This window comes from Temnothorax nylanderi, unplaced genomic scaffold (assembly GCF_030848795.1).
Source record: "Temnothorax nylanderi isolate EJ_2023f unplaced genomic scaffold, tnyl_v1.0 TNYL_tig0121_pilon, whole genome shotgun sequence".
NCBI lineage: Eukaryota > Metazoa > Arthropoda > Insecta > Hymenoptera > Formicidae > Temnothorax > Temnothorax nylanderi.
In genome coordinates, this window is record NW_027249183.1 from 149,157 (window position 1) to 271,052 (window position 121,896).

The window sequence follows — 121,896 nt, forward strand, 5'->3', positions numbered from 1 at the left end:
ACGAAAAAGAAGAAAGAATAACATTTAATGTAAGAATATTATTTTATTTAACATAAACTTTACTTCCAAATAGCTTTCATGTATTACAATTTTGTGTCATTTTTTTCATACTTGTGTTCTTTATTTATATATTTGCCTTGTGTTAAATTAACATAAAAATTAGAATGGATAAATTGCGATATGTGAAATGTGTTAAATTTAACACAAAATTTTTTACTGTGTATTATAATTTTGAATAAAAGTGTAAATGTTAAGATTCAACAGATACTCCATTTAAAATATTTCCACATTCGCGAGCATTTAGAAATAATTATTCTTTTAAGAATACATCTCTGCCTTTAACTGGGAGTCTTTAAGCGAAACTGTAGATTTTGTAAATTCAGTTGATACTTTGTATGAGATTGCACTAGTTAGAATTGAGCGGCGCGAGTTAGCACAATCATCGAGAGATCGACACGGCGACGCGACGGACGACACGGCGGGACGCGTGCAAAAAGAGTCGGCTTCCGGAATTACCGCAAATAACCACCGTTATTTTTCTTGCTGACGCTCGCGAGTCGCGTGGATGTACGTGTTAATTTGCTCGGTTTCTTATATTTTTCTTGTTCCTTTTCGCGCGAGACACCGCGCCTCCGATTGCGCGTTCCATCGAGTACGTTTAATCGCCTCGCGCGCGGCCATTTGCATAACGACGATAATTATTTCGAATAGTCGCATTTATATCAGCTTACATAACTGCGGTTCTAACACGAATGCCACGTACATTATCTTGTTTCTATTTCTCATCAAATTTTGATTATTTGCTTCTTACCTTTTTGCGACAAAGAACGGCTGAAAAGGTGTAAAGAATTTTATTTGACTTTCTACAAATTCGCTGTACCTATGTTTATTTGCTTAAACATTATTTAACTTAAATACATTGCAATTTAAAATCAATTTTGATAATATCTGAAGAATATATATGTTTATACAGAATAAAAAACAAATAAATTATTTTCTACAATATTATACAAAAATATTATATCGCATTTAACACAATACATATTAGTATTCGATTAAAAGTGACGCGCTTTCACGAAGTTGCAGTTTTCGAAATTCACATGCGAGAACTTGATATTATCGATTAAGCGAATTTCCCATTGCGCGAACCCCCAGCATGAAAGCATCGAGTCGATTATCGCTGCAGAGTTCGCGAACTCATATTTCGTAATTTAGTGTTGTTTCGTTTTGAGAGATCGATCATGCTAATCGAAGACTGCTCTAGAGGAGATGCGAAGATGAAAATGATGACGAGGAAGTAGGGATCGACGTTCTCGCTCGGTCGATCTTCTTTAAGTAGGTCTCCAGAGCGAGAGCGGGGGGAGGGGGGATACATCTCGTCTCGAAGAGGGAAGAGGTAACGCGAAAGAGTATGCATGAGGGAGAAGAAGGAAAGAGGCAGAAAAATAAGCGAAACAGGGGGTAAAAAAATCTTGGAAACGAACGTACGAAGGTGGGTCCCTCTTCCTCATCGGCCGACCGTGACCGATAACTAATGCAATCGTCTCGGAATTAACAGGAGACCGTTCTCCAACGCTCCATCATCGTGTTACCATTGCGATTTTGATCCTAGGAAAGCGGATTCCGCCCGACGATCGCGCAATCATTAGACTTGCAAATTGAAACAATCCTCTTTTTGTTTCGACGATTTATCGACGCAATAAAATCTTTCAGAACATTTTCATTTCGATTCACTTTTCGTTAAATTTAGTGGATTTTATTAACAATTTACGAATAAAAGAAGCTTAGTTATTTTATTATTATCCACACATTATATTATATTTTAAACGAACTAATTTTCCTGCGCGCGATTAATTTTTCCTTTCAATATTGTACGCTGTTTAAATTTCTATGAAAATATTTATATCTTTTGAAGAGGTTTCTCTCTTTCCTATATGTAATTTCTATCGAAAAAAATTTGCGTTAAGATACTTTTCAATTTTTACCGGAAGTCCATTTCTTCGCGCGCGGTCGCACGCGCCCGCGACGTGCCCTGAGTGTAATCGAGTGCGTTTTACAAGCGGCAAGCACACAACCGAGTTATGACAGGTGCGCGCGCGCGCGCGATGATGCCTCTTGTAGGAAAAGTCGGCCGTCTTATGGAACAACTAAACGGTTTAATTCTGATGGACCGAATAATTAACGGCGCGCGGTCATGATCGTCTTCGAGTCTGTAATAACGTCGCGACGTGCACTGTGCTTTCGACACGGCGATGAAAATGCAGTCGCCGCCCAACTGCACCTCGCAATTTACATCAATCTTTGCGCAGCTTAGATAATCTTTGAAAATAATTATAAATGACCACAAGTGTTGAAGAAGAGAGCGATATAGAAAACTAAAAGAACTATTCGAAACTGTTAATTGATTTAAACTTTACTTATAGAGACGACCTTCGCTTAGTAGACTTTTAGTGGAGTTCCATTTCTTCGTCTTTCATTAATTTTCTATGCTAAACACATAGCAAAGAAGCCTAACTTGACCTAACCTTAACATAACATAATGATTATACTTCATGATTATTATAATTATACTTTATAATGTTATACTACAGTAGATGTTGAAAATTATAAATACCGTTAAAAATAAAAAATAAAAAAACAAATAAATTATTAAATTACTTGAATCTAAATTATAAGTATTATTTTTATGCCTAAAGTTTAATTTGTAAATAATCTTTTTATTGAGCGGAAACTATTAATATTTTTGCTAAGAAAAATGTGACATATCGTATCCCCCGGTTCAAAGAATATTCTTTTAAATTTTTTAACTCTTCTTTTACCGTCCTTCATTGTTCGCTTTATATAAATTGTACGCTTTACGTTCAGCGTAGCGGGACAAACTAGCTAGTATTTTATCTAAATGTCATTATTATACGGTCCGCAAGGATCTCTTCTATAGCCAAAAATAATTTGTGAAATCGGCCGAGGAGACTTCATGCACCATTGATCGTTGGCCGGATCTGTTTTCTGCATCTCGAGAAGAGGCGCTTTTGTGTTTGTTCAGCCACGCCTGAGGATCGAGTGGAGCACTCAAGATCGGGCCGTTTCTACTTATAAGTATGCCCCATGATATATCAAATATACTTCACCATCTTCCCCATTGGCGCCGTTCCGCTTTCGAATAGAAACATTGCTTATCTGTTCTCGCATGTAACAATAAATTGCATATCGTAATTCAATTTCTAGAGCTTGCAGCCTTCCTTCCTTAAAATAAATTGAATGCTTTTGTCAGAAAAATAGCACGTAACATTTCCTAAATAGCTCGAAATATTTTTAATAGAAGAGTCGTATTAATACGCAATAAAAATTATATATCGTTATGGTACATAAAACATCGTGTGTGTGTGTGTGTGTGTGTGTGTGTGTGTGTGTGTGTGTGTGTGTGTGTACAAATGTTTTTATAAATTTATCCACAGATATCTTTCTCGAGGATTGTCTTTATTAAAGCTTGGACTAATTGTAGGAATAATTGATTTCTCACTAAATGAAGACCAAGTCGATTGAATTTCGCCGCCAATGCGAAGGCAATGACTCGGTGACTATCTATCCGGGGCCGATTTCAATCATTAATAGCGGCTAGCTAGCGATAATAACAATAACAATGATAACAATGAGAACGGTAATGGCGGAGGCAAGCACGGTAACGACGACGACACAACGGGGCCCCATTGTGCATCGTTCGCGCGGGCTCCGATATCAAGCACGAGCTAGCCCGAACAATCGAAAACCAAGGAGCACGGAGGCATCGACAACGACAACGACGACGGTCACACTTTACTGACTCGATACACACAGGGTGCTCCAAAATCGTACAGAATGTTCCCTTTTCGACACAGATTGCGGCCGATTTGTAATCGGTCTTCTCGCAAATGTCAAGATATTTTGTCGCTTTCGGGTATTTTCTTCCTTTTAATTTTATCGTTTATTTTTCCTTGTAGCATTCATTGTAGCAACAATCATTGTGACAACTTGATTAATTACAATCATGTATTAATTATCGAAACATTAAAATTCGCAGCTATGTAAAAGTTTAAAGATATTAATAAATTGATTTCTATTCGTGGTTCACAAAATAAAGGTAAATTTTATTTTTTAAATATAGATTTGACTGATTACGAAAATGACTGCTCATTCAGAAATCATTTTATTAATTTTTTTTTTAATTATAAACTACCTCGACATTTTTATTAAAGAAAAATTATTTTCCAATTAGCCATTAACTCCGTACGACATTAAAAGGACAGGTTCCAGTAATTTTGGGACACCCTGTACACACAAAGACATCGCACCGTTCACCGTTTGAACATTCTTCTCCCTATTCTTTCCTACGCGTCCTGATTCCTCCGAAGCTAACCAGACACCCTAGGCCCCAGCCGAGACGACTCTCTTCGCGATTAAAAAGGCGGAGATCAATTACGCATTCAAACGACGGGGTCCTGCGTGTCGTCCTGCGTTGAGTCGCTAGTCGCCGAATAGCCGAATCGGAGAAAGCGGAGTCCTTTATTCGACGCGCTCTCGCACAATACACCCGGAACGGTGCATCGCGTGATTAATCGAGCCACCGCGCCGCGCCACGCCGGTCCTCTGAATAGTTTCTCGACGAGGAATTTCAGATATTGTCGAGTCGGCCATGTCAGGTCCGTCGCTTATATTAACTCTTAATTAGTCGCATAATGATCCGCAGCGGAGTTCAATTCTTCCATGTTTTTTTGCTCAGTTTAGCAAGCGCTGTATAGCTTCTTTATAATCCTTTTATAACCACTCTGTATAATTATAGCGCGCGCGCGCGCGCGAAATGACAACATAATAAAAAGATTCAATCAAGAACCGTAGACTAAAGAACGAAAGATTATCACAGTTTTATCATTTCCTTATTTGACAAATGTTCTGCAAAAGGCGAAACGCGGTCGTAACGCAAATGCGCACAACTAATTACGGTCAACACGTGCCTAATATTCTTTTTTATCGAAGATCCGGAAGGATCCGAAGAATTAAGTTCGTTCGATGGTTCGCTTCGGAATTATCGGGGATCGTCCGTTCGATCGAGGGGATCGATCGATTGGACGGCGGCGGCGAAGAATCGGCTTTTAGAAACTCGTCCGGGAGAGAGAAGATTGCTCGGTCGATCATCGTCGGCTATTGGTTTTGACGAAATTGTTGTTATTAGGTCGGCGCGATAGCGATCGCGTAGAAGTTCTCTTCTCTCTGAGCTGTTCTCGCGCTCACGTTTCCTCGGACTTTCTAGGCTACGCGTCTCGTCTTCGCGCGGCGCGGCGCGGCAGCATTGCCAGGCCAAGTGGCGGAGCAAGCGCGCGAGGGGCGATGATGATCGGCGAAGAGATTTTCCTGCCGATCTCGCGCAAAAATCGCGCTCGCGCGCTCATGCGCTCGAGCGCGTGATTAGCCGTTTAAAGCCCCGCTAATAATGTGACGACGTTAACGCGCCGATCCGCGGCGATCGATCTGATTGCGATCACCGATTGCCTATTGCCGATCGGCTCTCCGATACACGAAGAAATAAAGAAAGAGAGAAAGAGAGAGAAAAAAAGAACGATGTCACGTAACGAAATCAGGCAAAAAAAGAAGCGCGATGATGTGCCGTTAGCTGTCGCGTGATTCATTTCTCCTTTTTTTTTACGACAATTACACAAAGGCATATGATGAAGCGAAGATTAGTACCGCTGGATGTCGAGAATACTATGTATTGACAGTGTGGACAGCGCGGTGTCGATACTCCGATACTATCGAGATATGTCTAGTCATATGCAGGACGTAATGGAAAATAAAGTTAACTAGTAAGAAGGTAGAGGATAGCATGTAGACTAATAAACCAGCATTCATGTTGTTATCAGATATCTTACGTAAAATACTGAGGTATCGGTAAGAAAATAAAAAAAAACTAACAAAAAAAGAAACAGAATAAGATAAAGATTGAGAAACGAAGTAGGTAAGTAACGAGATTTGTAACTAATTTTAATATACAAATAGTTTTGTATAAATTTCCAAGTATTAAATTAATTAAACGATAATAAATTCTAAATTCAGAAAATAAAAAAAATTGACGAAAAAGAAACAAAATAAAGATAAAGATTGAGAAACGAGATTTGTAGCTGATTTTTATATACAAATAATTTCTTATAAATTTCCAAGTATTAAGTTAATAACGATAATAAACGTTAATACATTCTAAGAAATATATAGAGGAAAGTCCCCTATTATGAGATAGGCTCCTAATATGCGACAGCAAGGTTTCTACTAAACTAATAGGCCCTATCTGTTGGTTCCACCATGAACTTATTACCCTTGGGATAAAACCTATTTAGTGGAAAATTCATTGTTTGATCGTGCGTGTAGTCGTTGCAGAGAAAGAAATTGTGAAATTGGATGTTGTCAAGTGCCATGGATATGAGTCTTTAAACCTTGTTTATTATATAATTAATAAATATTTGGCAATAAGTTCTGCATGCAGCGATAGAGTAAGGTCGTATTAATAGGAAAATACGGGATATGTTGAGTTGTTCAATTGTAGAGATTAGATTTGGTGATCGCGAAACCGCAAGGAGTGGTGCTCGTAACATGAGATACTCAGGGTACTCCTGGGTTGCTGGAGTATGAAAGTTATTGTATAGTAATAAAAGAAGAGAAAATATTATATTAACGTTAAGGGAAGGTTTATACGAATTTATAAGACTGTGCTGACCTTGATTTGAGGGGGAAGGGTGGAGGGGGAAGATTAGGTACAATATTGAGTATAAGTGGGTTTACGATTGTTGCAAATATGCTTCTCCATTACATTTGTTTTTCAAAAACTTTAAATAAAGTTTTTTAATTGCAATATGATGTATTTTGCACTTTATTAGCGATTTCCCGGGGTCTCTCATATTAGGAGCACACTTTTTCGATTTTTTTGAAAGCTTATTTTTTACATTTTTCTAATTTTCAGAAAAATCAATATTTAAATTAAATTTTACATTTCAGCATCTTAAAGCTTATTAAATTCCCTTCATAATGACCTACTATATTTTTCAATTCTGCCCATAGACTTCCGGCAATCACACAAAATAGATGTGGTATCTCATAATCGGGGTCTTTCCTCTACACGAGATTGGTATCTAAAAAAAGTCCGCCTTAAACTAATCTGAGATCTCGGAAAACCGTCAGCTTTCTTTTGCAATCTCACTCTTTTGTAAATTAATTTATTTTCTAAATCAACGTCTTATTGAGTAAGAGAACTGATAGTAATTGATATGTGAACGCTATCATTATTACGCTCATTATTCGGGATTGATACAATTATAGCGCATCGCAAATACAATAATTGCGGCGCTGGATCTCAGAATCGACTTTAACGAACACTATTAACGACGCGATCCTATTTTTGTGCCGATCCTCCGATACTATCACAGTATCCCTAGTCGAAAGTGGAGCCGTTCTTTTTTGCTCCTCGTATAATCGGATCGCCGCCGCCGATTTCTCGGGGACATTTACACGGCGGACGCAATTACAAGATGCACTAATGATAATGACCGTACGACGAGCGACGCATTCCCTTCGTGGGCCTCCGTAAATACGTCGACGCACATTCGAGATATCGGCAGGAGATTACGCCCTTGTCGGATCGCTTTACGGGGGGCTGAAAAAGCAGAATGGACGGTCCCCCCAGCGCGAATTCTGCGATCGCGAGACAGTTTTATGCTTTCGACGACGAGCCGGCCGCGCGACATGGCGTTTTATTAAATGTATGTAACCGACTTTCTCCGCCTGGGTCGTAAAGCGTATTTACACCCGATGCGTGTACGTATATCGACCCACCGGTTACGTATTGGCGGCTAATTAAGGCCTAAACGCGCTCGAGATGAGACGTCGTGCTTATGTAAAAGCCCAAAAACATCTGGACGAAACCAATACCACATGATATTATCATGGAAAAGAAAAAGGGTGTCACTTTCCTGTCATAATTATTTTATGTAACCAAAATTATATTTATTTATTGATACAACTTTTATTGATACAATAAAACAACTTTATTAGATTTCTTACAATTCTATAAATTTTTTAATGGCATTGTTTGTTCTAACACGCATCTTGAAGCTTTATATTTCCAAAGAAAAATAAAATAAAAGTAAGTAAATTTTTTCGTCAATAAAGATTTTGATGAAATGCGTTTTGTAGGATAATTTATAAAAGTTTCAAAAATTGAACGGTCTTATACTCTTCGTTTACAATAAATCTATTAAAAGAAACTCAAATTGAAATTGAGTTAAGAATAAAACTCTGCTAGCTGTGTTCGTAGTCTTCTGAAACTTAGATCTTGAAAGGCCTATTATTTTCAGTCACTTAGAAATCAAAATTGATCCTTTGATTGGTTCTATTCAACGAAATAAAATCTCTAACGAGAAAATAGCGCTAAAGATGACTTACGCTATGCAATTATACACACGCTATAATTCACGATAGGACAAGAGTCAAGGATGAGAGTAACGATTTGCCGAGTTTTCATTAATTTCAATGTGAGATTATCTATTATTGCCGTCGGTATATCGAGTGCGCTACGCGATCGTCATTTTACCACTGAAGATCGAGAAGATGATAAGAGCGACGACGAGCCTAACGAGTTATCGATAGAAATCGCGCTGCCATGCCGTGGCAAATGACGCAGCGAAAAGCGGCGATCACGTAACCAAAAAAAAGAAGAAGAAGACAGAAAATGGCCGATCAGCAAAAGTCAGCGAATTTCGTGCGAATGTCTCGTTTTCCGCGTTTTGTATTACGAGTCGGGATAAATTCCGCGGTCCTGTCGCAGATAATTATCCGCAAGCTAATTAAACGCCGTGCTAATAGTCGTTTATGTATCCCGCTGCACCGTATATCATTCTTCGCTGGCAGGAAAGGCGCGAGAGAGGATCCGGTAAACGAGTAGAATCGAGACGTCGCCGCATTTGTACGTTGCACTTGCGTATAACGGTTATAAATTTAAAATAAATAAGTGTCCCGGATTAATGGAAGTGTCTTGGGTAAATTCGAGTTGTAACTCAATGTTGTGCTAAAGCACCCAAAATGGCCCATTAACAAACCGGAAATCGACATCGAGACTAATAACCAAGCGGCTATACGACGATTGCTAATATTCGTGCGATAAATATATATGTAGCATCTCGCAAAAAAATAATTTTGTTGAAAAGTACGATAAAATTCTTTTTATCTTTTAAAATTTATTAGAAGAAAAAAAATGACGTCGAAATTTATGACATGCGGAATTATGTGCGACAATGTGTCAGATAAATTGTAGCTCCACAGCGGCATCCGCGGATCTAATTTGGAAGGATAATTGATAGGTAGGCGTTAAGGCGTGTTTCGATAAAATAGCGTCTCGACGGCAGTCCTGTCGCCGGAGAACAAAGCGATAGTATATCAGGCCGCCCCGTTATACGTGCATCGCGTTCCCGTTATCAAGGACAATTACGTGGGACCGATAGATATATATCTGAAATGAAACGATCGTTTTCGAGGAGTCCGGTCCCGGGGGGTGACCTTCCGCCGTGTAAGAAGCGTGTAATTTCCTCGCGCGCGCGGACGTTTTGTTGCTAATTCAACGGGAACATCGTCGATCGCTGTCGATGTTGCTGCTGCTGCTGCTGCTGCTGCTGCAGCTTCTTCGTCCAGGCAGGCAAGAAATCAGGATCAGATTTCCCGAGTCATCGGGATTTTTCTCGTTGGCTTAGCGCTAACGGAATTCGCGATAGCGAATGCAGAAGCTACAGGTGCGCGCAAAACATCTTGGAAATTTTGCAGCTTGCAAAATTCCAGAGCGAGCGTCGATCGGACGCCAAGAGCCTGGATTCTTTTTCGATGCATATTTATCTGCGTTTACCGTAACGCGCTTGAATAAATTTAATATGTACGATAAATTGTTTCAACTATGTTTGTTCGCGAAGAAACAAACTTATATATGAATAAATCAAAGTAAAATTTAATAATATCTAAAGTTTCTCACAAAAAACCTGTCTTGCGGGATGCTTAAAGGGAATCATCATCTTTCCGACTTTATTAGGCCGGATAGCGACTGCAGACATTCTGTATTGGTCGTATCGTACACAAGAAAAAAAATTTGTTAATCCCAAAAAATATTTAGTCCAATACAAGCAACTAAACATTTTAGTTAGTTTAACTAAACATTAGTTAAATTAATTAATTTTTAATTAAAAAATTTTAAAGGTTGACATGAATGCATTATACACCTTTTTTTAGTGCAACTTAATAATTGTTGAAACAACTCATGTTTAGTTAACTAACTATATTTAAACAACATGTTTAGTTGCTCGTATCAGACTAAAAATTTTTGGAATTAAATTTTTTTTCTCAGTGTAGCATAAATCGTAAGAAATTGACCAATTACAGTCAAATTTGAGGAGAATACTCGACTGTGATTGGTCAGTTTCTTACGAATTATGCTACGATACGATCAATGTAGAACCAACCTTACACCTTTCCGAAATTCACGGTTTATTGAATTATTTCAATTAAATCATTATCAAGCATGGGCATAAATAACAGTCAGTGTTTGCCGGTATCTAGGTAAAATTATGTAGATGATTATTGAGATAAAAAAATGGAATCATCTCTATCTTATCTTGTAAGATAAAGAAAATATAAAGTATATTCATCTTCATCTGACAAGGAAATGTTTGGAACTATCCCCTACCGATTTTGATGGGCTTTGGATATACCTATTGTAGAATAGCGAAAAATAACAGACACGTATTTTTTTTATCGGCTTCGAAGCATGTTTAGGGATTGAAACATCTCGAAAGAAATTCTATGTATTTGATTACGAGTGAATATCTCTGAAACCATGAGGTATATGAAAAAATGTTTTAGACAAAAAGGTTACGGTATTAAGTGATCTCTGTAATCGTGTATTTAGATTTTTTTAATGCATTTTTTCGCAAAAATAGTATTGAAAGGTGGGGGTGTTATTTTTTGCTATATACTCTTTACAATATCCAAACTCCATCAAAATCGCTGAGGGACAGTTCCAAACGTTCCCTTGTTAGATGAAAAATCATATCATCTTATCTAATTTTATTTAACCCTTAACGTGTATACGTGGGTCTACGGCGTCGTAGCTAAAGTGATATCTGCTCGTAACTGTAAAACTTGCAAGCCTGTTAGAAGATATTAAATAAACGATGTTTATCAAAATGACTATATAATCGTCAACTACAATGTAGACAGATGTTTTATGAATTTTTTTAGATTTTTTAAAATACTTTAAGGTAGAGAAAAATAGCGTTGAATGTGACAGACTCACGTATACACTTAGAACGTACCGCAAAAACGTATACACTTTAAGGGTTAAGACAGTAGAATTTCATTCTTTCTGGGCTGCGTTCCAAAATTCACTCTAGCTAAAATGCTATAGTGTACGTGCGTAAACTATATATTTTAGTTACCCAGAGTGAATTTTGGAACGCAGCCCTGCTCTTTCTTTACCGCCATTTAAATTAAATTGGATCCAGAACGTTATATGTATAAAGTTGTGTAGAGACCTATTTTTGAAAGAAGCAGATTATTTATACTGCAAGAATGTCATTACACTCGAAAACAGATTGACATCTAGCAATAGCGGAGATTTCTTCCACAATATTGAAAAAAAGAGAATAATAAGCAAACAATTATTAGTAATAACGTCGAAGCACTTTCGTATTTGGAATCTAAATTGAAGAAACTCCAATCTCTTATAAATTTTCCAAATGTTAAAAATATTTTTCTGCCATCGTCGGTGGCGTCGGTGCTAGTAGAGCGCCTTTTTAGTTTAGCATATCAAATAAGTAGGGGAAGGTGCTGTACCTCGGAACACTTTTAAGTTTTTGATTTTTCTGAGCTACAGTTTTAATTTAAAAAATTTGAAAAAAATATATTATTAAAGTACAATATATATTTTAGTGTACAAAAAACCCAAATTTTTATTACCATCTGGTAAGAAAATACAGCAATTTTTTTACAATTAGAAATTTTGTTTCAAAGTACAGCAGCCTAACGTACCTTGGAACACTCTCATTGTACCTTGGAATACTGTGAAAAATTTCAATTTTAAAAAAAAGTAAATTTTTTCAAAGAAATATATTTTATTAAATTTAGTTACATTTTGGTAAATTATTAAACTGAAAAAGATAATCAAATCTGACGAGATAAATCATTATCATCATAAATGAAAACAGCCATTTTCTTATTTCATGAATTTGTTAAGTAACCTTGCGAGTTTTTTTTAATTGCTTTTACTTTTCTCTTTGATAAAATATTTGTTAATAAAATAAAACAAAAAGGTAAAAATAGAAATAAAAAAAATAAAAAAAATAATATCACGCTTAATTCTAATAAATTATTTCAGCATCTTTTAACGGACAATAAAATTTTACGTTATATATTTTTATTATTTCTCTCAGTGAGATACTTTCGTTGTTTCAGTTCCTAAAACTGCATTTACAGCAGATATCAAAGCTTCAGTATCCGATTTTGGCCTTTTCATTTCACGTTTACTACGTGGCATGATATAGCTATAATACAAACAAATAGCTTCCAATTACTCTAGCTGTCAGTAAAAATAGAAAAAATTGTAGTTAAACAAATAACTAAAAGTTATATAAAGATAACAATCAGCTAATATACTTTTGAAAGAGCGTTCCAAGGTACATCAACTTTCATGTTCCAAGGTACATAGAAACCAATTTCTAATAAAAAATTAGTTGACAGCTTATAGGTCAGAAATAAGGTTATAAATAATTTACTACATTATTCTACATATTTGACACATTTTTACTATCCTTGGCTGATAACAATACCTTTATTATAAAAAATTACAAAAATCACAGTAGAAATTTCAATAAATTTACTTTAAACGTCATGAAATACAAAAGTCGATATAACTTACGTGTAAATAATCGCAACAATACAAAACTACAGATTTAAAAAGATTATCAAATAACTCAACACTCAACAATTAGCACCATAAGCTGTCGCCAGATGCAAACACCATTCGATTATGATAGAGTGTTCCAACGTACAGCTGTACCCAAGGTACAGCACTTTCCCCTATATCCCGTCGAAACCGCTTATCAGATAAAACACTCAAAAATTTTTATTTTTGGGAAATAAAAACTTAAAACAAAAACTGTTTTAATATCCCTTTTATAATCTGCATAATTCCTTTTATAAATTTTTATAAATAGTCTCATAAACACAAAATTATCTAAAACATTATCTATAAGATAAATCACGATAATTATCTCATCTTTTATCTAGAAATCTAGATTAATTAAAAACAAAATCATCTTCATCTCTAAAATAAATTTACGGATTTTTATCTTATGCTTATATCAGATTATTTTGAAATCATCTACAAGCACTGATAACAATACAGATAAATAAATACACATCGATGGCATTTAAAATCCAGGATCGACGAATAGACGCAGATCGAAAAAGAAGAAGACGAAGAAGAAGAAGAAGAAGAAGAAGAAGAAGGGACGGTTTGTTTCCTTCGGAATGACGACAGTGTGCTTGTTGCATGATGAGGCCGCGGTGAGGTTTCTTCTCCGGCTACAACCGGAGCTATGCGGCGTTATTCAGCGGAATAATATCGTCTTCCCCGTCTTCGTCTCTCTCTACGCCGTTAAATTCGATGTACTATATCCGGCCGTTTTACGGCGCGCGCGTGCAAGAAACGGCGCGCGCGCGAGCGCCCCGACCTTTTGACGCAACTCCGGCTCTAGCTCCCAGGCACAAAAATATTAATGCAGGCATTAGAAAGTTCCCGTGCGAGCGCGCGAGATCCTCGGCCGTCCGTATCTGCGCCGTATATTCCCGGGCTCGTGCATGCGGCGCATGCAAGTTGCACATACGCGCCACGAGATCGTCACATTTTTCCAGGGAGGCCCTCCTCCAAGCGACTAATGGACCTGTAATATCAGAATTTCCGATAGCGGTATCTCCCGTGACCACGGTTTATTGAATTTTCAGCAGGGCTATCTTGTAAGCCTCACGGTGGATTTTTAATAATAATTGTAATTTTCACTCCCGACAAATTTTTAACAGCGATATTTTTGTAGCGTGAGTTCAGCAGTCTTTTTTAGTAGCTGGATTTTGTAATTTAATTTTTTTTTGTAGTAGCAGGATCTAAAAATAAGCCGAAGACATGGAATTTTCTTATACAATATTTCGCGTTTAAAAAACCTGATTTTGTAATATTTTCCATTTTCTAACGTCTTATGTTTGATCGAAGTAAAATCATGGAAACAACCTCTCATTACGAGAAACATGAGAAACATTTCTGCATGTTTTCTATTACATAGATATATATATATCTATGTAATAGATATATATATATATATATATATATATATATATATATATATTCCCTTCCCCTCAGAAATTATTTGAAAATATCATGCTTTTGAAATTTTTAAATCACAATTACATAACGACACGTATGTGAAGTTGGCCCCGCACTTTTTGAATTCTGTATTTTTAATAATTGTGCTACATTGTGCTACGTTTGTGCTGTATTGTGCCGCAAACCGCAACTCTGTAACTCAAAGCGTACTCGAGAAAATTAAAAAAAACAAAATTTTTGATAGCCCCGCACTTTTTGAATTTTCAGTTTTTTTTATTGTGCCGTATTGTGCTGCATTTGTGCTGACTTGTGCCGCAAACGCGAGATTGATAACTTTGATAACAATTAAGAAAAAAAAATAAAAACAAAATTATACTAGCCCCGCACTTTTCCCGAAATAAACCCATTTTTTTTGGTTGAAAGGTAGTAATTTGTGCCACGTTGTGCCGTTGGAATAAACTCGATATCTCTTTTCATTTGGCAGATAAAAAATATTAAATCTCAAAAACAAAATAACAAATAATTATTTTTACAACGCATTTACCGAACTTCTGTAAGCTGTGCTGAGTTTCGCTAGATGAGTACAACAAAGAAATGGCCGGAGATGCATAGAAAGTTGTAGGGGTCGAAAATAATGGGCTAAGGGAGAGATGGAAATGGGGGTGAGAAAAAAACTTTACATTTTTAAATTTTGTAAAATTGTGCCGGGTTGTGCTCGGTGAGTACAATAACTTTTCCTAATGACAAAATGTCCGCAAATCGTTAGTTTATGCAGCACAAGTATCTAAAGTTCTAAAGAAAGCAGTTTTTAGGAATTACAATTTTCAAACCGCTATAACTTTTGAACCGTGACAGGGAATGAAATTTCGCGACTTGTGCTGAATTGTGCTAGTCGAGCACAAGAAAAGGCTAGAAAACAAGAAAACGGCTAGAAAAGAATCGAAAGTTGCAGGGGTTAAAAATAATGAGCCAAAGGGGATGGGGGTGAGAAGAAAATTTCACATTTTCAAGTTTTTTAAAATTGTGCTGGATTGTGCCAGACGAGTACAATAACTTATCATAATAACAAAATGTCCGCAAATCGTTAGTTTTCGCAGCACAACCATCTAAAAATCTAAAGAAAGCAGTTTTTAGGAATTACAATCTTCAAACCGCTACAACTTTTGAACCGTGACAGGGAATGAAATTTTGCGACTTGTGCTGAGTTGTGCTAGACGGGCACAACAAGAAAACGGCTAAAAAAGAATCGGAAGTTGCAGGGGTTAAAAATAATGAGCCAAAGGGGATGGGGGTGAGAAGAAAATTTCACATTTTCAAGTTTTTTAAAATTGTGCTGGATTGTGCTAGACGAGTACAATAACTTATCATAATGACAAAATGTCCGCAAATCGTTAGTTATGCAGCACAAGTATCTAAAGTTCTAAAGAAAGCAGTTTTTAGGAATTACAATTTTCAAACCGCTATAACTTTTGAACCGTGACAGGGAATGAAATTTCGCGACTTGTGCTGAATTGTGCTAGTCGAGCACAACAAGAAAACGGCTAGAAAAGAATCGAAAGTTGCAGGGGTTAAAAATAATGAGCCAAAGGGGATGGGGGTGAGATATACGGCACAATAAAAAAACGGCACAATACGGCACAATAAAATACGGCACAATAAAAAAAAACTGAAAATTCGAAAAGTGCGGGGCTATCAAAAATTTTATTTTTTTTAATTTTCTTGAGTACGCTTTGAGTTACAGAGTTGCGGTTTGCGGCACAATACAGCACAAACGTAGCACAATGTAGCACAATTATTAAAAATACAGAATTCAAAAAGTGCGGGGCCAACTTCACACACGTCATAACGACGTGTTTCATACACAAAGAATTACCAATAAAATAGTCGTCGACCGTCTGACGCGCCGATACTGTTAGTATCTGAGAACTATATCGAGTCTTATGTACCCACGCTCGTCGGGGTGGTCGCCGATGTCTATCGCAGCCGACTAACGTCGAGGACATGTGGATTATTAATTTGCTATTTAATTCCAATAAGGCGGCGTCGAACACGTCGTAGCCTGGCTGTTTATACGCGAAACGGACGAGAGAGAGAGAGAGAGAGAGAGAGAGAGGGAGAGAAAGAGAGAGAGAGAGAGAGAGAGAGAGAGAGAGAGAGAGAGAGAGAGAGAGAGAGAGAGAGAGAGAGAGAGAGAGAGAGAGAGAGAGAGAGAGAGAGAGAGAGAGAGAGAGAGAGAGAGAGAGAGAGAGAGAGAGAGAGAGAGAGAGAGAGAGAGAGAGAGAGAGAGAGAGAGAGAGAGAGATAACCCGATGGAAAAAGCGCAAAAAAAGTGTCTATCTTCCGTGTCCAAGTACGTAAATTAGTCGAAACTCGACGTTTCGTTTCGCGTCGAGCAAACTCCGCTGACTCGCAGCTGGAATGGCTCGGAGATTCTCTCTCGACGGTTCTTGCGCGCCGACTTCGCCTTCGCGACCTTGGCAATATAATAGTACTTTATTACAATGCATCAGGATGCCTCTCGACGTTTCGCGAGGATGCGGCTTACGCAGGACCGAATATACATACGCCGTGCCGCAAGGTCCTATTGTTGCAAGTTCGCTAGGCATTAATGCATTAATAATGCATGAATCGTCCCCCGGTTGTATCATCAATAACGGACCAATCCCATATAATTCAAGGATTAACTGCTTGTCATTATCGATTTAACACAATTTATCGTAATAATAATAATTCACGCTACCTCCAGGAAAACTGCACGCCAACGTTTGCGGATCTCTCTCTCGCGGTATTTAATTCAAATGAAACTCAATCCTCGAGCCGAGAGTTCGCTCGATACGCATCTCGCTGTGATCCTTTCTACCGTCAGCATCGTTGGCTCACTGATCCTTTTTTTTTTCTTTGCGCTACACGTCGCTGTAGTTTACATTCACAGTTGCATATATTTCCGTAGCTCTCGAAGCTTCCATCCTGTCGCGGTTGGATCTCCGAGTGCGCGGAGAAATTCGATATATTCGCGATTGCCTTTCTGGCAACCGATGCCAACGTCGTATGTGTATTTTTCGCGATTTCGAGCCGCTCTCGCGAAGGCGAGGCATGAGATATAATGCAATTAGGATATGGCGGAATTAATATCTCTCGCTTGCTCTCCACGTGAAGATCGCGCACCCACCTCGGCGAGGCGCGACGGGCGGCAGACGGACGCGGACGCCGTTTCTCGATCGTGCAATATCGGACGATAAACAATTCCGCATTTGGGTCACGAGACTATCGTATCACCTTTGTTATCGATCGTTAAGGAAACACCGCCAAAGGAATCGGGACATGATAACACGCTCCGCCTGATATCCTTGATGGAATCCGCAAAATTCTCCGGTATTCCGTGCGCCGATCCTCCTTTTTGGATCGTTCACAAATCGACCGAATAAATGAACACTCCAGGTGAGCGACTCGACTGAACCTAGGAATCCCGGATCGAATCGTTAGAATTGCCAGGATATATTTTTTCGGGAAGCGAAAAGTCTTTCCAGTGCTATGGAGATAGCTATATAAAATTGTTCTAACACATACAGCAAATAAAAAAATCTGGATTTCATATCTAAGATTCTTCATTTTTTTTAAATCGAGCTAAAAACTGTGAATTCTTAAGAACGCTATCATTACGAATTTAAACCCTCTTGCTGATAATTATATACAGATTATTACGCATTGATAAATTTAACGATCTCAAGAAAAAAAGAAGCTTTATCACTAAGAATGGCTATAAATGCAAGTGTTTATAAAAAATTTATAAATTTTTCAAACTTTAGAGTTAACAGCAATATAAGTTTTAAACTTGCAATTTTATTTTTAAGTGTTAAATAACTTATACAAGGTATCTCTGCACTCAGTGCCAAAACTGGCATAATGGCTTTAGCACACGAAAACAAGTCGAAAATGTCTAATAAACATATGTCCGAATCTGAGCGGTTTCGGAGTCACAAGGTATTAAAGTTGCTTTCATAAGAAAACATAAATTGAAGTAAATGTTTAATGTTCTTGATTCTGCTTAAAGCTTTGCAAAAGGTGCTCATAAATTCCTCCATCGACTTCAACACACTTTCTAGCACGAATTAATAAATTGTTTCAAGCTTTTTAAAAAATATATGTTTAGAGTTTCGCGGATGACATCGGTAGCATTAAGTGTTACCATAGTTGTTCTAAATTCGTGGAAGAATTTTTGAGCACCTTTTGTAAAGCTTTAAATAGAATAAAGAACATTAAACAACATTTACTTCAATTTATGTTATCTTACGAAAGCAACTTCAATACCCTATAACTCCGAAACCGTTTGGATTCGAATATATGTTTATTAGACATTTTCGACGTGTTTTCATGTACTAAAGTTGCAGTACCAGTTTGGGCACTGAGTGCAGAGACACCCTGTATAGTTTGTAAAATATATCACTCTCTGTATTATTATCTTTGATTGAAGTTAAACTTCTCGAAATCGTCTCTTTATAACCCGTAATCTCTCGAATCACGAAGATCATTAACCGTATATTTGAATAAATTTCAGAGCGAACGAGATCTCGATGTTCGATAGCTCATCGCGGAAGAAGCGATCTCGTGATATTATTTTTATACTCCTACATCGAGGATGGAGTGAGCGAGCAATTTTGTAGAGCGCAACCGACAGGGAAGCAACTTTGTGGAGCGCGCATCATGGCGGCCAAGATCGCTCGTTGCCGGGGCTCGCGGGGCCCCCGCGGCTACACGTAGCCCATATTATTTATTAAAGTCCCGGCTACCGAGCCACCATCTTTCAACGCCTCGAATGTTATCCGTCTTCGCGCGTTTGCATTTGCAAATAGAGTACTCGCGGCCGGCGAGATGCATTCGTGCATCGCGAGTGCCGCGTTTAGAGAGTGTCCTACTACGTACCGCAATTGCGTAGTTCGTTACGTCTTCATCGGCTTATACGGAATATTCCTGAGATAGATATAGCGCTAAACTTCGGGAACGTGTTTCGCTACTTTTGAGATTGAAAGAGAATTATATAAGAGCGTTACAAAGCTACGTTGTAAGCTCATGACTCTTACGTTTAAAATTTGGACTCTAGACGATTTGCAAATAAACTTACAATTTCTCGCTGTTATGTCGCCTTCCCCTCGCCACCCCGAGGAAAGTAGGATATTTGGCTATGGCTATTTGCATCGAGAATTAATCGAAGTACGATTTATCTGTTATCTATATTGCATTCGCGAGGTTTAACACGCCAAAGCAGATTCCGCCGATCTATCTATCTCAAGCATCTCGGGACGTTGAATCCCGCCGAGGGAAAATCGACTACAAATTCGCCGATACGTCGCCGATAATTGATGCGATGTTGCTCTATACATCTCGGTTCCATAACAGAAAGACGGCGGCGTAATCCGAAAGTAGGTTCGCCTAATCTGCCTTAATCTATCGACAATGAGGCGCGGAGATTGACGCGCCGGGGAGCGATAACGATGCTGATGCTGCGCTTTTCCTATATGCGAACGCTGTTTATCTTGCAGTTGTACACGGCGATTTACTGTACTCAACGAGAAATGACAACTTGGGCAGTCGTGACTGCTAATTAATCAAAGCTGACTGGAATTTCAGACAGTCATTTTTCATGAGATTATCCGCGAACGTTAGTTATTGTTTCTTTTTTCCATTCGTCAATTTATTTAACAAATCGCGTTGTAATCGCGATTCCAGAACTGACTTTAACAAGCTGTGTTAACGACGCGATAACACGAAAGAAAATAGAAGAAAAAACCGCCAGATAGGTCTGGAATTTTAAGAAGCCATTCTTCGTGAGATCGGCTACATACATTCGATTTCGCTTCTCGATTCTATTTCTCCTTGTTAATTTACTCATTCGTCAGACCAATATTTTAATGTTTTACGCGTGACAGTTGATGCATGTATACACGTAGATATGTGCCAAATACATTATTTATATCAGATCAAATTAAATCAGATTAATTCAAACATAACCTAACATAACATAACCTAACCTAACCTAACCTTACCTTAATATTTTACTGTCTAGCTTCGTTACTATTTTATTATTTATTTAGTTTCTTATTTTTAGACATTGAAACCATCGATCGGATTTTTTTAGCGTTCAAACAGCATCGGCGAAACATATACAATCACAACTCCACATTGATCTTATTCGATCTTTTTTCTGTGATTCGCATTAGCGACGCGATATCACAGGAAAAAAACCGACAAAACAGAACCGACGGTTGGATCGGTAGGTCGGACAAGATCGACGACCTCCCGAGGGCAAAATATTCTGCCGCGCCGTCGCTCCCGATACGCCCCTACGCCTCGGGCTGTGATTAGCACCCAAGCGTCAGTGCATTTCGAGAACGAGCGTGCATAACGCGTGCACGATGCACAACATAGTTGCATCCTCTCGCGAGGAGAGTCTCTCTCAACGCAGAGCCGCGCTTACGACAGGATTGCAACGAGACTAAGGCGTCGGATTAAAAAAAAACTTCGCGCCGCAACTTCCGTTTCGAATCCGTAACACCAAAGTTGCGGACACTTGAGAACTCGAGTTGTCATTCGAGATTCTCAGATGCACGAGTAATAATACATTGTAGCCGTGATGCAGAATTGGATACGTTTTGTAAAGTTGTCTCGTACTTCAAGTAAAGCGCTACTGCTGTATCGTTCGCATTCGTTTTTTGTGATAAAACTTGTAAGAGAATTTAGGATACGCTGCATGCCGAACAGACTGTTAGTCAACTCGAAAAATCCGAAATCCGGACCAATCCAGCGGATTACCGAGGATTAATCGAGGAGGATCGACGACGGCCGCTCACCGATGTCTTTTAATTGAATTCGCTGCGCCGAGAGAGCAGTTGCTCTCTTCCTATCAATTATATAGTAGGTCGACGGGCGCATCTAGCATTCATTACGGGATCGATTTGTGCAACGCTCGATTTATGGAGCAGGTACGCGGATCGAGTCCTGCCTCGATCGGGACGGAATTATCGCGACGGACCATCTCGCTGATTGCGCGTGTGTATGTCACCGGATGGGAACGCAACGATGTAAAACTCACCGCAAAGTCCGGACTTCGATGCATCGATGTGCACCACAGCGAAGATTCCTGCAAAGAAATGAGGAGATCGTTAGAAGAATAAAGAAATTATTTCTGCAAGATTTCTAAAATGATAAATTTCTAAAATCTGTGAATTGTATGACCCGACACGTAGAAATTTTAGGAAATTATTAATCCTCAAGAAATAATATATCAGTATAAAAAAGTCTTTTTAATTTATGTTGCTACTGAAGTTTAATCAATGCAGCTTTTAGAATACTTTTAACACTCGAGACAAAAAATTCCTAAGTTATGTTCTTCAAATTTATCTGTATAATTAAAGAAAATTTCCCATTTTAAAGATAATAAATTTCTAAAAATTCCAAATTTACTGATAAAACTGCAAACATTTTGTAAAAATTGTAATGTACTCTTGTAAGAAAAATAAATCATATCATTTTAATCTTATATCGGAAATTTACTTTATATGAAAAACTTTGATTCATAACAATTTCATTTATGTCAGCAGGTATTTTCTGACAATCGGAGTGTAAGAACTATTAAGTTGATTTATTTAGATTGAAGTCAGACAAAGAGAGAGGGAAAGAAGTATGTAGATTGCTCGAAATGGAGAACAGAGACACTTATGGAGAGGGAAAAGGGGAGGGAGGAAAATAAAGTAAGAAGCGAGGATCTTTAAGGCACCGCGGCCGAGCGGAGTCTGCAAATCCGCGCTATCTAAACTCTGAAAGAGTTCCTCTCCGACGCGCGGCGCGCCGCGTGTTAACGGGATCGGGAGTTACGTCGAACCGGTTGTGCGCACCGATGTCCTTAGGCGACCGCGGGTGGTGGTAGCCTCGTATGTAGGTCTTCTCCTGCGATTGGCCGAACCGCGGCGCGCCGCACCGTGTCTGCCCGGGCCCGACGACTCACCGAGCCGGACTCACCTGTTGCACCTGGCTCGCCGTGATCGCGTACCGGAACCGACTCGACGAATTCGGCTACGGTGGCTACCCCGTTCGGCCGGTTCTCAGAAACCGCGGCCCCCGTCGAATTTCGGGCCTTGGAAAACTTTCCGAACTCTTGATTTCGGAAAAATCCCTTCGACTCTCGCGTCTCCCTTCTGATCGAGTTAACGGAAATTTCGAACCTTTAAGCTTTGTATCACTGTCGATATCAAATCTGCGAAAAATGTGCAGGTCTGAATTTTAAAAAATTTTAAAGCCTCGAAAATCTCTAAAGCTTTTTGAGCTCTGAATCGCCGTTGAATTTTGAGAGGATCTTAGAGGACTTATAATTGTATATTTCGAAAAAGATTTTATTTTTATTATATTCGTGTTTTTGCGTGAAACTTAGAAATTAAGAATCCTTGAAGTTAAAATGGCTCTTTAAAAATCTTTCTTTGCATCTCTAAATTTCCGCGTTTTTGTGCAAAAAGAAAAGTGGCTAGTGGCTTTAGTGGAAAATTCTAAGTTTCTTACTGCTATTTGGAACCTAGACAGCACGCATGCCTCGATTTTAAATATGGTACTGTTTGGAAATCACAAAAATCTCACTTTAAGGATTAAATTTAAACTCATGGATCCTTTCTCGAATTTTGAAGCCTAGGATGATTTGAAGAATAATTTCCGAATCACAAGAGAGTGATTTTTCGATGGCACTGCGCCTCTGTTTTATACGCGCAATTAGCAGAGAGGATGCAACCAAATACTCGTAGTTTCCTTAACGAGCTTCATCAGGGCATAATAATAATACCATCGGATATAATAATAATACCGCAGCGATATTAGCGCGACCAAGTGAATTAATGACCATAAAGGGATCCCGAATGAGCCGTTACTGTTATTAAGAATATTCACATCCTGTTCCTCCCTATCTTCTCTGTCACGTCGTAAACGAAATCATCATGGAGATATTATGTTATTCCATATAAATCAGATTGTAATGATATATTATTTGAAAAAAAGGTTGGTAAGAACAATATTTCATTAATATTACATTTATCATTTATCATTTATAACAAAATGTATTAATTAATTAATTAATGTAAAATTTACAACAATTACAATTATATTAATTGTAATATTCAACTACTTTAATTTTTGCTATACATAATTAAGCTTGCAATAAAATTCGCCTTCTAAAGCGTAAAATTAAAATTTTACTACAAATCGTCGAATTTTAAATTTCAACTTTGTTTTAATTCAAACTTTAAATTTTGTTACAAGTAACTGTTACAATAGAATCTGTAGGTATATATATAAATGAATTCGAATTTTCTAAATAAAATTTAATCCCAATAAGATTCTGCGAGTCTCGGCTGCTTAGAATAACGCGAGGGATTGCGTTGGTCAGTTATGTCGATGAAATGTTATCATTTATCGGAACGGTTTCCATCCTATCGCCGTCGCGTCGTGTCGTTCGTATTTTCGCATGACTTCGCGCTGATTGCGGTTATACTGGGTATGCACGTGCTACGCGGGACGAGGGTGGGTTAGGTTGCTGAAGAGAGAGAAGGCGCGAGTGAGAAAGAAGCTTAATTGCAAGCATCTCGGCGCACGTGCAGACGTCGATAAGCGGCGCATCCTTCTGACATCATCGATCAGAACTCGTCGACTTTTTCCTTTTCGCCGCGCGGTTCTTCCGCACGTTCCTGCGCTCCATCATCCGCGCGGCCTGCATCGCAGCCGCAGCGGCGGTGGCGGCGGCGGCATTTTTCCAAGGCCGCCGCCGCGTTATTAGTCAGGCTTTCTTTCTCCTGCCATTTTTCCGCGATCAGCCGGCCGGCGCGAATCAATCTCCTGGCGATTAAACTTGTAGTCTCGCTACAATGAGATCCACATTTCTAACGTGGATCTGGATCTGTTGAAATGTAGGTTTCGACGATAAAAAGGATACTTATCCGATTAACTTTGGAATCGGGCCCGCGGCCTGCGATGTAGGTGAACCCCGTAGATCTCGAGAGATTTTTAAGCGAAACTCATCCTTTTTTTCGCCAAAAACAAAAATTGTGCTGCAATAAATTAATAATATAATTTTCTTGCAATATACAGGGTGTTTCCTAAGTAAGTACAAAAAATTGAGGGGGATATTCCGTGGCTTATCTTAGGAAGAATAGGTTCTATAAACATATGCCTTAAACTGCTTCGTTTTCAAAATACAAAATTACCCATACACACGCCCGTGATAGATCTAAAAATATTTCATTAGTCCTGGAAAATGGTTTTTAATACCACATGTACGCATATCAAATTTGAATAAAATATCTTTAAACGTTTTCCAAGTTTTCAAAATTTTCACATTATTTTCACAACTTTAACATCTTGTATTTTGAAAACAAAGCAATTTTCTTCCTAAAATAAGCCACGGAATATTCCCTTCAATTTTTTGTACTTACTTAGGGAAAATACCTTGTATAATAAAAATTCCTAAATAATCAATTGCATCATCTTTGAGTGTGTTATCGGCAATGGTTTTACTAATATTCAATTCTGCTGCCGATTCTACAGTTTCGCATCGAAATTTTAAATTAGATATTCTCGCATTGCTAGAATCTCCGTGGGAAGAAAACACCGCGAATCATGCGAGTTCGAATAAATTCCGCTAAGAAACCGGGCATAAATTGTTGCCGGTCGATCGATTACTTATGCGCATTGCGCTTATGTTATTCTTTTTGCGCGTCTCCACGATCGCGATGTACAAACAAACCTTTCTCGCGTGTACCGAATTCGCGAGATATATCAATACAAATCGGTGGTTGTCAGTTTTATAGATAATACCTCGTCTTGGATTACTAAATATATTAATAAATCATAACAGATTCCGATAAATCGTATCAAAAAGAAAAGATTGAAACGTCTACGAAAAGAATTAAGATAAAAATTTGAATAAAATTGCAAATTGGAATTTTATGCCAATATTGTATTATACGTATAAAAATCGTTTCGGAAAACTAAAGTTTTTTCATAATTGTATATTAATTTGAACATAATTCCCGATAATCCCGAACTTTGGGAAAGATATTTTATAAATAAACCTTTTGAAAAAATTACAATTGTGCAGTTGTAATATTTTTTATTTTAATTATCAAATTTTTATTTTTATTTAGCCTAGACATTTCTTTTAATGTTTATATTTAAAATTATATATTATCGTCTGTAAGAATAAAAATAAAAAGATTAGAGAGAAAGTATTAAAAAAAATTAAAAAATTAATACAAACAACTTGTACAAAATACCGGGTAGTATGTTATTAGTGATACCATTACTACTACTAGCACTATTTTTGCTGCGCTCTCTATTAATCAATTATCTTTCCCGGGCAAGCATTCGCGATGATTGATAATCCTAGTTCTTCCTTCTTCTCGATGAACTCGATGAACATGTCTTAACCCCTCGTCTAAGTCTCCGGCGGCAGTAGGTCGAAGCGCCTAGACTTAGGCCGAAAAGCCACGTCCTTGAAGTTGCATCGGCGGCGAGTCGGTTTCCCCGCATTGCGCGCGCGCAACTCGACGGGCCCCGTGTCCGTGGGGCCCGATGGAGTCCCGGGCCTCGTGTTAGTGACACGTGCAGCGCGCGGAGAACCGCCGGTTGGAGAACCTTTGTGCACGTTGACGGAGAGGAGGGCGTCGCGCGGTGGCGCACGAAGAAGGGAGGGTGGCGAACGCGGGCCCCGGGAGGAAAGGGGTTCCCAAGTACCGCTATACCTGGAGTCGCCCGAGGCGGAATACATACCTACCTACCTACCTAGTACGTGTCCCCTCTCACTCTCTCACTTCTGCTGTCTCTCCCTCTTTCTCTTGCCCTCGCGTCCGATCGCTTCCCTCCTCCCACTTCCCACCCTCGGGCCCCATCGAGCCCCTCTCGTCGCTGGGGCCTGCGTGAGCTACACCACTGGAAGTCCACGCCATGATGCACGCCATAGAGCAACAACGGGGACCGATCAGTAGTTTGTTTCACCTCGCCGACGACGCGCGTCGCGACGTCGCCGTCGTCCTCTTTCTCTCTTTTTTCTTTCTCTCTCCCTCTTTCTCTCCTTTGTTATCCTGTCGCGCGCGCACGCAGTCTCGCCGAAAGAGTTTATTCGTCCTGTTGGCTCTTGGTCCTCAAAGCTAGGTCTTCAAAGAGGTTTCAAGATCTTCCAAACCTTGTGTGATTCAGATTTGCAGTTCAGACTTTTCAAGATAAATTCTTAGAACATTAGATTTTCGGTGGATCTTCTTTTTTTTCGCATTTTCGAGTGATGTTTTCATAACAATAACAGTTGAAAAATGTTCTACAAGTAGCGTGTTTCTCGGTGCTTCAGTGAGGGTCTACTTGGACTTCCATTGTCGACATACTCGACATGACGCTGCGACGATCCCAAACTGACGAGTCGAAGGAATAAAATATTACTTTCTGTTTCCCAAGACATTTTATTTTATTTATTTGCTGTTGAAGTCATTACAATATAATCATCATTTTCCAAAAACCCATAGCGTCGTCGCGACTTCGAACTGACGTACCAAGGAAGCAAAATGGCGCTCCTTCGTGAATCCTCCGAGCATTTTTTCGTACTAATTTAGACGAATTATTTCGCTATCAAAATCGGTCGTCATCGTTGTTGTCGAAGGCAGCGTCGCGACGACTTGAAGTTGGTGGACTAAGGATCACCATACGATCACGGCGGCGAGGTGGAAGAGGACGCCGCGAAAAGAGATCTCCTTCTCCTAGAGTGCTCACTTACCCTACCACTTCCTCCTCCTCCTCCTCATCCTCCTTCTCCTTCACCCCCTCTTCCTCCTCGTCCTGCTCCACCACCTCCATCGCGCTTACAGTCGTTCGGTCGCCGGCGAGCAATACGGTTTACGGCCGCATACGACGGCGTCCACGAAACAGCTGGTACCACTGGTCGCTGGTCGCGTCCGGCGATCGCAGATCCTCAAGAACTTCCTCGGGAGGATCGGTTCTATCTGCACCAGCTCGCGAGAGAATCGAGATAGGAGGGACACGTGGACCTGCACAACGGTGCTAAGGCTCGCCCTCGCGAAATTTCGTGGAACATATTCGCGAACGCGTACGCGTGAGTGAGAGTGATATCCTTTCGGGGTTTCCGGCCTTTCAGAGACACGACGTGGCTCATAAGTCGGTTATCGATATATCGCGTCTCGCGCGAGTGCCGAAGAGAATAGTACGAATAGTGTTGAAGAAAGTCGGAAAGAAATCCGGTTTCATCCCGCGGAAAAAGCCAAGACCTGTTACAGTTAAAGATCCAAGAATCGGGACTCGTTATAATTTAAATATTCAAAAATCGTGATTTTTTTACACACTTCAAAATACAGGATCTACATTCTAAAAACCCAAAAATCAGAATCCGTTATAGCTTAAATATTCAAGACATCAAAGTCTTTATACTTTTAAAGGAATCAAGAAGAGATCAGTTACATCCTCAAAAATTCCAGGAAGGTCTTAGTCTACAGAATCAAGATTGGATGGATCACAGTCGAAGAATATAAAGAAGGCTTATACATCTCATAGTTTTAGATAATACTCTTGCATTCTGTATCAACCGCGGGACATACTGCGTCTTGAGGACTCGAGTATCAGTCGTCTACTAGTTCCCAAGGAAGACAGAATCGATAAAGTCGCATGGCCACCACATCGATACACCTGCGTGGATACCTGTGCGAAGAGCGTCGAGCCGGGACGACGCCTCGCGTCGTCCAGGATGCGTTCGTGCATCACACGACCCTCGATCAGTAAATGACCTTTTCTGGAGCACCTGCACGTATGACAAACCGCGCCGTAAGCCGTTCGGAGGAATTTTCGGAGCGCCCAGCGTGAATCTTCGATCCTGGAGGACTCAACCGATTTGGTCTTCGAAGGGCTAACCTGGCAGAGATCCCCTCGTCTCTTCTATTCCCAGAGGTTAGTCACTCGCTTCGTTCCGGTATCGTAGACACGCGTGTGGGCAGTAGAGTGTGGGTACGCGCTCTCGGTGCAACGATTGCCCGTGTATACGCGCATACATGTGTGTATGTATGCGTGTGTGCGTGTGTGAGTACGAATACGAGTGTGCGCGAGCCTCGTGCAGGTATATATATTTATCCGCGTTGCGAAAGTGCAACAAGCTGCATTATATGCGGCCAGCGAGGTGTGAACTTTTTCGGTGATCGAGCGTCGTTTTACGCTGCAGTCGATCCGAAAAAAGACCGAATGAGACCCCATTTTCCAAATTAAAGTATCGGTAGGATCGTTGCTCTAAACAAAAACATATACGAAATAACGCGTTTCTCGGGAGTCTCAATCTTATATGCCCATGTAAAACGAGCGTCTTTCGATGATAATAATAAAAATGAATTCACTTCGGAGGAATGAATTCTCGCCGGTGAACATATTGTGCATTTTTTTCGCACAGACACACACACGTTCCCTGTGTTTTCTGAAAGATCGCAGGATTGCGGAATAGCATTCCATCCAAGATGATTGATTCGATCATTAGGGATAACTGTTATTACTATGGTAAATCGTAACTATGAAAGTCGAAGTAAAACGGAATCCCGGGACGGGGATAGAGACGGGCACTACGCGTAATCACGGATAAAGCCGTATAACATCGCTTTGTCGATCGCGGCCGCGGCGCGCGTTCCGGATGCGTGTAATCTTCGTGAAGTTACACGCGGCTTGACGACGACGACGACGAAGGTGTCGTCGGCTCTTTCGCGCGCTGGAAATCTTCGCGATGACGCAGCCAACGTGCGCTCCATCCGCGTCGAGGAAGATTCATCAATCGCGCCGGAGATTATCGCCCACGATGTCCGTTTCGAAAGGAAATTACGCGGCTCAAACTAGGTTCAAAAATACGAAACCCTCGGCATTTTTATTCATCACGGAGAGGAGAGTCAGAGAAGTGACGACACCGCTGTAACGCCGTCGAGAGTTTCGTGACACCCTGTAAGCGCTTATCGTATGCCGGTGATCGCGATTAATGGAAATATTTTCAAGGAAATCGTTACTTAATAACAAGTTCCTTGAAAAGCTAGTGTGATACGTATTCTCGCGCGCTTATTTTCGATGGAAAATTACGATACGATGCAAATGAGCGCGCGGCGTTGCGAAGGAGAAAGTGAGCGATCGCGATTATCGTCAAAATTGCATTTTTTCGTGCGCACATCTCGCTGAGCAAACACGGAAATCATTCTCAACGCGATAATACCAAGCAGAACTCAAGCAGAAATTTATAAACGGCTACGTGGAAATGCACATTGCAAAAGTAAGCTTAAGTATTTAATGTAAAAAATAATTAATTATTAATTAATTTATTTATGCTAGAACATGTTTTGCATAATATTAGTCAATTCGCAATATATATGAATTAAATATTAACACTACATTAATTATTCAGCATTTAAGAAGAAACGTCGATATTACTGCTTCAGTGCAATAAAAAGATAATTATAAATTTAATTAAATTAACCAATAAGGACTAAGGAGGTCCACGTCTGAGCAAATTTCTCTTAACTTTTCGTACGTATCTTTTTACTTTCGTTGGCGTTTCGAGAAATCGGGGTTCTCTCGCTTAAAATTGACCACAATGTATCCGTTCTACGCGATGAATCGCCACTGCGGTGGCGTTGCGGCCTGCGAAACAAATAATTGGTGAAAAATTCCAGCTGTTCATGATACCGCGACCACGCCACGGTATTAATTAACTATAAAATTGCGATAATGGCGAACGTGTCGCGCGTGTTAGACCGTTCCGCGTGTCACCAACAACTAAAAACTGGTCACGCTCATGTATAGAGATTCCGCGTGGATCCAGATATTTGAAAAATCGAGGGCGCAAGAGTGGAAAGGTGTGACACTCCAAAGCGATAATTGGAGGATGGCTTTTGCATGTAAAGGTAGTTTAGAGGGTAGGAAAATTGTGAAAACAATTTTTTTCACAATTTCACATATTTGATACCTGCCAACTTCAATCCACCATGAGTCGTGTGTTAAACTCTTGCAAAAAAGTCAGCCGTTAAAGGGTTAAATTTTCTCTAAAATTTTGTCTCTTTATTATATATTTATTTTATAAGATATTATATTAAATATTTCTCTAAGATTTTGTTAAATTTGTGAAATAAAACTCTTTTAGTTTCCAATGACTCAAACATAATTTAAATTTAAATAGACATATATATATATATATATAAAAGCAAAAAAAATATATATATGTATATATATATATTTGCTTTGCTTTTATATCCCCTCGAACAGAGAATAACTCATTTTGCAAGAGCTCGAATCGAGTTTCTGAAAAAAAAGAATGCCTAATGAGCCGGTCGGAGTCGCCGGATTCGATTCTAAGAGCGATTTTTATGTTGCTTTAGAGGCAATTCTTACGGCAGGACTACAGAAAAAAAAGAGAGAAGATGAGGGGATTCGCCTCTCGTCGTTTGTCGCTCATGGAATTTGGATGAATCTGTTATTTTCGTCCGGGGAAACCGTGCGTGGAATTTTGATCGTTTCGACTCCGGTCTGGCACACCGGGTGAGGAGTGTCCAGAAACAGCGCTTGTTTTTTCGAGAAAACGCGCCGCGGGACAAAAACGCGACTCGCCCCCCTTCTTTATCTACGATACATAAACACGCTGGACATGTAGTCGCCAAATAAAAGTGCGTCTAAAAGCGTCGTTTAACCGCTATTTCTGGCGCCGGCGAAATCCGCGGGCTTACATTCCTCGCTATTTTGATCTTAATTTAGAACCCCATAAACGTGGACTTTGTCACAAACATAAAATCAATCGAGCTAAAGCTAAATTATACAAAGAATTTAATTAATTTATTAAAAGTTAAATAACATTTAAATTAAATTTATATATAAAAAATAAATTTAAATTGTATCAGTCAAATAAACCACTAGCTGCCAAATTCTATAAATATTTTTGAATTTCTGTATTTTAAAACATTCTCTATCCTAGATTTAATTTTTCATATGTTTAAAACAATTTTAATATGCAAATCTTGTAATTTAAGAAATTAATGACATAACGTTTAAAACTTAAATGCAGCTGTGATCTAACGGATTTTTAAAAAATCAAGAAATTGAATGTTAAAATTAAAAAAGTAATAGTTTATAATTTCCTTGATTTTCCAAACAAGTAGATCACAGCGTTTTTGCATTCAATGCAATTAGGGCAATTTCCTCATATTCTGTCTCGAAAATGGTTTATACCAAAATGGTTTTGTGCTCCAACGGTGATTGATTATAATAATAAAAAAAGATAATAACAATAATAATAATTGAGCTTACGGAATATGGCAGGGGCCGCGAAATAGAAAACGGCAGGAAACGCAACGCGAACGGGCCAAAACAAAGGCAAGATCGAGAAGGCAGGCGCGGAGATACGCATCTGCGAGCGTGGGATCGCGTGTACGCCGGCGTTGAAGTCTCCTCCTTCGGCTTCGTCGAAATCGCCGCTTTACGCGAGCGGGGGATATCTGGGACGCGCTGGGTCGCGTCGCGACGCATAATGACACCGACGCTTTTGTAATCCACGTGACTATCGTGCACGACGTGGGCTATACAAAGTATTCTCTCGATTGAGAGAGAGTCACCTTTAGATTATAACGTCATTTTAAAACGCGCGCGTTTTAGATGCATTGTTACATTGTTTCTAAGTCTTCCATCAGAGAAGTAATGGAATTTAGAAAAATTATGTAAAATAAAATTAAATTTCCCTTCCAATCATCACCAGTAGTAGGAATAATTTTTCACTTCTAAGTGAATCAATTTCAGTAAATAGTGAAACTACACTAAAAAACATTTGGTATTTGTGTTGAAATCCACCCGTGTAGAACTTTTTTGCTAAATTTTTTACATACACTTATGTTAATGTAACATATTGTCATTGTGTTATTTTGAATTTCTGCTTTAAGTTAATATTCATCGTTTCTATGTAGAATTAAAATAAGAGTTAAAATAACACAATTTATATGTAAATGCACGAATTCTTGGTGACATATTTTATACGTTAAAATAAACAGATATTTAAGTTATGTTACTTTCCTCTCTACAAAAAGTTTCCATCGACATGTTTTGCTTTTTTATATGTCATACGACATATATTATAAAATAAGATATCGTTTTCTGTTTCCTGTAAGAAAAAGAGAAGAAAGACTAACATTATTCTAATTAAATTTAACATTATAAATATGTTAATTTAACATCAACTTTGCTTCCATATTACAATTTTGTGTTAATTTTTTACATATTACTTGCGTTATTTATTTACATATTTGCCTTCTGTTAAATATAACATAAAAATTAGAATGGATAAATTGATTCATGTAAAATGTGTTAAATTCTACACAAAATTTTTTACTATGTAGAATTAGCAACGTCTGTCAGACGTCGTGACATAAAAGTCATTACTGCAATTAATAATATAGTGATAATAAAATCTTATATCTGAATGATACGTTTAATATTATTTCCTAGTCAATATTTTAATTTTGATAATTTTTTAAGAATAAAACCATATAGATAAAGACTATCAAATATAAGTTCGTGAACACAAAATTAAACGAAATTTATGATACCTGCTAAGACTGAAGATAATAAAATATAAATTATAAAATTAATGGTAATTTATAAATATTATACAAAACATTGTCAATTATCGAATACTATGCACGTTTCATTGAGCAGAATGAGAAAGCAAAGCGAATTATTAATAGTCCTTTTTGCCGGCGATGCCCGGAGGAAGAACACAGTGGAAGGACACAGTGAGGTCATCGCCGTAAAATACGTCGTACAACGAGGAGAGCCCGTTGAATTTCTCTCCTTGACGATCCTAGTCCTCGATGATTGGCCGCACAGAGCAAAAAAATTAATGTTCATAGGATTGCGGCGGATTAAATCAATCGATCAAGCCCCCGTACGTGACATAAAATACTTCTGAACGTTAACTGATTTCGAGCTTGATTTGAATGTTATCGATCACATCGCCGACCTCTCGATAGCGACGTAACGTCACGATCAGCGAGAGATCGAGCCATCGATTTTCGGAGATAGATAGTTCAGTCGTCTCTCATGCTCCGTTATTGGAGATATCAATTTCTTTTGCGTATCAGAAGGAGATGCGATTCTACACGAAAAAAAATAAAAACAAAATTATATAGAGCATTCTCTATATTGTCATATTTTTGTACGGGAAGTATTTTTGGCTGTTCGAAAGAATCGAGTTTGAAATTGAGAAATTAGTGATGCTGTTTTTTTCGGTTGCAGCTTGTATAGTTTTTAATAACAGCGAGTAACTGAAAGATACTTTCGATTATCGATCTCTTAAGAGAACTTGGGATTTTCGGTAAGCGGTCTCGTAAATATGCTCTCGGAATCACGCTCGGCCTCTAAATTATAGAACGAAGTTGTCACTGAATGACTTTCATCAGTTTCTAGACGCTCTTAAAATACACCATGGGCAGCAATGAGTCACCGCTTTCTATCGGAATGTTAATGGCGAATGCACATGTGTGTTCTGGATGGATGGGAGGAAAAAAAATCGATTTCTCACTCTCGTTTCTTCCCGTTACTGCTTGCTTGCTTATTGATATTGCGATACGAGCGCGAGAGGAACGTCCCCGCGAGACAGATTAAGCACGAGATTAATGAAAGAAGCGGAGAGAGAGAGAGAGAGAGAGAGAGAGAGAGAGAGAGAGAGAGAGAGAGAGAGAGGGAAGGAAAAAGAAAAAAAAGAGAAGTCGACTTCGCAAAAACCTTAAACCTCGTAATTACACTTATTTACCTCGTTGCGAAACGCACGGTCGAATTTTAAATCGCAAGCACGTACACGCGCGTAAACAAATTCCTCTCGCGATGACGAAGTCGTTCGCTTAATCGAGGCAAAATCTGCTCCATCCATTTGCTGATGAATTATCGATTTATCATGATAAATAATACTTGATAAATACTTAGCTTCCTCTTCAGAATTAATTTCAATTCCATTCTATAAATTGTATGTTCTATTTGTTCAAGTTGTGTGTACATCGTATTAGATAATTTAACTTGTTACATTATAAATCTTATCAAATTAAATAATGTATTTTAAACTTGTTTTAAACTAAACTTCAGATTCTGCGTTCTAATTCAGGAATTTCCGAGTTTTTCTCAATTTTATTAAATCGTGTAAAATACTAATTTAACCCCTTTTAAAATTTCCTAAGTCCGGATTTTTCTTCAATTTCAATTTCCATTAAATTGTAGGTTAAGCGGCAATCAAGCGCATACTATTTCCAGATATATTAAACATAGATTCTACACGACTCTCTGAATTATGCACCGGGTTGCTGTAATCTACACGTTGCACTTAGCCGCGGGTTTCGCGAAGTCTAATATTTCCCCGCGCGCGCGCGCGCACTCAGCCTGCACGAGTGCAGGACAGGTTCCGATGACGACGGCAGGATACTCTGACATTTGCCAGGTTGATAGTCGAGTGGTTCACCTATAGCGAGGTGCACCTATCCGTTGCGTTATACATGGTGTCCCAGAATCACCGGATGTTCTTTCAATCATAGTTTCTAGGGTAAATTCGACCATCGTTTAACGTACTTGCCTAATTTTTGACTCTGTAACTTTATCTTTGTAACTGTTAATTGAGACTCTATTAAAACGGAGCACATTTGAAATTGACCGCGCGAGAGGAGAATAATCTCGAAATAAATTTCAAATTAATTGTACAAATATAACGTAGAAAGGTGGAATTTTAATGCTGATTATATTATTTATCGGAGAAAAAGAAATAATTAAAAAAAAATCGTGTCATTTTATGAACATGGTTATTCATGAGTTTCTATAAAGAACGATTAAGCAATTCATAAATCCGCGATTGGCACGATGTTTACGTCGAAGAAAGATCGATCCTAAATCGATCAAAAAGTCTGTAATGTGAAAGATCTTCGGTGACTCCTGATACCTACATCTTACTTATTACTCGGTTGAGAGATCAACGAGAGTCTATGTATTTCGCCAGAATTTCGAGTCGGAGGAAGCGGGCTGAAGAAGCAGGCTAAGGCCTCGGGATGGCAGTGGTACGATAATTACCAGCTGGAAAACGCGAGATGATGCATAACACGGAGAATCGCAGGCAGTTAGCCGAGGCGATTGCAGAAGCGAGCTTAGAGCCCGGCGTCGTAGCCGAGGGCAGGTTTGCAACCGCTGCCAGAGAGAAATTTCTACAGAGTTGCTGCGCCGTAGCGGTCGTTTCGACATAGGTGCAGGATCGAGGGGATCTTGCACGCCAACAGGTGCGAATAACGTCGGCACATCTTGATACACGTATTACGAATTTTTTTTCTTAGATTTTCGAATAATTTATAAAAATAAATATACGTATGTAACAAAAAAAATAATGACCTTTGTTCGCTACGAATAAGAACGTAAGAGAGAAAATACGATGCAGACTCACCGCGAAATTCCGATGTCGACGAATGCACTACGGCAAAGGTTCCCTGGAAGAGAGAAAGATGATGAGTGAAAAGTATTCTATCTGATTATGCATAAAACATCGCTATATCAGTGAGAAAATAAAGTATGAAATGTATGAAAAATATATGAAGAAAATTCAATAATGTTTTTCAGATTTTTCAGAATGAGAAGCCATTTTTATGATCTTGTTTCGATCAAATTCGATCGTTTTAAATTTATCTTAAATCACATATCTATATAAATATTATTTTCCGATTTTATTGTAAATGTGTTATGAGATTTCTGGAACTTTGAGTTCTCCTTTTCTTGTCTTTAATAAATTTCACAGCTTTGTGAGGAAATGACTTCATGCCGGTGAACAGACTCCACCATGCCATGAAAAGACTCCTCGGCGTGCACGTGTAATTAAGGGTGTAATTAGAACACCGGATAAGAGCGGTTTAGACCATTACAAAGGCGGACCATTGCGGAGGTTGAAAGGAAAATGCAGCCTCGTCGAGTATACTGACCCAGTATTCTCGAAAAGCTAGTCACCCAGTGTTTCGAAAAATATCAAAGTTTTAAAAATTTGAAACTAAGCAATTCGGAAAGTTGCAACAATTGGAAATTCAAAAATACAAGAAACATTTTTAAATATATAGCAAAATATATTCTGGAATCTTTAAGAAGACTATTGTTAAAAAGTTTTGCATATTCTATGTGTTGTCTCCCGTGAATAGTTTCACGCACAATCAGTAAATATCCAAGAGAACACATTCCTAGGCAAAATAACGCAACGTTCAAGAAGCACGACACGCACAAGAAGTACCGTAGAATTAATTTTTATTTTTTTTTAAACTCCCATTACTCTCGTTACTCCTATTACTCCTATTACTAAACTCTTATATGTATTTTTAAAATTCTTTTACTTGAAATTAAATTTCTTCCGATCCGAGCTAATGTTCTTTCGTATGGCTATACGCGTTGTATAAAATTACACGCCACGTCTGTATGCAACAAATATGTATAGAATCTTTTTGTTCCGCTGCATCTTGAGCTAATAATATCGCACCGCGCGGAATCGAAGACGTGATTATCTACGCAAAAAGACGCGGAACCGCCGCGGAAAGCCCTCGTACTTCGTCTCGGTTGTCAGAGTTAATGCAAAATCGCGAACGTGCCGCGAATACTGCACGTACACGAATACACACGCTGCTGGGTGCAACTTAATGACGATGTCGCCGCGCGTTACTACACGGTGTACTTATTAGCGCGAGGCGCGCTTAGAATTGTGCACATCTTAATTAGCATCGGCGATTAACGAGGTCGTCCGGACGATACCGTTTTGATGATGAGCGACAAAAACCGCGCGGTTTCGACGCTTTCAAGTATCCCCGATCTCGGCCGCAAAGTTTTTCAATTTATTTCACGATAGATTAGCACACGTAACGGTCTAATTTTTTGAAGATATCCCAAGAATCTATATATTTATATTATCATTAAAATAATAATTAAATAATTCTATATGAATCAAATTTGGAGATTTAAAAAATTTCTAAAGTTTAACACTGTCAAATTTGACGGTGTCTATCTAATTTTCATTAGATTATAATTTTTTTACGTTGATAGATTTTTAAGATTTTAAATAAAGACATGAATGTGCTTGGCTTATTTATAGCCGCATTGTAACGCAAATTATGCCACTTAATCGCACGAGCAGTGACGGCAGGAACCGCAAGATCACGAGCCTTATACCGCGTGGCCTTTGAACTCGCATTTCGACAGCGCCGGCAGACAAAAAGCTAAGCTAATGCATAACCAATGGAGCGGAATCGAGACACAACGGAGCCGTGCGATTAACGCGACTGTCGTGACACCGCTGGTTGCAGATGTCGATAGCTTGACTGACGATGTGGTTTCCCCTGTGCCGAATCAGACATGGTTATCATCGCTGATAAACTTGTCCGTCAGGAGCAGATTAAAAAAGAAACTCGTTTTATCGAGCGCGACTTTTTCGTGCGATTAAATGTTTTTTTTTGTCGAGGAAAGAAAACTCAACTTTTCATATAAAAGTATAAAAACAAATGTACAAATAATATACTTTGTATAATATATTTTGTAAAATTGTATTTAGGGAAGATATATGCTTTTTTAATTACTTGATAAACCCAACTATATACAGGGTGTTTCCTAAGTAAGTAAGAAAAATTGAAGGGAATATTCCGTGGCTTATTTTAGGAAGAAAAGGTCCTATAAACATATGCTCTAAACTGCTTCGTTTTCAAAATACAGGAGTCAAAATTGTGAAAAAAATGTGAAAATTTTGAAAATCTAGAAAACGTTTAAAGATATTTTATTCAAATTTGGTATGCGTAGGGGAGACCGGGGCAAACTCGACACCGGGGCAAACTTGACACTAGGCTTTTTGCCAATTTAAATCTATCGTAGAAACTTGCCTTTCTTACTGTAAATGCGTCTTTATGTGCCAGTATTATCAACGGAATTTGGTAACATTCTGAGTTATAGTGTAATTTTTAACGCGACATAAGCGTTTTTGATAGTGAAAAGTAATTTTTCTGATCTCTCGAAAATGTCTACTCTTTCATCGAGCTTTACTCTTGCGAATCTACCGGTAAGTGATTTTGATGGGAAATTCGATGCTTTATACGAATCCGATAATAGTTTTTGCATATTTTCAAAATTTATATATTTTTGGAGTAACAAAAGTAAAAAACGACGTTCGGGGCAAAGTCGACAGGGCAAAGTCGACACGCTGTTTTATTGGCTCCCAATAATAAACGATGCTTGTGATGCAGCTATATGGCCCATGACAAATGTGTGCGCACGTGTAATCGCGAATTTACTTGCATAAATTGTTTTTCAAACATGAGTTTAGATGAAAATAATTGAATGTTCAACAATTTTTGTCCTCATTATTTCCAATGATTGTTTTACTTAATTCCAAATTTTTGTACTTTCTAAATACACGATAAACAAATGTATATTTAGTTTCAGACAATAAAAAATAAGTTCCAGATCAAATTGTGTCGATCAGGCAAAGTGCCGAGTTTACCCCGGCATTTTTCAATTTGAAAATTTGTCTTCGCGTCACTTTTCCTTTCCTGTAGCCCTATTCTGTAACTCTAACGACAGTATCGATATCGTTATATCGTCGTTGCGCAGCTTTTTTTCCATATAGTATACCTGCGCAACGACAACATAACGATACCGACACTGTCGTTAAGAGTTACAGAATAGGGGTACTGGAGGCAAAACTAAGCGACGTACAGCAAAATTTCCTTAAGCAATTTTGTACCTGAAGGAACGCTCTTTAAGGTAGTCGTCTCGTCAGGGCATGTATTAGATAAAGTTTTCGATTTCGGATTTTATATCAAATTATATGATCAGCTTTGCAGTCGATTTTTTCTGTGGCTCCTTACCGACTATTTACTCTAGAAAATCGATCTCGAAAATCACAAATTTTGCATTACTTCATACAGACGGCCAGAAAAAGAAGGCTCTATCACGGTTTCAATCACATATTTTCGCATTTTTCGATTAGATGAAGTGAGAAAAAACATTGCTTTTTGTACATTAGATTTCGAAGAATCCGATGCAACCATAAAATATATAGTTTACCGGAGATTTCGCTGCTAATTTTTTAGTTTATTTGAGTGAAAATGCGGTAATCGAGCAGACATTTTTTGGTCGAGGTTAGGTTGGGAAGACTTGGCAACGCCGCTGGCTAATCACTGTAGTTGCAGGTTATGGGGCTCGTCTTTCTTAGCCGAATTGGATAGTGATTGACACCCCTGTCATACGTTTTGAAACCCTTTCTCAGTAATTGACGTAAAATGCGACGTTGCCAAGTATTTTTCTCACTTGTAACCTTTCTCGACGACTCGCATGATCAGCTGATCAAAACGGAGTTAAATGAGAAAAATCACAGAATTTGGAAAAAGTAACATACTTTGTCACGTATGAAATTTTACACCATAATTCATAAAATTATTTTTCCCTTAGCAAAAATTGCCTGAAATATATTTCTGAACGTGAAAACCTACAAACAGTCACATGACTAGCACGTAGCGAGACGACTACCTTAAATGTGTACCATTAAATTTGCTTGAAAATTTTAATTAATTGTTGAAAATTGCCTTTAAAAAAATTGTGTCGAGTTTGCCCCGGTCTCCTCTACACGTATTAAGAACCATTCTCTAATACCGATAAACATTTTTAGATTGACCAGGGGCGTATGTCTTTGACAACTTGTATTATGAAAACGAAGCAGTTTAGAGTATGTTTAGGACCTTTTCTTCCTAAAATAAATCACGGAAAACACTCTGTATTTTTTGTTGATTTTTTATATTTCAAAAGAAATAAAGACTTTATTCACAGGAAGATTGTCTTGTCACAAACTTTATTTGCCGGAATACTCCCATCTCTCCGTTAGTTTGGTTAATGAAGATTCTCCTGTAATTTGAACGTGAACGATAGAATCCCTGGTGTTTTGACTTTCTCTGAGCGTCTGTCAAGTTTCGTTTCAGTCCCGCGGCGTGCGTCGCCCGAGGGGGGCGATTGATCGGTTGCGCAAATCGGTGTGCTTTCTGGACGTACTTCCGCTCGTCAAAGAAAACGGACTCGGGCTGGCGCGGCCTGACCCAGTTTGCGTGCGGGGCCGAACGGGCCTCACGGCGCGGCAAGGACGCCGCGAAAACGGCGATGTGTTGTTCCTCCGCAACAAACACGAAGCACGGGAGGGTGGAGCGCTTTCGAAACGAACGACGGTAATTATCGGTTATAAAGGTAATACCGGCCGGTCGGCTTGCATCGTTAAGAACAACGCCTGACGCGACGCTGCGTCTCTCGCTCGTACGAACGGGCGCGTGAAAAACAAGAGAAGAAAAGAGAGAACAAGAATTAAATTTAAGATCTCATAATTAATTCGAGTTAATTCGAGATCTTATACAGTGTTCCAGGTCAGGTCAATAAAACTTCAGGGTCTTATAGGAAATTGAGTTTGGAACAAAAAAGTTCCTATAATAAACATAGGTCCGGAAACGCTTCGTTAAAAAGTTATAGCTAATAAAAATAAAAAAATCACGTTTTTTTATGATCTTTAAAAATAACTAGCTCTAATTGTTACACTAAAGCGAACGCTACGAATGTGTAGTGTTTATACAAAGACCATCAAAAGATGGTTTTTTTAAGTTTCTGCTTTTTTTCATTGTTTTGAGCTTATTTTCTTTTGAACGCCTTATCAGAATTAAATAAAATTGATGTATTTAATTTATTTAATTACCTATCAAATTTATTTTGTTACTTTTTTCAAATAAATAAAGGGTTATTTTTAAAAATCATCAAAAAACATTATTTTTCATTATTTATTAGCTATAATTTTTCAAGAATGCGTTTCTTATATATTTACCTTTTTGGTTCCAAATTTAATTTCCTATAAGACCTGAAGTTTTATTGACCTAACCTGAAACACCCTGTATATGTATAAAAAGTAAAATGTTAAATGCATTTTGAGATCTAAGACTCTAATTTAAAACCAGTGCATTAATTAAAAAATTAATGAATTATTTTTACTAAGGTGACAAATTATGATCAAAAAGAATAGTAATCGAGAATTCAAAATTTAAGAGTTACCTAAATGCCTAGATTTAAAGAAGAGAAAGCGTTAAACGCATCTCGAGATCTAATAATCCATTAAGTACAAAACTGCTAAATTTTGCACACCAGATGTGACAAATAACACGATTGAAGATTAAGGAAGCAATAAACAAACGTCAGCCTTAGAAATGCTAGACGTAAGGAAGAGGAAACGCCGCCGTACGCGTCTCGAGATCTAAGAATCTTAAATCGATCTCCAGTCCATTAACTCGCGAATTAATGAGTCTTGCATACACGCGGAACGACAAATTGCATAATTAGGGAGTAAAAAAAACGCGACGAATAATAATCGAATATTCCAGGAAAGTCGGAACCACGTTCGGGCCGAGCGTTCAGAAAACGGATAGTAGTCGATCAAAAAGCGAGCGCGTTATATGCACAGCGTGACAAGCCGAGGTCCGACGACGATTAATGACGCCGGCGTTTCTCGCGGTAGCGCATTTGGATCGCCTCTAACGATCGGTCACTGTAAATAGGTTGAAGGCGTACCCGGGGGCTACTCGACGGCGTCGACATCGAGGTCGCGTTCCAGCGCGTTAAAGTCTCCGCACGAGACGCTCTCTCTCTCTCTCTCTCTCTCTCTCTCTCTCTCTCTCTCTCTCTCTCTCTCTCTCTCTCTCTCTCTCTCTCTCTCTCTCTCTCTCTCTCTCTAGGATTGCTTTTCACAGATACGCGGACGGACAGGACACGCATTTCGTGTTCCTCGCGACGCGAAGAAATTCTCAAGGCGCGCGCGCGCAATTTCTGTCGCTCGATCTAAGCGATCCAAGATCCGGATCGGTGGATCGCTTTAATTTCATTGTGTTGTAAGGCGTACGAAAAAGTAAAAAGAGATTACCGAGAGATACCAAACGTACCGTGGCGAAATAACTGTCCAGTTTCGTCAGCTGCGTCGAGAGCGATTGATCGGTAGATGGAATTTACGGTGGAAACAGTCGCGTAAAGAAAAGAGAGAGCAGAGAAGAGAGAAACACAGGGCAAAAATTGCATTATCTTTCAAGCTTGGGACAATTTAGTTTAATTTACTTAAAAAATAATATCTGTCGCGTATGAAATACTGTTTAATTTGACTAAGGGAGCAAAAAATTGAAGAATTCAACTAAAGGAAACCATATTTCTTTTTCAAAAATTCGCATAGCCGCTATATATGTATAAACAAAACTCATTTGCTAGTCCTGAATACAAAATGTCAAAGCAGCTCTTTTACACAATTGACGACTTCAGGCACTCTGCTTTAAGAAACGAAAGTTTTCCTCAGCTTATTCCTCGCGGGTCAAGTCTTTCATGAAGCGGTCCCGAATATTAAATGGTAATAAAATTTAATTTCGTGATAGCTCTCCCCGAGGAAAGTGGTAGGCGGTAGCTCTTCTAGCCAGGCGGATGACTGCCGAGCCCTCTATGACGCTAAGAGAGCACGCGGTTGTCTCGTTGTTGGGGCAACAACGCGCGCGATCCGAGCACGGCATGACTCTCTAGCTGCTAAGAGCGCGGGCCCCCTCGCGCATACAGGGGACGGCAAGCAAGCAGGCAGGCAAGCAGGCAGCTCGGGGCGATGTAGGCGTGCGGATACTTCCATCCAACCTCTCTCGCGTCAGCCGAGTCGGTCGGCTTGATGGTGGTAACGCCAGCGAGAACCGACCAACACAGGCAACCTGGTTGCGCAACACCAGGCAGCCCCAAGACAACGACGACGACGATGACGATGACGACGACGAGAAGCGACGCTTCGTGTCGGTGTGCTTCGTTTCTGCACCGTTCGTTCGTTCGTTCGCCACGGTAAATAGGCTAAAAGCTTAACTGCCTGGTATGTACCTGACACCGCGAGGCCGCATTCAATCGCAATGTAAGAGAGTCGATATGTTCTCTTTCTCTCTCCTCGACTCCCACTCGCCGTCGCTCCCTTGCCCCGCCGTCCGCTCCGCACGTCGTCCGCTTCGAGAGCACGATCGCGCTTTAATTGAAATCTATATGCTTCGCAGATTTCTCTCCTTCTATCACTCTTTCAGACTCGATGCACAAGACGTTTCGCAACAAACGTAAAAAAGATTTCGTTTGGAAGTTTTGCCGGAACGGGTATTTTGAATAAAATTATATGAACCTGGACCTCATTCTAATTGTAAGTTGAATTGGTGACTAAAAGTAACAATCGATTTGATTAAAGTGTGATATAATAAAATCCTCTTTTGACAAATCTTTCAATTTTAACGACTTAAAAAAGAAATAGGATTGTGATACCAAAAGATTAATAGATGACGTTTATTTCTTATATATACACAAGAAATTCGGAATAAACAAATATGCGAAAATTATGGGATATATATAGAATATATATAACGGGATATATATAACGGCGCGTGGTCTGCCAGGGCAAAAGAATTGTACGTAAAAAGTCACTCAAGAATTAATATATTATTCGGACAAACAAGATCCAGTCCTGACCGATTACGGAGTTTTTCCCTTTGTTTGATTGTAAATGTTAATTCAATTTGATTGTGTTACAATGAAGAAGAAGAAATCGGAAAAAAAAGAAATTATTATCATCACACACAAAATAATCATATTGTATTTTTTATGTAACAATTATAATACTCAATTAAATTATAATATTCTTGAAACACAAAAATATAAAGTTCTATTAAGAAAATTACATATCCTCGCTTATATATGAAGCAATGATTGCAGTGTTGATTTGAATATATTCGTCCTGATTAAAAACTATTTTTTTCTATGTAGTAGTAATACGGATATATATAGTATATGCTGATATAGATTAAGTATAAATAGGCCAATACAATTAACTTAAATCAGTCTCGTTTTTACGTCATAAGTTAATAATAGTTGTAGTGAAAGATTGGAGCGTCCCTCTCCTTTAATTTCGGCAAAATATCAGAATCTAAAAAAAAAGAACAAAAAATGTTGAATTAGCGTTCTCCAACGGCAGATAAAAACGGTCTCAAAATCCGCTAGTTGTAATTATATAGAATTTCTAAAATAGAGTTTGGCTCCATAACATATCAGAATCTCGCGGAGGAATGAACTTAATTATACCGCGTAAGGAAAGATCAAAGGCGGCGTTGCGTTTGCATTGCATTGCGTCGCGTCGCGACGACGGAGGAGGAAGAGGAGGAAATGCAAGACGCGCTCGCGAAAGAGAAAGAGGAAGAGAGTGAGGGATGCCATGCCATTATAACGGCCGTGGAATTCCGTGTTCCTGTCTCCCGTGGATGTCTCGTGATGCTCGTCGTGTACCGAAGAAATCGAGATGGAGGGCCGGGTAGGATTGGAAATGAAATTCGGCACTTCGGATGCCGGATGCTATCTATACACGGATGCGGAAACTGGGTCGGCTAACGGTGAAATTCGTGCCCCGGCACGAATTTCCACTTTATATCGCGGCCCTAGGTGTCGGAACTTCCGATTAATCGCGAGAAGATCGCTAGACGCAAGGTCGATAAGAACATGTCGGGCGCCTTATCAAGTATCTTTGGCTTTCAGAATGCGCCTGAGAAACGAGAATCTGATTTCAAGCGGGTACAGGTGTATATCTCGAAATGCGAAGCATATCTAATTATTTCATTACTTTGTTGAATTTCTTATATTCATAACGTTAAAATTAGCAATATATATATATTGAAACAAGAGTTCTTCCTATATATAAAAAGAAATAATGATCGCTAATTGAACGAACACTGATTTCATTATTATTAATTGTAAGATAAAATCATTGCTGAGTAATTATTATTGACTAACGCGCGTAATTGCTAATTATTCACGAATAAAAGAATAAGTTTCTTATACACACGACGTGAAATAAACGTCGAGTATCGCGCGCCGCGCTCGTCGCTCGCGGTTTTCTGCGAACTTTAAAATCGCGCACGCACCTGAATCCAGTTACGGTCTCGCACGACTGAGCAAACTGGAAATTTCCACGGAACCTGGCGTTGCTTTGCACGCTGATATTTTCCCTCGCACCGGCACGTTTTTATATGGACGACCGGCGTTAAGCAAGAAACCGCGAAGCGACGATAAAAATCTCAAACGGAGTTAACGCGTGATCTGCGCGCGATGTTGATGGCGAATGGATTCGCTTCTGTTCGCCACTTGTAAAGGTGGGTATACACCTAGCGAACAAACACCGAACGAACAGCGAATTCGGTAAATGTATACGCCAAAGCGAACGCGAATAGGGCGTATACATTTACCGAATTCGCTGTTCGTTCGGTGTTCGTTCGCTAGGTGTATACCCACCTTAAAGAGACGAGCGAACGAGCGAGAAATTCGCAGCGAGAATAATTCATGTCGCTTTAAAAAAAAAGCTGAGAAAATGAAATATTAATTTACTTTAAAAACATATATATTAATTAAAAGACGAATTAATGTAGAATGATATATTAGAATTAATTCTAAAAATTTTAGATTGGCAGTTAATCTAATAATCTATTGAAATTACGAGTAGAATTAATATATGTCCATTTGATATATGTAGATTAATTAACAATTCAGAGGAATAATTAATTAAAATTTAATATTCTCCATATTAAATTAAATGAAAGTTGAAAAAAGTGTTCCGGATTCGAAGGATTAAAGTTGCCTGCATTAAGATTAATATTTTCAAATAACTTCCGCTGCACGCCGAACCGTGGAAGCTAGGACGTCACTTTTTGTTTCAGTTGGTTATCTCGTCAGAATTTATTCTTTTTTTTTAAATCATTATACGTCAGTTCCTGAGAGTGAGACCCAATTAGAAGCAGCGGTGAAAAAGAAAAAAAAACGACAGCCCGGATATGTTTTACTTTGTATATCGCGAGCAATTTTGCCCGCATAAATTATATTATCGTAAACGCCACTTAGCGCGAGGCATTTAAGCGCTTCCTGCCGCGCAAGATGCCTCCCCGTATAAAAATATAAAAATAATTCTTGATGGGTAACGTCTCTGGGTGTCTTACGGTTCGTTCCGTTTTTATCACAGATCCGCAGGAGGTATCCCGAAAATCGTCTACCTCGATCTGGTGAATTTGGAGCGATTTCAATTTCTTATACTGTATGCTTTATAAAAAAAAAATGCGTCTTTTAAATATTTATTGCTAATTTAAGTTCTAATTTTAGTACTTGGATATTGACACGTAAGTAAATGGTGCGTAGCAAAAGATAATAATAATCCCCTCATTAGACATTATGGCGTTATGCAGGAGAGGATGGTTTCGAAATATCTCGCGTATATACGTCAAGCGAGTTACAGTTACCAGGCTGTGTAAAATTTTAATCGAAAACCGAGATTACGGACTCTTCTCAGCGTAGGCCGGCTCGTTGGCCTAGAAATATCTCGGCTCAATCCTCGCGCGAAGGATGGCGCGTTGTATATGCGCGAGCGTGTTGGAGGAGCGTGTAAATCGTAGCTCGTGCGAGACGCGACGTACTTAATACTTTAATTAGATGTTCGAGCGGGTTTACTTGCCGGACGAGTTACGATTTCCCAGTACCGAATGCCGCGCGGCCATATCCTCGCGATCCTGCCAAGGGAAATCGACGATTAGCAACGTTGTTCGGACTGGCGCAGGATGTAACTATTTTCCTAGGAATTTAATGTACGCCAGGAGGAATAAATGGATTGCTTTTATTTAGAATATAATGCAATACAATTAAGATGCAATGAATTATCTTACTAATTATTCCCTAAAATTCCGCTTTATTTTTATCATTTTATGTTTTTATTTTATTAAATCCGGAATGTCAAAATTTCTGTTCTATATCTTTTTTCTTCAGTCATTTCATTTTTTTAATTCTTTTATTATTTATTACTTTATTTACGTCATTTATATAAATAAATTATTTAGGAACATAACAAGCAAGAAGAGAAGAATATTATTTTTACCAATTATTTCATAAAATATTAATTTTTTTTAACTTTATTGTTTTATTTTTACTATTTTGTTGGTAATGTATTTTTCTAATTTCCTTCCTGATATTTTCTTTATCATCTTTTTTTATTTTTTTCTAAATTTTATTTACTGAACGCTGTGTTTATATTAAGAATTCTCAGGATATCCAAGGATATATAGACAAGCGAATATATAGACAAACAGAAAGAGATGCGTTACGGCTCCTCACCTTGAGTGATTTACATTGCTGCCGGATATAGGTATTCCGTTGCAATTACGCGATCACCGTTAATGACACATATTATAAATAATTTTGTGTGATTCTTATTTGCTGAAGCTCTATCGCATTTCTCACCTCTTGACTCGATTTATTCTGTATCGCGTCGATATATACTTGTCGCTGCGTAATATTTCTAAATGTCACATATCCGGACTCCAATACTATAATAATATACAGTATAAACTAGCAATAAATCAATCAATATCAACGATAAATCAATATCCATCACTGATGCATTTATTTATCGATAATGTCGTTTTCGTACGACGAAGCCTTTCACGTAATTAACCTTAGCAAGACTAAATCTTAATTTTTAATGTGGCAAAATAGAATATATTGTTATCTATCAATTCATTAAACACTTAATTGTATTAAAAATATTTTTCAACTAAAACTAATTCTAAAATTTAGATAAAAATTCCGAAATTTTTGGACCGCAATATAAAATTCACTCAGGAGGGTGACCTTGACAACATATGTCAAGGTCAAAGTAATCCGAGCTGTGTTAGTTATTGTAAACAATTACCAAAATTTGTATTAAAAAATGATTCACAATTATGTCAATTATATTATATGTAATTTGAAATACAAACCTTTTTGTTACTCTATTGTTTTTTTACGATAACTTTGAGTTATTTATGTATAATTTCAAAACCTCTATAAGTCGAATTTTTTTTCACACCTCTATAACTCAAAATCTTGATAACTCGAAATACTCGATATATAACTCGAAATATTTTCTGTTCCCTTGAGATTTGAGTTATCGAGGTTCGACTGTATATTATACCTTTAGTTTAATTGCGTATGTAAAGACTATTTATTTAAAATAATTTCTAATCTTATAAATAACTCTCTAAATCTCTACAAGAGTCCAAATTAAAATAAAATTAATAAATCAATTATTTCAGGTAATTTGAAAACACAATTTAAAATATATATTTATACTTTACTAAGAATACATAGACCTCATATCGCTACATGTATATAGTGTCCGTGTTTACACGGATACGCTACTGTAACAAAGTATCTCGCGAGAACGGACGTCTTATTATGCAAATGGCCGCATCCGATACATCTCTAGATGCCGTATCTACGGCTTTAAACGTTGTAACCGCCACGCTGCTTTCACGAGGTCTCGATAGAAATCATCGGACTCGCGCTTTTCTAATCGCTAATTTACGATATTCCGCGCGTGGATAATTATCGGCCGCGACTTCTTCTTCTCCTCCTCCTCCTCCTCCTCCTCCTCTTCCCTTTCTGCCTCTCTCTCCCTCCATCTCACGAGATTAATGATGCGTATATACTTTTTCGCACGCGAACGCTCTGAAAATTATTCGCACTCTGAGCGGCGCGTAATTACGCATTTCGTCACGCCGCCGGGTAACAAATTGCTGGATCGAGTATCCCGGCGCCGGGACGCCCTGCGATCTTAACGATCCTCTACTTGTTTCCTCAAGGCCCTCGTAAAGACGCACGTTGAACCCTTTCTAGTTCTCATTTATTAAGAGAAAAATCAGACTTTCTTACGCAATAATTATCCTCAAAATGGTCGTTAACTTTATATAAAATAATAATAATAATTTTCCACCTAATTAATAAATTAATGGTCTAAGAATATATATACAAATAACTGTGCTAATAATATATAATAATAATAATATATATATATTTTTTTGCTGTTTTGATCGAAAATTATAATAAAAAAACTTATGCGATCAATGGCGTGTAATTTATATATTTTTTGATATATGTAATGCTTAATTTATTACACTGAGGATGGCCTAATGTCAGGCCAAAACGTTTGTCAAGTTGTCAATTTTTGACTAATTTCAGAATACGACACTAACATCTTATTGCGGCTCTGTGCCCTTTTCAATTTATTTATTGATTTTTAATATTTTGAGCCTCCTAAGATTATTATATATTTTTTTTATTAGAAATTAACTGAAAAGAAAGTGGATTATGCAGCTACATAATGTTTCAAATTGAAGATGATTTAAAAATAAAAGACTCTCTCCCTAATGTCGCGATTGACCCGGGTATAAATCGCAGATCTGTTTATCAGATGCGTGTGCAATTTATTTCCACTTTAAGTAATATTTTATTATAAAAAGGCGCAAGAGAAAGAGGAGAGAGGGGAGAGGGCGGGAGGGAGGGAGAGAGAGAGGGAGAGAGGGGAGAGAGAGAGAGAGAGAGAGAGAGAGAGAGAGAGAGAGAGAGAGAGAGAGAGAGAGAGAGAGAGAGAGAGAGAGAGAGAGAGAAAAGAAGAGAGAGCGAATATTAAGGGGGTAACTTTATTTGCGCGACCGGCCCCTCGGCAGTTAGGACTCCCCCCCTCGGCGCGGCACATATGTATATCCGTGAATGGGCCCAATATTTTCGGGGTATCGAAGGAGGAAGCATGTAACCAGACGCAACCTCCGCCGTGACGGTGGAACACTGACTCATCTCGCAATTCGAGGACGCGATTTATCGTCCCCGCCGGAGAAAATTCAACTCTCATGAATATTTATCGCGCTCGCCGCATGCAAAACAATTTCTTTATTTTTCTTCGGCTCGGCTCCTCGTCCCCCTTCCTCCTCCAACTCGTCTCGACGTGCTGGCCCCTCCTCTCACTGATGTATGTGCGAGCACGAACGAAGGGGTCATGATACTTCCACGTGCAAAAATTGGGACAAGCGCTTGACTCATTAATAATATTTTTATTGCAAGGAAGATATTATTTTCATAATTATATTAATAAAAATCTAACTATTTATATTATATGTTACTACTTATTATTTGTTTATCAATATTAATTTCTTACTTCTGTCATTCTGCTCGCGGCGTTCCTCTTTTCCTCTAAAAGTAATTAAGAAATGGCAGTTAATTTCATACACGTGACAGTGTGTGGAAATTCAATTTATTTTTAACGAGCGTCTCGCGAAGATAATTAGTGACTACGCGTATTCGTCAACGAGAATCCGATTCCTGTCCAGGGATCATCAAGTGCTTTCTTTAGACTTCGTTAGGCCGCGAAGCGCAATCGCGCCGCGTACGCAAATACTGTTATAACGAGGAATTAAGGATAATCTCGGGAAGGTACGGCGTGCGGCGTGGCGCGGCCTGGCTTGAAGCAGGCCGGAGAAGGCCCCGAAAAGACGGCGGGCCCCCGAGAATCCCCGGCGCTTAACTGTACATTATCGTTATACTCCTTCTTTTGGTCATTGTTCGAATTAAGGGTCAGCCCGCGCTCATAAAATTGCCGAGGCCTACTTTGACTCGCGCGCTGGACTTTCACGTCATTAGTTTGTACCCTTATTTTCTTTGATCGTCGGGCATCGCAACGGGGCGGCGAAACAGGGTGAAAAAAAGTGGCGAGACTCTCAGCGAAGCCAGAGTGATATAGCACAGCTCGCCAAATGTCGTCGAATACGAATAATAAATATAAATAAATAATAAGTATGGGCAATAATCATGTAAATAACTCATAAATGTGAAATTTTAGTTATGATTTATGCGATTCATATATGTAATCTTCGAGAAACGGCGTAAAATTTAATTAGATGCGCAATAACACAATAACGAGATAAAACGACAACGATAAGCAGACGATAAGTAGACGAAAAATATTTCCTTTGCTTCTTTTTCGATCTTATTGCATCAATGTTAACTGTTCTTAGCATAATTAATATACCGTAATATTAATGACGATAGAGCGTCCCGATGATTAACGTCGCACACGATGATTTATCTATGACCGGATATACATTAGCTCTTTTTATCATGTCAATGATGAAGGAGCGTTATCGTTTCGGTGTCGATCTAGATCCAGAAAAAACCACCAGGAAATTCGATAAATAGGTGCGCGCGAGGATCTCGCGCGATGATTGAAAGGCGTATCTCGCAATCGAGCGTAACCTGTAATTAGCCGCCAAGGACGTTGCAACTATTTTAAACTAATAAGCAAATCCCGATCCTGATATCGGCCGTGCCTCACAAAGTCGTCGATTAATGCCGACAATGTTGCTCGAGTCTTCATCAAGCGTGAACTAGATCCGTCCGGAATTCCTGGATCGTCGTACACGCTCAAAGTATTTAAAAGGAGGCCTAAATCTTGAACCGAAGAACAGCTAATGCGCAGTGAAATAAGAAATAAGTTATACCAGGACGCATCGTACTTTGATATTACTGTCCGATAGTACTCTCCAGCAATATATCCACTTACGTAACTCTTGAGAACCATATCCTAATGGAATCGCATGTCCGATTTAATTTCTAATTCTGAAGGTCCTTTTTTCGTAGACGAAAACATTTTCGGGCTTCGTGAGAAGGCTGCGCGAAGATCCTTGAGACAGGATATCCGCATCGTCGAATCGATCCCAAGATATGTCGAAAAAAGGCGTTACGGACGATGTATCGCCGGGGATAACAAGAAAGAAAAAGAAACAATTGGCAGCGCGCGCCGATCGTAACGGGGCCTGGCCCCCGGGAAGTTCCTTTATTTATTTCGTTGCACACGCGTTATCCTCGTCCTTGAGGGAAGTTACAGGCAGAACGGCCCATGAGTAACGATCAATGTCGCTGATTGAGTAATCGCCTAGCGGTACCGATCGATCCTTCCAAGCGTGCTTCGCTTCTTGCCGCCGTTGCTAAAAATACATTCGCTAATATATCCGCGATGAAAAAAGAAAGAAACGAACCGCAGTCGCTAAATGTACGATACACTCTCGATCGCTTTGTCTCGGGCTCGTTCTTGCGCTGTGAAAACACGTTAGAGAGCGTTGAATAAGTCCTTCAGAACATAGTTTAATAGACATTTTTTGTTTTTGTTTAATGTACTTATTGTTTGACACATTTTGATACTTTGTTTAATATATAAAACTGTATATATATTATTATTCATGTATGTATACATATATGACACTCTTATTACATTTCTAGATATAATAAACGTTAGATATTTCTGCTCTGCCGTTATCGATGATTATTATTAATTAAGGTGATGCACGTGTACGATAAACGGTGCTGCATGGTTTTCTAGGAATAAAAACGGCAGTTCCTTATTTATTCATGACATTCGTAAATGGATTACGCGACGATCGATATTTACCGTAAGCTTCGCAATCGCGCGGATTACGCGATCGCGTTACAAATGAAGATATTTGCATTGCACAATCGCGATATGCGAAACGGGAAAGAGACTTGATCTACATTTAACAGATAATACGTTGATTGCTAATTGCGCGAACTATGTTATCATCGTCCGTTATATAAATAATGCGCGCCGCTGATTCCGCAGAGTGCTTCAAGGATCTGAACGCGTCTAAACGTAGTCCATATACATATAATAAGAATTAAATAAAATTCGAAGAAAGCGTTTAATTCAAAAATTGGAAGTAGAATCAATCAGAGTCAAAAATTTAAAGTTTGCAAGGTTTTTAGGAACGCTATATATTACATTGCCGGTTGTCCGTATTCAAAAGAATGGATATCGTATCTGCCTCGGTGTTTAAAAGATTGACGGTTCAATCTTCTCTCCATCTCTCGTATGGTTCTCACTGCGAGCACACATACGCACGAATACATAGCCGGCCGTGTTTCGCGTGTGCACGCGCTCGGGCACTTTTCTCAGGTGTCTATTTAGTGCTCACGGCGCGGCGGCATGGAAAGTATCTCTCTCTCGTGCCGAAATAGGTCGCGAGAAATATCAGGCTGGAAACTTGTTCGAAACGAAATTTTCGTCCGACTGCGCTACGAAAAAACACACAGAATGTCCCAAAATATCCTATTTATTTTTATTGGATCATTAAGGAAAAAAAGTAAGAACCTATAAGTTCGTCAGCATGATTGATAAAAATAAAATTCACTGAAAATTTGAAAAGATACGGAAGCAAGATCCGTCTAATATATTTTTATTTATATATATCTTATGAGAAGAAAATATATTAATGTATTTAAGTATTAAATATATTAATATACTTAAGTATTAAGTATATTATGTAATATACTTAGAATTAAATATATTAATATATTAGTATACTTAGTACATTAATATACTTAATACTTATTGTTATACTAAGTGCATTAATATACTTGATATTAATATATTTCTTCTCAAGATATTCATAAATAAAAGAACTTAATATATATATCTTGGAAAGAAAAGTAGAAAAATATGAAAAAAATGCAATGTAAAAAGAGATTAAAGACTGAATTGCAGAATTAAAATCGCGCTATTACGAGACATAATAAAAACAGCGTAAGGAGAAAGGAGGGAAAAAGGGGTGCTCAAGGCCGAGTGGTAACGCCACTCCATAAATACGCGTACCCGTGACACTTGTTCCGGCGATTTAGGAATTTGCATGATCGAGCGCACCTAATGCACACACGCACACGCGTACACGTGTACAGCAGTGTGTAAAGTCCACTCAGGACTAGTTATCGTCGAGAATAAGCAGCCGCTAATACCGGGACGGCCTTAATATGACTTTAATGTACGTCGAAGGCGTTCACCCCACGATATACCTCCCTCCAACTCCACGACATACCCGCGATGTTTTCCACTTATCTTCCACCTACGAAATTATGTCAACGGTTTTTCGGTATCCTCGCGGTATCCTGCGCCTTCTTGCGAAATCGATAGATATATACGAGATAGAAAACCGGAATCCCCGGAATTCAGACAGGTGTTCCGGCGATCCGTGCAGCGAAATCGATCACCGCCGGATCGATTCCGGTGGAACAGGTATATCAACTTCTTATTTTTCTCGCGCACGCCTACGAGCTTTGTCCTCTAATTCTAACAGTAGATACATACATAGCTTACACAAAGTTCGAAAAATCTAAGATTCACGGAGTCTAACGTTTTAAAAATCCGGAGCCCCGAAATCCATAGGGGAGATGAGGGAGAGTTGGTATAACGGAGAGTTGGGAGTTATTTTCTTTGTAACAGTTCGTACTATATTTTTGACAAAAATACAGCTGATACTTTTCGATATAAGATATAAGAAAACTTTTTTAACTAACAGTTAGAAAACTCAGTTTTAATTCAAAGTAAGTAAAGTCATTTTTTGCTTTTCAAAGTAATTCTTAAACTTTGTAATAAAAAAAAATCAAACTGTAATCTGTAACCTAAAGGTTTTGACAACCGTTTTAGTTATATAAAGAAGACAATGAGGGAGAGTTGAGACGTCCTAACCTTAAAATGTCTTTACTCTCCCACATAAATCTACTATAGGGGAGACCGGGACGAAGTCGTCACTATTTTTTCGGTGCCGATTTTTAACAACAAAACAAATAATTTTGGTAAAATGTGGTATACCGTTGTAAAGAGTGAACCCTTGGCTACAAAATTTATACGGACATTTTTGATCTACGTCACTTTGTTCAACTGGTATAGAGTGAAAACGACAAAGGTGCAAAAATTGAAATGTCAAAATTGCCGGGACGGAGTCGTCATTCCATTCTCGAACTAAATTTTAAATAAAAATTCATAATTCCGATCATGAAAAATGATAGGATACATTTTATTAATTATTTTTTAATAGAAAAATGGAAACATTAATTAAAAACATAATGGCGGAAAATAATTACAAGAAAAGCGCACACACTTATACGGTCGCACGAAATGCACTGTTTCTCGTCAGCTCTATTCTGTCATTTCTGAGCACACGTAGCACATATTATCCGAGTCCTTGCCGGAATCCGACCACTGCTGCTTCTTTGACATTGATTTTCGCCCGAAGCCTCCATGATATGGCTTGGTGACGACTTTGCCCCGGACACAGATTTTAAGTTTGATCGCTCATGAAATATTAGAAATCAACAAAAATAAAAAAATTTCACTGGATTCGTGTTCAGCATGCATTACTCTTCAGAATCACTTATCTCGAGAGAGAGATTCGGAAAGAAAATAATATTTAAAATATTAAAAATTTTCGACGCGCAAAAAATTTTACTTTTGACCTCCGAAAACACGTTTGCCTTAATGAAAATCACAACATGGCATATAATCTCACTAAACTCCGTTGGTCACATGGGCACCATAGTGTTTACAATATTAATGGCGAGTTCACAACATAGGTACAGATTTCGAGATAATTGTAGTGACGACTCCGCCCCGGTCTTCCCTACCAATCTTAATGTTATATCATTTGTTCACCAAGCATTTCTTTTTATTGATTTTTATAACAGTTCCAATAAATAAATAAATTCTTTAAATTTAAATTCTTTAAATAAATAAATTCATCATAAATATTAATGCTAATATTAAAAAAAATAAACGTGCCCAAAAAATCATAGCACAATTTTTTTATTATTTTGTCCCAAGTCTCCCTGGTCTGAGGGAGAGTTGGGACAAAATTTAACTTTACAGTTTTATCATATTCTTATTTATTAAGAAAGTTCTATAATTCAGAAAATATATAAATTACTTCTGAACACAATAAGAAATAAATCCCACTTATTATGAAATTTTGATAAACAAAAGCTACAAAAATAAAATGTCAAAATTGTTCCAACTCTCCCTCATCTCTCCTATATAATAACGATTTGAATTCAAAACTTCAAGGATAAAATTTGCGCAATTTAACATATCAATATTTTCAAATCCATACAAGAATAATAATGGACAGAAAATTTCGGGTTTTATATAAAACACGCTTGTCCACGTTCGTCGAATGAAGAAGTCTTCACCTTCATCTGCTCACGCCGCCGTATCTCCTCTTTTTTTCTTTCTCCTTCCTTGTTGGATTTCCGTTGTGTACGGGACACTGTAACACGCCATCGTATCTCCCCCTAACGATAACCACCGACTGATATGACCGCGCGGATAGGGCAAACACATTCGCGATGATGTTGGGTACAGGAGCCTCGGCGAAGTGATGAGATGGGAAAAGCGTCCTACTCGCGAGCAAAATACAGATCTATGTAAAATTATTCAAATTTCCAAGAGTTTACAAGGACTAATACCTCACGGATTCTAAATTCGATGGCAAGTTCGTAAGGAATAATATTTTAGATTCGGAGATGAAAGTGAAAATTTAAATGGAGTAGAATCCGAAGTGCCGAGGATCGAAAGACTGATTGGAGCAGAGACAGTTTAAAGTTTCGAGAATCGAAAAATCGAGGACTAAATCGGGGATCCAGAATCCGAGTTTTCAGCCTTTGTACACGTGATGGCACCCTTTGTATTCCGAAATGAACGGCCGGCACAATAGCGACTGTGGGATTTCGTATGCGGACAGGAGGACACGAATTCCTTCGCTACCAAAGACAGGAATAAAACGGATGTCGAGCTGATTTTAAATGCACCCTGCGTAGTTCCCCTGCATCTCTCTGTCTCTCTTCCGTTCCACGCTGCGATTCAAACGCTGTGATGCCTCTTTCCGTGAGGCTCGCTGTTTAATTTCTTACAACCCACGATACGAGATTTTTAAAAATATCAGTTATACTGAAAAGAGAAGCATTAAACAAGAGATTAAACAAATAATATAATATACATATAAACACGATATAACTGTATTACATACAATATAAATTCAAAAAGTTAGAAATTAATACTAAAAAATGATGACAAATTACAATGCGAATTTACAATGTATAGTTTACTTATTGTCATCTCTGTAGTATACGATCCTGCATATATACGATTAATGCCCATTTCTATCAATGTAAATTAACTTCAATCTCGGTTTCACATATTTTTTTTATCTTTTTTTAGTTCTAGGAATTAAAAAAACATAAAAAGAGTAAGTTAAACCGAAATTACAGTTAATCCACATTGATAAAAATGGACATAAATGTGTTACTTTTTCCATTAATATTAAATCGGGCAGCGCTTTATTTCAGAAATCATGTTCGGGCGAGCGTTTCGTGAAATAAACGGTGAAGAAAGCGAGTCTACGAGTCGATGGCGATTTCCCGAAATTCCGACGCGTTCAATTAAAGCATCGGACATAATAACACTCCGCTTTCTCTGATTTTGGCGCTGCCGGAGCGGAGCGGAGCGTTGCTTGGCTCTCGGAAGAGAGATCGTTAATCGGGAGAAACAAACGAGGAAATAAAATTCGTAACGAGGACTAATTACAATGCCGAGTCGCGCTGTTGGTTGCGCGGTAGCTTCCGTCGTCTTCCGACAAGTCACACCATATGCGCGTACGCGTATGTAGTGTACGTACACGCAAAACAAACACGAACGTACACGCTCCATGTCTCCGTCTTTAAGCGGGCCAAGCTAGTCTCACGAAAACATCGAGTATATCTTCGAGTATATATTCACCATTACGTTGTTATGACAAAACAAATATTTTATAACAAGTATAAAATAAAGTAAATAAAAACTATACGCACATATATGCATTGCATTTTTCGAAGTTTTTGGAGCATATGATTTTTGTGACGCACAGAATTTTTAGAACTCAGACTTCGGACGTATACGGATGTTATTATAAAATATAGACAATTTTCTAAAAATAAATATTTAGATATTTAGATATTTTTAGACATGTCCTTTCAAAGCCTTTCCAGATAATACTTAATATATTAATATATTGTTTATATTTGTTATTATTAAATATTAATACGAAATGCTACTAAAAGTACTAAACAACTTCAGTCCTCTTGCAAACATTTCCAACGATGATCTTTTCGAGGGCGGTTTTCAGATAATTATTGAAGAATGACGGAAATGAAGGAAAGAAGAGAAAATGAAGGAAATTCATATTCCGAATGCGTACTTAAATTATTACGAAGGTGTGTACTGGAGACTGTGAGAAGTCCAGCTTCTAAGCGATTAGGCTGGAACGCGACAGTTTCAAGCCAGAACTGGCCTAGAAAAGTGCCTCAGCTCGCACATTTTATATATAGGTCTAATTGTTAATTAGTAATTAGTAAGCCGCAAGCACATTTCCCGCTTTTGCAACGAGCAACTTAAATTCCGAAAATTATTGCGCTACTCGCTCCGAGAGCTAACGAATTACGCCGAAACACCATTTGTCTTAATTATAATTATTCTGTGACGCAAAAGAATCCTCGTTCCCGTTCTGAAAACTAAATATTGAAAATTCAAACTTAGTTCGATCTAATTTTAAATTACTCCAATAAAATATTTCGAGACGATTCTTGAATTATTCAATAAATTACTTTAATTTAATTATATGTCAAATTTTTGTAAATAATTTCTTAATTTATTTATTTACTCTAAATTGCTCTAATAAAATATTTTACTTTTAAAATCCAGCTTTTAATGAGATTTCCAGATTATAATTTTGAAATTCTTTTCAAAATTGACAATCTTCTGAAGATACGAAGCTGCTTGAAAAATCCAAGAATCGAATGGTATATACTTATCGAGGCGGGTATTTCACAGGCTTTTGTTGAGTGCTCATTTAAAAACAGGTGGATATTTAAAAAGCCACTCCTACTATCTGCGCTCGTCGAATGGCCCATAAATAAGACAATTTACCGAGCATACTCGGACATTGCTCGACGAAGCGAGAAACTCACTCGATCCTGCGCGCGGTTATGATTCCCTCGGCATAGTTTACCTCGAGTCTCGCGTCTCTCGTCGAGTATTTGTATCCTTACTTAAATTACTTAACCGGCACTCTCGGAGTGCCCGCCAGGCACTCGACACGCACGCACGCACGCACTTCGCGTGCGAGGGACTCTCGGATGTCGAAAGCTATAGAAAAATTGGAGGGGACGATTCTTTCAGGAATTTTATGAGTTACTGACAACGCGCCGATTTCAAGCAATTTGCGCAGGCACGAATGCTCGCGATCCTCGCAAAATAAGAGCAGAGCGAGATCCGAGTCCCCTCCCGATTGTAGAAATCACCTTTCTTTTTTTTCTATGACATATTTTCGCTTTTATTTCTTTATATCCATCTTATTTGTTTCGTCAGCCTGTTGTTTTTCTTTTTATTTTCGTTTATACAAATATTTGCCCGAGCGAATGTGAAACTTTGTTGCTCACCGGCTGAAGTACCTACTCTTCGTTTTATGCGGGCTCCTTGAGAGATTGAGGATTAAAAACGCATCGACACCGCGACGACCTGCATCGGTTACGTAAAGCGATCTCCCGAAACCCCGGAATAAAGAGCAGCCCTGATACACGAGCGTGTGTATCACTTTAGCCACTGAAACCGAGCGAGCGAAGCGAAGCGGAGAGAGAGAGAGAGAGAGAGAGAGAGAGAGAGAGAGAGAGAGAGAGAGAGAGAGAGAGAGAGAGAGAGAGAGGCTCGAAAAACCAGCTCGCTCGCCGTTTCCCATACGAATATGGAAATCGCTTCGTAACGGATGAAACGCATTCTAAACGCGACAAGGATGCATCGTCCGTCGCGCACGTGCCCGAAGCACGCGTGCAAGCCTCCGCAGCCGGTCCCCTCACGTGCAACGCGGCACTGATATTCATATATATCCATTCCTCGCGGGAGAAAGAAGATACGGACGTTATAAAATAATAATAAAATATACGAAAATTATTCAGAGAGTTAACTACAAACGAATCAAAAGCAAAGTCATTTTACTGAAGAAACTGATTTATATCTAAAAGAGGAATCCCCGAATGAATAATTTCTATGTAAGAAATAAGCTATTATAATTTTTAATTATAATTAAAAATAAATAGGTTATTAATATCTCGTCCTGTACTTTTTTTTATATTTTTACTTTATAATTTCTGGTATTTATCTCTATTTCTAATTTGCATTTGCTGTCCCGCATCCACTTCGAGATTGCATCAAGCGTCTCTACTAAAATTTCTAGATGACCTATTCTGCTATTCTAAGCAGTGTATACTTGATAACGATCCATCATGTTTCGTTCATGCACGAACAGAGCCATGAAAAAGTGCAACAGAACGATATGTAGCGTGGCGAATATATAACACGGACTAAACTACGGCAGAGAGAAAGAGAGAAGGCACGTTGTCCCAAATAACGTAAAATTTCAAAAAAGTATATAACTACAGGCCATCTCTCTAGTTGCCTCTGAAAGAAAGAGAAGAAGAGAGAGATAAAGAGTTTCCGCCAACGCAAGGAAATTCACAGCATCTCAGCTGCATCGTGCACTGCATCCTCCTGTACCGCCGCGCCGCACTCTCGAAATCGAGGGCCGCGCAGATCGTTTTCTAACGGGATTTAATGTAAAACCGCGATGCGCGCGGCGTACGAGCCGTAATGCAAATGCGTTTTCCAGTTTTGATGAATTCCGCGATAACGCGAGAGCACACGGGCGGGAATATAGAGGCGCAATTTGCCTGAAACTGTTTAAAGCTGCGCCTTTAAAACAGCAGTCTTGCAAAAATGCGCGCAGCTTTGTTTGTAAATCGACATAGCTGCGTTATCGTTCTGCTAGCTATTTTCCACGGTAGTCGAATTTCACGTTTGGAAAATTCGACTTCTATTCGTATGCAACAAAATAATATAGAGATGTGCGAACTATTCGAATTCGAATCGACAAAATTTCATTCAAATCGTAGCGAATCGAATGATTTCGAATCAAATCGTTGAAATATAATTTTTAATAAACAATATAATTTTTATTAGATTCGATTCGATCAAAAATCCTTGATTCGCACATTTCTAAAAATTAATAAAGATAAAATAAGAAAGAAGCAAATATTTCCTAACACGTATTAAAATAAAATATGAAGTGAAATGCGATATCTATTTAATGCATGTTCAATAATATAATTTTAATTATGTACAATAATTGTAATAACACACAAATAATATAAAAAAATATATATGTTGTAATAATTATATACAAAATTGAATCCAAACCAAGCAACTCGCTTGATCTGGATCCTCAATTCGTTATCGTTAAATATTTAAATGTTTAATTATGAAAAAAATCAATTATTATTAAATAAGATATTTCTTAATTTAAAAAATACTGTTATTTAAAATATCTCTGTCTCAGAAATTTAAATCGCAGCTGAGAATCTGCGCGCAATGAAGAAGATCGCGAAGACGAGAACTAAAGAAAAGATTCGTCAGAGAGCAGTCGGCGTCTCTCCGTCACGGTCGCGTCCCGCGTGCCTGTCGTATCAGAGCGATCTCCATTTATTTCTCCCCTCCGATTCGCGAACTCCACAATGCTGCCGATTTCGTAAGTGTAGCGTGGCGATCGCGAAAAGTGTTTCAGCGCGTTTACGCGCGCGTGCAGCGGGAATTGGGCCGAGCATCCGCTTCCCTCGATATAAAAGAGACGCCACGACGCCGCCTTCTTCTCTCTCTCATCGTGCACGTCGCCTCATCGCGCTTATTTATCCGCAGCGCCTTCTTATTATTTATTCGCCTTCCACTCGCACGCTGTCTGCCGGTCGCCTCTCTCGCTCTCCGATTTATGCCTCGCCAAATTTTTTTTCTCACCCTTTCTCCGCGCGACGAGCCTTTTCCGGTGAAATTTTTAGGATTTTTACACGACGCGAAGAGAAGTCGTTATCTTTCTTTCGTTCTTATATTTATTCTCTTCTTGTTTGCATTTAATGCATACTCTTTTTCGGTAATTGTTCTCTTTTTTAATTGATTGTTCCGGTAATTATGTTGAATTATTCTGATTTATATTTTATTAACGGAATCAAAGAGATTAAGAGATAATTCGCATAAGCTGCCAAGTACTTTTGGAATGCCTTAGAATGGAACGATAGTAAACTGGCTAAGTGATCTGAAAGATGCATCAATTTTTTTATATTTAATTTGTAACACTTTCGAAAATGTGTTCACGTCGTGCGCGTGCAATCCGCTATTAGCCGTTAATTTCGCTTTTTGTAATAAGATAATTTTCCATCCTAGCAAGATAAGGTGTATCCGTCACATGGCCGATCATCAGGAGGGATACATTTTCCGGTAATTAAACATGCAGCTAACTTCAATTTTACTGTTAGGAGAGCTGAATTTTAAAGTGACGATCGTAATAGCTGTCGATTAACCTCACCGCATAATATCAAGTAAACAAAACATGATCATGAGAAATCGATTTAACGTTATCATGTGCCTTTGATGATCAATAATTTTACATTTCTATGCAGCATGCGCCGTTATGTTGACACCTCAAGTATCGTTATAACATTACCAAGTATCGTTATAACATTGCCATAACATAACGTGCGAGTATCGTGTCAAGAAAGCCGAATATAACATCAAGCAGAAATAAAAAATTAAATTTAATATAGCATAAAATAGAGTTAAATACAAATTTAACGTTTTATAATGATTATTCGATTTATTATTTTGGTTTATTATTTGGTTTATTATTCGGTTTGTTATTTGCCTTAATATCCAAGGATATTATATGGAGATTGTGAATTTGTTAATTTGAATACAGGCTGTTCATTACGAGGAATTAAACAAAATATTAAATGCAAACAAAATTGATCGGGATCGTATACTATAAAAATGCGATTAAAGCGGAAACACTGTATTACGTGCGCAGCAAGGCTCGAGGTAGTATCAAAGAAAAGAAGTTTGCCGGTTTTCGATGAGGAATATTAAACGCCTCCTCGCGGTTGATTGGCCCGTTGCCTTTTTGCGAGCGGCAGATTTAGCGTATTGATATTCTGCCGCGGTACACTTGACTTTTAATGCCACTTCTTCCTGGCTCTCTCGGCGTCTAATTGTTTACGGTAAGTGGGTTAAGCGGTCTTGCCCCCTTAATTGCGCCGGGCAGTTTCATAATTTTTTTTTAATTGAATCGGCTCCTTTAATTGCGTGCGAGGAACGACGACAGAGAAAGCTGTCGCCGCAGCGCGCCGGTTTTAAAAGGCTATCTTTTCGGCAAGGCTAGGCAGTGAAGCTAGCCATAAAACACTCCCGAAATATTTTTGCATGTATGACGCATCGACTACGAGCAAGATCTACTACGTTTTGAGTACGGTTTAAGTCATTTTATTTAGGCTGTAATATTCCACAAGAGACTTGAAGAACTTGATTCCCGTAAGAAATCTACATATAAAATCAGTGAAATAAAGTCTACAGGGTGTATACTAAGTAAGTACATAAAATTGAAGGGAATATTCCGTGGCTTATTTTAGGAAGAAAAAGTCCTAAACATATGCCCTAGCTGCTTCGTTTTCAACATACAGAGTGTCAAAGTTGTAAAAAAAAAATGAAAATTTTGAAAATCTGGAAAACGTTTAAAGATATTTTACGTACATATGGTATTAAGAACCATTTTCTAGTACCGATAAAACACTTTTAGATCTACCAGGGGCGTGCGTCTTTGACACCTTGTATTTTGAAAACAAAGCTTAGGACATATGTTTATTAGGATCTTTTGTTCCTAAAATAAGCGATGAAATATCCCCTTCAATGTTTTGTGCTTATTTAGAAAACACCCTGTATATTAAATAAAATTTAAAGAATATATACAAATAATACAGTATATATTTAAACAATATTACAAATTTTTGTATCAACTTATAAAATGAGAGTAATTTAATATTAATTAACTTAGTTCTTTAATAATTCCCAGATCAATTGAGCACTTAAAGTCAATTTTTTTCACTAGATCATTATTTACCATAACTTTCTCTAATTTTTAATATATTACATATCTTTATATAATTAAGTTTAAAATTGAAATTTGATTACCGTCCATTTGATATTGATTGAGAAATACTGTCACGTTCGCTTCACTTATATCATGCCATTTATTTCATATAATTATTATTATGGAAAAATGTTTACTTTTGTAAGAGCTTTCCATAAAAATCAAAACTTTCGGGATCAAATGTGTTTTGTGCTGTATACAACGACCTAACAACTTACCTTTTCTCTTCTACCCGAATACAGCTTTATTACACAACGCGTTCCAATTTATTTGCAATTTATTCTCTTGGCGGAGCAAATACTCTATTAATACCCGCTTCGTGTCTTCCCTACTGAACCTGTTTGTTTCTCGACGAACACACCGTTACATCATAATTCTCGGACAGCATCACCGGTTTTCCAGCTACTTTTGTAGCCTGCAAACTCGCTCGTTCGCTCGCTAAGGATTTTATTGCTTCATTTGTTCGATATCATTTCACGAGAGTAGTACCCCCGACTTCCTCGCCGCGTTTCCATTCTTCGTCATTTTTGCTGCGCCCCGCGCGCTTTGCCTCCGTCTTCTCAGTTTCGCAACCAGTTCACCGATATTCACTCGCGTTTTGCTCCGGCGACATAAACGCCGGACTTGCAGCCTCTCATTAGAAGTTTCGCAAGGAGGATAATGCGCCTTCCTTTTATGTTTTTCACCATAGACTTTTCGAGTCAAAATTCTTTGCCGCGCGATTAAAATACTGAATTTGAAAACCGAAATGTTTTTATTACGCCTGTCGTGCATCACGCATCACGGTATACAGAACAAAAATTCTTGGAATCCTATATAAATTACCCACAGCGTTCTGAAAGTTAGTGATTCCAAATTATGCCTGAAAGTGTTAATTATGACACCGTTTCGAGACATTTCGCGACGTCGTCCTCAAACGTGGCGGTCGTTCGCCTCTAAATTCTTTGGATCCCTTAGAAATTTTGAGAGAAAGACGCAAGTTTGCGAAACCGCGATTGTAGAATTCGCATGGGAGTCATTCTGAAAGCAGAGAGAAAAAGAGGAAAACACGTGATATATGTTGAGAAATTATATCGGCCAAATGAAGCGGTAAAACGTGGTCGCAGATGTATTATTACAGTATATAAAGGCGCTCATAAAATTTTTACCAATTTCTGGCTATACAGCGCGAGGAATCGCGCGCACGCGGTGGATGAAAAGACGATCGGGAAGGGGAAAGAGCAATGATGAGAAGAAGCGAAGTGCCTTCACGTTTTTTATCTCGCTCCGCTCACTCGAAGATTGACTCGCGCGTCTACCTTTTCTTTTTCTCTCGCGTCCGAAATTCGATCGATTGAACCCGGGTACCGATGGTCTCGAGTTCCCAGCACGAGAAGATCCTTGGCCTCTTTTACCGGGAAGTAGCAGGATATATTTCGTTACACACGAACAACCTCGCAAACGTGACTTAATTCGTTCGAAACTTGTACCGAAAAGGATTTTTTCTTGGAGCCTGCGGTTGATAAAAATTTATAGGCCGCATCAAAACAAAATCTCGATATCTAGATAAATTTTGTACATACAGGGTAAGGGGGACATTTTATTATAGACACAGGTCTTGTCTGATTGTAAGTGGAGATGCCTCCAAGATTTCAAGGTGATTTTTGTTTTTTTAAATAGAAACCCCTATTTTTATTTTACCATCTTTTTTACTAATTAATTTGAACAACTTTTGTTTGAAACATTTTTTTTATTTGCCTAATACTTTTCGAGATATTTAAGAAAAAATCGGTAAGTTTTTCAATATTTAACTTACGATATCTCGATAATTGCTTATCGGAGGGAAAAGTAGTACCTTTTGACTTGATTTGGTCTCAGGAATATGCTGTTGCAATAGTACTCCAACTTTTGTAGACACTTTAAGTATGTAACTTATGTATGTTGTTACATAATCTCTATACAATAATATTCTATTTTCAGACACTATGTCTCTCTCGAAACAGAGTAAGTTTTATTTTGAAATATTTTCTCGAAAAACAAATAGTTTGGGAGATAATTGCGTGAAAGATTAAAATGGGACATCCTGCATATATTTATTTGATCCTTACGGTTTTGGATAGACTTCCATACTATACAATGTTTTACACTGTTTTCTTTAACACATTTTTACTCTAAACGATTATTATTGTATCTATATAATTTTATATGATACTATTTTCGTTGTTCCAATTTGTATTTGAATGGTTCTGAAACTCTCGAGTAAGATGAAAGTTATTTTGCGTGGTGTGATGTCAGCGTGAAACCATGAAGAATCGTTCGATTGTCTGATAAAGGAAAGTAAATAAAAAAATTAGGAACAAACAATTGGTTGGAGATCCAGGAAGGAAAGCGGCCGTTGCCGGGCGTTGTCGGCGATCGAGAATTCGCAGAATCGGCGAAATCGTCGTGATCAGCCGGGCCTCATTAGCCCGCTCGATCGATCTTTCGCGCGTGGATCGCGAGGGCCCGATCGGGTGTATCTGACCCCACACCCCCAGTCCCCCCTTTCCGCCTTTTTCTTTGGAACAGTTGCGAGATCATCGAACTTCACGATCCGATTTCCTTCGGGCGACGAGTTGCCCGCTGATCGTTCCCGGTTTCCTACTGTATGCCGATCTCGCGCGAGAGATCGAAACTAGATCGCATTGCACAAGACGCGCAATCGGGAGGGGAAAAAAAAGATCGCTGCGGGGAACAATTGCATTGTAGCCTCTCGTCGCTCTTGGAACCTACATTTCCCGGACTCCGGATTTCTCAGTCATCGACAATGTTCTTAAATTGTCTTGAAGGTTTCTGTGGGTTATAATTTAAACGATCATTGAATCATTGAGAAGATTTGAACAATCAGAGTAGAATCTTTTTAGATTAAGTAAGAATATAGTTGTCATTTTTATTAAATCAGAACCTTTAAACTTTTCTCATCATTTAATCATTTAACAAAGTTAAGGTTTCCGATTTCGTTTATTATACACCGTTGACCTAAAAGGTGAAGATCTTATTATTGTTTATTCGTCTTAATTAATACCGGTTATTGTAAATATCATCAGATGCCTCCGCGGTCGAATTAGTTTAGACGCCCTCACGGAATGTAGGGAAGTCCAAGTTCGAATCCTGGAACCTGGCTGAGGTATTTTTCGCAAAAAATCTTTACAGTGATTTTAAAGAGGAGGCTTATATACATAGATTAACATCAAAGTTACATCGGTTAAAAAGGGCCCAAAACTAATGGTCGAAACGTCGTGACGATTATTATTAATAAAGATAGCCAGTTAGGTCGAGTAAAAAATTCTTATTGGTAATTTTTATTATTGAGCTCAGAATTATTCTTGATTCATTAAACGCAATGTTTGCAGATTTAATTAACCGCGGCATCAATTACTCTTCGGGATATTTTCGAGTGGTATTCTCTGTTCTCACTATCGTCGTCGTTTGTCAGCAATACGCGTTGCTTTCCTTGCGCCGTTTGCCCATTAACCGATAAACGAACATAACGGCGTCGCCAGGGGATGACCTAGATTTTCCAGAGTTTTCTCGCACGATCGTTTACCTCGGTACATCGGTAATGCGGGATCGTTTGGCGCACAGCTCGAAGAGCAGGACTCTCTCGCATGCTCTATGGCGTGGGAACGCACCGTGGCCGTGTATAAATTCGCTCTAGCACAGCTCGCGAGATCGGAACGGGAGGAGAGATTGAAAGAGACAGAGAGAAAGAGGGAAAGAGAGTGCGAGGAGAGGACGGCGCGCGTGTACGACGCTGAGTGGTATGAGCAACGCTTGCTCGCTTGCTTGCGCAACTTCTTTTCCGCGCTCGCTTATCCCGCAACGGCGCGGCGCGGCACAACGCACTGTACCAAATTAATACAGTGTGGCAGCGAGCCGCGCTCAGCTAAATGCCAACAACGCGAGCCGCGCTCAACAATTGATCGCAGCCGCCGCGCCGCTCTGCGCTCCCGGATGTCCGAGCGCGGAGCGCCCGGCTGTCATTTCGCCAACCGGTTGCGGAACATCGGGACTGCGCCATCAATCGTTAATCGCCGTCGTCCAAAAAAAAGGCTCAGACTCCTAGCTTCTAATCGAGGAACATAGAATTTGGCAATTCGTACCATTGTGCATTGGCTATGTTCAGTGGAAAAAGTAGTTCATTGAGAGCTCAATGATTCATTACGATTGGTTTTTACACTTATTGTTAGATCCAGCAAAGAACCAATCATATTAAAGAATCACTGAGCGCTCACTGAGCTGCTTTTTCTGCTGAACACAGTCATTGTTAGCCACCATTCGCACCGTTCAAAAAGCCTTTCGACTGAGATTTTAAGCAGAGCACTGGGAACATTACGATTTCATTGATACTAAATTCTATACAGAATCTAAATAGCTGAGGTTCTATTGTTAGATTGGAGAACACGATATCATCGTTTGAAAAGCTGAAGTTTCAAGAAGAACGATAGAATTGTAATAACATTCGATTAAAATTGCAAATTGGAGAACATTATGATTATGATATCATCAATACTACTAACCATACAAAAATTTTAAATTGAAGACTGATATTATTTAAATTATTATTTAAAGTTATTGTTTTAAAAAGTTATTTAAAAAGCGGATTTTTAATCGAAAAACATTGGATAATGTTGCATTACAATATCACTGATATCGCACAACATTATTATGTTCTTTGTGAGATTCTTCTATAGGAACGAATACTAAATTAAATTTTCTCTTAGTCTCTTCTCTAATTTTGATTTGTTTGTGTGCGTGAATTTATGACGAGAGATGGTGTGTAACTAATTTTTTTAGCATAAAATATTTATATTAAAAAAGCCACGCCTATCTCTTTACATTAACCTTTTATTGCCCTCGTTCAGCAAACAAATGTTAATGCTCTCGTTTGTATGTACGTGTATCACTGTATTAGTGCGGTGTTGTTTTTTCACATCAACACAATCTTAAGCAAATCATACTACGGATTGGGATTCAGATTGAATTGAAATTTAATCAATTATAATATAGAAAACAAATCTCAAATTCATGAACTTTGCTCTGATATGAACGTTTGCCTCATACGAGGGCAATGGAGGGTTAAAAACTAGCAAAGTAGTTCAAATCACATATTAGAACCGTGTTAAAAATGTATGTAATACATTGGCTTTTATATTGCTTGCTTCGTATCTTGCTTATATGTGGATTGGGTACCAAGAGAGGGAAAGAGATAGCATACCGGATTTTGATTGTTTGCGCAAACGCGACACAACTACAACATAACCTAAAAGTGACCTGAGTTGATAGTGAAATTGCCGATGCAATGCATCTCGTCCGATATTTGTGAGATCGAAAGAGCTATCGTCCGTACTGTAATGTTTTCGCCAGTTTTCGTCCTAGGCTAGCAATATAGGAGTATTACATATATAGTTTTTACATATACTTATTATTACTTATATGGTTAAAACCGTTTCTTTCTTTTAGGTAGTCTGTGGAACTCGAGGATGCGGTGGCGAATGGGGCGGAATAGAGGGCGCTGCGTTTGATGAGGATACCGATTTTAAATCGACGGCATCGTCCAGCAAATTTCAACGAATTATCGACATCAACTAGAACGGGTACCGGCGACAACGAGGACAACGAGCGCCGCTACATCATTTCCATGGACCTGACGGAGGCTTTCGCGCCAGGAGGTGGCGGCGAGGATCTGCCGAAGACAGACTTCTTCGATTTCGTAGTGTCGCCGCCGCCCCATTGCGCATCGGCCGATGGCGTCGTCTCCGATGAGGAGAGTTTCTTGCATCGCGGTGCCAGTGGCTGTCGCACTATGGGCGGTTATCTTCAGAGCCACGATGACCACGAGGGCTCGCACGGCAGTTCGCCCTTCATCAAAGAGACTAACAATAATACGCTGACGGCACTACCGCCCGTCTCAACCATTACCGGTTCATTGGGCCATCACCATCAACATCATCACGTGCATCATCAGGTGCGTTCACAACATGGAAACGTTCAAACCGGCGAGACCACTGCCATGGACCAATCCGAGTGCGACTATTGGGGCCAGGAGGACGAGAGTAAGGAACAAACATGCAATATCCTTTTGGAGGATCTCAATAAATACTGTTGGTCCTCAAACGCACACACCAACGATAGCGTCATTCACCCAACCGGTGGTCCCAACGATCATCATCAGGCCGTTGGTTCAGGCCGCGCGGGTTGCACCGCCAACGACCGACAGAACACTGATGGTGCCATCTATACTCTGACGGTGCTGAACAACGAGGCAAACTCGATGGACGCGTTGGATTGTTGCAAAAGTCCAGCGCCTGCGTCCGGCGACTCTTGGTCTCTGCGACCCAATCTCGACCTAGACGCCATTCTGAGCATGGAGCCGTCCTCCGGTGAACAAGATCACGAACAAGCTAGCGGCGAGGTGCCTAGGAGTGTCAACGAAAGGTTTCATGGATCGGATGGCCGTGGTTTTACTGTGCCCTCGTCGCAATACGCTACCGACGATAGCGGATTCGTTGAAAGCAAAGAGTTGTGCGCGCGAGTGTCCTCGGCCAACTGTTCCGGCGACAACAATAACGACTGGAAACTGTCGGATCAGAATTTGCAAGAGGTAGCAGCCGCAGCAGCGGCTGCGGTCGCCGTTGGTGCCGGAGATTCCGCCGAAAGTCTTCTGAGAAGTGCTCTTCAGGGCAAACTATACACCGGACCAGCCCAGTCGGTTTCCTCGTCTTCGCCGTCCTCGCAGACGTCCACCATCTCGATGCCGGTTTCGGGAACTGCGGGTCTATTGGTGTCCGATCAACAACAACAACAGCAACAGCAGCAGCAACAGGAGGACTCCATGCAGGCTTGCACCGATGAGGATTTGCTGCTCTCGCAGTTGGACCAGACGACCTATCGACCGGGCGATTACGAGAAGCTTAAAAGCATCGCGAATGAAGTGGTGGAATCGTACTGCAGCCTCGAGCCGGTTTGTAACGTGTCGGCGACCACTACGGTGATGTATACATTAGATCCAGCAAGTGGGAGTCTAGGTACTATCACGTTACCGGCCGATCTGGGCCAGGTGAGCACTGTAACAGTAGTTACGGCTGCTCAGCAGGATGTTCTGCAACAACAATCAGCTCAACGAACCGACGTGGATCAGCAACAACAGCAACAACAGTCGGGTCAGCTGCAGCTGACTTCCGGCCGAGTAGGCGTCACCTCTAAGCCGCCGAAAAAGTACGTCAGACGCGCCAATCGCAACAGCAACAATGCCAACGGTGCCAGTAACGGCAGCGCCGGTACGGAGGCCAGCAACGCGAGTCAGCAACAAACCAGCGGTTCCGGTGGCTCGCCCGGTAGCGTTCAACGCAAGGAACGCTCTCTGCATTACTGCAGTATCTGCAGCAAGGGCTTCAAGGACAAGTACAGCGTGAACGTGCACATCCGGACGCACACCGGCGAGAAACCGTTTGCCTGCTCGCTCTGCGGCAAGAGCTTCCGGCAGAAGGCCCATCTAGCCAAGCACTATCAGACCCACGTAACTCAGAAGCCTGCCAGTATCCAGCAGACCGCTTCCGGGAGCGGCGGAAACAACGGAAACACCAGTCCGACGGCGGAGGCTAACGCGACCTCCGCGTCCCCCGTCATCGCCAGCAGGTCCCAGGTCGCTGTAGACCCGACGGGAACTGCCTGCAGTCCCCCCAGTTAGTTCGCAGAACACAGACGCGGCCACAACGTCAGGCGCAGACACACGTCGTCCAAGATTTCTTTTTTATTCTTCTGGGAAAAGATGGCGGCCGAACCTGGTCTCCGCTTTCTTCTTGTTCCCCATTTTTTTATATGAATATGATTTTCTTTCCATGATGGAAAGGCGAGCGAGCTTGCGAGAAAGAGCGAACCATGACGAACGCATTAGATAGCCGTATCGTGTACAGGGTGTCTAGAAACAAACTCATGTACTCTTAAAAAGTTAATTTCTTGAGAAATTATTTGATAAAGTTCGAAATACATCTAACTTAAGTCACTCAAGTCGGACTTCAATTATATTTAATTAGTAATAACCTGATTAAATTATTTATTTGCTTAAATTGGTGTTTAGATTGACGTAATTGAGTGTATTTAATTATTACAACCTAATTTATCGAATTTTTCGAGTTGTTTTAATTAAATTTCAAACAGTTACTTAAATTAGTTTTGAAATTAACTTAATTGATCCCTAAATCAGGTTGAATTTGAATTGTTACGTTGCAAAAAATAATTTGTGATTTATACAAAAGTGGAAATATTCTGTGACATCCTGTATGTTAATGAGAAGCGCGCCGATTGAATTTTACATGGCGAATCTACGCGACCGAAGAGTTGTTAATTAAAAAGTTAATTAAGAACATCGAACTTTGCGAGATTATCTATCCTAACGGTGGCAATTCTGTCGCCGGGTTTTTGTATTAATTATTAATTAATTATGGACGGCCAAGAGGAGCTAATCACTCCCCTTATACTAACATGACATCCGTGAAATTGTTGTTCCTACGATCATTCAATTACCATTAATGACAATAATGACAGATACAATGACAACAGCGACGACAACGATGAGGACAGAACGACTAATGTTTATAGGCTAATTGACGATTTATTATATTTAATAGCCACGAGATATTAACGTTGAAGATGTTAAAATAAATTTTTTATATATGTATAATTATGTACATGATGTTCCAAAACTACCGGATCTTCTTAAAGCTTTTTCGACAATGGAGAGAGAGAGAAGAACAACTTTTCTTTAATAAAAATGTTAGAAAAAAATCATTATTTATCATACCAATTCTTAATATTGCATGCTTTTATAATTTACCTGCAAATTAAAATTTTATGGTAAAAAAGTTCACTTAAAATTAACTAACAAGATTCAAAAATTGCAGATGCTTCAACATTTTTGTTAAAGAAAGATCAATTCCAAATCGGCCGAAGGATTAACGAAAAAAACATCTCGTAGTTTTGAAACGCCCCGTGTACACAGAGAGTACATTTAGGCAGTAACTTAGAATGATAAGTGCAGAGTATCGAAAGGAAGACCTTTTAATAAGTAATTAGTAGCATGAGCTGTGATTTAGGTACATACTCAACGAGTGGTTTAGAGCGAAGCAAACTTAACGAGATGCGTAAGTGCTGTTTTCTCATTGGTACTCCTTTTTTTTAACTCTCTCTTCTGTCGCGAAAGCGCAGCTGAAAAAGGGACCAACGATTATTAATTTTCGGTCATTTTGAACGTTTTCTATCGAATGCTACGAATGCCGCAGTATCGCCGTAATCGTTTGCCGTAAGAATCGCGTTTGCTCCTTTAGTCCTTTCTTGCCTAATTTATTCGCGAAATAAATAAAATCCTCCACAAAAGCATTTTTACCTTAAACTTAATGTTATAATAATATTATAATAATATTACGTGTGTGATAATATGATATTATAATATTGTTGATGTATATATATTACAATTATATATACACTATTTTATTGATATTGTAATATTAATATTATACGAATACTTTGTTGTTCAGGCGGGTGCCCTACTTACCATAAGTCTGAATATTAACGCTAGAATTCATCGTTTTATTGAGTAAGTCTTTTTACCAGACATCAATTTTATTCCGTCTTTTTATTTCCTTAGTTGAGATTGTCAAGATGAATACAAATAGTTTTTCCAGAGTTTCGATAGTGTTCACTAACTCTTCAAAGTCAAACTTTTTTGTGGAAAAATATGTCGTACAATACAACTTCAATTATAAAATACAATACAATTATAAAACTTCTGAATAATGATTATATATGCTTACTAATAAAATTATTAAATATGAAGATTTAGAGTAAATTACTGTTGATTCACATCAGTGAAACTGACGATTAAATTAGTTTAGTATAATTAAATATTAAATATTAACAAAACAAAGATAATCATTAACAAAGCAATTTATGCGCTCCGTAAAAATTAATAGTCTGAATCATCGAAAGTTTTTGAAAAAAAATCGTCCGTGAAGAGTTATGGGTAAACCTGGGACCCACCTCCGATGACCTTGAATTTGACATATATTGTCAAGGACACCCTCCCGAGTAACATGCAAGTGATTTTAGTCGGGGTTCGCTTTTTATTAAAAAGTTATAAACAAAAAAAGTTTGAAAAATATAACAGCTATTTTGAGTATTGGAAGGCATAAATGACTAATATATATGTTGAAATAATTCACGCATACACTTTCCACGCAAACCTAGGTTCACCCCACCCCCCCTGCTTTCGGGGGAGGTGCGGTAGCCCCTCCCTCGCTTACGTGTGTACTGTTTATGCACACACACATAAATAATACGTCAATTGTGTGTGCCCATACACACGTGTGTGTGCCCTGCTTTAACGAAAATCACAACTTCTATAAAGCAGGGCATACTCACGTGTGTGTGTGCCCTGCTTTAACGAAAATCACAACTTTTATAAAGCAGGGCATACACACGTGTGTGTGTGCCCTGCTTTAACGAAAATATTCTGTGTCGGAAATATATAAAGAATTTCAAACGTAAACAAACAGGGACTGCCGCACTTACCACGCGAAACGAGAAGCCACATGGGTTCATGGCGCGCTTTACAAACTCGTTTAGATAGAGGTGGTATTAAACAAGATAAGTTAGTCGATCATCTGTGTGAATATTTGTGGCGATATACAATAAACGAGCTTGTAAAGCGCGCCACGAACCTGTAACAACTCGTCTCGCGTGAAAAGTGTATGCGTGAACTATTTCAACATATATATTAGTCATTTATGCCTTCCAATACTCAAAATAGCTGCTATATTTTTCAAACTTTATTTGTTAATAACTTTTTAATAAAAAGCGACCCCCCGACTAAAATCACTTGCATGTTACTCGAGAGGGTGTCCTTGACAATATATGTCAAATTCAAGGTCATCGGAGGTGCACTGAGAGAAATGTTGAAGAAAGTTTTGTTGAAACAACCAAAATTTTGTTACTGTAACAAAATTTTGGTTAATTTTGGTTGTTTCAACAAAACATTTTTGTTACTGTAACAAAATTTGGTAGTTTCAACAAAACATTTCTCTCAGTGTGGGTCCTCTTAACGCCAGGTTTACCGAGTTATGTCCGTAAATGCTAAAACTGCTCTTTAATGATAGCCAATCGAGTAGCCAATACACATACATCATGATATTCACTGCCGTCGTTATCAGCGTTAAACTTGGGTCTTCGATAAAAAATAAATAAACAATCAGTGAAGTAATTAAGGTTAATTAACTGGGGGCCACTGACCCTAATAACGCAATTGATGCGATTCTTTCGGCTACGATCGTAAAAACTGCAATAGCGTATTAATCACGATACAATATACTCATTTCGGCGAGTGCGACGCCCGAGAGACGTGCGAATCCTTGCGAGCACCCTGTAGACGCGTGCTACATTTTCCGGGGGCCCGCGACCCCGTAGCAACGTCATGAAAGTCAATTAGAGTTTCCGAAGGACCGCCTCGGGCGCGAGGCCATATCGCGAGAGGTTCGCCTGGATAATTACACGTTGCGTCGATATTGCATTACGTGCGTGCTCATCGCGTAAGCGCATGCACGCGACCTCTCGTCGTGGCCGTGGTCACATCGTATCGGCAAGTGGCGATAAATTCACCTTACTTATAATATGGCGATAATTTTTATTCGCCGCTCTGTCGACGATTCGTTATCGGGATAATTAATTACACGGCCGCTACGTAAAAGTGAGGCGGTTCACAAGAGGCGGATTAAAAGACGCGACGCATTCGAGTCTTATCAACGACCTGATTTCAATTTCAGATTTTCTAAAATTATCTTTCTCTGGAGAGTCACGTTATATAAAAATAATGCATGCCCGTTTTCGTGCAATTAAAAATATCGCGGAATTTCGTGAGCGATTTATTCAAGTTTATGTGTTGTGAGACTCGCTTGGACAAAAATTGGAAGCATTTGAAGAATATCGAGGGAAAAATCCACATGGTATTCGCTAAAAAGAATTGAAAAGTCTCGCGTGACTTCGCAGTCACGGTCGCCTCCCTCGCCGATCACCGCCTATTCGTCCAATTTGTGTAATTAGTCACGTATACGCAACATAATCGAGACTATTCTTTCGCTTTATTGACACTGATACTCAATCGACGACGCAAGCGGCAAATGATATTAGAAAGCACATCGTCAGGTATTGTGATCGATTAATATCATTTGTTAACAAATAGTGCTATCAATATTGCAATTTTTTTAGGGATGGATCACAATTATACGACGATATGCAGTAAAATAGGCAAAAATGATATTATATTGGTTATTATATACAATTAGAGTCAATTCATCAAAAAGAGAAGGGAGGAAAAACTCTGAAGGATTAACAGACGCTTATTACTCTAATTAAATCAGACAATCAGCAGCAGACCAACGTAATTACAACTAGACATCTAATTTCGATTATTTTACCGTGTCGAGAGAGATCGTATCTTGCCCTCATGTGTGTTTTACTATTCTAATTGAAAGCAGGAAAGATTTCGAAAGGAGAAGATAAAGACTTGTAAAGATTTTTTTCCGGAAATTAATAAATAAATTATAAATTGTAAAATTTTATCTTTGAAGTCAGAAACTCTGCGATTCCATTCTATATTATTTTTAACTGCTGTTTATATAAAATATATTTAAAAGCTAGAAGTAAAAGTTTCTTCATCTCTATATACTACATGATATTTGAAATTACAAAATTTGGAAGCTATATATTGTTTCCTTCGGAACCAATGACGGACACTCTAGAATTCGTTTATATTATTTTTAATTGCTGGACAAAGTAAATTTCTTGCTGGACTTCGAAGTAAATAACTTAATTAAAGAACCAAGTAAACTAGGTCGCACACTGGAAGTGGTATAGAAAAGGGGGCCTGGGGCTCGCTCGGTTTGTAGGGCACCTCGATATAAGGGCGTTATTATGGCAGCGCCTCATTACATCTAGAGTATTTAAAGATCGCGATGATGAGAATGACCTTATAAGGGATGTTTAAAGTCACCGCCGCGGCCGTCGCAGCATCACCGCTGCGGCTTTCACCAATCTCGTCGAATTAGATTGTGGCCCGCCCTAATCCCGCTTCTAATCAACCGCGCGTGGTGACCGCATGATCGATCCCTCAATCGCGAAAGGAAAGCGGCATCGTTGCGATGCCTTACAAGCGCGACGTCTTTGAGGGTTAATGAGCCTGAAGGACCTCAAAATGAGATCCTTCTTCGGCTCTCAGGAATTTTATATTCGTGATTCTCTGAAATTGCTAATTTACAAACCGATATAAATATGAAATAATTCTTACCTATTTCTTCCATCTTTTTTATTTTTATCATTTTTACGCTCTTATCATTATTTACATAATTTTAAACATTTTATTTTTAATTTAAAAATGTTTAAATTATGTTTAATAATTTTTTCATTGTTGAAATTTGATGACATAGTAAGTTTTACTTACAATTAGTCTAGGCGACTGTTTAAGAGTTGTGCACACAAGCCTGTTAACCTTCTGAAGGTAAGACGGAGGTGTGGCACACCCCGTTTTACAACAATGATCTCCATAGATGGAAGATTGCGCGAAAAGAGCAACGCAAAGGTCGATATGAACGAATCGCGAAATGCAGAAGAAAACAAGTTATCGATAGAAAAAAATCACGAATAATCGTAGGTGGTAATCTTACCACTTTTTAAATTTGTTATAGAATTTTACAGAGATTACAATAATTCAAAATTATATCTAAATGCGACAAAAAATTTAGCTTTTCTATTCCGCGAAAAGAAATTTTTTTCCAGAAAAGTAAACGATGATCTAAAATTATTCCCAATCATTTTTTCTTTTATCACTAATATATGTTTTTCCTCTCTTACATGAACGATTTTTAAAAATCGTTAAAGAATTTTACCATGAAATTGACAATAATTTGAAATTATTTAAAGACAAAAGATCTATTTCATGAAAAAAAATGTTTATTTTATATAGCCTGTTTATTTTAAGCGCAATATCGTAATATTATTTATTTCCTGACAATGTGTCGAAATAGCCGCTTCGTCGTTCGCATCACGTAAGACGTAAGGCTACAACTACATCTATCGTAACGCTTTGATCGTGGTCGTAAGCAATGAAGTCGTCGTAAACCGTATATCTATGCCAATATATCTATAAACACATTTTTCTTCGCACGTCGAGAAAGCTGACAGGTTAGGTTATGTTGTAACGCCAGACAAGCGTCGTAATTGTAAAGAGTTCAAGCTGAATCAACTCATACGATGAGCTTACGATAGCGATTACGACGAGCGTTACGACCGATTACGGTAAACATTACGATAGATGTAGTTGTAGCCTAAGAGAATACTCATCGAAGTCTACGGATTCTCGGTTCCTCAGTACTCGAGAATCCACGAGATCGTCGAGATCTTTCCCTATGTTCGAGACACGTTCTTAAATTTAACGTTACTTTCTTCTCAGCCTATATACTTTGCCTAGCATGTGTACGTACGAAAAGCTATAATTCTAGGAATAACGTGGCGGCTGCACAGCACGTTAAGGATATGAATCCGAATCCCGAGGTTACCATGGTAACGAGAATGTAAATGAAGGCGTCCTTTAATTCTTTCCCATTTTTTTTATAATGCGATACAATAATACTCAAAGCGGTCGAGGGCCGCGCGACGAAAAAATACGTAGATTAATTTCCGATGAAGAGAGGTCAACGCGTGCATTTAGCTAAAATGTGGCTGTTTTGATCTTCGTCTTGATCATCGAATCAAAATTAGAGCCGAAGAGTTCCATTTAGCTCTAAATGCGCGCGAAAATGCAAACCTTTACCCGAAGAAGTTAATGAGATATAATGATATATTATATATATTATATATAGGGTGACCATATATACTAACGAAAAATATTTTAATGGCAATTTTTTTTAAATTGAAATCTATTTCTTTCCTGCAACAATTTAATCTCTAATTTCAATTAAAATATTTTGAATTTAAATAAAATAAAAATTCTAATATAGAACTATTTAATTTTTAATTATTATAAAAATTTTTGTAGAAAATATTAATAAATAAGATGCTCCATTAATCTTAAATTTTAATTCGTTAAAATCGCACGTGATGCTGAAGGAAATCTGTTTTAAATTCGGAAAATCTGTCATTAAGATAGTTTTCGGTAATGCGGAGACACCCTGTATGCGCGTCGGCCTACCCAGTACAAAAACAGATCGTTATGATATTTTATTATATCACGGATTATTGTGTTATGTGAATAATTACATTTTATGTTGTTAACGAAGTCGTAATATATGTATAAATATACATGTTTCTCTCTCCATATGTAAAGATACACAAATCCTCAGTCCTATATTACTCGTGCCCGAGCGTCGTGACTTCTCTTCATATACATGTGTTGCGCACGTGGATTATACACATTGTATATGGGACCTACAGTTTAACGCCGATTCCGAACGGCTATATTTTTTAGAGAAGTTCTCTTGGCAAGACAATACTCTCGGTGGTTTGCCATTGCCTTCCGAAAGGAAAACGAGCGAATATAATTGTTCTAACTCTACCGGGAATCGAACCCGGGACCTTTGGCTCAATAGACCAGTGCGCTGTCTATTAGGCCACGCTCGTTCTCGATACACAAATATATATAGCTTTATATATATATATATATATAAAATATATATATATATATATGTATACATTAGCAACGTACCCACGTGCGTTATGTCGATATCTTTTTCACAGTTGTATCGCTCTTTCCTTCCTTAATTCTTTAAAGACCGACACATACATAAGGCTCGTTTTCAAACTTTATATAAGACCCGTTGTGTTTTATAGTTTAGCAATAACACGATTGTTCAAGTTTCTCTCCTAATTTCAGCGATCGTTGAGTGATCTGCGAGACGATCTACGATTTTTATATCAATAGTAAATTGCTGAGTGCAATATGTGTATAGTGAACGAAATTTTCGTCTAGAATCGACGAGAATATTTAATTAATATAGATATTAGAGAGAGTGACATTTAATAAAACTCCCGTCGAACGAATAAAAAGTGGCGTCGATAATTACGGGACACTGTGTATAATCGCGTGGAATTGCAGGCGATTCGAGAAGCAAGGATTGTTCGTTTGTCTAACTTATGGATTAATTATGAATTAATTAATATCGACTCGACTTCGGTATGTAATCGCTCTCTATTCTTGTTAGTTTATCTTTTAACATCTTAGAGAAATGGCGAGAAAATTCTGAAGCATCCTATAAAAGGAGAAAAAACACCCTATATCATCCTTCGGCAGAATACTCTTCGCTATTGCTCACGAGTGTACAATGATTGAAAAAGTTTTGAATGGCGGACCAGCCGGCATAGCAATTTAGAGATTTAGACGCGAAGACGAAAAAATGTACCTATTATTTTTGTACTTAGTTTTAATAAAGGTTTATATGCTTTTTTATAAAAAAAAAAAGGAAGATACACATGAGACGCCTGATATTTAATCGATTGTATTCGAAATACCTTTGACTATTAACTGAATAATCAAGACAATTAAAGATATCAATACTTTTCGAGCACTTTGTGCTTTATTTGAATTTTCGTCCATAAATATTTGATTAAATTTTTGGAGCAATTCGAAACATTTTTTTATTGAAGAATCCTTATACTTTTATGTCGAATATAAATTTTTGGGAAGAAACAACTGGATTAAGGTGATTGGGCCATCAGAGCATGTCAAAGAAAAAAATATGTTATAAAGGAAACCTAAATACACTTAAATTTGCAATTTTGAGAAGATCTGACGTCTAGTTTTTGAGATATTAAATCTCAAAGTTGGCATTTTTAACATAGGTTTTACGGGAAATTGTACCGGAAACACACATTTTTCGAGGATTTCACTCACTATCTGTAAAGAAACAAGTTCAAAAAACTGAAAATAACATTATTTGATTCTTCTAGCACTTGTTAAGTATAAGGCAAAACGACGTTGACGTGTAATAAGGCCAAAAATTCAATCAAAAGTTGATGAATCGTCGCGTTTCTTGTCGGCCTTTCGATCAGCTGTACGCGACGTGAACATGTGGCAACGCCGCGCCGTGTAGTGTTTTCTTTCCACAGCACTATTCTTTTGCAAACAAATCTCCCGTTATCGCAATTGTTTGTTAGCTTCCATTATTTTTCAACATAAACACAATACATAACCTCACTCAAACACATGGCACTGGCATGATAGCTGCCTACAGCGAAGAGATGCAATGTCGCGACATTGCCGACATTTCTCTTGTATGAATGTCAACTGAAGTCAAATCTTGAACTGTTTACATTTATCAGTAGATGAATTGATACATGATCGAATGAAAAGTTACATTATAAAACTAGTAATTATACAAGTGTTTAGAATATATGCATAAAAAGGGTTTTTCTTAAAAAAAAATTTAGACCTTATATCGACTCATACGGTACTTAGCCCAATCACCTTAATTAAATGAATTGAACAAACGATTGCCAAATATAATACATTAATTTTTATTCAAAGAATTTCCAATTTAAAGAAATTCCATCAGATATTTTCGAATGTCAGACCGGATATTTTTGGAATACTTTACACAATCTTTACATTTTTACTATATATTATCACTGATAATATAGTCCAATAGATAATAATGAACGAAATTGGTTACTATAAATTGAGAGTGCAATTTCACCGTTATGCTCCTCGAGCAATAAACGGTTATATCAGTAATTAGCATAATAACAATCAAGTTCACTCACCGAGCTGCATCAACACCGCGTACCACCAAGATTTCCTGGATCGGTTCGTACTCTCCCTGGGATTGTCCATTTCCTCTCCGAAGATCTCCTCGGAACTGGTAACAGCTTGGAGAAACGGATATACATACTCGTGCATGCTAATTGATAAAACAATCCGATTTTGTACTCACGATTTTTACTCGCTCTTATGTGAGTCTTCTTCAACATCCGTGAAATAGAGGAAACACGATAACCGCAGCTCGCGCGTAATGGCCGACCAGTGGCGCCACTTGACGGCGGGAGATTCAAACGCGATCAACGATATTCGGGTGACTTTAATGTAAAAATCCAATATCTTAACTTATTATTAGAGATAGTCGAAATAATAAATTATCATAAAATGCGCACCCAGCGTAGCTAATTATGGAACAATTTTAACCTGCATGTGCATATATACCTGGTACGCCATTTGGTCGCACTTTCGTTGCACTTCACCAGGAAGATGAGTTCGAAACGCGCGGAGAGATTTTGATCGACCTCAGGGAAAAGAGGACTCGACGCCAAAATTCACGACATCGGCGCACCGCTACAGTAATATTTGACCAATCACAAAATTTGACGCTTCACGAGAGGCACTCACGCGACAGTTTCTCGCGCGCGAAATATCGAAACAGCCAACCAATCGCAGCGCGATTATTTTATCTAGAAATAAAGTTTGAATGTACACTTTACCGGCAGGAATGCCTGGACATAATACATATACATATACATATATGTCATATACATATCAAAATGTCCAGGCATTCCTGCCGGTCAGTGTACATACATCAGTGCCAGAAATATGATCGAAATAATAAATTAATCGTAATTACTTGCAAATCGAAGTATACAATTGTGCAATAAAACTGAAATTCAAAACTTAATCGTCATTTTCCGGAAAAAATGTTTCGTACATAATTATATATAAAATATACTTATATATGTTTCCTTTATCTTGTACAATCTGTTCGTATTTTTAAAAAATAATAAGCATAATTGAAAAATTATAAAAATTTTTTGCACTGTTTTACAAAAATTGAAATTGTGATTAAAAATTGTACACTATTCTATATATCATCGTATTTACATATAATTGTTACATTTATATATAATTATATGTGGAAATTTTTTTTCCTTCAAACTTCACTTTTTTGGAAAAAAAGACAATGCGAAAATTATCCTTTTGATTCTTTTTCTTATTATTTTTCTTGTGTACGAACAGCAATTATACAAGAGAAAGAAGATATTTATAGACATTTTATTTGTAAGTACATGTATATAAAAAATATTTTCCCGCATTTATTTCAAGTGTTAATTAAAACTGCGTAATACATTCGAAACATTCAAGACCATAAGGTAATATTTAAATTCGATGATTAAGAAAGTTTTTTGTTTGCAGGAGGTGAGATATTTTAACTTTTAGCATTTAAAATAATTTATTTATCAATATGAACAAGAAGGTATTTTGCAGTAGACATTATCGACGAACCACGGTTAACTGTCGTTAATAACGATCAATCACTTCTGTTGCAACGCACGTGCACATACGAGCTTACTTTCGCAGATTCGCGTGTGAATTATTGCGTATTAATGTTACAAGAACATACGTGCACTATGCGTCATCGATAATCCATCCGTAAAACTAGAATACAAAATATTTCTCGAATTTCGCGCGAATCACTAAATTACCCGCGCACTTAAAAAGTATCCATTCGTGAAATCGAGAATCGCGAGGAACTTTCTCTCATTGTCAGTCCAATATACAGACCAAGTCAATAGAAAGCAAAACTATTAAACACCTCCATCAAAGATAAAAAAAACTGTTCTTTCGACGTTTGTTTTGCTTCCAGTGACTCATTCTGCATTCTGCATAATTTCCGATAAAATCATTCATGATGTGTGGAAAACCATTTCTCATTTACATTATCACAACTTAATTATTTGTAACAAGCTTTATTTGTATGATTTTTATAATAATCTTTCTATCATTTTGCTACAATTTTCTGTAATTAAACAAATATAAAAAAAATAAAGGTTTGCGATGCGTTTCTCGAGATTCTGATTAGATTTTGGCGGACTGAATATTCCGAATGACTCGCATTAACTAGATTTGCATAGTAAGTGAAAAGTTCCGTTTAGTATACAGTGTAAAATATTGTCAGTGGACGGGTCATTCGTCATAAATCGTTGAAGATATTTGCTTTTGGCAGCTCTATCGATTCAGGACACCGGTAATATGCAATGAAATTCTGAGTGTCAAAAGTTATGAATATTTGCAGAGATAAGTGCAAGTGTTTATCGGTATAAATTTAAATCATTTGATACAATTAAATCGCTCGAATATCGAAATAAAAAAAAACAATTCACGACTGTACATCGTGCAACAGTGAAAATTATAGGGAAACCGTGTCGCAAATCTCTTTTTCGTAACTTTATTATCCAAAATTAAGTTTCTCTCGCGGCACATATAAATAATCAGCTCCGATGTGAGCTCCAAATATATTTTATTGTATTTACAAATCACAATTAATTATAAAAAAATTCCAAAAGGCATTTCATTGTTTGGAAAACAGATCGTCTTGAGTACCCGTTCTTTAGTATCGAATATAAAAATCGCATGAGACACTTCGCGTCAAGTATGTTCCGAGAGTGGCCCGGAGAAAGGCGATCCTGCGAGGGGGAAGGCGTGGGAATGGCGTGCAAGAAAAAAAAATATATTTTTTATAGGATAGAAAATAGAATAGTACTTGGACGATCGTGCTCGCGATCGAAGTCTCGATTGAGCGAAGTATCGAATGATTCTTCCGACGTGCACGGATACGGATACGGCATTTGGCCCGCTAAAGCGATTGCAATAGACGAACGCAGTAATAATATAACGCGGTATCAACACTTTGTATTCCGCGATTTCGGGCTCTAAGAGAGCATCTTGTCCTCGGGAATGGTCGGGCTGGTGACCGATGGAGCCGCGGATGAGCGCCTCATTGCCTCGGACTCTCGAAGAGCCTCGTCGAAGCTCTGCGTCGAGCCGGACCTTGAAGGCACGACTTTTGTCTGCGAAAAGAAGAAAAAGATTCAAATCTTTGAATAGAAGATCAAAGAAATTTCATAAATTAGTAATAAAAAAACATAAATTCAACATGCAATAAAATTTAAGTTATTTTGTTGATTCATTTAGTTTAAATTATGTACATTTAGTGACATATTGGAAATGGAAAATTTTAAAGCGCATGCGTTTAACATCTAACAAATTATAAAATAGTTAATTGGAAAGATTAATTTAATACAAATATTTATTTGATAAAATTAAAAAAAATCCGATTTAATTTTAGTTACCTTAATGTTCTCGCAGGCGGATCCAACTCTTTCCTCCAACGACCGGAAGCTATCGGAATTACGCATCTGGCCCAGTTTCATGGTAATGCCACTACCAAAGCCACCCAAAATACTAGTCGTCTTTTCAGCCGTGGATTTGAGTACAGATTCTGTCTTTTGGTATCTGATATGACAAAAAAAATGAATATTTATTATTAAAACAGCAAAAATTTCTGATCTTTATATAGATTATCTTTTAACAATAACTGCGTTAATTAATTTTTAATCGGCACAAAGCTTTTAGACATGAGATAAAGTAAGTGTTTGTTGTGTTAAACTTTGTTTTTGTTTGTTTCAAGCAAATATAATAATATTCTGTTAGTATGATAGCAATATTCGGATAGCGTTGATGGTTAAAATTATGAAAATTAAGATACCAACTAATACAAATTGTCTCCAAAGCATTTGCCAAATTTTGTATTCGCTCGAGGATGAATATACTGCCAAAGCTTGAAGACCTATTTCAGAAGCACTCTATATAGATATATTAGCTGTATAAATTAATTCAATGCCTTTACATTTGGTGCCTTATAATTCCGTTTTAAGATTAAATATTTTCCCATTCTTTTGCGATTTGCAAATGTAAACTTCTACGTTTTCAGAACACCAAATAACTTAGAAAACTTAAACGACAAAACCTCTAAAACAGTAACAAACACGATGGTTTATTTAAAGCACTGCATATTTTTCGCATTTTAATTAAAAAGAATGCTGTTGAAGTCGCGAAAATGATTTAGTCTGTTCTGGATGAAGGTGATATGACCTATAAAACGTGCAAAAAGTGATTTCAGAGTTTTCGAAACTAAACGAGTCATTTTGCAACACGATAATGCTCGGTCATGCCGCAAAGGGGACGAAGGATGTCATCTATGCTTCGGATTGGGAAATTCTCCCTCATCTCGGATTATTCATCGGACTTAGCTCCGTCGGATTATCATCTGTTGTGGTCGCTTCAACATCACCTGGTTGATACACATTTCAAGACAGTGGAAGAGGTCCGAAAAAATCTTGAAGACTTTATCGATTCAAAACCGCCAAGTTTCTTCTGCGAGGATTTCTATTTGTCAGCTGCCCGACAAATGGGGCAAAATTATAAAAAATAACAGAGATTATTACAAACATTAAACTTGTATTTGATTTTTTGTCAATAACCTTTCAATTTTGTGAAAAAAGGCACCGAATTAATTTACACACTCATAAATATTTATCGTTAATACGATGCAGAATACCGTTGCGAAATGAATCGCGGTGAGGGAAAAATAAGACACTGTGCGTACTTACAAACTGTTCGCGGAGATAGTCCTGGTTAAGCGACCGAATGTCTCGCCGACGTTCTGATAACTGAATGACAACCCAACCAACAGTGAAAAAAATAATTGCTTCTACGTGTATCTAAAGAGTAGTGGAGTATCAACATAAAAAGAATGATCACCGCCGTTGCTTCGTGGAAATAAACACGAACAGACAAAAAATATGAAAAAAATGAAAATAAAAATTAGTAAAGAAATGAGAGATTTGGAAAACGCGGTTCATTTCTCAAAGACCGTTAAATATTTTATTAACTTTCTGCCATACAATATTTCGCGAGTTTAAAGATATTTTGTTTGAAGTATTTTGTGGCGCAGTGATTCTGTTATGGTTTATCCACTTCTTCTTTATATATGAAATATAGTAGAGTGCATAGAACATGTATAGCGTGTGTATGTGTATATATGTGCAGAGTATATGCACAGACAAAAGAGCATGCGAAGAAATCAAACAAATAGCAGGATACATACACATGGCTCTCTTTAACGTTCTTGAGCCCCTGATTGACATCGTCGGTAAGCTCCTTCCAGACGCTAATGCCAAGCTTCCTCTTCAGATCCTGGGAAACCTTGATCTTGTTAGCGAGAACGTGTCTCAGAGTTTGTATCTCTTCTTCAACCTGAAATCGATTTTTATTATTTTCCTTCCTCGCGATTTTCCTGAGTCTCCAAGATTTACCTTTGCTAATTGGGCGCTCCATTCGGCCCTTTGTTGTTCTTGCTCCTCCAAGGAGAGTCCTTGAAGTTCGTTCGCCATGTTATCCGACGATGGCGACAGAGAGCCGGCCGAGTGAAGCGAGGCATCTTCTCCTGGAACAAAAAAGAAGAAAATTAGTCTTAAGGTATACGATACCATGACGGTCACGCTGACTGCTTGGGAGGATCAGTTTTCTCGTTAGCAAGTTGCGATTTAATACATTAGGATTATTATGTTACATATGGAAAGGTAACATTAACAGGATACACGAGGATACATAATTCTACCAAAATTATAATAATTCTCTGTAGAACAAGTAGATAAAATAAAAAAATTATTATAACATCTGAATTAAAAATTAAAATTAAAAATAAAAATTAGATCCCAAGACTAGAAATTAACATTAAAAATTAAGATCGAATACAGACATGACATCAGAAAGATATCTTATCTAACTCTGATTTGATACAGAGTAAATAAAATTTATTACATGTGTCTTCGCTTGCACACAATGCAAACACGAAAATAGAAATGTGATCGACTGTGATTTATCAATAATTCTCAGGAAGCAATTGCTTAAAATTTCTAACAAGCAATTTCGATTGTTCCGCTGATTTCGTCAGATTGCGAAGGAATGCGCCGAGTTCTGCAGTTTCAACAGAGCGAAACATCGTCCTAGAAAAATTAAAAGTGTGTTTCCACACGTCGCTGTACTCGATAGTGATTCCACGATCCTTTTTCATGTACTTTCACGTGTCGAGAAGAAATAAATCGACATCAAGAAGTTGCTAGACGTAACCGCATAATTTCTCACGTGAAAGTACACAATTATTATGCTAAAAATTAAATATTTAAGCGCTTGTTTAAGTAATTTAAGCATTTGCGAATCTACGAAAATGTATAGACTCCTAAATTCAAAAAGTTAGAAGTCAAAAACCGAATAAAGAATTCAAGACTTTAAGATCGTGCTTTTGTGAATAAAATATTTTTGTAATATTCAACAATTTTGAAAAGTTTAAGTTCATGTAAATTCAATCAAATATAAAGTAACAATGTACAATATTCAGTCAATTATTATAATCCTTGTACTCTAATTTGCCAAAATTTCAGCATATTTAATGATTCACAGTTTTTCAATATTTAACGCTTTGATATCGATATTTTTGAGAACTCTAAACATCGTTGTCAAATGATTTAAACCTGATAACCTTTCTGATTAATTATAAAATAGCATTTTTTCGTTTATTTTCATCTTTGCACTCAATTCGAAATTCTTTCACTTTTAATTGTCGTGACTTTTCAAACATTAAGTTTACGTCATTGATACTTTCAAGACATTTCATCGAATTACTCACAAATGGATAATTTGATAGTTGCCCTGATTCATAAATTCAGCGAAATCCGTAACAATTTCTTTACTGTAAATTAATAGTGTAAAAGCGGTGAAGCGATTTCTCTTCTCTTCTCTCAGCACCTTTTATCAGCTCGAGAAACTTCTTATAATTCTGGCTGTTGCTGATCTTAGCGAAGTAAGGTTTGGAGAAGTCCTGGAAGATCACGCGGATCGATCGCTTTTTCTTCTTGCAGCCGTCACGTGACTCTCCCTGAAGCAACTCCGTCTCGACGGACAGGTTGCCGTCGTCCACGACGATCTCGTCGATCTCTCCGTTCGAGTCGCGCCAGCAGTGAACTACCAATTCGTCTACCTCTTCGTCGCCCAGTTCGTCGATATCGTCAAAACTCGGCGTCGTTGTCAGCTTTAAGTAATATGCATCCTCCTCGTACTCCAACGACTCGAACTCGCGTTCATTCTCGCTTGGGCAATTCTCTTCGCTATGTTCCTGGCAGACTTTCCTGCGCGATTGGTTGATTCTTGGATCTACAGATTGTTTAGGATTCGCCATATTGTTTTTCATGGTCTTTCCTCAGGAGACATGAGAAAGCTTGCTCCAAAATTCGACTCCAAAATCTTGATCCAAGAAGAATACGTGTCACAAAGTTTGAAAAAGTGTTGAAGAAGATAAGCTTCAGAGTACTTCAGTATTGATCTTCATGATCTTCTTCAAAAGAAGCTTCTCCAAATTTTCCAAAATTCAAAAAATTTGTTAATTCAAGAAGAATATCAGAAAGTTTGTTGAAAAAGCTTCAAAATAGAAATAATAATTAATAGATTAAGGATCTCTTTATAATATATAATTCTTCTTTTTAATAATGCATGTCAGCAAGCCAGTTCGAGATCTTGCTTCCTCTTCAAAATCTTGCTTCAAAATTGTCACTGCAAAGTCATTTTTCCAAATCTTGCTCCACTATCATCCAATAATTGCTTTAGAAATATATTTTGTACATAGGTAAAGATTCATCTATTATGATTTCAATTTCACATATTGCACATATTGTACTGACCACAATTTCAACACAACCTAAGATTGAAGATAAAGAAGTAACGATTAAAAATTACAGAAACATGTCTTTTCTCAATCTCAGCGGAAACTGAAAGATTAACGTTTATCACAATCAATTTGTCACATTTAATCGCTCACATCTCACTAACAATAAGAACGAGCAAATTACTCAGAATTCAAGAGCAATAACTTAAGAGTTCGTGCGATCAACTTTCCTTCCAATAGGATCGATTACCAGATCTTAGATCTACATCGCGATGCATGATTTACTTAACGACTATGCAATCCATGCACTCGTGATGGTTCGGCAAAACGCGACCATGTGCACCGACGCCGCGACGCGTGCAGACACGACTAACAACTGTGTGCCTTGAGAACGATGCCGACGTTGCCGATCGTGAGGACACTACCATGTTTCTGAGAAATCGAGACGCTGTTCTCGCTCTACTTTAGCAGGAAACAAAGAGTGAGAGGGCGAGAGGAAGGGACAAGAGAGAAGAGGGAGAAGCAGAGGAAAGGAAAGGAAAGGAGGGAATGGACAGGTGGCCTTGGTTCTCCATCGAGAAATGGAACTTGATATTGTAATTCTATGGATTGGAAATCCACGATCAAGAAGAAAAAGAAAAAGAAGAAATAGCGAAATTCGAATGACAGCTTTTAAACGGATCTATCATAGACTGTGCAAAAGAAGAAATATATGTTATTATATTATAATTATTTATTTATTTATTTAGAGAAATGGCAATATCAATCATTGTCGCTTGATTTTAGTTACGTCCTCCTTTAGTTGTATGTAGTTTAGTTACCGTACTTTCTCTACGGTAATATATGTATTCACGTGCGGCTGTACTCAGCGAGATTTGTTTGAAACTTAACACGCTAATTAAGAGACTCTCGCTAATTCTTACTAATGTCTTGCGCCCAATCTGCTCTCTACGGAGTGTCTTGAAATTCACCTCGATACATGTGGCATTTGCGATTTAATCCTCTCGCTGTGCGCGTTTCCGTTCGTTCTATTTAAGTTATAGCGGCAGGCATAAAACATAAAAAGTAGGCTAAAGATAGTCGTAAAGAGAAATAGAGAAAGAGAAAAAACTATGTCCGATCCGGCGCTCTGATTGGTTCATCGACCTCCTCGGTGGAGTGCTCCGCTTGTTTTTGCGATCGATGATGAAAGCGCGGAAGCGTGGCGAAGATGTATAATAAAAGTTCCTGGAACTTTACGGAAACCTTCGGCAAACCGGTTTATCGATCCAACGGCGGATTCTTGTCCATACTTAGCGATATGTGTTTATCTTTAAAAACGGCGGTCTGAATTGGATTTAACTCAGACATCAGATTAAACTAGGAAATATAAGAGTATTAAAAAATTAATTTGTAACTTTAACACCGATTTAACAAACGTTTAATTTAAAATGTCCTTCTTTTTAACACCTTCAGTTAAACTCTTTCCGTTTAATGTATTTATCTTTATTTTTTATTATTTTAAACTAGAAAAACTTTAAGTAAGTTGCTTATTTTCAGTCGCTTACCGTCTTCATCTTTAATAGTTTAATTTCATATCTTTCCCTGTAGACTAGAAATCCTCCAACCTACGACTCGCCAAGACATTTCGACGTTATAATATTAAAGAATTTTTTAAAACAAAGATATTTTATTTTTATATAAATTTCAAAAATAAAACTTATCCGGCCCCCCAATCATTACAAAAATTTTAATATGACCCTTTTGACAAAAAAATTAGGAAACCCTGTAAACTACCGGCTCTAAAAAATTATGAGCAATACATATTTCTCATCTAAAGTTTAGAAAAAAGTGTTTTTTCAGGATATAAGATTCGTACAAAAAGCATTTTTTTAGAATATAAGATTTCGTACGAATCTTGTTAAGAATATTGTCAAAGGACATGAGTTGAGTTAACATAAGTTTGATTCTCTCAAATAAATAAATTAAAAACAAAGTGTAGGAAATTGACCTTCGTCGGTGCAGCTGCACCCGCATTACAATCTATTCGTGTCAATTGCCTCCTACATTGCTTCTTCTCTCTTCTATTCCTACAAAAATCTCACAAAAATCATCATGCAGAATTTCTACTATCACAATATCACGACTAGCGTTTATTTTATTTTAAAGGTATCAGTTTTATCTAACAATAAATAATACGTTTTCAATGTTTGGAAACCGACGAGTTCGATAAAAGTTTACTTATCGACGAAAGTTTATTTCCGAAGTCACTTCATGATTATCTTTATTCCAAGAATAGGACGTTAACAAATGCAACGCAAAAAGTGCGACAAATACCGACTTGACAGGAATTCGCGGCGAGTCGCCGGTAAAACACATATGTGCGCGTAAACACACGCACACAGAGGCAGGAGCGAGTTCACAAGGTCGTTGCTGGAAACGTCAAGATATCGGGTGGCGGCCGTGGCGCATAACCGCAGGTTAGAATTCGATCGAATTTCGTTTATCGCCGCATCCTTAAACCGGCTTTTCTCGGCTAATTTTCGTGCGAAAATTAACGGATCTGTCGCGCTTAATCGTAAGCGGAATAATTTCTCGATCGAGTCGGAGAGGATGACGAAGTCGATGATCTCACCTGTTGGTATGTTGCTCATCTCGATGGTCTCGCGGCGCGAAGTTTGGAGAAAAATGACGACTTTCGTTGACCGTGCGGAAAAGATCGGCGTGTCCCAGCGTCACAGATCAATTCACCAGGACGCGAAAAGTAACATACGTTCTCCGATACCGTAGAGAGATCGATCAGTTCCGTCACGACGGTGAACTAGCTGAGTGCCGGCGGCCATATTGAAAACGCGGCTGCCAGTGGCGCCGTGTAGCGAGTGTTCGGCAAAACGTTATGCGATTCGGCGGAGAAATTTGATGATATATAGCCTAATTCTAATAAATATTAATTGCTATAAATGACACTTACTACGTTTACGCGAGCGTTACTTTTGTAGTAACTTACGATAATTTCTTCGCGTAAACGGGATTTTCCTTCGCGTAAACGGAATTTTGTAGTAACTTGCGATAATTTACTCCGCGTAAACGAGTGATATATCGTAAGTTACGACAGAAGTAACGCTCGCGTAAACGTAGTAATGTTAAGCGTCGTCTACAATGGCAGCAGGAGTATGCAGTAAGACGTAAGCAGTAAGCTATTGACCAACCACAGTCAATTATTCTTGAATTGTAATAATCCCATTAGTCAATAAGTTACTGCTTACGTCTTACTGTATACTCCTGCTGCCATTGTAGACGACGCTTTACCACGTTTACGCGAGCGTTACTTCTGTAGTAACTTACAATAATTCCTTCGCGTAAACGGGATTTTCCTTCGCGTAAACGGGCTTTTGTAATAATTTACGATAATTTACTCCGCGTAAACGAGTGAATTATCGTAAGTTACTATAGAAGTAATGCTCGCGTAAACGTAGTACATATCTTATTGATAGATAGGAATATAAAAATATAAAATTTAAATGAATTAAAGATTTTATTTTATATATACGCTAGAGATGTGCGAACTATTCGAATGCGAATCGAATCGAGTGAGATTTGATTTGATTCAAATTTCTATAATTCGAATCTGAACTATTCGAAAATTTCGAATCTGGATGGATTGAATACGAATAATATACATTGTCAATTTTATAAAATCATTTAGTATGATCATGTTAATATTAGGTGCATTCAATACCTATTATAACCGCTCACTGAACGGCTAAACTAGCAATCAAAAAGTTTATTTCTAATTTTTGACATGCTCCAGTAGTCACAGGGCAAATTGTAAGTATAAATTTGGATATGCATAAAAAAATAGTAAGCTATGGATAATAAAATAAACTATATTTTTTAATTTTAATTTCTATATGTATGTAATTGGATAATGTTTATTGGATATTACATAAGAATATTTTAATAGTTTATTTATATGATTTTTCGCCTAATTGTTTCAGTTACTGCGACATTAAATAAAGTATATTTTATTAGCGCGAGACACTACCGTGTCTCTTGATTAGTTTTATATTAAATATTTAAATATGTTTTTTGATTTTAAAAGAATTTATATTATATTATATTATATTATATAATTATATTATATTATATTTTATATTATATTATATCATATAATTAATATTATTTTTCTACATTGAAATATTCTCTTATTATCTATGTGTTAATTAAAATTCAACTTAATAATAATTATTAATTAAAATAAGTTATATTTCAACGATTCGATTCGAATTCAAAAGAGGAAATAAAATTTAATTTGATTTGATTCGACATCAAAAATTTTTGATTCGACATCTCTAAACACGCAATATTAAAATTAATGATTATTTTATTACATAGTATTTTAAAATAACTAAAGAATGTAAATAAGATACTAATTTCATGATACTAATTTCATAATTATTCTCTACAAAATTTTCGATTTACAATTATAGGTATTGTAGATTAGCAAACGATTAAGATTTTTTACTTTCCTTTTTTTTATTGTTCTTAATTAGCAAATTATACTTTATATATGTGAGAAAGTTGAGTTGCTGGGCTTTTATTAGAGCTGCGGAATAGATATGGGGGCACGATAAGAATTCTTTTTTAACAACATTTATTTCTAGTATGCCTATTGTCTATGTACAGTTACACATCGGCGTGATCTATGCAACGCAAACACAACGAGTTATTCCTACAAGCTACGTGCACGATTTTTAACAATAATAAGGTCCTCAGAGGTGATGCGGGTGATTATCGTGGGGTACGATCGTCGTCGTATAAATGGTTTGCGTCGCCATTTCCTCGTGGAAGCATAGAAATTCTATCGGGTGTCAGATATGTGTATACTCGTATATTTATAACGTAAACTCGTTCGCGATTGACGCGCTCGTATACCTACTCTAAGGCTGCGCGATTCCGCTTATCAGCCGAGAGTTATCGTCTGCAGACGGCGAACTTGGGCTGGAGCAGCGCGCGCTACGATCGACTCGACGGACCGATGGGATTATAATTCGAGGATCCGAATTCCAAATCATACCGAATCCCAAAAATACCATCCAACGAACATCCCAACTCCAAAATTATAAACCGTCGCGAAAAGAAACTGTGTCCTTTTTCTTCTCTCGCAAAATGCGTCTCTCGATTGCCATGTTCTTTTTTTTTTTTTTTTTAGAGGAAAGAGATTGCAATGGATCGATTGATTACTTGTTCCGTAGCATGGTTTAGAATTCAGATGTTTCTTCCACGATTTAAAACACATTTGGCTCTTCGAGAACCTCAAATTATTGTCGTCCTTCTTAAATTAAGCTTGTCAACGCACACGCGACACGCAACATATTTGTCTCAAGGTTTGCCCTAGGAAGCGTCTATTCGCGCAAAAGATATACATTCTACCTGGAAGCAGTAACGTAGTTTATTCAACAAATATATACTGGATCTCCTTTGCGCCTTTGACTCGCGAAGTTTTCAGCCTTTCCCTGAAATTTCGTTTCTCAAATCTCTGCGTGGGTCATATTTCCATCAGGTTCTCCTCAGCTCTAGTTTCCTTAAATCTGTGAACCTTAGGGATCCTTGGCACCAAATTAATTTGCGGATCCTGAAATCTCATTTCTTCCCAACGCAGCGTCTCGCAGTGGTTAAAGTTCGGCGATTTTTTTCCCAGATTGGAAATTGAAAGTAAACTCAAACGCACAAAGTTTGCGGTAAATAATTATTGCTGGATTAATTGGTATCGAAGCTATCGCGAAAAATCATTCTCGGCCCGTCTGACTTTGGTACAGGTACAATCGCTGTATATTTACATGAAAATCTACAACATTCCTGCTCAAAGAATCCGACAGAACCATACGAAAGGAAATCGATCGTATTTTTTATATTTGCAATGTCAGATTCTTCTGTCTGATATATATCTTTAGATAAGTCTTCTACCTTCCACTATCTTGTTTTCACTGTTAAAAAATGATACATTCTTCCGATTTAAATTCCAGATTGCATTCTCAATCGATAAGATACAAGATTTTCTCTACATTTCTATTACGTATACAGTTTTGATATAAATATACAAGAATATTCTTGGATAGAATTAAGTCCGATTCTCATATTAACGTCGGAAAAGTAATTTGATTGAATTGACAGATCGATAGAAAAGCGTTTAATACATAGATAACTATTTGTGATGATTTAATTGAGAAACCTGGATTAAAACTATCGTTTGCGATAGTCTTCGATGAAATGACATAGACTGTCCCTGAAATAAGTCACCCTAATTTTAAGGACATTCTATGTAAACTTCAAATCAGTTCTTGCCGTTCTCTTACTATGGCTTTTTCAAGCAGGGATACTATGAGAGAATCGCCTTTCCGGTCGTCTAACTTGGCCTTTTATAAAAATAGTACCGGAGACAGGAAGCGCGAACCAATGATACAATCGAACGTTCGAAAGCTATACAAATCCTGATTTTCAGAGATTGGTCTTTGAATAATATTCGTTTGTATCTTCGATTCGCTTCCTTCCTACGTCGAAGAGTGTGGGAAATAAGTTCCCAGCAACTCATCGAGTTCCAATTTTGGCGCTTGAAGAATCTCGTGCGCGCAATATCTGCTTAATTACTTTACACAAAAACATCGATCTCTATAATGGCATCTATTACCGATCTACCCACCTGTCCTCTTAGGCAATTTATTTGTAATTTTGCACTAACGACGCCTAATTGCCGATCCTCGTGGGCATCAGAATGAGCTCCGTCTTCATTAAAAGATGTCCTCGACATCGGTGTAATTACGGTCCCAATATCCGCCCAAGTATATCCAATCCTCCTGACCCGTGTAAGGATTCGTACCGGATTGGAACCATCTGCACATATATTTTCTAAATTACCAATCGCATTAAGAAATCAGAGATTATCTATTATCTAAGATTATTTATTATTAACATTTCAATTTTAAGTCATTTGAATCGCAAGATCTTTCGAAAATTTAATTCGTGAAATTTTTGAATTAATTAAGCTTCTTATTTCTTAAATATCAAATATGCTATTTCAAAATAAATCAAGTAATAATACCTGGGAACATATTCGTTTCCTTTTTTCTGCTTGCGCGCTTTGCGGGAATTCCTCTGTTTTTCCTCAAGCCTAGCTTTATCGGACGCAGACCCATCCTGATCACCGTTCTCCAGCTTGCGGATATCCGGTCTCAATCTGGAATCGGTCGGGCATAGGGTTTCTCCCATATCGGGCTCCAGTTCGTTCAGTGACATTGCAAACGTCGTGAACTGATAATACTGCAAATTAAAGATTTTTACTCGCCAACTTGGCCAGTTAAGTCGAGTAGAAATTCTTATTGTTAAAACTAATTAATTATATTTACTAGCGAAACAAAGTTTCTGATTTGGTTAAATTATTTTTATCGAATTTGAATAGAATTTTGCAAAAAAATAATCGAAATGTTTGAAGTGTCAATTTGATTTAACTAACATCCGAACTGTTGCTGGGTCTCGGCGTGGCCTGCCAAAGTGTGACAGATCCTGGAATCTCGTCCACGATCGGAATGTCATCAACGAACGTACTGCCAAAGGGCTCCTCTATCGCATCCTGTAAATAAAAAGAATATTTATCATACATATAGTAATATGAATGTATTAAAGAAGTTATTTTTAAAAAATGTATCGATTTGTTCAGTGAAGATTTTTTTATACCTGATGTAGGGGCTTGAAAGCTCCGACTTTGAGACTGTGAAGCTTCGCCAGGACCTTTTTGTGTCCTGGACTGCCCTGCGGACTTTTGGCCTCCAATTTGATCTTCTCCAGCGTTTCCTCGTACAACGAGGGCTCGCAGGATCGTAAAACCTCAGTCCATTGGCCATAAAGAAAAAGTAACTTCCTTTTCCTAAAAAAAAAACGTAAGATAACGATAATGAAATATTTTATTTTATTCTAGTTTAAAGTTAAATAAATTTATTGTACCAATAAATTTTTGTCTTTTGTATTCTGACCTAATTGACTTTAATTAAAACTTACTCTTGATTCGTTATGAACCCCTCGACGCGATGGACGTCCTTGCCGTTCAGAGTGCTTTTAATAAAGCATAACTTCGCCTTTAAATTATCTCCTCCGTGTTGTCTGATCTCTAGAGGGCCTGATTGCTCCATCCACAGTTGGCCCACCAAGACATTGTGAAGGATGCAATTGACATTTTGCCAAGTGTAAGATTCCTTCCATCTGTTCAAATGTAACCATTAACACATCGAGCATTTTTTAGAAAGACTCGAGCTCTAAAGTTCTCAAAATATATTTCAATCTTTAGTAATAATCAATTTAAACTCTCTATAAAAGATCTTCTAGCTTTTCAATTTTCAGTAATAATTAAATTAGATGAATATTAAGAAAATATAAGAGATAGTGATTAAAATAATTAACATTAAATAAAGTAAATAACTATATGATATATAAATTAGCTATGATTGTAATTAGAACTGACTTGGGTAATTCGACCGTGACAACCCCTTTCGGGTGCACCTCCAGTGATTTCCCCCAGAATTTCAATTTGGGATGGATGCTGCCGTGAAAGATGAAGTCCTCGCTGTCAGCATAAAACGCGGATACTGGTGGATGATGCGAGACCTGTTCGCATATTATCCTGAAGAAGATTCGAATAAAAAATAAATTCCAAGTGTAAAAAGAGAAATAATAATAAATTATCAAGAAAATATCGATCATCAATTAATTCACTAGAAATTAAACTAATGAATTAATAAATACGATCTGTAAACCAGTTTATTACCGGAAATCCTCGCGCTGTAATTCATACGTTTCGCCCAAAATTGGATTGAAAGGTTTTCCAAAGCGCTCCCAGTTCGAAGCGAGGGCACTCACAGCGAAAGCCGCGACGTACTGCATAATCATTAATTCGAAATTTCATTTATTAATAGCGCTGGATTATTGATTTATCATCCCGATTAAATTTACAAAGGCAATTTCTCGCGCACCTGAAGCCTCGAGATCGGCGATTCCTGTTGTGCTGCCTGCTTGAGCAATATGGCATATTCCATGTATTCCGCGACGCGTTGCAAGAAAGAGAGGGGCTCGTTAAAGATGACCGGCATGCTGGTCTTGCTGATGTCCTTACCCAGCTGGAGCGTCATTGAGCAGAGATTTACTTCGGAGTGACCCGGAACTGGTAATGATGTTCTTGGAAAGCAAAACGCGCTTTGATAAAACTTGAGTAAAAGAAAAATATTTTTTTAAAGATGGCGTAATTTTAGTTTACACAAATTTTGTAGAAAAAAAAACGAAGAATTCTCAGATCTCTAAATCTTCGAATATATTTGCAGTTTTTAACGTGACTGAAAATTCGAAGATTCGAACAATATTTACAGACTGATAAATTTGAAGATTTGTCGAAATTTATTGCCTACCTGTAACGTCCTGATATCCTTTCGTTGGCCATTGTAAGAGTCTCTCGTGGTTATCGAGCGTCCCGACGACGGTAGGAGCTTCCAATCTGTCGCTCTTGTGAGTCGATACTTCGATTTTCACTAACATTGACCAATAATTATGAAGCTATGATTTATTACAAGGTACGTGAGAATTCGAATTATTTGACCACATTTTTTCAGAAAGTTCGCAAATCCTCCAAAATTCTTAAGCAAATAATTGGCAACTTGATGGCTTAGTGGTACACGTTTTTAGATTTTCAGATAGTTATAGTTTCAATCGGAAGCTTTACGTAAAATTTTTCTGTTAAGTATTCGAAGATATCAATTCTAAACTCTAATTCGGAATTCTGACAGTCGAATTACTTAGAAATTAGAGCCAGCCGATTGTCGGATTTTCAGAGAGCAGTTTTCTTTGAAAACGTATAATTTCAAATATTTAGCAAAATTCTTTGGAGGATCTATTTCTATTAGCCAAAGAGGATTTTTAGATAGTTCGATCTTTGGAGTCTTGAATCGTCGAATCGTGCTGATGGACCTTTAGATATTCGTAAGCTCGGGGTCTTTTCGATCTTCCGTGGCGCAAGTGAAACAAGAAGGAGGGGAGGGGAGTGAGGGAGGCGCGGTATCTAAATGGACCGTCCGGTTCTCCAGAGAGAAAGAGCTTTGTCTCGCTATCTCGGTGACATCCCGACAATTATTTCGATTGACTGAAGCCGCAGATAATGTCACTCTCGGAGGATCGTTCGGTACTCGCTGTCACTCGCACATGGCGGTCGGGGATTTTGGAAGAACGAGATCGTCGGGACCGGAAATCACGGCGCGATTGTTTCAGCCTCGTCTCACGATCAGCTGTATGTACACTTGAAGACTGTTGAGCTTGCGGGCGTGACGGCAAGCTCCCCCTTTGCTTTTGGAGCGAATATCAATAAATCCGAGCATGACCGTTGAGCTCCCGTGGATTTCCATTGGAACGACCGACCGATTCGTTCGTGAGGAACGACAACCGGGGTAAAGTTTGCAAATTCAAAAGGCTTTCGACTTCTTAAAAATATCTAATGTCTCAAATGTCAATAATAAGTAGAAATGTAATTGGCTTTTAATTTTTTAAATACAATCTTGTAATTTTCTTCTTTTTAAATAAAATGCATGACGAATTAATAAATTAATTTTTCTTGGACATTTTGCTATTTTGAAAATAATATAAAATATAAATTATATAAAAAATATATAAGAATTGTTTTTAATTTTTCAAGATTTAATTTGAAGAATCTAATTTGGAAATTAGTTATTAATAAATTTTGTTTAAATGTTCTATTTTAAAATAGATAAAAAGATGCTTTGGATTAAATGCGAAAAATTTTTTGCGATTTTATTCTAGCAGCTTATTCAATTTTAAAAAATTCAATTAATACATAATGTCAAGGACTGCGATTTAACGTACGTAGTTATATATATACATAAAAATCAATAAATGCGAAGGCGGAAGGGTAAAGTTTGAACAACGTGAACAAACAGATATGAAACACCCACGATTGAAAAAGAGGTTGAATCATGCAATCGAGCGGTCTGCGTAGAAAATACGGGATGAATTTAATTAACGCATACCCCATACGTATGCAGTGTCGAGCCCACAATGCTGCCCTCATCGCGTGCGATCCTCCCGATAAAATTGGCGCAAGACACGAAGAGCATTCACTAAAGAACCATTGAGATTGCAGAGATCTTAATTGATAAAAGATACCTTAAATAAGAGCTTAATTTCCACATTAGACTGTATTCTGAAGTTTAAAACTGCACCTTCACGTTTTTTAATTTTTTTTGCTTGAATTGTGGTAGCTTATTATTAAATAAATCTTTGGACAGAGAGAGAGAGAGCGGATGCTTTGGTAACGCTATAAGTAAATACGGCGAACCCGGTCAAATGCTGACCCGTTAACCTTTCCCAGTGAGAAATACCTCATCAAAACGATATCAAATTGACGTCAAATAGATGAATATCTCATTTTGATGAGATATTTCTCACTGGGTTAGAGGCCGGGGGTGGTCGAAATATCGACCACCCAAAAAACACAAGCTATTTGATGTTTTCAGGCAAAATTTGTGTGTTGAATAAGGGAAAAATAGTAAAAAAAAAAAAAACTCTTCAAATCCTTTTCCCGGCCTCTAAAGGTTAAAAAAAAGCATTGAAATGCGAGAAAACAATTGCTAGTACATTGTCTTTACATATAAAACGCGCAATTAATTATTATTTTTACTATAATCTCGAATAACCTCGAGAGTTAATCCTCGATTTTTTAATTCCAGAATTCTCGAATCCTCGACAATTCTTAAATTGCTTGGACCGTAGTGTTCCTTAGATTTTTAAATCTTTTAACTTTTTAAATCATACTTTGAATTTTTCAGAATTCTTTATCTCAAAGTTCGAAGAAGTGATGAATCCGATCCATACGGAGCTTCTTAAAAAATGCTATAATTTTTAATTCCTTATGATAATCTCTTTCTCAATTATAGTTCTTTAAATTCGTGAATTCTTTTTTAACTTTAATCATATGGAGTTATGGATTCTCGATTCAGATCTGGCGATCGACAAAGTGATGACCGGCGGCGGATTACTTTCTATTTCAACCGGCATTGTAATATTTTACGAGCCGCTCTCGTCTTTATTGTCTGGCATGAAGAGTTCAGTGCTCTGTGGGCGCATCGTCGACGACTCGGAATAAGAATAAGCCGAATCTCTCTATTGATTCACCTGGAAACCAAATCGATATCCGTACGAGGCACAGGCGCTCACTTCGTTACGGATCGGCCAACTTTCCTCGAATCGTCCGTTGAGTTCGTCGCCCGTTTGACAAATCTGCCAAATTCTGTGGCCTCGAGATTAATTTTTGTCGCGAAAAGATTACGGTTTTACGAAAGATACTGTGATCTTCCAAAAGTCTTCTATGTGTGAGGAAAGTGCAGGAAAAAAATATGTCATTATGGAACATTACATTAAACATTACGTTAAATAAAACTTATAGTTTAACAATGGATTAATCTAATGCAATCCAGATTAATTTGGAGAAAATTTGGAACCAGGAAAAAGTGCGTGAAAATATTTTTTATCCGTGTAATAGAATTAAGATCAATATTTCGAATTGTTCTAAAAAGTGGCAGGAAGATAACATATTGGATTTCGAGAATGAATAAGAAAGATAATCCGTCGTTGGAAGATGAGAACTTGGAGATTTCCGGAGACCCTCAAGAGCCGAAGGATTTGTCAAAGGAAGTGGAAGGGAAACCAGTGTTTCGCAAGTACCGCACAAAGCATATGAAGCTATTTCCGGAATTATATCGAAGTGACGTCTCGATTCATCCCAGCTACACCGGTTTGAAAATCTTGCCGTAGTAAGAATTCAATGGATTAATTAAATTATGCAAATTACGCAAATTTATTAGATAAAAATATATTAAAAAATACATTTTTTAATATCAAAATAAATATAATAACATTTATTATAAAGGGTTAATTTTATTAAATCAGATGTCCTGGAAAAATTCACCGAGAGCCTTAAAGAAATCATTAGCTTTTCATAAAGTTTGTTTAATTGCATATCGAGTATAATTTACAATTAATTGCAGAATTAATTGTTTTATTTTTTAAGCCATGTGGTCTGCAGGCATCGCGTGCAAAGGATTAAGCGACAGTCATTTCGGCAGCTAAATCGCGAGATCGCGCATTTCGCCATGAGCCAGATGTTTGCTCTCGATGGTGTAAGGATCGATCGCGTCTTCAGCGTCGGTATGTCGCCGAAGATGTTGATTGTGCTGGATCCGTTGACGGAGAAAGAAAGACGCCGACTGAACGAGCTCATTCGAGATCCTTAAGAAAATCCTTCGCGTGTAATTTTGATGGAAATAGATTTTTTCATACGTCTTACTTAATGATTTTTCAATTATCCCTTCTTCTAATTTTGTATTTAATATCTGCTGTAATTATGTCAATAAATTTCTAATTACCTACTCTTAATTATTACCTGTTAAATAATTAAAATTCTTTTGCATTTGAAGAAATTTTACAATCTATTATTTAAGAAATCTAGATTGTTTTTGTTTTATAAAAGTCATAGATCGGTGTTATAAAAATATTAAATAATTTTAATAGTTGAAGATTAGATACTCGCTTTTTAAAAAGTTTGAAGAAAGGCATTAATATTTATTTATTAAATATGTTTTTAATGACAATTTTTGTCCCAAAGATGGGACGTTGTCGATTAATGAGGAAACTCGAAAAACAAAGGAAAGAATCTAGATTGATATTTGTCAAGCTGTAAAGATACTGAGCGAGGAAAAATATTTTTATAAATAAATATATGCAATGTTTCGAAATACTTACCAGGGCGGATTTCTGTCCATTTTGTATAGTTGCGGGTCGGCTCCTTTGGAATTATGGGACATGCATGTTAGTTTTTATCACATTTAATAGAGAGTATTATGAAAAGATGTACAGCTATTTATAGTTTTCTAGCCTTCTAAAATAACACAAATTATAAGGCTTAATTTTAAAAATTAATGTTAGAATATTTCTAATAATAACATAATAGTTGAAAGTGTCGAAATTTATTGTATTGCACCACACACATTTATTTAGGTGAAAAATGGATATATACGAAGAATCACAGATGAAGAGATAAAATCGTTGGCATTGGAAATAGCCGGGACTAATGTGGCTACAACTTATATTTACTGTCCGGCAGATCCAAAGAAGGTGCTGGGTATTAAGCTGCCCTTCCTTATCATCATTATCAAGAACATGAAGAAGTATTTCACGTTCGAGATAACAGTAAAGCCCATGCAAATACATACTTAATAAATAAGGCTTCCAATTTCCTTTCTTAAACAAGGTTTTCCGTCCTATTTTAGTGTAAATGTGCAAGAACGCAGATACTCGTTTATCTTAATAAATAAGATCAAATCCCTTTCTTTTTTCTAAATAAGAGATTTTGTGCTTTAAATAAGATTTCTAATTTTTGTTATTTAAATAAGACCTTCAATTTTTCTTCTCAAGTAAAACATCTTATTTCTTTTTCTCTTATTTTAAGTTTCTTTTTTTTAAATTAATCTTCTTTTTTCCTAAATTTACATATTGTAATACATATTGTGATCTGTCGTCAAATAGATACTGGACGATAAGAATATGCATAGGAGATTCCGTGTAAGCAATTTTCAGAGCACGACGCGTGTTCGTCCCTTTTGCACGTCCATGCCCATCGGGCTTTCAGGTGGATGGAATCAGATTCAATTCAACCTGTGTGATTTTACGCGACGAGCGTATGGTACAAATTATATCGAAACCACTAGAATGCAGATACATGCCAACTGTAGAATCAGACGAATTTACTTCGCCAATAGGCAAGAATCTGATATATGGATTAATTAGTTCTCTAATTAACGATTATATTTTGTATCATATCAATTTAATGATTATCGGACAATCATAAAATATGTTATTTATGTAATTCATTTTACTTAATTCTTAGTAGATGCCATAAATTTTATTAAATTTTTGGTATGGTGGATTAATGTGAAAAAATTTATTAAGTATATTAAATAATCTACAATCATAACAATCAATGATATGCTTATTTTTTTTTAAGAGAAGTTAAATTAAATGTTAAGCAAACGTTTCTTTTAGGCTTTATTCAGAAGACGAGATGCCGGAAGATTTTAAACTCTTTTTCCCGGTACATCGGAAGAAGTGTGTTAGAGAGGAAGATGTGCCAAAGAAACCCAGCCTGATACTTGAAAAAGTACCGTCCATCGTGAAAGAAGAACCGATTATCGAACCGGAAGTGTTAATAGAAGAGACAATTGAGCCGCCAACAATTACGGAGGAACTAGATTTAATCGAGGAAACAATACCAGAGATGCGTCCGGAAGAAGCGGAAAAGATAATCGTGAAGAAAGATGAAGAACAAGAAAGAGAAAAAGAAGAAAAAGAAGAGGAAGAGAAGGAGGAGGAGGAGGAGGAGGAGGAGGAAGCTGAAGTTGAAGAGACTGTGGTTTTTGACGAAGACGAAGAAGTCGAGCCTACGGACATTATTCACGAAGATGAGAACGAAGAAGAAGCTAATTAAATAAAATATAATTTCAAACAAGAAATGTGTGTTTTATAAAATCTTGTATTTTATTATTTAGGCTTTGTATATTCTCTTCATATTATTTTAACAAAGAACAGATTATCAATATTACAGAAAATTCAAGAATATGAATAATTAAACGGAAAAGTCTTCAGAATCAAGATTATGACACATCATAGTCGTCATCCTCTCGCTTTCTCTTCAATGACTCGTCGGTCTCCATCTTTACGGTCGGTAATGTCTGATTGGAAGTGATCTGTATTTTTGGCTTCGTTACTTGCGTCTTTACCGCTGTAGTGCTTGTTGTTGCTGCAAAAATATTTACATTAGATATATTACATATTTTGAAAAAATAATTAAAAAATTTTTAATATTACACCTAATTTTAAATATAACTAAGTTTAATTTTTTAACTTAATGTTAAGTGAAGAAAATAATGTTAAGTGAAGAAAATATTCTGATAATACCAGCTGTAACTATGCATATACTTCAGTGTTTATTTTATAATAGAATCTTACTTGTTGGAGTTCTAAAGGAAATACGGAATGGTATGGAGAAATGGGACTGGAATAGGCGGAATGGAGCTGAGGTTGGAAACAGGAAAACGGACACGTTACTTTATATTAAGTAGATAAATTAGCAATAGAATAAAGTGATACATTAGCAAGAAATTAACATAAATATCAAGGCCGTCCACAAGATTTTTCCCAGGGAGGGGCAGGATTCAAAATGTTATTTCTAGAATTAAAATACTTATATAAATACTAGAATTAAAATACTTAATTTAGAAAAGACCAAAACCCATGGTTGAAACGTGACGATTAATCCGACCAAAACCAATGGTCGAATTGTCACATTGCCAAATGTTGTCGATTAAAAATAGAGTTTTTCTTGTAAACTACTTATAATTTGAATTTTATGTTGCACATACTAATATATATGTAAAGTCCCAGGTACAAGACTACAGACAATAGAACATCTACCTAAGTCCTGGAGGGAGAAGGAACGCATTTAGTTTCAGCAACTTCCCTGGGACACCCTTCTTTCATTCGCTCAATTTCTTTCAATCTCATTTGTAGAAAGCAAAAGCAGGCATTGATTAAATAATAAATAAAACTGAGATTTTATTTAATTTTCAAAAAGCAGGCAAAATGAATTCAATTCGAGTAAAAAACTAAAATTAAAAAAAATTAAACTAAAATTCTATCAGAAAAAAATATTTTTTTCTATGGATTAGGGCAGAGATCGGCAAAGTTAGCACAAAAAATTATTTGTTAAAAGGAAAAGCAAATGCTTAATTTATTCTGATTCCAGGGGGGAGACAAATGCCTCTTCTTACCTTTCGCCCCCTCCCTGTGAACGCCTATAATAAATGTAATAAATATCAATTAGGTAAAGAAACGATGTATTACCTGTAGAGAACTTCAAAACAGGTTTTGGTATAGAAATGGTTTGTGTTCTTGCCACAGTGGCAAGTGTGCCAGGCCTTTTAACGATCGACACACCAGTCTTATTTCCTTCTACTTTCGGTCTCAGCTGTCCACCAGATTGATTATTGCCTACCAAAGAATGCGCAGGTTTTTGTACAACTTTCTTCGTCGCATTTCTAAGTTTGTAATTTGTTGCGTTTAAGCAATATCGATCCGGTGGTAGTCTGAGGCCATTGCTTGGCTTAACAAAAGGTAGCGGAATGTTGTTTTTGGTTCGTGCCACATCTAATAGAACGTCTCTGGGTGGTGGATTCGTGAACGAACGCTCCAGCTGCATCTTTACTGCCAGTCTGACATCATCCAGGTCAATGAACTTCTTTTTAGCGTGGTTGGCATATACTTTGCTGTCGTCCAATATGCATGTGACATATCCTGTGAGAAAATTCCTTTATATTAGATAAAGTTTCAGGAGTTAAACACAGTTAAATAGTCATTGAGAAATAAAGTTATTAAAATAAAAGAGAAAACTTACGATATGTGAATTCCAACAACTGATTGATCACCTTAGGTTCGTAATCTGTTATCCCCATATCCTTCATGATTGACATGATGACTTGAGCATCTTTGGGAATATGTTTTACGTGGCTCATACTTTTCGTTTTTTCCGACATTTCGTGAAATTAAAATAACCGTTACTGTAAAACACCGTGAACTATGCACACAATCGTTCCGCGTGACGCTGTGGCCAAAATAAATGTTTTAGGTTATTATGCATGGTGGCTGGTAGCCCAGGGTAGCGATCATGTAACTTTTTCCCTAGAGCGGAAACGTGAAAAGTGAGAAGTTTCATGTAACTATCTCTTTCTATTGGTGTTGAATAGAAAGAGATAAACTTTTCACTTTTCACGTTCCGTCCTAGGGGAAAAGATACATGATCGATCCCCACAGGACGATCCAAAGATTTTTCCCTAATGCATTTCGTACACAATCCCCTATAAATCCCTAACTGACAGAAATAAATCTCCTAAAGTTTCCCCTAACAGATTATAGTTGCTTTCCATTTACATCAAAACTCAGATAATTCTCACTTGTGATGTCATTCTGTCTTTATTATTCATAATTCCCAAAAAGGATAGAACGACGTCACAAGTGAGAATTATCTGAGTTTTTATGTAAATGGAAAGCACCTTATAGCGAATTCGATTGGATCATCGACAACACCTCTGGCTCGATTCTTGAATTTATTTGCAAGAGAAACGTATACGCAAATGCCGTGCACGTCCGAACAAGTCCGTGCAAAGTCAGTCTCGTCTAGTCCTCAGCAGGAGTCGGTCGCAACTACGTTCGTCTCCGCAGATACTTTTGTACCACAGTACATTAAATATACATTATTATCCAGTCATCCTCTATCTCACTCGATTATTTTCGGCCATCCTTACAGCTCAGAAGTGGGATTCAGCCCGGTTCTCACGGTTTTTTAGTGTACGGCAGCGCGAATCGGTTTTTCGGTAACGAAACGGAAGTGTTCCGCGAGCGGCAGTGAAGCCGTCGAGTCTCATAGAAGCGAGGCTCGGGACACGGTTTCAGGAACGTCTCAGGAACGAGCTTCAAGGAAGCGAGGCTCGGAGACACGAGGCTCAAGGACACGAGGGTTAAGGACACGAGACTCAGGACCGTCTCAGGAACGAGCTTCAAGGAAGCGAGGTTCGGAGACACGAGGCTCAAAACACGAGTTTTCAGGACACGAGGTTCGGTTTTTCGAAGTGTAGTGCGCGCGTGTAGTGGCGATCCGGTGAAAAATGGAACGCAAGCAACTCGACGAGTTAACGCACGTGCAGCTTCAGGAAGAAGCTTCGAAGTATAGTCTCCCCGTCACAGGATCGAGGGACGAGCTAATCGATGCGATTATGCTACATCTGGAAAGGAACGGCCCGTTCGACCTGTTCACCAATATAGAAAATCGAGGCGCGACGGTTAATCCGACGCAGGCGCCATCGAATACGGAACGGCCGCCATTACAGAACGAACTCATATCTTCGTTCACCAACGTTTTTGAGCGATTAATGGGACAAATCGCTACGCAGCAGCAGCAGTTCTTGCAAACAAATCTCAAGTAATGTGCAGCGAGTGAATAATGTCACGCCGGCACCCCCCGAATGGCAGAACGCAGCAACACCATCGCACGTTCCGTCAACAGCCGCACACGGAAGTACGGAAAGTTCCAGGTTTTCGATCATGAGTTCCGTCTCTCCCGCCAACGCAGTTCACCTATTGGCATCGCAGATTCCTGAATACGGAGGGGGAACCGACGAAAATGTGCAACGATGGGTACAGCGAGTCGATCAAGTCGCTTTCGCCCATAGAGTAGCCGACGATGTAACATTGCTTGCGGCTTCGAGCAAATTAACGAAAATGGCGAAGAAGTGGTACGATACGCAGTCAGGTCCGGTATTAACTTCATGGGCGGGCTGTCGCCAAGCATTGCTCAAGATGTTTGAGCGGAAATTTCCATTCTACGTAGTCATGCAAAAGATTGAAGCAAGGAAATGGACGCCATCTAAGGAAACGTTCCAGGAATACGCTATAGACAAGTTGGCGTTGATGCATAGCCAGGGTTTACCCGTTCAAGACACAGTGGATTTACTAATCGGAGGTATTTCCGAGAGGTCGCTAAGGGCTACAGCGGCAGCGATCCCTGCCACGTCAGTCGAGCGATTCGTCGATCAAATGTGCCAGATAACATCCGCCGTTGGTACATTTGAAAAAAGATCGTCTGATGCCCACAAATCGAGTGACATCAAGGCTACCAATTGCAAGAAATGTGGAAAGAAGGACCACAACCAAAAAGACTGTAAAGACACCGAGATCACATGTTTCTTCTGTAAAGGCAAAGGGCATCGGAAAGTGGATTGCCCTAAATGGAAGAAGAAGAACCCCCCGACTCCCGGTGAAAAGCCTGCAGCAGTAGCAGCGGTTGAGGACAAGAACGATGTTCCAGCGTCTGATGTGGTTGCACCTGAATCCTCAGCAGCAGAGATCTCGGAAGTGCCGATCTCAACAGTCGCAACGGTGCAGCAGGACGCGGCGGTAATCCCAATTAAGGACCCCATTGTTAAGGTTGTGCAATTAAATGGTAAGCGTTGTGATTTATCTGCATTGATGGACACTGGAAGTCCAGTATCGTTTATAAAAGACGAAATCTGTAAAAAGTTCAGTTTGTACGATTCAAGTGAGTTTGTAGAGTCTAAGCGTAAATTCTCTACGTTAAATGATTATCCAATTCCAGTTAAGGGTATTGTCAGAGCTTCAATTATCCTGGATTCTTATCCCGATAAAAGATACGAAATAAATTTGCACATTTTAGATAAAGGTAATTTCATGTACGATCTGGTCATTGGTCGCGATTTTATGGAAAATAAAGTTACATTGTCATTGCATCCTCAGAAGGACAGCGACATTAAGTTTTTCCCGGAAGACTTCATGACTAAAGATATTTGTGCGGCCATTGAAACGGAAAGAGACTACCAAATTGATTTCGGTGAAGGCGTAAAAGAGAAATTAAAACAAGTAATTCGGGAAGTTGAGGAAGCTGACATCCCTGTCGTTGATGATGGTTACGCGGTTAGAGTTAATTTGCGTGATCCGTCGATATATGCGTATGCTCCGCGCCGTTTAGCGTATGAAGAAAAGAGACAAGTCCGAGAGATTATCGACGATCTCTTAGCCCGCGGTGTTATTAAACCAAGTATTTCACCCTATTGCGCGCGTATCGTTTTAGTGCGAAGGAAGAACGGCAAATTAAGATTATGCGTCGATTTTCGGCCGTTAACGCTAGGATGTGGAAACAAAAATGTCCGTTCCCCGCAATCGAGGATTGTATCACGGAACTCGGGGATAACGAGGTTTTTACGTTATTAGATTTAAAGGATAGTTTCTATCAGATAAAAGTACACCCCGACGATACTAAATATTTCGCTTTCGCGACCCCCGACGGTCAGTACGAATCAACGGTGTTACCTTTCGGTTGGAGCGAATCACCGGCTGAATTTCAGAAACGGTTAAAGAAAAAACTCAAGTCTCTTATGGATGAACTGATTGTGTACATTGACGATATTATGATACCGTCTAAAACTGTCGAAGCGAATTTAGAAACACTTAAAAAAGTGCTTTGGATTTTGAAACAAAATGGCTTTCAATTAAACTATGAGAAATGTCAGTTCCTTAGAAAAAGAATTGAATTTTTGGGGTATGATGTATCACCCGCAGGTATATCTATTAGTCAAAGACATACAGAGGCGATTAAAGCTTATGCTTATCCGCGAAACATGCATGAGCTACAACGGTTCCTAGGCTTAGTAAACTACTTCAGAAAGTTCATTAAAGATTTCGCATTGATCGCAAAACCGTTGTATAACTTGCTTAAAAAATCAGTCGATTTTACTTTTGAAGAAGCACATATTAAAGCTTTTGACACTCTCAAACAGAAGCTAACATCGTATCCGGTGTTACGAGTATATAACCCCGAAGCAGAAACAGAGCTGCATACGGATGCAAGTTCGCATGGGTTTGCAGCCATATTGTTTCAAAAACAAGATGACAAGAAATGGGCTCCGATTGCGTATCATAGTCAAGCGACTAATAAAGCCGAATCGAACTACCATAGTTTCGAGCTTGAAATGTTGGCAATAATAAGAGCGGTTGGAAAGTTTCACGTATTTCTTTACGGAAAGGATTTTACGATTGTTACGGATTGTAACGCGGTCGTGTACGCGGTAAACAAAGCGAATTTGAACCCGAGGATTGCGAGATGGGTTTTACAGTTGCAAAACTATCGGTTTAAAGTAGTTCACAGACCAGGGAAACGAATGCCTCATGTGGATGCTTTGAGTAGGCAGGTAGCCTATGTAAACTTTATGACTCTAGAAAGAGAACTTGAATTTAAGCAGTTGCAAGACGAGAAGCTCAAACAAATTGCCAACGATTTGGAATACCAAAGTAACGATAAATTTGATAAATTTGAGCTCATAGATGGATTGGTCTACCGGAAAGATGAAGACCGTCCTCGTTTCGTAGTTCCTGAAGTAATGATTAACGCTATTATCAGAGTCTATCATGATGACATGGCTCATTGCGGTTTCGACAAAACCTTTGAAGGTATTTACGCGACGTATTGGTTTCCCACCATGCGCAAGAGAATAAGAGATTATATCGACATTTGCATGACGTGTTTAATTGCGAATTCCTCGACATGTTCGCGAGAAGGCGAAATGCAGTTAACACCTGCTCCTTCGATACCGTTTGAAACCATACACATAGACCATTACGGTCCATTACCGACCACGTCAGATAATTATAAATACATATTGGTAATAGTCGATGCATTTACGCGATTCACGTGGTATTTTCCCACACGGACAACGACGTCAAAAGAAACCAGCGATAAGCTAATTTTCCTTTTTAATGTATTCGGAAATCCTAAAGGGATAGTTTCGGATAGAGGCACGGCCTTTACTTCGCGAGAATTTCTTGCTTTTCTCGAAAAATTAAATATTAAACATAGGAAGGTCGCAGTAGCCTCACCATGGGCTAATGGCCTAGCCGAACGTTCCAATAGATTCCTCAGAACGTCTCTAACTAAGGTAATAAACGATCAATACGAGTGGAAAGCTCATTTGTTAAAAATTCAATATGTAGTTAACAACACGGTTAATTCTTCTATAGGTTCTACCCCTTCTAAATTGCTTTTAGGATACGACCAACACGGTCATTCAGACATTATTGTTAAACGTTTATTAGATGGGATAGCTAAAATAGATAACGACTTAGCGCAAGAACGTCGAAAAGCGCAAGATATAGCGATTGAAGCGACTGAACGGGTTAGAAAATATAATAAGATGTACTACGATAAAACTCATAAGACTCCATCACAGTACAAAATAGGCGATTACGTCTTAGTGCGGGACTTACAGTCCAAAGTTGGCGAAAGTAAGAACTTAAACCTAAGTATAAAGGTCCGTACCGAGTAGCGAAGGTTCTTAATAAGAATCGTTACGTAATCACGGATATTCCAGGGTTTAACGAAACGCCTAGACCCTATAATGCAATATTGTCCCCCGATAAGTTCAAACCTTTAGTTAAACCAGTCCTTTCTCCATAAATGTTAAGTTGCGTTAGATGTAAGCAGCGAGCGTGTATAAGTTAAGCGCGCAAATTTTATATTGTATTTAAATTAGCACGTAAGTTTATACTGCTGAAGTTTGTATTGCGTTTATGTACACGATACTGTAGTGCGATTCTGTAACTCGTTATGAGGTATCGACTATCGTTGCGCAGATATTTTATATAGTAAAAAAGCTGCGCAATTGTCGTTATAGCTCATAACGACGGCATAACGAGTTACAGAATTGCACTACTGTAGCGCTACACGAATGCGTACCAGCCATTGGCTGTTCATGGTAGCGCTACCATGCTCAGCCAATGGTTGGTACGCATTCGTGTAGCGATACAGTAGCGGTGTCTTACCTAAACGCACCCATTGCAAGTTGATTGGTTAAAAGCCATGCGATAGCCAATCGACTTGCAATTATCAATTATTAAAGGTTCGCCATTTTATACGCTCGAAGTGCGCATATGCGTGGTCGTGCTCTGTCGGGTTGTAGCGAATAAAAACACTTTTAAGCACATGTATTTATGAATAATTTATTTCTTCACAATGGTGAGATGTTGTTTTTGCCAAAGTGTTCAAAACAAAGGATGTGGACGAACATATCATAAGTGAGTAAATTTAATAATCTATACACAGCATTTACGAAATGTAACTACTACAGGTTATGCAGTTTTCGGGTTGATCCGTAAGTGTCAATTATTTTCACATTTCATGGAATGGATTAACTGCTAAAGAAAACTAGTCATTCGAATATTTAACATTTTGTTCTATTCTGTATGATCCATCTTTTGCAGGTTTCCTTTATCAGATAAATTCTTATTGGAGCAATGGGTTAACAATATACCATTAAAATGTTGGAAACCTACCAATGAAAGCTTATTGTGTTCAAATCATTTTACTGAGGACTGTTTTGACAGATCTGGATTTAGAGTACGCTTGAAGCTTAATAGTGCTCCAACTTGTTTCGGAGATCCCCCGACAGCCTGTATAATGTGTAAGCGCAAATATTCGCATCAATCTCCTTACTCATTCTTCAGGTATATGCTCCAAACGTTGTATTATTTGACATTAGTTTTAGAGCTTTACATCTCATTGATATTTATTCTATATAGGTTTCCCTTGGAAAAAGCAGAACTTCTCAATAAATGGTTGAGAAATATGAATCTGCTAAACTGGAGGCCTACTCAAACAAGTCGTTTGTGTTCAAGTCACTTTGAAGCATCTTGTTTGAGAAAAGTAAAAGGGAAATACTGGGCATTGAAGGAAAATAGTATTCCAACAATATTCACTTCCAGTGACTATAGTTTACCATATGAAACTTCAGGTAAATTAAACATTGATAATTTTATTATAATTTTTATCCAATTTTCACTTTAATATTAAGAAAGAAATTATGATTGTAGTAATAAAAAGATAATTTCCAATTCTTGATTCGGCAGAATTTCTTACATCTAAGAAAAATACTCCACCTTCAACTGAAAGCAACATTATAACAAACTCAGTACCACATCATGAATCGCACAATGTGTTAACAATCAATCCAATTTCTGTTGACGAGATAAGAAGAAAAAGCTCTCATGATGTTAGCGACATAATTATGAAGACACTTCACAATTCTGGTAAGGACTATTCAAGGATGAATGATGAACATATGTATGAGAAATAAAAAAATATATGAAATAAGAAATCATAACAAATCGTTGACAATTTTGCAGATGATGCAGGAACAGAATTAACGTCCATGCAATTCGACTCTACAACAGCATCTCCAGTTTGCAAATCCCAGCGAATTGTAAACCACGATCATCGATATGAAAGTTCTCCCACAACGCTACGTCGTAGATTATTTGTTTGTGAACAAACGTTGAAGGAAAAGGAAAAGATCATCAAATTGCAGAAAAGGAAACTCAATCGGCTGCAGAGAAAAGCATCGTCTTTCCGAGAGGTAATCGAGGAGTTTCGTACATAGATTAAAGATTATCTTTCTAATTATTTAAAAATTGGAAACTACAGAGGAGACGTTTCGCTGGCATTTATCTTTTCAAATTCATATTTTTCTCAATGTTGTAAGTATTTTATATTTTTTTTATATTGCACATTACGCAATATCATCAGTTTCAAAACTTAATTATGAATTTTTTTATAATTAATGGGTAACATTCTCTATATTTGCAAATATTTTATTTTTATAACCCATAAGAAATTATTAAGAAATTATAAATATAAAGAAACAATTTAAAATTCCTCGAATCATGACAAGTTAATTGTATTATCGCAATTGAAATGTATAATAGGAACCTTTATTGAATGAATAAAGAATTATTGTCTTATTAAAATAAAATCTTGTAATATTTTGGGCTATTTTATAATTTGTTTCGTCGTTTAATGCTGATTTTTTTTTATTAATAACAGCAGAAACATTACGTAAATGTAAATTTTAATCAAACTCATTTGAATTTTCCGCGCTCGGGGCCAAGTTGCGGGCTAAAATGCCCGTTTTTACCAACGCGGCTTAAGAAGTTAATCTCTAATGACATTCGGTTAAGTAAAGTTTACCAAAATATATATTGATTTCTACCACTGATAAACTCACGTTTAAACGTACGTAAATCGAGTTTAATTTAAATGACCAATATTGACCGTTTAGCATTGTTAAAGTTATTAATCTAGGCTAGAGTTGTAACAGATTTTGAAACGATTGATTCATAATAAATTACTTATATACTGCTATTTATTGGCACAATTATTTTTTTTCCTTTTTGAACATAATATACCTTATACTTATCTAATACTTGTCACTTCTAACACATATAGCGTTTTATATTGCGGTTGCGGATATAAAATAAAAATAACTTTGAGATCGTCATATTAACTTTATAAAAAATATTAACTTAAGTTTATTTTTCACGTTTATATGTTTATATGTTGAAGTTCGTATCATTTTAGTAGCAAAAATTTAAAATTTGTGTACATTTAGCAAGTTTATAAAAATAAACATATTAGATTTCGGACGAAGAAAAAAGAATAATTTCTATAGAGATTTAAAATCCGGAAATCCTCCGTTTTTTTTTCAGAAATACTTGCATATCAAGAGACACGGTAGTGTCTCGCGCCAAGTACACGCGGAGCGAGACCAACCGTGACTCTTTTACGCGACGCGACGGGTTGCGAGTACTCGAGATGTTGAGATCTCGATAATATAAGATAACTAGCAACTACTTCTGCATTTATAGTGTCCAAAAATACAAGTACAATAAGAAGAAAATGACTTATTGTTTAAAAATCGTACCATAGATGATAACATTCACGAAAAAAGTACTGGAGATTGTATATAGACATATCTTACTAACATTTTAATAAAATATAATGAAATTGTACATATATACACGTATCATAAATAGTTTAAATAATAATAAAGTAAATACATCTTAAACATCCTGAAAAGTTAGAAATATGTAAAATTTTGTTGTAGTGTGCTATACGTTAGAAGATACACTAACCGTTTGATAGTAGAATAAATCAAACAATTGGTGTCAAATGTAATTCACTAGTGTTCTACCGAAAAAACATATCGGCGTTATCTATTTGAAAAGAATAGTCCGCACACCCCAACTAGTATTACATCGACTAATATAATATTTAGAATAAGAAATTGCTTAGATGACATTTTGTATTTATTATGAAATCCGTTACCTATGACAATATTATTTTATTAATTAACTTTTCATGGCTATAACTGTCTCATACCATACACAATAACATTCACGGAAAGATGTCGATATTGCAAAAAATCTTATATTTTATATAGGTACTGCAATATAAAATTACATAAATACGGATACAAACATATACCAAACAATTTGAATATTAAAAAACAGATGTATTTTGAATATCTTACAAAATGTATGAATATGTGTGACATTTCCAGTAAGCAAGCTTGCTTACTGGAAACCTTTTATTGCCTATACATATAAAACGTTTCAGATTTGCTGAATTACAGTCGAAATGTGATGTTACAAGAAGGTTACATGTGTAGCGGGAGGTGTAAGCAATATTAAGCAATTTATAGCAGATTGGATCAGACCTTCGATAAAGTGGAATTAAATATATCCTTATTATTTCCAAACTTAATTATAGAAAGTAGAAAAACTTTTTAACAAAGACGTATATAGTGTGTAGCAGTACGCACTGGACCATGTGGACATATTATTAATTTGATCTAAGTCAATATCCGAAAGTTTCTTATTTTACCCGTGTGGAACGCAAGAAAAGATTCCGTTAGGACACAAAGAAGTGTATGTGTCATAAATAATGTAATTATTTAAGAAAGTAGATAAAACTTAAAAATTAAATAAATGTAACATAATTTTAATTCCAAAAAAGAACGTTTAGAACTTTCCTGGTATATAACAGTTAATAACAAAATTAAAATAAATTCAAAAGAGTTAAATAAACTAGCATAATATGTACCTGCATTAAATATTCTATTGAAAATACTTGTGGACATTATTTGATAAGAATTGCAAATTCGTTAGGTTTATATTGACTATATAGAACACCCCGAGTACAAAGTTGTTTATTGTGACATTTTGTACTCATTATGAATTCCGTTATCATTGTCATTGTTAGTCTGCGATGATCTCTCAAGAGAGTAAGATCGCAATCAACGGTATGTATCTTCAATTTAATGTTAACATCTCGTTTCACAATAGAAGGTAAGATAAAATATATAATAATATACATATAAAAGTGTATATGTGTCAAAAAGAATATAAGTACAATATTTGAGAAGGTAGATATAATTTAAAAATTAAATAAATGTAACATAATTAGGGGAGACCTAGGCGAAGTCGTCACTATTTTTTCGGTGCCGATTTTTAACAACAAAACAAATAATTTTAGTAAAATGTTGTATACCATTGTAAAGAGTGAACCCTTGGCTACAAAATTTATAAGAGCATTTTTAGTCTACTTCGCTTTGTTCAACCGGTATAGAGTAAAAACGACAAAGGTGCAAAAATTGAATTCTCGGACTGGATTTTAAATGAAAATTCATAATTCCGATCATGAAAAATGATAGGATACATTTTATTAATTATTTTTTAATAGAAAAATGGAAACATTAATTAAAAACACGATGGCGGAAAATAATTACAAGAAAACCGCACGCACTTATGTACCCTACGCTCGCACAAAATGTACTGTTTCTCGTCAGTTCTGTTCTCTGTCATCTCTGAGCACACGCATGCAGCACATATTATCCAAATCCTCGTCGGAATCCGACCACTGCTGCTTCCTTGACTTTGATTTTCGCCCGAAGCCTCCATGATATCGTACGGCCACGTCATCCAAGTGTGCTATTTCATCATTATTCTTCTTCAGCCAGTCGTTCAACGTAGTTATCTCAGGATTCCAAATTGTTTTGCGGCTACTTTTTTTGTCTTAATTTTATCTTTTGTCTTAATTTTGTCTTACTTTGTCTTAATTTTATCTTTTTTCATCGCAAGAACTGCCTTCCTGAGTTGCTTCTTGTCGACGGGAGTCATTTTGCGATGGTACGTGCGTTTTTCTTCCAATTGAAAAATACAATGACGCATTTGCAACAAAAAATAGAGTGAAACCACCGGGATAAAGTCGTCACAGTGACGAGTCCGTCCCGGTGGCTTGGTGACGACTTCGCCCCGGACACAGATTTTAAGTTTGATCGCTCATGAAATATTAGAAATCAACGAAAATAAAAAAATTTTCAATGGATTCGTGTTCAGCATGCATTACTCTTCAGAATCACTTATATCGAGATTCGGAGAGAAAATATAATATTTAAAATATTAAAAATTTTCGACGCGCAAAAAATTTCACTTTTGACCTTCGAAAACACGTTTGCCTTAATGAAAATCACAACATGACATATAATCTCTCACTAAACTCCGTTGGTCACATGGGACCCATAAGTAGCGTTTACAATATTAATGGCAAGTTCACACAACATACAGATTTTGAGATAATTGTAGTGATAACTCCGCCCGGGTGACGACTTCGCCCCGGTCTCCCCTAATTTAAATTCTAAAAATTTAAGATTGTATAAAACTTTTTTAGTATATGTATAATGAGTTAACAATGGCTGCGTTTTGCCGAACCTCTGCTTAGGCTGCGTTCGGGGAGCGCGCTTTAGCGCTATTGCATCGTTCTTTCTTTATCGCTCATCAAGTGTAGAACAAGGATAGAATAAGCAAATAGCGCTAATAGCGCGCTCCCCGAACGTAGCCTTAGCAAGCACAAATTAGCAATTAAGTGCAATTGGTTGGATCCAAAGGTAAGAACTAATCACATTCAATTGCTACTTTGCGCTTAGCTAAGCAGAGGTTCGGCAAAACGCAGCCAATATGCAATAAGTTTGATAACAGATTTCAAATATTTGAATAAATTCGCGAAAAATGTATCCACATTAAATAGCTTATCAAAAATTTTGTGAAAATTAACATGAAGAGACGTTGAAATCTGTTTATTATAAATGATATCTTGTACTTATTATGGAATTCGTTATTGATAATATCATTGTTAGGTGCGGTGGCCTCTCGAAAAAGTAAGATCGCAATCACCAAAAATATATTTCTTACACGCATAAAATAATCTAAAATTTCTGTAAAATAATAAAAACTTTTCAAATTTAAATTATTATTTAAATTATTTAATTAACATATAATTATTTAAATAGTAGGAACCCACACAGCAAAATATATCACCAAGATATTTAGAAGATATCTGAATGACGGAATATCTGATTGCGCAAGATATCATGAGAATATCTCAGAGACATCTCCAATTGATTATAAAAAGCCATGATAATTTTATCTCAGATATGATATCTGATTCTGCATATATGTCGGATATCTATGCCTCATTTAAAAGCAGATATGTTACATACAACCCAAATAGCAAGAAGAAAAGAAGAATTCTTTTTAAATTCTCGATTTATGAAATTAATTCTTTTTCCGTACGTATTTATTCTCTGTTCTAAAATGATTCTTAAGAGTTCATAAGAAATTCATTTTTATGTCATCAATTCTGAGTCCTTCTTCAAATATAAAAGAAGTTCTTTTCATAAGAATTCGCAATAAATTCAAAATTATGCTTCAATACTTTTCCAATATTTTGCATTTTGCCATCTCTGCACTGTATGATATCTCGGAGGTATCACGAAAAATATTAGAGCCAAGTATCTCACAGGCTTGCCTTTTATCCTAATGCGTAAGAATTTTTACTTACGAGACCGTTAATAATTCATATTCCGAGCGTTCCAGACTCCGACAGGTACGGATCTACATCACTTATAGGTGCTGACCGAATGGATGGTTATAAAGGTAACCAAAAACCAAAATCCTTCGTCTTCCGTAGAAAGAAAAGAAGAAGAACTTTATTCACACATATTCTAGCGCTCATAAGCATAAATTTTAATTGGGTGACGTATTCAATATTAGGGCCAAAGCACATATGACAGTCGTAGTCGTGGACGTAAGTAAAGCCCCGGACACACACTTTTTCGTAACAGTAACAGTAAAGTTTCGACCAATCGCGTTGCTCGATTCGGGAACGTATGGCCGTACGTTCCCGATTCAAGCAACGCGATTGGTCGAAACTTTACTGTTACTGTTACGAAAAAGTGTGTGTCCGGGCCCTAACGCACAAGCTTTGGCGTATCCTTATTTGTCAGGTCGGGGACTATGACCGTCGTATATTGCTACGCCATGTTATGTGCTTTGGCCCATATTCTCCTCAAATTCAATTGTGATTGAACAATTTCTTAAGGCTTAGGGCTTAAAACACCTATTGTAGATGAGCACTTACGCGACACGCAAGCCAATCTTACGGCAACGCACGAAGAAAAGCGTAATGTAACGTACATAACATTAAGATTGGCTTGCGTGTCGCGTAACGCAATATTCTCACGTAAGGCGTAAGACCCCTGGAGGTCGATTCTGTATTTTGAGACGAGGTGAAAATTACAAAAGTGAACAGATTTACTAGATTTCGACAATGAAATTGTAGATTCTCTAGTGAATTTCCTCACTTTTGTAATTTTCACCTCGTCCCAAGATACAGAATCGACGTACGCTACGGCAATGTTCGTGTGCTGGCCTAATGAGTCTAATCTTATGTTGATTTGTAGTTTTTTACTGAATAAGAAATGTCATCGCCGAACATTCTTTATAGATCGATTACACATGAGATGAAACTCATCCCAATATTTTCCTCGGATAGCGAAATACGATAGCAGCTAGGGTATTCGCATATAATCGGCCAATAACTGTGGAATATATTTGATTAATCGTTTGCTTGTTAGATGAATCGTTTGCTTTATAGAAAATTGTGAGGGACTGCCTGAAACTGCTTTAAAGATATCTCTGATATTTATTGAATCGTTGCAGATGAGATGCTATTTGTTTTATGTAAACGATTTTGAGATGATTTAATTTTTCCAGAAAATAAATTGTATGTAATTGAAGGATTAAATAATGTTTAATTATGTTAGTCATATTTATGTAAATTATTTCAGTTGACTTATTGTTAAAATGTATTATAAGGAAGTATTTTTAAATAGGCCATTGAGATTTATTTTATTTGTTACAACGAGAAAGAAATATTGTGCTTATATGTATATATTTATTATGGATCTATCACTGACGTTGTCGATTGTACGACGTTGTTTTGTCGATTGTAAAGATATGTTAAAATACGACTAATTTGTTTTACATAAGACTTTTCTTTTAGATTTAAATTTATTAAGATTTTTCGGCGTAAAATTATTAAACTACTTTATCAATGCGGTAAATT

At 37.6% G+C, this 121,896-nt stretch overlaps 6 protein-coding genes across 7 annotated transcripts; 3 read left to right on the forward strand and 3 right to left on the reverse strand.

Moving 5' to 3' along the window:
* The first annotated feature begins 27,327 nt into the window (after positions 1–27,327).
* Positions 27,328–73,739, forward strand: LOC139776497 (uncharacterized). The gene is made up of 2 exons (XM_071713187.1): positions 27,328–28,402; positions 69,778–73,739. The coding sequence occupies exon 2, from the start codon at positions 69,839–69,841 to the stop codon at positions 72,002–72,004; it is 2,166 nt and encodes a 721-aa protein (XP_071569288.1). The 5' UTR covers positions 27,328–28,402; positions 69,778–69,838; the 3' UTR covers positions 72,005–73,739.
* A 9,634-nt stretch (positions 73,740–83,373) lies between these two features.
* LOC139776501 (uncharacterized) lies at positions 83,374–89,638 on the reverse strand. The gene is made up of 6 exons (XM_071713193.1): positions 88,988–89,638; positions 87,496–87,626; positions 87,288–87,436; positions 86,791–86,850; positions 85,471–85,633; positions 83,374–85,188 (listed from the first exon to the last, which is right to left on the reverse strand). The coding sequence occupies exons 1-6, from the start codon at positions 89,427–89,429 to the stop codon at positions 85,051–85,053; spliced, it is 1,083 nt and encodes a 360-aa protein (XP_071569294.1). The 5' UTR covers positions 89,430–89,638; the 3' UTR covers positions 83,374–85,050.
* A 4,878-nt stretch (positions 89,639–94,516) lies between these two features.
* LOC139776498 (oxysterol-binding protein-related protein 2) lies at positions 94,517–100,210 on the reverse strand. Of its 2 annotated transcripts, none has more exons than XM_071713188.1 (9): positions 99,329–100,210; positions 98,900–99,101; positions 98,695–98,804; positions 98,392–98,550; positions 97,932–98,132; positions 97,611–97,800; positions 97,390–97,506; positions 96,979–97,196; positions 94,517–96,770 (listed from the first exon to the last, which is right to left on the reverse strand). In XM_071713188.1, the coding sequence occupies exons 1-9, from the start codon at positions 99,358–99,360 to the stop codon at positions 96,668–96,670; spliced, it is 1,332 nt and encodes a 443-aa protein (XP_071569289.1). In that variant the 5' UTR covers positions 99,361–100,210; the 3' UTR covers positions 94,517–96,667. The 2 variants fall into 2 exon arrangements, with proteins under 2 accessions (XP_071569289.1, XP_071569290.1); XM_071713189.1 differs by having other exon boundaries at positions 98,900–99,130.
* Positions 100,211–103,784: 3,574 nt separating this feature from the next.
* On the forward strand, positions 103,785–105,644 carry LOC139776509 (cilia- and flagella-associated protein 20). The gene is made up of 4 exons (XM_071713201.1): positions 103,785–103,790; positions 103,980–104,171; positions 104,508–104,740; positions 105,024–105,644. The coding sequence occupies exons 1-4, from the start codon at positions 103,785–103,787 to the stop codon at positions 105,463–105,465; spliced, it is 873 nt and encodes a 290-aa protein (XP_071569302.1). The 3' UTR covers positions 105,466–105,644.
* Taf9 (TBP-associated factor 9) lies at positions 105,493–107,807 on the reverse strand. Its single transcript, XM_071713192.1, has 3 exons — positions 107,431–107,807; positions 106,881–107,330; positions 105,493–105,777 (listed from the first exon to the last, which is right to left on the reverse strand). Exons 1-3 carry the CDS (start codon positions 107,567–107,569, stop codon positions 105,632–105,634), a joined length of 735 nt encoding a protein of 244 aa, XP_071569293.1. The 5' UTR covers positions 107,570–107,807; the 3' UTR covers positions 105,493–105,631.
* Positions 107,808–113,508: 5,701 nt separating this feature from the next.
* On the forward strand, positions 113,509–116,447 carry LOC139776499 (uncharacterized). The gene is made up of 6 exons (XM_071713191.1): positions 113,509–113,672; positions 113,859–114,101; positions 114,177–114,388; positions 114,504–114,683; positions 114,780–115,009; positions 116,139–116,447. Exons 1-6 carry the CDS (start codon positions 113,611–113,613, stop codon positions 116,205–116,207), a joined length of 996 nt encoding a protein of 331 aa, XP_071569292.1. The 5' UTR covers positions 113,509–113,610; the 3' UTR covers positions 116,208–116,447.
* Positions 116,448–121,896: the final 5,449 nt, after the last annotated feature.

Coding starts and splice junctions, on each gene's coding strand:
- LOC139776497 (XM_071713187.1), top strand. CDS start 69,839: ATGAGGATACCGATTTTAAATCGACGGCATCGTCCAGCAAATTTCAAC.
- LOC139776501 (XM_071713193.1), bottom strand. CDS start 89,429: ATGAAAAACAATATGGCGAATCCTAAACAATCTGTAGATCCAAGAATC. Junction 86,851..87,287: donor AACGTTAAAGAGAGCCATGT/GTATGTATCCTG, acceptor GTTGTCATTCAG/TTATCAGAACGTCGGCGAGA. Junction 85,634..86,790: donor ACTATCTCCGCGAACAGTTT/GTAAGTACGCAC, acceptor TTGTCATATCAG/ATACCAAAAGACAGAATCTG.
- LOC139776498 (XM_071713188.1), bottom strand. CDS start 99,360: ATGGCCAACGAAAGGATATCAGGACGTTACAG. Junction 97,507..97,610: donor CTTTCAAGCCCCTACATCAG/GTATAAAAAAAT, acceptor TTTTATTTACAG/GATGCGATAGAGGAGCCCTT. Junction 96,771..96,978: donor GGAAACGAATATGTTCCCAG/GTATTATTACTT, acceptor ATATATGTGCAG/ATGGTTCCAATCCGGTACGA.
- LOC139776509 (XM_071713201.1), top strand. Junction 104,172..104,507: donor ATTTCACGTTCGAGATAACA/GTAAAGCCCATG, acceptor GTCGTCAAATAG/ATACTGGACGATAAGAATAT. Junction 104,741..105,023: donor CGAATTTACTTCGCCAATAG/GCAAGAATCTGA, acceptor CGTTTCTTTTAG/GCTTTATTCAGAAGACGAGA.
- Taf9 (XM_071713192.1), bottom strand. CDS start 107,569: ATGTCGGAAAAAACGAAAAGTATGAGCCACGTAAAACATATTCCCAAA. Junction 107,331..107,430: donor GTTGTTGGAATTCACATATC/GTAAGTTTTCTC, acceptor ATTTTCTCACAG/GATATGTCACATGCATATTG. Junction 105,778..106,880: donor TGTTTTGAAGTTCTCTACAG/GTAATACATCGT, acceptor ATATTTTTGCAG/CAACAACAAGCACTACAGCG.
- LOC139776499 (XM_071713191.1), top strand. CDS start 113,611: ATGGTGAGATGTTGTTTTTGCCAAAGTGTTCAAAACAAAGGATGTGGA. Junction 113,673..113,858: donor TGTGGACGAACATATCATAA/GTGAGTAAATTT, acceptor CATCTTTTGCAG/GTTTCCTTTATCAGATAAAT. Junction 114,389..114,503: donor TTTACCATATGAAACTTCAG/GTAAATTAAACA, acceptor TTGATTCGGCAG/AATTTCTTACATCTAAGAAA.